Genomic DNA, 144179 nt, shown 5'->3' on the forward strand with positions numbered 1-144179 from the left:
GTGCCATGCACCACTCTCAACACTTAGTTGCATGTAGTCATTGAATCTTCATAACAACTCTTATGAGATTTGAACCCCAGCAGGCTGGTTTCAGTCCATGTTCATCCAAAAATTGTCCTGCCTCTGGAAACTGTGAGACACAATTTTGGCTCCAACAGTGATACTGGAACTATTAGAATGTGGAAACTGAGGCCCAGAGAAGCCAGGATTCAAACCTGTGAAGTCAGTCTGAAGAACCTAAGGTGTCTGCTGTGCTGCCTCCACAAACTGAGTCTCATGGAGAGGGAGCACTCATGGATCAAGAGCCCAAACCCCAACCCTGAGCTGGAATTTGCTACCCTGTCCCCCATGCATGTTACCCTCTACCCCTGCTTGCACCTCTTCCTCTTCCCTAACCAAGACACACACACCTTAAGCAGCCCATTCAATCCTACGTTGCTCTAAGATGGAGGCATAGGTAGATACACTTTGCTTCCTGTACAACCAAAAGGACAACAACCAATTTAAAAGCAAAAAACAACCAGAACTGCCAAAAAATCGAATTTCATGGAAGTCCCAACAACCAAGGAGTTAAAGAAGAGACATTCATCCAGACTGGTAGGAGGGATAAAGACGGGCAGCCAGGGTGGACAGGGCATGCTGCAAGGCAGCAGCTGGCAGACCAGGCAGGTGAGGGGGCAGCTGGCAGGCCAGCAATCCCACATTCACATGCAGATAAATGTAGGAACAGCTGTGGAGGGAGACAGACTGTGCAACCCAGGCTTCCAGCAGGGGAAACTAAAGCCTCAAAACCTCTAGCTCTAAAAACCTATGGGGGTTGTGGTGGCAGGAGAAACTCCGAGCTTCATGGGAGAGTTCATTGGAGAGACCCACAGGGTCCTAGAATATATACAAAACCACCCACCCAGGAATCAGCACCAGAAGGGCCAAATTTGCTGTGGGTAGCAGAAGTGACTGAAAGCAGGGTGAGAGCCAAGTAAGTGGCATTGTTCCCCCTCTGACCCTTCCCCCACATACAGCACCACAACATAGCAACGTGGGTTGCCCTGCGCTGGTGAACATCTAAGGCTCTGCCCCTTACAACATAACAGGCACCCAAAGACAAAGAAATATGGCCCAAATGAAAGACCGGATCAAAACTCCAGAAAAAGAACTGAGCAATGAGGAGATAGACAACCTATCAGATGCAGAGTTCAAAACACTGGTAATCAGGATGCTCACGGAAATGATTGAGTATAGATGTAAAATACAGGTAGAAGTGAAGCCCATGCAAAGTGAAATAAAGGGAAATAACAGTGAAGGGAAGGAAACTAGGACTCAAATCAATGATTTGGAACAGAAGGGAGAAATAAACATTCAACCAGAACAGAATGAAGAAACAAGAATTCAAAAAAGTGAAGAGAAGCTTAGGAACCTCTGGGGCAACTTTAAACATTCTGACATCTGAAGCATAGGGGTGCCATAAGGAGAAGAGGAAGAGCAAGAAATTGAAAAACTTATTTGAACAAATAATAAAGGAGAACTTCCTCAATCTGGCAAAGGAAATAGACTTCCAGGAAGCCCAGAAACCTGAGAGACTCCCAAAGAAGTTGGACCCAAGGAAGTACATACCAAGGCACATCATAATTACAGTAGCTAAGATTGAAGAAAAGGAGAGAACTTAAAAGCAGCAAGAGGAAAGGAGACAGTTACCTACAAAGGAGTTCCCATAAGACTATCAGCAGATTTCTCAAAAGAAACCTTGCAGGCAACAAGGGGCGAAAGAAGTATTCACAGTCACAAAAGGCAAGGACCTACATCCAAGATTACTCTATCCAGCAAAGCTATTATTTAGAATGGAAAGACAGATAAAGGGCTTCCCAGATAAGGTTAATTTAAAGAAGTTCATCGTTACCAAGCCCTTATTCTATGAAATGTTAAAGGGACTTATCTAAGAAAAAGAAGATAAAAAATATGAACAGTAAAATGACAATAAACGTATGACTCTCAAAACTGAACCTTAAACAAAAACAAACTAAGCAAACAACTGAACAGGAACAGGATCACAGAAATGGAGATCACATGGAAGCTTATCAGTGGGGAAGGGGAGGGGAGAATGGGGAAAAAAGGACAGGGAATAAAGTATAAATTGTAGGTACAAAACAGACAGGGAAAGGTTTAGAATAGTATAAAAAATGGAGAAGTCAAAGAACTTATATATACGACCCATGGACATAAACTGAGGTAGGGGGGATGCTGGTGGGAGGGGGGTACAGTGTGGAGAGGGACAAAGGGGAGGAAAAATGGGACCACTGTAATAGCATAATCAAAATATACTTTTTAAAAACTCTTAAAAAATCCTACATTGCTCTAACAGTGAGGGTGCTCTTCCTCACAAGGAGCTATAGTCTACCTCCCTATGACCTCCCTTTATTTCTGGCTCCTCCCAGGCTGGAGTCACCAGCCCATACCCTCCCCTTTTCTGAACATACTCTAGGATGTCCCTGCTTCTCCTCTAGGGTAGGATTGGGTCCATTCCAGGGAGAGTCTCCATAGTACAGAACAAAATTGAGTAATCACCTCCCTTATGCTGGGTAGACATTTTAGTAAATATGACCTGAACTGGACACTTCCTTCTTTGGAAGCACTATCCCACTGTTGATTCCAATTAGTTCTCAAGTGGGTCTTACAATTCTTTTCACTTGACATAACATAAGACCTCCAAGTCTTGAGAATTTTACTTTTGCCTCTTTTTAGTCCCATGATGTTGAAGGGCATCAGGAGGACATCTCTGGGGGGCCTGGCTGTAATGATCTCACCATAGCAATAACCAAAACCAACACCTGCTTTCCCTACGGGCATCTCACGAATGCCCCTCGACCACCACATCAGGAAACTAAGGGTGAAAGACACAGATGAGCCCATGGTCACATGGCCAAAGACAGGCAGTGCTCATTATAAAGCTGTTCACACTTTTTAATTGCTTACTGTGTGCTAGGCACTGGGCTGAGTCACTCTTACAACAGCCCTCTGAGATAGGTGCTGTTTTACTGCCTTTTATACGTGAGGAAAGTGAGGCACAAGGTGGTTTATTAACCTGCCTAAGCTGCATCAGTGTGTGGCTAAGCTTCGATATGAACCCCAACAGATTAGTTTGGATCCATGTTCTTCATCCAAAAGTTTCTTCTTCTGGAGGCCGTGAGGTCAGGTTTTGGCTCCAACAACGACACTGGATCAGGCCAGTTCCCTTGGAGACTTGCTTTTCTCACTGTGGTTTGCTTTAATAGCAGTTTCTCCATGTGGTATGACACAACATCGACCCAGCGCTCAGCTGACCTCACAGCATGGAGGGACCACTCAGGAAATGAGAGTTTACAGTGAAAGAAAAAGAAAAGAAATGTTTAAAAAGCCTTTTTGTGTAGCCAAATGGAATTAAACTGCCTCTCACGTTGCTTCCACTTCATCCATTCATTTCTTCAACCATTTTTTTTTCACATGCCTGCCAAAGTCTCTCCCTGGTCTACAAGCCCCCATGGTCTGGATCCTGTGACCTCCTGGATCCTCTTACCTCGTCTCCTTCACTCGGCCCCTGGTCCCTGGGTTCTGGCCGCAGTCTGCCCAACCTGGCACACTCGTGCTGTGGGCTGTTAGCATGGCTCTTCTTGCCCCAGGAAAGTTCTTCCCCACAGGTCCCTGGCTCACTGGCTCATTTCCAAAGACCTTTTCTTTCTCAGGGAGACTTTCTCTGATTACCACCTCTAAAATTTCAACACCTCTTCCATGCATCGTGTGCCATCTTCCTTCCCAGTTTCATTATCTGTCTTTAACCTTTATTGTGCTCTAACACACCAAATGTGTTATTCGTTTTTGTGGATGTTGTTATTCGACTATCAGCTCCATAAGAAGAGGGATTTTTGTCTAATACATTCACTGCTGTAACCCTGGTACCTAGTGAATGTTTTGCACATAGAAGGTTCTCAATAAACACTTCTGGAATGAACAATGCTATGGTCTTGGAGTTGATATGTGTGGGAAGCTGTCTCTGTCTTCAAGAGCTGACATCCTGTGGGTGACAATGGAGGCCCACACTGGTTACCACCATCTGTGAAGTGGCAAAGTCTCTGGCTGAAGTCAGCCCAGGGTGTCCGAAGAACCAAAGCTGGCCTTGGGACCCCACTGCCAGGGAAAGTGCTTCAGAGTTGGGAGAGGGGTGGAATTTAGAAATGTGACATTAATACCTCAGGACCTAATTTATAAAACATGTAATTATAGGGTGCCAGTGTTTAATTGTAATTTTGGTAATGACCTGCAACTGCATACTAATTATAGGGCAATCACCTCAGACGTGCTCACAGTCACTGTACATGCCCTTCAGCCCAACAGGGAGCTCTCCAGCCAGGGTCTCTCGGGCTCCACAAGGGCAGGGTAATGGGGAACACCCTCCATTTGGCCTGTAATGCCGTGCCTAGGTGACCAGCATGAAGCAGGCCTGCAAACGCCAGTTACCACAAATTCCTACACCTCCACTCCTTGTGAAGGGTAGCCTCCTCACAGGCCCTAGTTTAAACTGCAGCAAGAGGGACTTTGGCCACAGCAGACTGAACCTGGAAGGGGTTTTGGGGTGGGGTGTGGAAGAGGAAGGTAGGCCTCCTGGTCAGCTTGGACTGGGTGGGGGGACCCAGAGTCAGGGCTATGGCTGGGTTGGCTTTCTTTGTACCTGAATTGGGGTGGACCAAATTAGAAGCTGCAAACTGGTGGCCCCTGATATGTTTTATTCAGGCTGCCCAGTGCTCTGAAATAGGGAATCTGAAGAGCCTTGGAAAGAGCACATGCTCCCCTACAACTGCACTTCACACTGCTCCCTACGACTCGCTCCCCTGCAGCCCTCTTCCTTGCATTTGTACTTGAACCTTTACCACCTGGGCCCTGTTGGCACTGACTTGCCTGCACCTTCCCACAGGCAGTGTCCATGGTAAGATGGACATGGTCACTGGGGCTAGACACCCAGTGGTTGAAGTCTACACTCTGTCCCTTGCCAGCTGAGAGGCCTTGGGAAAACAAAGGGATCTCTCTGAGCCTCCCTTCCCATGTGTGAGAGAATGCACATGTATACAATGCCCAGCTTGCAGGGTTTGGCCAACGTGTTCTCCAGCTACAAGAGGCAGCATAATGTAGTGGTTAAGAATGGGGGTTCTAGTGCCAACTTCCCAGGACCCCAACCCAGCCTGCTACCTGTGAACTTGCTAAATTTGCACACTTCTTCACCTCTTGAAGTTCTCGTTTCTTCACCTGTAAAATGGGAATAATTGTAAAGACTGCTACCTACATAAGAGAGTTTACACAATGAGTTCAGAAATATGAGGACTTAGAATAGTGCCTGGTATACAGTAGCAATCAAGAAATGTTAGCCATGAGTACCTACCATGTGCTGGGGAGCTGTGGATAGAGAGGAGGAGAGGTTAGGCCAAACTCCTTCAGATACACACACATGCACACAAGGCACATTGCGCTCTTTCTCCCTCTCCTTGAAATTCTCCCTTGCTGATCTATCCAGGGACTCTTATTCATCCTTTCAGTTTCTCGTCTGTCTGGCCTTTGCTGCTCCCTTACTCTTCTGGAGCAATATCTGTTGGGTGCTGACTGCTCTTGTGTTATCTCACTCAGGAGGCCACTGGCTTTCCTCTGTCTCTGAGTGGGAGTGCTGGTGGCCAGCATCATAACCACAGGGGCATGGACTTCAGAAGAACTTGCTATATTTTGATCAAAATGATCTTATCGAGTTAGTAGGAAGGATCCCAAGAGGAATTCTGTGCTAAGGTAGGTGCTTTTTAATTAAAAAAATTAAAAGAAATGTGTGTTAATGAGGAAAAAAGATATAATCATAATGAAATACATATTATGTAAAAGCAAAATTTTATTCTCAACCTCTTGAGTTTTCCAGAGGTAGCCAGTGGTAGCAGTTTCCGGTGCTCCACTGCAGACATTCTCCATGCACATACCACACACAGTGAGTATTTCTCTGCAGATGAACCCCTCTAAACAAGCGCTCTTGTCTGCATCTCTTTTTATGATTTACTAATTTCTTAAAACATCCTTCTATTTCAAATCTCTCAGACCTACCCCATTTGTTTCAGTGTGGCCTGGTGTTCCAAGGTATGAATGCCTCATGATTTCTTCAGCTGGCCACTATTTATAGACATTGGACAGTGTCTGGTTCTTGCTACCCCAAGCCAGGCTGCTTGAGCATCTTTGTACACACACCTTGGCATGTGTACCTAGTAGCGGTGACTTGGTCAGGTCCCCTGAGTGGCTGGGCCAGGCCCCTACCTGGGTTTTGGGTTGCTTTCAGTCTTTCGGTATTTTACATGTCTTAGCTGCCGAGTGCGGATTCTAAACTGCTTTAGAAATAGCCTTCTCTCTGTGACTTCCCACCACAGGAAGCTCCATGTTTCTAATGGGAAACACCCTCGAGGGTGAGAAGAGGGATGCGTAGGTGCATCTCTGTCCCTACTCCATGCCTCACCACCACCAGTGGAGCAACTCTGCTTCGTCCATATGGATTTTTTACTGTAAATGTGGAGCTTCTGAGGTACAGAACCATGTTTTAAGGCATTCATTTACTCAGGAATCTTCTTTCCCACCATGTTTTAGATCCAGGGGGACCGAGGTTCAGGGAGAGGTGCTTTCACGGGTGTGAGGCTGGGCGGCTGGGCAGCAGCTGACACTGGCCTTTGCAGGGTCAGCCCCCATTAGGTGCCTTCAGCCCTGTCCCTTGGCCTAATCTCATTTTCTGCCTTGCTGAACTTTGGACAAGGCTTATTTCTCATCCAATTTTAATGCAAAGGAGGCTGCCAGGCCTGGCTTGTTCTGAGTGCGGTGACAGTGGCCATGAATGGGAACCCGAGTAACGGGGACAAAAATGTGACAGGGCCCTCCATCATGGCATTGCCCAACAATTGGGGCATTATGGTTGTTACTGGAACCCTTTTGGGGAAGGGGAGGGGGTGTCCGCCTAATATGCTAAGCAGAGAAAGGCCAGGCCTGCTTTGGGCCACCTGGCCTTGGCCTGGTCAGTAATTCCATTGTGTTAGGCACTTGGACCTGAGCAATTCAAAGGGCCTCCCAGCTGCCTCCCTCCCTCCACCTTCATTCACCTCCTGCCATCAAGGCCCGTATGTCTAGTGTATGGGTGCAGGGACCCCCAGGCCCCCGTCTTGGGGAGGCTGCTTGTCCCACTGCCCTGCTACGTGACCCTAGGCCAGGTGCTGGATCTCAGCAGGTAATAAAGTAGTGACAACTGTAATAATCACCATACACAATCACGGATATTTCTAAGTGTTTGCCATAAGCACTTGGCATGCATTCTCTCTATAATTCTCACAGTGACCTTGGGATGCCCTTTTTCTGCCCCCAGCTTACAGAGGAGACCCCACAGTGAAGGGACCAGGCATCAAGGGGTATCTGTGGTTTGGAAGATGAGCCCTATACTGTGGAACGCAAGTCTGGAAGCAGCACAAGCCAGCAGAAATGGAGGGCAAATCACATGTGTAATCTCAAACTTTTTGGTAGCCTCATTAAAAAAAATGTAAAAAAGAAACAGGTAACATGAATTCTAATAGTATAAGTTATGTAGATCTACTCCAAATTTCATTTAAACATGTAATCTACATTTATAATATTATTAGTGAGACATTCTCCATTTCTCATCTCATACTGAAGCCTTTACACTCTAGTGGGTGTTGGACACTTGGCAAGTCCATCCAGACTTGTCTCCCTGTGTGCGCTCAGGGCACCTGTGGCTGCTGTTTGTCATGTATGCACAGCTCTCAAGGGGACCGGCAGATGCGCTCACATTCTGCCTGGGTTGTTCAGCCACTGTGTGACACCTGGTGGACACCCCTGGTGGGCCACTTGCCTCTCTGGGGATCAGTTTCCCCTCTGAGGTTCCCTTCTTAGCTTGGTGATAAAAGGGAACAAAGGGATCCAGGAACCCTGGCTCATGGGTGCTCAGGTGTAGGCACCCTGGGCAGGGCCTCTCTGGGACCCCTGGATCGTCTAGCAGTGCTCCCCTCCCCACCCAGGGCTGTTTCCTCCAGACCAGCTGAGCAGCTTCTCCTCCCTTCAGGCAGCCCCTCACTTTTCATGCCAAGCAGAGTTGGCCCTTGCAGCCTCTGTACGCTGTCTCTCTGGAGTGTGTGGATGGGGCTGTGGGCAATGGCAGGTGGGGGTGAACTATATAAATATCTCCTAGGCTGGGGAGGAATCTCAAAATGGCTTTCTTTTGCTAAACCTCCTCATGGTGAACCCATTTTTCAGATGTGGAAACAAAGGCCTGCTCACTCAAATACCCATGGAGAGGTGGCTGAGCTGCTCTTCCACTGAAATCTTGCAGAAGTTTAGCTAGGAGAGTTGTGCTTGCCCCAATTTCTTTAAGGCCATGAGGCTTCTTCACTGCCCAGGGTGAAAATTCAAGGAGAGGCAGCTGGAAGGAGCTGTGAGCAGCAACCCAGGCTGCCTAAACTTAACCCTAGCCGATTTTCTGTGATGGGTAACTTCAGGCAGTAAAATCACTGAATTTCCTCACAGATAAGTCCTGGGTCTCTTTATCAAGGACAGGGAGGTCAACATTTGCAAACTGTTAAGGGCAGTTCCCAGGTCAGGGGTGGAAGAGCAAAGAGAGCAGGTATGGACACAGCTCCTTTTCTCACCCACATTCCCCTCCCCAGGCCCCATTGATCCAAAGAGGCTCCTGTCCTGAGAACCACAGGCTCCCTGCTCTGCTGACTGCCCCTGCCTCCCTTGGGTTTTTGGGGTTTTTCTTCCATTTGTGACTGTACAACTTCCAGGGCCAGAGGTGGGATAGTGGTAATGGACCACAGAGTGAGTTACGGAGTCTTGAGAGGCGACTTCTGAGGTAATGGGGGCAGTAACGGGTGGTAGTCAAAGTGTGGCATGCCTTCTTTCCTCCTCCATCTGGCTCCTCCTCCATGCCCCACCCTCCTCTGGGCTACTTTCCAGCCCTCCCAGATTGGCTTGGTGACTCCATTTTCCAGGACTGGACACTGAGGTGTGGAGGAGAGAAGGGGCTTGTCCAAGGTCATACAATAAGTGAACTCAAGATTCCAGGGCCTCCTATTTCTGGTCTAGAGGTGCCTGGGGACCCTCCCAGCGGCCTAAGCCATGAACCCTCCTCACACTTGCTCCAGCGCTATCTATAGGTTCCAGCCTTGAGGCTCCCAAGTCTGCTCTCCCCCTGACCTTGGATTGAGTCTGCCTGCTTTAGAATGCTGGTTCCATTGCTGCCCACCTTTACGTGTATGGCTTTGGCCAAGTCACTCTTCACTGAGTCTCCATTTCCTCATCCATAGAATGTGGAAAATGATATTTGCACCTGGTCACAGAGCTGTCAGAAACAATGTGAGTATGACTATTTAGAGCCTTGGCCCTTCAGGACATGCTTGCCTGAGCCTTGGCTCTGGAGCATCCTGGAGCCCAGGTTCAGGCTGAGGGTCCTGACAAGCCCTGGGCTAGCCCAGAGAAGAAGCGTGTCCCCCCTGCCCTCTGAAACTTCTCTGGCCTAGAACCTGAAGTTGCACCTGACCACAGAAACTTTATGGGTTCTCTAGTACCTGAAGGGTGGAGAAGCCACCCCAGCCACAGTCTGGAGGAAAGGGCCCTGGGTGTGGTGGGGGAGAGGGCGGGCATAGTAGAATGATCCAGAGAGGCCCCGCCAGGGTGCCTACACCTGAGCACCCATGAGCCATGGTTCCTGGATCCCTTTGTTCCTCTTCATCACCAGGCTAAGAAGGGAGCCTCAGAGGGGAAACTGATCCCCAGAGAGGCAAGTGGCCCACGAGGGGTGTCCACCAGGTGTCACACAGTGGCTGAACAGCCCAGGCAGAATGTGGGCACATTTACCAGTCCTAAAGCACAGTGAGGATGTGGGAGCCACACAATCATTCTCGGAGCATTTATTCAACATTTGCTGTGTATTGAGCACCAGATATTGGGATAGACCAAGCACAGCAGTCCCAGTTCCTGCCCTCAGGAGCTGCCAGACCAGTGGAGACCTCATCAACTAGGTAGGGACAAAGGAACAAATGCAGTGAAAACCTGTATCAGTGATAGAGGAAATGAAATCTATGCAGCAGCAGAAAATCCCTGAGCCTGGGGGTTGGCAGTAGAGGTTGAGGACAGCCTTGGGTTTGGCACTCAAAAAGGGACCCTTGGAGAAGAGACTTAAGCTGAGATTGGATAGCAGAGTTGGGAGAAGGGCATCCCAGGCAGAAGGAGTAGCAAGTGCTGGGGTCTTGCAGTGGGAGAAAGCTTTGGGGGCCCCAGAAACAGAAGCAACCTGTGAGGCTGGGGTGCAGAGGTGAAGGGCAAGGGCAGAAGTGGATTCTGGGGACTCAGTGAGGCAAAGGGGAGCAGTCACACTTTATTCGCAGTGGGCTAGGGAACACTGGGCTGTTTTTAAGCAGGGTAATGGCATCTCTGCTTGCTCAGTGGGGAATATTTGTAGGAGGTATGAGAAGCTGGGGACTTGCTAGGAGGCTGTTGCAGACACCTCTGCATGCGTCCGAGATAGCGGTGGAGGAGGGGAACAGAAATAGATGAATTCAAGATGTAGTTAGGAAGGAGAAACAGCAGGCTTAAGGTTAAGATATGGGAGGTAAAGAAAAAAGACAAGTGAGGAAAGGTGCAGAAGTTTATGGTCAGAGCAGGAAGGTGTGGAGGGATAACCAGGAGTTCCATGTTGGCCTTTCAAGTTGCCTGTGAGACCCTCAATTGCACAGGACACATAGGCAGGGAATGCTTGATCTCATTGGGGTGGATATCTCACAGAAATAAATAAGGTCACCTACAGACAGACATGGAGAGAGGGAGGGTGGCCTCACACTTAGGCCACTTGTTCTCAAGCCTCATTAATAAAGGTCTGACCTAGAATGAGGGAAATGACACCTGTACTTTATGCTGTTCAGACTCTTCCTGGATCCTGTGCCTGGAGCTGGTGGAGAGGAAGCAACCCATATTGGGAGGAACCTGCAGACAGCGTTCATTAAACAGACTGGGGACAGGCTGCACTCTGGGGTCTCTTCAGGCTGCCCTCTGCAGGGGAAGGAGATGAGACTGTGGGCCCAGAGGGCAAAACTCAGAGAGGCAGGCTCCACATGGATGGGGCTGTCTTACAAGTAAGGAGGGAGCTCCCCACTCAGGGAGCTATGTGAGCCATGAATGGACAGCCTCACATGGAAGGTGCTTTAGCAGTGGGTGGGGGCGAGACTCCAGGATCCACAGGGCCCATCCTGCTCAGAGAGGTAGCCTCCAGCAGGGGCCAGTGTTCCCAGGGAGCAGCAGGAACCACCACTGATTACAAATTGCTCTGTGATTTTTCTCCTGTTACCAGGGTGACAGCAGGCTGAGCATCTTAAGCAGCAGTAGGATGCAGCCAGATCTTTGAAAGCCACTGAAGATTTCACTTCAGGGTTCTTCAGTGCCTTTCTCTACTTCCTCATCTCCTCCCCTTACTCCTTTCCCCTTACCCCTTTTCTTTTCCCCTTGCCCCTGTCTCCTTAACACTGTTCCCCTCTCTCCCCCTCTGTCCTTCTTCCATCTCTTCCTCTCACTAAGCCTGTACTTAGTGTTAGGGATCATACCTATTCCTTACTTACCTTCTAAACACTGTGCCTTCTCCTTATAACTCATGCCAAAGCTTCTTGCTCACAATTCTGTGGGCCTCAGTTTCCCCACCTGTAGAACTGAAAGGACATGATCTTATGTGACCTTTCCCATTCCCACATGTCCAAAGCCAGTTCACCCTCGGATATCCAAAGCTAATACCTTCTACCAGAGGAAGTCTCTTGATTTCTCTGCCTGAAGGAGACTCCTTCACTCATGCACGTTTGCCTGCGTTCGTCCCCCTGTGCCGTTCGATGCAGCAGCCAGCAGTCACGGGTGTCTTCGAACCCTTGAAACGCGGCTGGTGCCAAATGATGAAATAATATTTGGAATATACTGGATTACATAACATATATTATTAAAATTAATTGTACCGGTTTCCTTTTTCTTTTTAGAAAATTTTAAATGGCCTACATGACTCATATTTCTGTTGAAAATAGCATTAAACTAGCATTTGTGAAGGCTGCGGTGAACAAAGCTCAGACGCACCCTATGAAACGCTGTGGTGTGCACTCGTTAGTATTCCTTCATGACAGGGAGGGAAAGGAGACTTGGAGAGGGGAGCGACTTGTGAAGGGCACAGTGCTGGGGTGCTGGGGGCAGGTACCCCCTCAGTTCAGTAAAGCCAGCAGACATTGCGGTTGGAGGCAGAGATGAGTGCTTTCAGAGGTGGAAGGGGTAAGCCAGGCAACTTGTCTTGGCCGGTGTTCAGGTTGGTAGCAATGGCTCGTTGCCTCCCAGGTGTCCAGGGTTTTAGGTCATAGTGAGCCCTTAGGGGTCCTCACCAAGCTTCTCTCACTCCATCACCAGCCACATTGCCCTGAAACTCTAATGTCACCTCCTAAGCCAGGTGGGTCTAATAACATCCAGGTTCATCCTGCTATTCTATCCACAGTTTATGTGGAGGTGACCTGCCCCACACATATGCTGTCTCACTGCAAATTGTATGACACTCTGGTCTGTGAGCAAACTTGGTTCAGAGATTCTGAGGCCACAGGGAGAAAACAGCAGGGCCATAGCCTACCTAAGGGTAGAGCTGCCGCCCAGACCCCATCTAAATGGCTCCAAAGACCTTGCTTGAAAACACTCTGCCTGCTGCCTGCTGGGCTGGCCACTGTTCGCTTACCCGAACCACACCCACATCCCCTCTGCCCCCATGCCCCCTGGCAATACACACATTCCCTGCCCTTCTCTGCCCACTCAGCTCCAGAGGCTGACCTCTGTGCACCTGTCACCCAGGCTCTCCAGCTCCCTGCTTCTGACCCAGCTTGCCCATTTCCCTCCAGCCAGTGTCGCAGTGAGCTGCCTGTGTTCCTCCGCCTCCAGTCACAGCTCCTATGTGAGCCTTCCTTGTGTGGTTCCAGATCTTTTTTGTGAACCAGTCCCTGCCCTGCCCTTTGGGGTCTGTGGCCAACCCCAATGCTGCTCTGTCCCCTGGGGCTCCCCAGGCCCTGCCCACTCCCCTGTAAGTAGTGCCTCTATTTGTTGCTCTTCTATCGTCCCCACTGAGGGGATGTCTGTGTCTTGCCTATACTCACAAAAATCCACCCACAGCCCATCCAGGGCCTTGAGCTCACTGGCCACCTGGCTCTGGCTGCTGGCCTTGGCCTTGGCCCTCCTCATCCCACTGTCCTCAGCCTGGCAGCCCTCCCTATACATCTGGGTCATAGCAGGCCATCTTGTGGTTATTGTTTCCCATAAGTCTTGGCCTCCTCACTGGGTCCTGGTCTGACCCACAGCTCATGGCTGATCATTGCTTGGTGACCTGGCTCAAGGGCTTCTCAGACGCCATGGCTGTGTCTGGTTCTTTTTCCATCTTCTCCATCCCAGGGCCTGGCACTCAGGTGATGCCTGTACATTTTGTTCAATGGCAGAGTAAGTAAAGTGATACAGAATATCCAGAGTCTGGTGTGTGTATGTCTGTCTGTCTGTGTATGTGTGGGTACATGTGTATGTGTATGCACACACATGTACACACAAACACACACATACATATGCCTAGTGTGTGTGGGCACATCCATATACATGTACATATACATATATGTACACACGTTAAAGACATCTTCAATTTGTAAAACTATTTTAAAGTACCACATGCATGTCCAGACTCTCTGTCCACTCTGCACCCTGGTGAGGTCAGTTAGACAACTGGGTGAGTGAATTTGTGATAGATGGAGAAGCACAACCTTCCTGTAGCCTCCACATCTTTTTTGGTTCACTCTGTGCCCAGCAAAGCATCCAGCATGAGGCCTACAGCCTACTTAGCAATGAAGAAGAGTTTAGTAGGCAGAGGCACCATACATCCTTGGAACTTATTGTCCTCTCTGTGGCCAACGCCAGACCTGAGCCCTGGGCCTGGTCCCTGGGCAGTGTGGTGAGATGCTGGACTGATGAGAAGTGTGTGTTCTCTGTGAGAGCCAGGCTCTGGCACTCACCAGCCTTGTGGAGACAGTGGGTTGGCTCTTCTCCATCAGCTCCTCCAGGGTTACTCTTGGACTGTTCTGTGTGTCCTGGGGCCTGATTCTATGGCTGCACCCACGGCCTCCCCGCCCTCTGGTTTCTGTTGACCTGAAAGGGAGTCAGAAGGTAAGCAGAACACAGGTGGCACAAGTGGCTGTGGCTGTCCACCAACGCCTGTGCCTCCTGCCGGGCTGCCTGCTCCTCCCGCTGCACCTGCCTTCAGACCCTCAGCAGGTTCAGGAATGGCTCTCCGTGCCTCTCAGGCCTTGGGAGAGAACAGCCCCGCACTGTGGCCAGCCCACAGGTGCCTCACTGTTCCTTTCTGGTGCCTTTGAAGTCTGCTCACACCTCTGTAACTAGCCTCTTTATTAGTTGCCTGTTTGACTATACTGTCTGTTTCCTGCCATAACCCTGCCTGACTCACCAAGCATGTCACTTTCTGGGGTTGAGTTTTGGTTTCCAAAAATTGGGAGCAATAATGATAACCAGCTTATAGGGTGGTTGAACAGGTTAAGTGAGAGAATTCACTTAGCAGATGGCTGGCTCACCACTAGTGCTTAATAGGTGGCTGTTATTTAATCATGTCATGGGGGAAGGGGACAAGGTAAATTAGTGGTTAATAACATGGACTCCAGAGCCAGACAGAGTGGGTTCAAACCTTAGCTCTGCCATATCACAGCTGTGCAACCTCGAGCACATTCGTTAGCTTCTCTGTGCCTCACCTACAAAATGGAGATGGTAGTTATTATAAGACCTATCAAGGGGGACTAAGCACGTGAACAACATAATAGCAAGGGCAGTGACTGCCACTACCTAGTTGCTGGTTAGAAGTTAAATGTCAGTAGTAATGCTGCAGCAGGCACCAGCTGGCATTGTCACCACAAAAATTTGCAAACACCACAAACTGGAGTCACCTTCATTCCCCGCACACAGTTTAACACGTAATTTCCTCAGGTTTTCCTCAACCTCCTCCTCCTTGTTGAGAGCTGGATAGATGCGGTCCTGGAGAGCGTGTCCATGTTCTCTCCTTTCTCCTACGTGGGCTTTGTGGATGCACCGGCAGCAGGATGCCTGCCCCCAGCACCACCACTCCTGTGGCCTCATGCTTCCCACCTTTTTACTTTAGGCTGAGCACCCCATCCCTTCTGCTGTGGACATGCTGAGGGCCTTCAGCTGAGCGAGCAGCTCTACAAGCCCCTCCCAGGGCTGGCATGCCCCCCCTTGCCTGCCCAGCATGCTGTGTAACTGGAGCCGCAGTCCATGGACCTGGTCCCAGTGGCCGGATCGCACAGGTATCAGCTGACTGCCTGTGTCCCGTTTTCCTTCACATGAGGTGCAGTTAACAATGGTCGACAGTCCTCACAGGGGGCCCAGGCCCCCCCAGGGAGAGGCCCAGGGCATGCTATCAGGCCACACAATCTTACCCCTTAAAAGGCCTGCCCTCCTTACTGACATATAGCACAAATGGGGCCTTCACTTGCTGCCAGCGACCGTCTGCCGCCCTGGGAGTGCGGGCCGGAACCCAGGCTCCCATGCCAGCCAGGCCTGTTGGGCTCGCTCTTTCCCTCCATGTGAACCTGCCTCCTCATACACCTGACCATTCTTCTCCCCTCGGCCTGGGTTACACCCCATGAAAGCCCTTTGTTCCTCAGCCCTGGACGAAACTGGGCCTGGCATGCTGTGAGTCTGCCCTGCTCCTGCCAATGTAGCCATCTGCCGGTGGACAGCCCCTTGGGCCCCTGCTCTGTCCTCGGTGGGTCACCAGCTCCAAGGCCAGCAAGCAGATTGAGAGTCGTAGGTGGGGTGAAGGGTGCTGCTATTGCCTCAGGTAGCCCTGATTCTGTCTCCTTCCTGTCCCAAGAGGCTGGGCTCCTTTGCTGTAGAAGTTTCTCTGCAGCTGCCGTGGGAGACCTGGGTGTGTGTCCTAGTGCTGCCTTTCTTTCTGGATCAACTGGTGAAGTCACTGGACCTCGCCAAGCCTCCTCCCTGTGTAAAAGATAGAGGCTGGTGCTACTTCCTGGTAGCCAGGGTTGAATCATAGCATCCAGCACACAGTAGTCCCTCAGTTAATGCTGCCAAGGGTGGAGGCACACCTGTCATGGCTGGAACAAGAGTGGAACTCTCAGCAGGGAGGTTTTTTACCTGAGGACAGTGAGAAGAACCAAGCTCAGATCCAAAAATTGGGATGGAGATCTTCATAACACAGGCATGCCTTATTTTATTGAGTTTAGCTTTATTGTACTTGCATATATATTTTACAAATTGAAGGTTTGTGGCAACCCTGCATCCAGCAAGTTTATTGGTGTCATTTTTCCAACAGGCTCAGATGATAGTGAGAATATTTTAGCAATAAAATATTTTTTAATTAATGTATGACTTTTAAAAAACAAAGTGCTATTCACATAGATTATAGCATAGTGTAAACATAACTTATATGCACTGGGAAACCAAAAAAATTCATGTGGCTCATTTTCTTGCAACATTCTCTCTACTGTGGGGATCTGAACCTGCAAGCTCTCCAAAGTCTGCCTGCACCTATGGTTGGTGGGGAGCAGACTGCAGAGCTGCAACTTTGGGCCAGGATCCTGGTCCCTGAGAGAGAACTCAGCCCAGGTGAAGGCCTAGACCTGAAGCAGGGTCTGAGTTTGTAGGAGAGCCCAGGTACTGGGCAAACCTTAGAGTTGCCCTTTCCAACACAGTAGCTGCTAGCCACATGTAGATACTTACATTTAAAAAGAAAACTAAAAATGTAATTTCCCTGTGGTTGCACTGGCCACATGAGCACTCATGTACAGCAACATTTTATCATCACAGAAAGTTCTCTTGGATGATACTGCTGCAGAGACCTGAGTTGCTTAATTCGATACACACTAGTGAAGCACTTACAATGTGCCAGACTCCACATCCGTTGCCTGCTCTCTCCATGCACATTTATTAGGTGCATTCTGTGTGTGCTGGTGCTGGAGGGAGGGCATCTGAGCTCAGCCCTCGGCAAGCTTGCAGCCAGCAGTGGACTGAAGGCTGGGCTGCATGTCACAGGAACATAAAACTGGGTGTGCTGAGCCCCTGGAGAAATGTGTAGGACATGTGCTGGGGCCTGCGGGAGGAGAAGTCACCCCCACTGGAGTGAGGGATGCTTCTGTTTCTCTGTTCAGACATATGAAATGGGTTGACAATGAGTTTTGAGGCCTTCAAGTTCTGAGTTAAACACCCATAACTCCCACTACCAGAGTTTTGAGTGGGCCTAAAACGTGTTTCCATGCATCCAGGAAAAAGGATCTCGTCACCCCCACTTCGGCAAGACATAGCCTAACCTCACTGTGCTAGACAGGATAAGGCCCCCCTCTCCCCACATGTCCACATCCTAATCCCTGGAGCCTAATCATATGCTACCTTATGTGGGAAAAAGAAATTTGGATGTGTGAATAAATTAAGGATGTTGAGATGAGAAGAGTATCCTGGATTTATGTAGGTGGGCCTGATGTAATTATAAATGTCTCGGAAGAGAAAGGCAGGAGGGTGATGTGATGATGGAAGCAAAGAATGGAGAGATATGCTCTGAAGATGGAGGAAGGGACCAGCAACCAGGAAATAATGTGCCCCCTAGAAGGTGAAAAAGGCTAGGAAAGGGATTCTCCTCTTAAAGGCTCCAGAAGAAAGCATCCCTGCCAACACCTTTATCTTTGGGAAAGAGATTTCTGACCTCCAGAACTATAAGAGAATACATGTGTGTTATTGTAAGCCACTGAGTTTGTGATAATTTGTTACAGCAGCAAGAGGAAACTAATACACTGGCACAGCAGTTAGCACTGGTTTTGGCACTGGGCCAAAATAGGTTTGAATCACAGCTGCTCCCTTTTCTGACTGGATAATCTTGGGCAAGTGGTTCAATTTCTCTATACATCAGTTTACCATAGCTGAAAAATAGGGTCTATAGTGATACCCACCTAATAGGGTCACTAAAGGACTTGAGAGAGATCATGCAAACAGATTATTCAGAAACAGTTCCCTGTTGTAAACATTGTTATTATCTCTTGAAAGGCAATATTGAAAGGCTTATTGAGAGTGTAGTTCCCAGGGCCATTCTATTTGGTCTGTAACATTACTTCATCCTGCCCAAGTTTCTTTATCTGCAAAATTATGGTAAAATAGCCCACTGTTACTATTATTGTTATGAGGGTTAAATAAAATATTCTGGACTTCCAGCCAAGGTGGGAGCGTAGGTAGACGCACTGTGCCTCCTCACACAGCCAAGAAAGGGACAACAACAATTTAGAAACAGAATAACAACCAGAACTGACAGAAAATTGAACTGTATGAAAGTCGAACAACCAAGGAATTAAAATAGACACATTCATCCAGACCGGTAAGAGGGGCAGAGTCAGGCAGCTGGGCAGAGAGGGGTTGTGGCACAAAGTGTGGTGTGACAGAGCACTTAAGGCATCCCGGGCATAAGACCGCAGCGGGTGGACCCTGGGTGCTCAGATGGTGGCTGGCAGACCCCAGGCATGTGGTGGCAACCGGCAGACCCAGCAAGGCAGCGATTGTGAAGCAAGGCACTGCCCGCAACCCAGGGTCCCAGTGCCAGGGAATAGAGCCTGGGGCACCGATTGAAAACACATGTGGGGCTTGAGGCACAGAGAGAGACTCCCAGCCTCACAGGAGAGTTCATTGGAGAGACCCACAGTGTCCTAAAACATGTACAAGCCCATCCACACAGGAATTAGCACCAGAAAGGTCCAGTTTGCTTGGGGGAATCAGCGGAAGGGACTGAAATCCAACAGAGATCAGACCAAGCACCATTGTACCCTCTCGGATCCCACCCCCACATACAGCACCACAACCCAGCCACTGGGTTGCCCCACCCTGGTGGACACCTAAGACTCTGCCCCTCATACATAACACGTACAACAAGACAAAAAAAAAAGGCTCAAATGGAAGAATAGATCAAAGCTCCACAGCAAATACAACTAAGCAACCAAGAGATAGCCAACCTATCACAAGCACAGTTCAAAGCACTGGTGATCAGGATGCTAACAGAATTGGTTGAATTTGGTCAAAAATTAGATGAAAAAATGAAGGCTGCACTAAGTAAAATGAAGGAAAATGCACAGGGAACCAATAGTGATGGGAAGGAAACTGGGTCTCAAATCAATGGAGTGGACCAGAAGGAAGAAAAAAGCATACAATCAGAAAAGAATGAAGAAACAAGAATTCAAAAAAATGAGGAGAGGCTTAGGAACTTCCAGGACATCTTTAAACATTCCAACATCCGAATTACAGGGGTACCAGAAGGAGAAGAGGAAGAGCAACAAGTGGAAAAGTTATTTGAACAAATAAGAATGGAGAACTTGCCCAATTTGGCAAAGGAAGTAGATTTCTAGGAAGTCCAGGAAGCTCAGAGAGTCCCAAAGAAATTGGACCCAAGGAAGACTACACCAAAGCACATCATAATTACATTAGCCAAGGTAAAAAGGAAGGAGAGAATCCTAGAAGCAGCAAGAGATAAGGAGACAGTTACCTACAAAGAAGTCCCATCAGACCATCAGCTGATTTCTCAAAAGAAACCTTGCAGGCAAGAAGGGGCTGGAGAAAAGTATTCCAAGTCATGAAAGGCAAGGACCTACATCCAAGATTGCTCTATCCAGCAAAGCTTTCATTTAGAATAGAAGGGCAGATAAAGTGCTCCTCAGATAAGGTCAAGTTAAAGGAGTTCATCATCACCAAGCCCTTAGTTTATGAAATGCTAAAGGGACTTATCTAAGAAAAAAAAAGATAAAAAACATATATAGTAAAATGACAGCAAACTCACAATTATTAACAACCACACCTAAAACAGAAACAAAGCAAACAACTAGAACAGGAACAGAACCACAGAAATGGAGATCACATGGAGGGTTAGTAACAGGGGAGTGGGAGGAGGAGAGGGGGGAAAAGGTACAGAGAATAAGTAGCATAGATGGTAGGTAGAAAATAGGGGGAGGGCAAGAATAGTATGAGAAATGTAGAAGCTAAAGAACTTATGACACATGGACATGAACTAAAGTGGGGGAATGTGGGTGGGAGAGGTTGTGCAGGGTGGAGGGGAATGAAGGGGGATAATGAGACAACTGTAATAGCATAATCAATAAAATATATTAAAAATAAATAAAATAAAGTATTCTGCCTATAACACCAAGAATAGTGCCTAGCCCCTGGTAAGCATTTAGTCAATGCTAATGGTTATTATTGATGTTATTGTATTCCCAGCCCTGGCACTCCATCCTGGCTAGAGCCAGGCATAGAGCCAGGAAGGCTGAATGGCGTGTCCTGAAGAAAAAGCAGGCAGGATGGGGCTGAGGCTAGCCTGGCCAGGCCTGGCTCTCTGCACCTCTGCTTTCTCTGCCCCCACACCACTCAAGCTGTCCAAACACAGGCTGGGTGCCTGAGGAGGACTCTCAAGGAACAACCCTGGGAAACGGTGGTGTCCGTAGCTTGCGGTTGAAGGAAGTGGCCCTTGTTTGCTTTTCTGGAGCCCCAGGGAGCTTCCTTCTCTCTGCATGTTTGCTTTGCTTCCCAGCAGCTGCCTGCTGCGCAGGACTAGACACCCGATGGACCTGAGCCCAGCCCAAGCCTGGGGTAGATGCTTCCAGACCCAGAGAGGCAGCTTAGAACAACAGCACCAGCTCTAGCCTCAGCTCCCAAAATTAAATATTGAAACTCCGGCTATTAAAACTAATTGTAGAACAAACATAGCTCACCTTTGCTGTCCACCCACTGGGTGCCTGGTTCCCTTCTTGGTGGTCCATGTGTGCTCGAATCCTCCCAGGAACTCTATGGACCAATAGCATTCTATACCCATTTGCCAGCCAGGAAATTGAGGAATGGAATTGGCAAGCACTGTGCCCGAGTTCTTAATAAGTTTGTATGAATTGAATTTGATCTCTAGTAATCTCACTCTGAAGCTGACTGGCTTGTGTGGGCCCTCTGGAATTTTAACATAGAATCAGAGGCTCAAAATCATGAGATTACAGCATTTTAAAACAGTGTAGAATTCAGGAAACTGATGACAGAAATTTTAACAGTATTATAAAATCTTGTAATAAAATCAGAGATTCTTATTTTCAGGTTCACAACATGTCATTGCCAGGAGACCCTGAAAGTTCCATGCCCCCCCTCCACTGAGTTCCTCCAGTGATGCACTTCCCCAGCCCATCCTGCCCATCCTCCTAGCAGCTTCCGTTCCACCTTTTTGCTTGCATAAATTAGTACCCCTGCCTCCAAACATCTGGTGACACACAGTAGCACTGATTCTACAAGGCTGTGCATTTCTTGTGTGGACTTCACAGAGCCTTCCCAAGGGAGTATGGGGGATTTTTCATCCTTATGCTGGGAGTTCTGCTGGAGGTTTTTCTGCTTCTCCAGCAGGCCACCAGGAGAAGGAACTTCAGATTATGGCTGTGAAGGAAACTTGTGCAGACCTCTGTCAGGATCAGTCCCTAAAAATGTTTGTACAAAAATAAAATCTGCCAGTGGGAACAAATAAAATGTTGTCCAGGGCAACCCAGACCTTGATGGGGAAGCCCCTCTGCAGCACACTGGTGGGTGGTTGTTTCAAGTCCTTTGAATTCCTCTAGGAAAGCAAAGCTCTCTGGAGGGTTTATCCAGAGCCACTCTGTGGCAGAATCGACCCCTCTCTCTGGGAGAATCAATCACAGCATAACAGCCACTACTGATCAACTCATGAACCCCACTTCTAAGACACTGTCTTACAGCAAGACTCACTCCAGTGTGGACAGATAGGTGTTCAAGGATCCTTGTAATGATGTTGTATGTGGTGGTGGAATACAAATGGAATCCTTTTCAACGTTCACCAACAGGAGGCCGATAAAATCAACTTGGGTACCTCCATGCTATGAAATACTCTACTTCAAAGAATAAGGCAGGTCCACTCACGTGTATTGTGAAATTCAGAAAACAACTTGCAAAGCAGGCATATAGTGAGGTATGCATGTGTTTGTATTCACATGGACAAAATCCTGTTTCCCCCGGGATAGGAGGCTTTTGGAGGAGACGTACCTATTTTCATCTTTTACTTTAGACCTCCTGTATACTTTCAAACTAGAGAGCATGTATCAGTTTTGTTATTAAAATATACAAAAATGTACACATTTATGAATATAAAGAAAGAGAACATCTTTCCTTGTCCTGAGATGATCTGCCTGGAGAGAGCCCATAAGAGGGAAGGCCAGCCCGCTTAACCCACTTACAGGCTCCTTTGCTGAGACTGAGTCAGGCGCTTGCCTCTCACTGATGAGGTGAACATAGCCCCAGTCTTACAGTTCTGGTCAGTAATTCCAGTTGCTCTGGTAGCAAAATGTAGGCATTTCCATGGCATAATGCAATGGAGGACAGCCCCTTGCTTTTCAGTAGTCTGGAAGGAGCCTCTGACACACTTTCCCATGTGGGAGGCTGGTCCTGGGCCCCTGCTACTACCTTGTTGCTCCTCTGTACAGGTGGCTGTAGGGGAGCAGCAGAGGGTGGGGCCCACTGACTTCTTCCTCGCATGGGTCTGGGTGGGATGTACATCCAGGCCTGCCTCTGATTCCCAGAGGAGAAGCCGTGCCAGGAAGCATCTCAGACATGCAGGGAAACAGGGACCTGCAGGATGTGGCTTTGCTCTGAGACAGTGAGCACAATACTCTGGGCCTCTCTACCTTTACTACCAGCATCTTTTCTTGGGCTAATTAAGCCACCAAGACTTAGAAACAGGCCGTTGATCTCAGGAAAAGAATTGGGTGGACTCTCCTAACTATCCAAATGGACTTGAGTAAAAACTGCCTTAGAAACTCAGTCAGGGTGGTGCTGGGGAAGGCACCTGGGGTCTGCTCTGGGACCCCGCCCAGGGGCTACTCTGTGATTGTTGTCGACTTGGCATTCCTCAGCTTCCTCACCTCTAAACACCACTAAGCAAAAATATGTATGATTTAGTGACCACTGTTGATACATGCCAGGAAGAAAGGTAAAGCTGGGTTCAGCATTAGGGGCAGCATATGGCAATAAGCTGACATTTTAGGCAGGGTGATCTAGGGGTGCCTCTGTGAGGAGGAGACTTCTGAACAGGCACCTGCCATGTGGAGTCCCCCAGGGTGGGGATGAGCATGACAGGTCAGACTCAGCCTGGAAACCTTGGCCTCAGCAAGTAAGAAAGCCCTTCGGGAGAGAGACACCAGTAGGAGCCAGATCATGTGGCTCCTCTGGCCATGCTGAGGAGTTTGAATATTATCCTAATTGTGATGGGAAACCAGTAGATGAATAAACTAGGCAGAACAATAAACAGGGGTGAGATTGCAGCATTGTCTGGTCCATCTCTGGAAGGAAAGGGGAAGCACAGGGAACTGCAGAAGTCCCAGGCACCCTGTGATACAAGGCCAACACAGGCTTCCTGAGGACATGTGCCTGGGGAACAAGGAGGCTGGCCACAAAGGAAGCTCAGAAAAGGTTTCTCAGGTGGTGGCCCCCATGGGAAACTGGGCCAAAAGATGCAAACAAGCCATTTACAGAAGAGGAGACAGAAAAGGCCAGGAAGCACATGAAGAGACAGGCAAACTCATTAGCAACCAGAGAGACACAGCACATCACTTTATGTCTCAATTAAATTGGCAAAAGTAGGAAAGCTGGGTATTGCCAAGTTCTGGCATGCTCATGAGCATAGAGGACCCCTGGTGCCCTGCGTGGGAACAACAACTGGATAGATAGTTGTCTATCTACAGAACTACCTCCCAGGTGACACCTACCTGTGACTCAGCAATTCTGCTCCTAAATACCTATTGGAAGACATTCTCACAGGTCCCTAGACAATATGCAATACAAGACCACAAGAAGACACAGTAGTGTTATTTGGGTCAATAAGCTTTGCAGGCAGGTACCTTGGTGCCTGAGGGAGTGCTGGGGTAGACCTGTACTGAGCACCTGCAGGCACTGTACAGTGGGCTTGACATCATTATTTCATTGCAGAAAGGACCCCTTATTATCACCGTTGTACCGCTGAAGGGGCGAAGGCTCAGAGGGCGGAAGCCCTGGCCCAAGCCACAGAGTCAGGAACTGAGGTCTGTGTGACTCAGCCTCCCCCTAAGTCACCTGTGCTGAGTGGTTTCAGCTCCCTACTCAGTTCCTCATCCCCAAAAGGGGCAGAGATGGTGGCCACAAGGCTGGAGGTATCGGAGGTATGTGGTCTTTCAGGATAAAGCCCTGGCTATCATCAGGAACCCAGGTAGGAGTCCCCAATTGGTCCCATAGCAGCCCTGTAACTTCAGACAAACACTTCCTTTGCTCGGTATCTTCAAACTTCTCACCCGTGAAATGGGCATGGTAAGACCCACCTCAGAGGCTTTAGTGAGCTACTTTATGTCAAGCTCCTGGCACGACAAATATCTCTTTCCCTTCTCCCCACTCCTCAGGTACATAGAGAAAATTTAAATAGGGAAGGCTTTTTGGACAGGGTGTGTCTAATCATGGAAACTTGTTTTTCAAAAATTAAATCCAGGCAAACTGAGGTCTCATCCCTGCTGTGTGGCCTTCATTAAGTGCCTGCCCTTTCGGGGTCTCTGTGTTGCCCATTGTTAAACCAGATGATCGCTCTCTGACCCAGTGTCACTAGTCAGGGCCAGGAGTTCTTGGTACTCTCTATGAAAGAGAGGGGGAGCCCAAAGGAGTATAGGTTAATTCCCACACTGACAGGTGAGGCATGTTGAGGGGTTCACAGCAGCCAGTCTGTGTCCTGGTGCATTAGACCCCAGCCCTCCTGTGACCAACAGACCTTCTCCCTCATAACTATCTTAGCAAAGCCACCTGGCATCCCCTGCCTTTGGCCTGGGCTCAAGTGTAACAGAGATGGCAGGACTTGAGCTGCACACCTTCCTCAAGCTGGCAACTACAACGTGAAACATGATAGAGATAGGAACAAGAGACACCTATGGTATGCTCACTGTGAAGAGTCTAGGCAGAAGAGCCTGTCTGCTTAGGGCCAAGCCCTGGTCCTGCCACCTCACAGCTTCCTGGGCAGGTATCTCATTTCTTTGTACATGAGAGGGGAAAACTGCTGGGCCCTAGTCTGGGTTGTTATGGCCATTCAATGGCACAAGTTAGGGTCATTAAGCATACAACACTGATAAGCCACTGTCATTGTTATTGTTGCAGGCCCACCTCCCCCACCTTCCATCTCCCAGTGCAAAGGGGAGTGAGCCCTCAGGGTAACCCAGGAGCTGCAGAATCTGATTTGTCAGGACCATCAGTCAGGAGAGGCTAAGTTATGCTGCAGTAACAAAAGCTCCAAATCCTAGTGGCTTAATATAACAAAAGTTCATCTCTCACTCATGCAACATGTCCAAAATGGGTCAGCTGTGGCTTTGCTCTTTGTTACCGAGTCAGGCTGATGAAGCAGCCACCATCAGGAACACTGTCAACCACTGCAGCAGAGGGGAGAAGGGAGTGAGGAGTTGATATTGGCACTTAAAGTATCTGCCTGGAAGTGAGACACATCACTTCCTCTTCCATTCAAATTAGCCAATGCAAATCACATGGCCAACCTCAAAGAGGCAATGAACATGGCCCCACTACTATGTGCTTGGAGGATGGAAAGGCAGAATATTTGCAAGCACTGCCAATGACTGCCATGCCACCCAACCTTCTTTATGACTATTATTATTGTTGCTATTATTTTCAATTTGGAGTTCAGAGAGTTCGAGGAGTCAGCTTCAGACCACAAAGCAGTCATTGGCAGAATAAGAGCCATTTCCTTATTCAATAAGGGTTTATTGAACAGGTACTATGTGCTAGACTGTCTTAGGCATTTGGGAAATGATGCAAAACAGTGAGTCAAAAAACCCTGTGTATAAAAAAGCTTTTATTTTAATGATGATGATGGAAACACAGACAATAAACAGTCAACATAATGATGAAGTGAATGGCAGCATAAGTGAGGGGTGGAAACAACAGTGCAAAGGAAGGGAGATATGAGTCCTGGAAGGAAAATCACATTTTCTGTTTTAAGTGGGATTTTCAGGTCAAGTCAAAAAGGTGACATTTGGGCAAAGATTTGAAGGTGACGAAATGAGCCATGGGGATGAGGGGGCTAAAATAAATAATACTTTTTCTTTCACCTTTTAAGTTTTTCTGGCTGGGCTAATAATCAAATTAACAGAGTCAGAGTAACAAGAGAAAATAAAGTTTTAATGCATGTGCATGGAGAAGTCACACAAGGATGAAAATTCCAAAGACAGTGACATAAAATTGGGTATACATGACCTTTTAAAATTTTTTTATTGATTGATTTTAGAGAAAAAGAGACAAACACCAACTTGTTGTTCTACTTGTTTATGCGTTCATTGGTTGCTTCTTGTGTGTGCCCCAACTGGAAATTGACCCCACAACCTTGATATATCCAAATGATGCTCTAACCACTGAGATACCCAGCGAGGGATTATATGACAATTTGAACAAAGGAGAAAAGTTGGGTGTGGGTGGATCTTAGATTTCAAAACTGAGAATAAGTGATTTGCCGGTAATTGGGGAAGAGCAGAACATACATGGCAGGTAAGTTTTTGCGAGGCAATTCAGAAATGAGACATGGAGGGGGCCTAGTAAACACACTGCTGTTTGACACCCCCTGTCCACCATACTCAATTCAAATTAGGCTCAAGAAAACATTGTAAGATTTCCATCCTGTAGTAGGTCTTTCCCTCTTGGGCAGGAAAGCCGGGAGGTTCAATGTTCTTTCTGAGTCCTTTGTTTCTTGGTAATCAGATTAAAATCAATATCCCAAAAGGCAGCTGTAGGGGGGTAAAACTGTGGTCCCCTTTAGGGGTGTCTGCGGGGGAAAGCATTCCAGATGGAGCGAGCAGCAAGAGTCCATTCCATTATTCAATCAACAAACATTTACTAGGGCCTACTCAGTTTGGGCAGGTACTAAGAGTTTGGCACACAGAGCAGAAGGAAGTGATCTCTAACACTGATGATTTCAGAGCCCATGAAAAAGAAGTAAAAGGCCTGATCCTTAATGAACTAATCAATTATTCATTCATCTATCCACCAAGCGTTTGTTTAGAGCCCACAGAGTGCCCTGCCCTGTGTGGGAAGCTGGGGCCTTAGTGCAGGATCAGATGTGGCCTCTGTCCTTGAATTGCTCCCAGTCTGGTGGGTAAGGCAGTTACTATCCACTGCGAGAGAGAGAACCCCAGTGGTCAGGGATGCCCAGAGGGATGTCTGAAGCTTGGAGAGCTAGGAGACCAGGCCCATCACACCGGGGAAAGGTGAGACTAAGACCTGAGTAGGCAGCAACTATAAGCTGGGGAGGAGAGATTTAAAATGGAAAGTAGAAGCACCTGGTAAATGAATTTGGGTTTGGGAGGAAAAGGTAAAACCAAGGGTGATATTGGGGATCCCACTTCGGGCACCTGGGAAGCTTGAGAAGGGGCTTTTTTTTTGTGATTAAGAATGTGGGATACAGAAGAAAATAATGAGTCTAGACTTGACCACAAGGGGAGTGACATGTCTGGTGGGAGAGTGTGCTGCTTAATAGTGGGGTTTGGGCTTCAAACCTGGGTCTGCACTTGCCTGGTTGCATGGTCTGGGACAAGTCAGAAGTCTGTCCCTCTCTGAGCCTTATTTTGTCTCTTGTAACCTGGGAATAAATATCATGTACCTTGGGAAGCTCTGGGGGAGGGGACAGTTAACTGATATCACCCAAGTGCTGTGGCTGTGGTTCCCAGCCTTGGCTGCTCAGGAAAACAGCAAGGAGCTTTGACAGGTCTCCAGGCCCAGTCTGCCCCCCAGCCCCATTTAAGCACAGTTGTCGGGCAGGGGCAAAGCACTACCTTTCCAAAGCTTGGTGGGTGATGCTGATGTACAGCCAAAGTTGGGGGCCACCGTGCTACCTGCTCTACCTGGCACACTAGGAAGCCTGATAATAAAGTTATTTATATTTTTAGTTTGGATGCCATTATTTTCTATACCACTATTTAGATGGTGACATCAAGAGGCAACTAGAGAGCTTGCACTGAGGGCTTCCAGCTGGTGCTGCAGAGCCCTGCCTGGGGCCACACAGGCCAGCACATTTCCAAGTGGAAGTTATGCTGCCCTGGGGCTTCTTGAGAAGGGTCGCAACTTCAATAAATGGGTGAGAAAGGAAAACAGTTCTTACACTCCAGTGTAACCAGAGACTTTATTCTTAAAGTAATAGAAAATTTTTGCACCAAATAAAAATAAAGTAAGATTACAAAATACAGATAAGCAAAAAACACAAAATGCCTAAGTTCACCACCTGGTATAACCACAATGAATGTCCTTAAAGGCAAAATTCATGTAAATATATACAGTATATACGTATAGATTCTTATACCTACATGTCTGACCACACATTTGTAACTATAATATTTTTATTTCCAACAAAAATAAAACTAAACTCTAAAACTTCAGGCAGAGCTCCCCAGACCTGGAATCATACCTGCTTTCGCCTTTGTTAGGCAGGTGACTTAAACTTACTGTGCCACATTCTCCTCATCGAAAGTATAACCCTCACAACAGAACAAATCTCATATTTTATATCTCTAGAAGGTCTTTTTTATAGCTTCCATATCTCAACTTAACTTTGTCCACCTGTGGCATCCACAGTAATTGTTTTCAGGTCCATCTCTGCTAATTCTAGCATCTGTGTCCACGGTGGGTTGGTTTGGATTGGTTGACTTATTTTCTTCACCAAAGTGTGTTTTCCTGCTTCTTTGCATCCCTGGTGAATTTTTGAGCCAGACATTGTAAATTTTTGGTTGGGTGTTGGATATTTTTGTGTTTGAATGAATCTTCATCAGAAGTCCAATAAAGTCACTGGGAAACTGTCTGGATCTCTTGGGTCCCATGTTTATAGTTTGGTAGAGGGGTCTGGAGCAGGGTTCAGTCCACAGGTAATCATGCCTCAGCACTGAAGCAAGGCCTTCCTGAGTGCTCCACCCACTGCCCTGGGACCTGGGAGTCTTTTCTGTCTGGCTGACCTCTGTAATCTTTCAGATGCTTCTTCCCTGTCCTCAAATAGTGTCCTAACGTACATGCATTGGTTATTGTTGGGTACTCAAGAGAGTCCTTGTGGATCTGCAGGCTTCTCTCTCTGGGTATTCACTCCTTGCAGGTGCTCTTCCCAGCAAACCATAGTTTCCTCCATCTCCATGGACCCCCAGTGAGTTCCCTAATCCCTGTGTAGTCCCCCTCCCCGTGGTCCAGCCTGGAAACTCTCAAGACAGCAAGCTAGACAATCATAGGGCTCATCTGGTTTGTTTTCTACATCACAGGGATTGTTGCCCTTTGTGGCCTGAAATCCAGTGTCTTGAAACCACTGTTTCAAAAGTTTTATCTGTTTTGTTGGTTTGTTTCAGGTAGGAGGCTAAACTGGTCCATGTGGCTCCAACTTAGCCAGAAGCAGACACCCCCAATGATTCTGTGCCCTCCTCACCTGAATTAAACTCTACTATTTTCTCCTTTCCCTCTTCTTTCCTCTGCCAATCCAAGCTGATGTGTACCCTGACTCAGACACTCACCATAACCCAAGGGAGGCCACCTGGAAGTAGGGTGAGGAGGTCCAGAGCACCTCAGACCTGGAGAAGCCCCAGCACCTGAGGGAAAGGGTGAGGGGTTGGCATCACAGCCCTTTCCTGGCACTGGCAGATATGCTCGGAGAACGTCAGGAAGCCTGGCAGACCCTCACTGTAGAGGTCTGGGGAAGGACTGTTATCTACCCCACCTTCCATAGATGAGAAAACTGAGGCCTAAAGAGGTGAAGCCTCTCCCAAGTTCACACAGAAGGAAAGGTCAGGGTAGGATTTAAACCCAGTCTGGCAGATCATTAATTATATTACCTGCCAACATGTATTTAGGACTATTCTAAGCCCTGTTTCCACGGCTCTGCTGTTTCATCCTGGCACGGCCCTGTCAGGTTGTGGCCATTGGCTCAGTCTTAAAGAGGCACGCCACCGAAGGACTGTCAGCAATGGGGGCTCGAGAACCTGGAATCCTGCGTCTAGCTTTTAAAGCATGTGTGATCTCAGATTAGTCACTGAAATTCTTCACCTCCGTCTCCTCACTTATACCCAGGTATTATAGGTTAAATTGTGCTCCCTCCAAATTCACATGCTAAAGTTCTAACCTCTGGTATGAACTCTGGTATTCTAACCTCTGGTATTCTAACCTCAGAATATGACTGTATTTGAAAATAGGATCTTTAAATTGGTGACCAAGTTAAAATGAGGTCATTAGCATGGGCCCTAAAATGTCCTTATAAAAAGGAGAAATTTCGACACAGAGACATGGACTGAGGGCAGACAATATGGAGACTCAGGAAGAACATGGCCATCTATGAACCTGGGAGGGAACTGTGAAGCAGATTCTCCCTCACAGCCCTCAGAAGGAGGGCTGATGCCTTGATTTTGGACTTCTATCCTCCAGAACTGTGAGGAAATAAATTTCTGTTGTTTAATCCACCCAGTTTGTGGTATTATATCACTGCAGCCCTAGGAAAGTCATATACCAATGCTGACAACAGTATTTGTATTATATTGTGAGGATCACATTTAAGAATATGTGAAAGTGCTTAGGAAAGGGCCTGGTACACACTCAGTAATAGATGAAGAAGCTGAGGCCCAGAGAGTTTAAGCAACTTGACCAGGATCACACAGCTCACAGTGTCTGAACCCAAACTCCACACTCTTGACAACTCTGTTGCCCTGTCTGAACTCCAGTCTTAAGTTCTCTGCTGACGGCCACTCGCTGGGGTTCCTGTCAACCCAGCCTTTTTTGCCTATAGTTTGTGCTCAACCACTTTAATCAATCATCCTCTCAAAGGTCAAAGGAAAAACAATGAAAGAGCCAAAAAAGGGGCCAGGTTGGTGGAGAAAAGATCCTACTCAAGGAAGTAATTCTATATTAAGTGAAAAAAGTCCACCTCATGCTCACAGGTTTAACACCACCACGTCCCTGATACATGTGTGGCCCTGGCTGCCTCCCAGTGGCAAGACCTGCGTCAGAGTGTCTGCTATAAGTCACCTGTCTGCCCCAATCTAGGTATGCTGGCCAGCAGGTGGACTGGAGGCTGTTCTGGGCAGAAGAAGACACATGTCCCTGTAGAGAGGAGGCTGGACATTTCAGAGTGCAGTGACCTGGTGCCTAATAAAATGCTAAATGACAGGCCCTGGGAGCCAACCCTTAGTTTCCTTGTCTGTAAAATGGGTGTTACTGTGGTGGGGGACAGTCCCAGGACCTGCAGATGTTCAAGATCCTGCTGGTGAGTGACAACTGTCCAGCCACACATTGCTGTAGGACAGAGACTGTCAGAGCAAGGCTACAGAGAATGCACCCCTCCCCTGTTACCCAGGGTTGGGGAACAGAGGCAGAAGGAAGAAAGGCTGCTTTGGGGGATGGCAAGGGGTGAGGATTGGGTAAGTAGATTGCAGCAGCTCTGGGGCAATCTCTCAAGGTAGGACCGACTAGCTATAGGGCATGGGGAGGTAGCAGTGGGATGCTAGGTGAATTTGAATTTCAGATAAACAAGCTATTCTTAGAACAGAATACCCATGCAGTGTTTGCTACGTACTTGTACCACATTTTTGCTTTTGTTGTTGCTGCTGCTTGTCTGAAATTCAAATTTCAATGTGCATTCTGAATTTTATCTGGCAGAGGTGATGGGGTGGGCCCCTTCTCAGGTCAGACTGCCTGGGTTTCGGTCCTGACTCCTCCACTTTCTGGCCCCACAACCTCATCAGGTTCCTGGAAACTCAGGCTAGGTCTTCTCTGTCTCAACTGTACCTTTTGCATAAGGCTGGTGTAGGGATTCCATGAGATGACCTGTCTAAAGCCCCCAAGAAAGGGCCTAGTGCACAGCAAGGACTCAGTGTATGCCCCCATTTTTATTATTTGCCGACTTTGGATGAGCGCGTCTCGGGCAGCAGGCCTCAAACCCTGGGGTCTTGGGAGCCCCTAACATTTTAACAGATTGTTGCAGACCCAAAGCTGTTGTATATGTGTGCATCTGTCAATATTTACAATAATAGAAATGAAAGCTGAGAAAAATGTTTATGTATTAGTTTATTTAAAATAACGAACCCACCATGTTTACATAAGTAACATATTTAATGAAAAATATCTTCTTGTTTTAAAACTAATAAAATAAAACAGTGAGAAGAGAGGCATTGCTTTACATTTTCTCTAATTTCTTTAATGTCTCACATCTGCCACTGTGTTCAGTCGCTATGGTATCACTTGTCACATAGCCTCTGGAAACTGCACTGCACACCTGTGAGAGAATGAGCGTGAAGAAGGCAACTATCTCTGTATTCCTATAAAAGTGGCTTTGGCCTATTGATCTCCTGAGCCCCTGAGAGAGCTCTGAGGACTGTGATTTCAGAAACCCTGTCCAAGGTGAGTTTTAAGGAAAGATTCCCCATAGCCCCTGGTGCCCACCCAGAGCCCGATGGCAGTGGGGACTGAACCCAAGCTTGCAGTTTTGTGGTGGTACAGGGTGCTGTCTAGCCAATAGTGGGTGTTCACAGCTGCTGTCTGCTTTGACAGCACTAGGGAGCCCCACCCAAACTCACCCATGCACTTTGCAGTGAGGGTGCTGGGGCTCAGAGGGCAGAGGCCATGTTCCATCTCTCCACAGCAGGAGGGGACAGGGCTGTGACTGGAGCCCAGAATTTTAGTCTGAGAGCTGGGACTTTTCTGGGGACACATTGCTTTGTGTGAGGCAGGACTGGAGCCTCAGAAGGTACTCTCTTGGGCCTCAGAGGTTGTGTCTCTTCATACTCAACTACCTCCTGTCTGGCTGTGGCCTCCCTCTTGACAGAGATGGCACCGGGTCCTCCTCCAAACTATGACTCCCCCATGACAAACACCCATGACTCCCCCCACCGCCCCCCCGCACCACACACACAAATGCTGGGGGCCTGCAAGTGCCAGAGTCACAGATGAATAGTGAAGGTCAAGCCATGGCCTCTCATGTAAGACAAGTTGCCCATTCTGTGGCCAGCCTCTGGGTGGGTGGCATCTTGTGAGTGTGACCCTGGGCCCCTTGTAGTGGTCTGTTTGTATCTCTTGGGGTTTCTTGTGAGGGTTTCTCTGCAGCTCTGGCCATGGCAGATGTGTTTGTCTATACCTCCTTTGTAAGGGTCCCACCCTTGGCTGTATGTAATGTTTTGGGTGTGTGCAGGCCCCACAGGGTTTCTTGCTCAGTGTCCATGTGCAACCACAGGCTTGTGTGTGCATGCATGAGCAATGGTGTGACACTTTCTCTGGGTCAGAGGCAGCTTGCCATCCTGGGGGCTAAGCTGGGGGTGGCCATTGTCTCCAGCACATTCTTCTGGGGCCAGGAGTGTTGTTGTGGCAACCAGCAGGCACCTTGTCAATGGAGCAGATGTGCCTGTGACCATGTCAAGGGGATTTGATCTGTCTCCACACCCCCCACCCAACCTTTTGCCTCTTGTCTCCCAGCTTTTGGATTCAGAGGGCCCCTTGAGCCCACTGCCCCCCAGGAGGGGCCTGGTGAGTCTGGAAACAGTCTCCAGCTCTTTATTCATTTTTATTCAACAAACGTTTGCTAACCCTGACTGTGTGCTGCACATGAGGGACCCAGTGGCAACAAAGGCAGCCAAAGTCCTGCACTCATGAAACTTAACAAACACGGTAATATCTGAACCTCACACGTCTGTAGCCCTTACAATGTACCAAGCACTGAATTTTACAGTTTACATGGGTTAGCTCATTTAATTACTGTGATGATTTTTTTTTTGCTGCCCCATTTTACAAATGGCAAAATACAGGTACAGAAATGTTAAGCTACTTGTCCTAAACTACACAGCCAGAAAATAGCAGAACCAGGTTTGAACACAGGGCATCTGGCTCCAGGGTTGATGCTCTTAACCACTGTACTGTACAACCTCTAGTAAATGAGAAATATCATTTTAGATAGTGGCAAATGCCACAAAAGAGAAAACAAAAATAGTGGATGAAAGGCGCTGGAAGTCTGGGTGGTTGGAGGTGCAAACTGAAGTGCTGGAACTTGAGTCAAGTCTTTTTAACCAGGAAAACCCAGCTATGCAAGAAAATCAGAGAGAACAGGACACGCAAAGGTCGATCCAGAGGCAGGATGAACTCTAGCATATTGGAAGAACAGAAAGAAAGCCACTGTGGCTGGAGTCTAGTAAGAGAGGGGCTCTATGCTATAACAGATGAACTTATCTGTTGAAAACAGATGAAATCTCAGTGGCTTTTCACAATAGACAGATTTCTCACTCATGGGTGTTCCTGATTGTTGGGTGGTTCTCCTTCAGGTATTCAGGAATCTTGGGGCCTTTTCTCCGTAGCTCTACTGCCCACACCTCACAACCCCAGTGGAAGGCAAAGAGCACAGGAGGTGTAGATGGGCTTGGACGTGGAGCACATCATCCCCACTCCATGGTCCAGAGCCCACACACATGGCCACTCCCAACCACAATGGAGACAGGTAATGTGGTCTAGCAGTGGGACCTACATAGAGGTCCTGGTTGTGGTGAGAATTTGACCCAGTTCATACAGATATACAGATGGCTGATGGCTATGCAGACAGAGTGGTGAGATTTAGGTATATTTTGAAGTATACTCATTGGGATTTTCTGATGGACTGGGTAGAGGAAGACAAGACCCAAGACTGACTCCAGAACAAGGTGACTGACAGGTGGACAAGCTCGGAGTGGCTATGTCCCTGCCACATGATTAGTGCTGACACTCTGGCTTGCTCAGGGCAGCAGATGTGAATGTCTTCACACTGGTCCTGTGGTTAAGTCCTTTCCCTGTCCCATGCCCATTGCTATCTTAAGAAAGAGTCTCTTTCCTAACACTTTGAATCTGAGCTGGCCCCGTGGCTTGCTTTGGCCAATAGAATGTAGCAGAACTAACCTGGTGCCAATGCTGAGCCTGGGCATCAAGAAGCTTGGCAGCTTCTTCTCTTACATTTGGAATTCTTCCTGTCTGGTGTGAACAAGCTTGGAATAGCCTATTGGAAGATGAGATCATGTGACAGATGACCCATTTGCCCTAGTTAAAGCCATTCTAGACCAGCCCAGTAGCCAGCTGAACCCAAAACACATGGCAGAATTTTGTGAAGATCAGCAGGGTTACCTCCTGACCCACAGCAGACCATGAGAGAACCCAGCTGAGATCAGAACAACTGGCCAAGTCATCCATAGACTTAGGAACAATGATATAGTTGTTTGAAGCAACTGAGTCTGGGGGTGGTTTGTTACTTAGCAATAGCTAACTGATACACTTCCCTAAGAAGGCAAAGAGCTCTGGCCATAGAGTCCAGCCAGTGATTTGTGTGGGTGAATTCCTTCAACTTCCAGCCTTTGGTTGGAAGGTGGCTCTGGGGCACTATGAAGGAGTGTGTGGTTCTGATGTCAGGAGCTCAGGATGAGAATAATAACAGGGCTCCACCTACACATGGTGGCTCCAGATCCCATCTTTCTGGCAACAACACAGAAGGGCTCCTTGGAGAAACAGGAATCTGTCAGGTGGAGGGAAGGAAGGTGACTGCTCCTGGCAGAGAACACAGCAAAGGTACAAGATGTAGAGGGTGGTGTGAAGATAAGAGAGAAGCCATGAAAAATTTTCTAGGACCTTTCCTGGCACAGAGTAATAACTTCACAAATGGAAGCATTGTTACTGCTGTGCAGGGGAGGCAGAGGCAAGGCTGCCAGCATGGCAAAGGCCAGGTTATGAGGGACACATGAACTTGCTCTTCATCTGCACAAAAATGGGGAGCCACATCTGGGTATAGGTAGAGAGTAGATTAGTCTAGCCAGAGCTTGGAAGGCTGGTTTAATGGGGTGTGGGTAGAAGCAGGGAGACCTGGGAGGAGGTGGTGGCATTCTCCTAGGTGAGGGACAATGGTGGCCAGAGTCAGTGAGGAAGGTGGATTGGCTGTGCGATAACCCCAGGGAAGAATTGCCAGATCTTGGCGACCTGTTGGATGCATTCAGTAAGGTGGGAAAAAGTTGACAATGACAATCTACATCAGACTTGGGTGCCCTATGTGGTCCACATCGAGTCCTTTCTCTCTATCTTCCTTAATCTTCTGTTAGCAGGCAGAAGGCTCAGAACCAAGTGCCAGGGGCGATGTAGGATAGCCCAGACTACAGCCCTTGTTTCCTTACTTCCCAGTGGTAGAGTCTTGAAGAAGTCACTTCTCTTCCCTGAGACTGGCTCTCATATGCAAGTGGGAATGGGAGCCCTCCTAGGGTCTCAGGAAACACATCACAAACTTGCCTTGAAGATTACAGGGGACAGCTCTATCTCAGGTAGGGAAAGGTATCAACCCAGGACTCTCCTAACCTGGGTTTTGCTAAGGGATTCCCTTGATTGAAGAGATGTGGGTGAGAGGATGAAAGGTTGGGGTTCCCCTAGCTAGCTTCCAGGGTACCCCCACTTAGTGGTTCAGGCCACAGGCCCATTACCCCACAGAGCTTTGAGCTAGCTGTGAACTTAAGTCCAAAGGGGTGTGAGTGCATGTACACACACAAGTGAAAATACACACAGGGTGAGGAAAAGTAGATTTACAGCTGTTCATAAGGAAAATAATATACTAACTAATAACAATACAGGAATAAACTCTGCTTTGCATAATCACAACTGTAAATAGACTCTTGCCTCACCCCAAATGCTCATTGGAACAAGTAGGAATTTCACCCTTCCCATCTCACCCCTCCACATTATTTTGTCACCTCAGGGGTACACTGTGTTGGTCGTTCTAGGAGGCACAAGTCCTGTCCTTGGCCTTCTCTTTGCGAGGCTTGCTGTGCGGCCTTGCATAAAGCCCCTGTCCCCATCTGGGCCTCAGTTTCTCCATCACTAAAACAAGAGATTTGGTCCAAGTCAGAGGCTGCACCCTGGTGGTACAGATGCCAAGTTCAGCTTGCAGTCATGATTTGCTCCATCCTTAGGGTGTTTGTTGACATATCAAAAGAAAAAAATAGGGGATCTTACTTTAAAAAACCAGATGTTCAACCCTTCTTGAAAAATCAGAGGGTCTGGCTGTGAGGAGGCCCACATTCCCATGCAGCTATAATGGGCCTGTGTGGAGCAGCTCACTTCCCAGGTGGTACGCACCAGCACCCTAAGCTTTTGACACACTAGTCCCGTACTTTCTAATTTTTTTACTCTTAAAATTTTTGCCTTTTTAATGTCAGTGTTATAGAAAAGCCACTTTAGAAGTAAAGCAAAGAGGGCAAAATACCTTTGCCTAACACAGAGTGAAATATTTATTATCATAAGCTGTGTTTGATGAATCTTATCATTGTGGAGAGAATAGTAATAATAGTAATAACTAATAGTAATAATAATAAATAATATTTAGCATTCATCCCTTACTTTGAAACTCAAAGTGCCATATAATCACAATAGCCCTGAAAGGTAGGTATTTTTATCCCACTTTTAAGGGTGAAAAAACTGAGGCTCAGAGCACAGCTGAGCTGGGTACCTTAGAGGGAGGGCAAGCCCCTAGGTTGGAAACTAACACTTCGCTGAGGAGCCAAGTGATAGGCCAGCAGCTGACCCAGCCATTCTCCTCACAAGTCCAGCTGCCCTCCTGCCAGGCCCACTCTTCATTTGAATAGCAAGACAACACATAGGGATGACTTCTGATATCATCCCTATGTATAATCCCTATGTGATCATCCCTATGTATAATCCCTATGTGATTAACATTAAATAATCATCTGGAGAGGCTGATCAGAACCTCCCTCACTCTCAGGTGCCAGGAGGCCAGCCAACAGCAAAGGGACTGAAGGCTTGAGAAACCTCTTTGCTCATGGTAGACACTGTAGGTTTTCCAAGGCAGAGATAAATTGTGACATGGGGCACTTCAAGAAACTTCTGCATTTCTTTCTCCCTTACCCATGGACCCACCCACCCACTCACCCACCCATTCGTCTATCCATCAATCCATCCACCCAGCTATTATCCACCTATCTATCTGTCCACCAATTCACCCATTATCCTTCTATCTATTCATCCATCCATCCATCCAACCATCCATCCACTCATTCCTTCACATGCCTATCCATTCTAACACCAAAGAAGAAAAACATGGTCCAAGGGAAGAAATCAACCAACTGTCCAGCCATTTTATTTGTCCATGCTGTGATCCAGGCCCAGTGCTCTCCCTGGAGTGTCCAATACAGCCTAGACATGGAGGGCTCCCAGGGCAAGGGGCAGTGGGGCTGTGGTCTCAGAGGTACCTGAGTTTAGCCAGTGTCTGTGGGCATAGAGTTCAGAGGTGCCATCTCTTCATGGCTCAACACAATTACCAAAAGTCTCTATAGTTTGACTCAACACCACAAGCCTTCCCCAACAAGCAGAGATGTATAGGCACACACCCACAGGCACACACCACCCAAATTTTTCAGGCACACAGATGGAGAGAGACAGAGATAGTTGGGTACACACAGGAGCACACAAGATATACACACATCAACACCCCAGAGGTACACGGAAGCACAAAGTCACATGACTACCCCAAGACTCCCTAAAGTCACACAACACAAATGGACACAGAACACACACAGCCTCCTTGAGGAAAGCTTTCCAAGTTCAGAGGCACTGGATGAAGGAGGACCCAGAGAGGGGAGGCTTCGTCCACGCCCCTCTCTCTGATGGTCTGTCCTGGGACTGTGACATCCAGAAAGCCCAGATGTGCTTGGGACTCCTCACTCGAGTTTTTCTGCCCCATAACTGAAGACTGCACCTCACCCTTACCCCTTGAGACGCACAGCAATGGCAGGGGCTTTCTGGTGAGGAGTAGGCTCCCTGAGCTGGGTTCTGCCCAGTGGCAATGACTAAGTCCCTGCGATGCTCACGCAATGCTGAGGACACACAGACCTACCTACCACATGGCTCATCATGAGGTCACCACTCAGTGATGTTGCTCTAAAGGCCTGAGTATAACAGGCTGAACTGAGGATCTAATTCCTTTTCCAGGTGACATGGATGACACCATAGAACAGGCACCCACTGGATGCCTTTGCCCATTTGGCTAACAGAACTCAAAAACCCAGCCATGTGAGGGTCCTCGTGGGGCCTGACCCCATACCCAGGCCTTGCCCTCCTTACCCCAAAGCAAGCCCTAGAATTAAGAAGAAGCACAGGCCTTGGAATGATACAGTCAGGCTCAATATAAATAAAATATTCATATAAAAATAGTTTCTTACAAAATATTCTCTCTTATCCAGAGGCTCACTTTCTAAAAGATGGAAACTGCTGGGAGTTATTATCTTTCCTCTTTCTATATATTCCAAACTGGGTTTTTCTAAGGGTGAAGTTTGAGTTGGGGAGAACTAAAGGGTAGGAAATGTTTTCTGAAAAATGTCTCCAAATCTGGACTAGCTTAAATGTCTGGATAAGTAGCAGCAAACAAACAAAAAAAAAAGTGTATGTATATCTATATATGTAAAGGACATGGACATCTCTGTTCTTAAACATCTAGTGCAGGGATATTTGTGGAATCAGCTAGTAGAAATGTCTGCTTAAAGAATAATTTTGTACAGTTGTACCTGGCTTCTTGTCCTAGTGACAAAATTTTCCTGCAAAGAAAGCAAGCAGCCCATTTTGCAGAAAACGGATCCCAATGAGTGGAAGGACTTTTTTAATTAAATAAATTAATATTACTTTTAAAATCAGAATAAATTGTTAAATATTGCTATGATGAGGCCCAAAGATCCAGAGTTCCTGCTGTGGAAGGCTCTACTGCAGCTAAGGAAGGCCCCAGGCAGGCCCGGAGTAGCTGGAGCAGCAGCACTGGGTGTGGACTAGAACCCTTAAGGGCTCTGGGGAGCCCTTCCCCACAGGTCCTGTAGGAAACCCTGCAAGTGCCTCTGCAGCAGAAAAGACAAGCTCAGCATTCTGGCAGTTCCCTGTGGAAGTCTGGGGAAGTGACCTGCCAGGGCGAGTGCAGCTTGGAGACCGGTCTTCCCCACAAGGGACCTGACTTGAGGGCACGCGCAGTGCGGTCTTGGGCTCACTTGCACGTGTACACCTCGGTGCGCTCACTGCAGGTGTTGCACTTGACATAGCAGCACCAGTGGAATTTGCAGTTACACTGCCACACGCGGGCATACTGGTGGGTGTTGTAGCCACGGCCACAGCACATGAGGTCACAGCCGCTGGCCTGGGGGGCTGTCTTGTTGCAGGCACGGCCCTGTGTGCCCATGCTGCCTGTCACGGGGTCCTCCTCGCAGTAGTTGGGTGACTTCTCGATGTACACCAGGTCCGTGTCCATGGGCTTGCGGTATGACAGTGGCTTCTTGATCTTCAGGAAGGTGGGCCGCTTGTTGCGGCTGGCGCGCACAGGCTCCACATGTACAGCCTCGTTGTACTTGTCCTTGAGCACGTAGCCCAGCTCACGGAACTGCGGCAGTGTGGTCCAGCACGTCTTGGTGGTGCAGGAGCCTGACACACCATGGCACTTACACTCCAGCTTCATGTTCTCCTCCAGGATCTGCAGAGGTGGGGAGGGAAGAACACAGTGCACGTCACTGCACGTGCCACCCAGGCCGGCCCACCCCCTCCCTCAACTAGCTGGCTTTGGCTTTTGTTTTTCTTTTTGGTGCAGGAAACTCAGGCCTGGATTCAAATTCTTCTCATCTCCAGCCCTTGTGCTGTGCCTTCCACCTGGAACTAACTCGCCTTCATTGCCTCCCAGGTCCTGTGTGGTCCTTAGATTGTTCAGGCCAGTCCAGATCACACATAAGTTCTCTTTGGTCTGCATAGGTTTAAAATAATTTTGGAACCAGGGGACTTAAAAGTAGACTTCCATGGTTTTTTTTCCAAACAGAAAGTGCATCTGGCAACCCTGGAGTGATAGTTAAATTATTTAATAAATGGTGCAGCTGAGTGCTGACTTCCTGGCATAGAATCTGGCCACAAATGCCAGTCTGGTTGCCCTGCTGTGTGCTGGCTCACCACAATCTTTGCCAGTATTGTCATATGGCAACAATGCTTGGACCTATACCAAAAGGTGTCCTCTTGGTTGGTATCCTTCAATTTGCCATAGTCCTCACTGCTCCTATTACATTCCTGACCCTAAGCCATGGTTTTTCAGAAGTCAACTGCGTTGATCACTTATGATACCTGCCAGGCCCTGTGGACATATAAGTATGGAAACCATGGCTCTAATTTAAGCTTCTCTGGCATATTTCCCTGGCTACCAGGTCGGATGTGTCCCTTCTTCTGAGTTCCTGAGACCCTTGGGCTTCCATCATCATTGCATGAGAGGCAGCATTGTATGTGGGAGGGGTGGTTACAGCACAGATTCTGGGCTCTGGGTTCAAATTCCAGATTTAACACAAATCTGCTGTGTGTCCTTGGGAAATTTACTTCAGCCCTCTGTGCTGCAGTGTCTCCATATATAGAATGGGGATAATAATAAATAGTGACTAATTGCAATCATATGATGAATTACCAGACAGCAGTGGAAAAGAATGAACTACTAATACAAGAAGAACAGACCTCTAAGATGTAATGTTAAGTGAAAAAAGTTGGACACTAAAGAGAACATATTGTGAAGGTCAAAGACAGGCAAAACTAAATGGCTGGTTTTCATTTAATCTTTATTTACATATATAGGGCCAGACATGGTCCATGGACCATGTTTTGCTAACCTCAGCTTTGTCTATCCCAGTGATAAAAGAAGGCAGCATTTGCCACTCCCCCAATAGTACAGGGTATTTACACTGTTTTCAGTGTTTTTTTTTTTACTTTTCTTTCCTTCCCCTCTTTCTTTCTTTCTTTCTTTCTTTCTTTCTTTCTTTCTTTCTTTCTTTCTTTCTTTCTTTCTTTCTTTCTTTCTTTCTTTCTTTCTTTCTTTTTAACTATACATAATGTGGAAGCAAGTATATTTGGAACAAAAGCTTCTCTTCCTTCCTCATCATCTTCAGCCTATTTTATCCTAATAGACATTTATTAAGCTCCTACTGTGTACCAGGCACTGGATGGGGGTGTGTGAGTGAGCATAGTTTCTGCATCACAGTACATGAGCATTTTCATAGTCCTTCCTCCAGACAGTCAAATTACTTTTGCCTGTTGCACAGTGAAAAAATAAGTGAATAAATTAGTAAATAACTGAACAGTTATTAATCACTTCTACACACACTGTGACCGTGCTTTTATATATGCAGCTTATTTAACTCATTCAGGTTAGCATGATCCCACTTACAGAGAAAAGCTGAAGCTCAGCTAGCTCCCAGAGCGGGCACACTGGTGGGCGTGGCATCAGAGGCCCACTGCTGAGGGGTAACCCCAGTGCTTGTGCCTGCTTGCTAGCTATGTGCCTTGGGGTTGACACACCCCATCTCTGGGGCTCAGCTGCCTTCACTGAAACATGGAGTGAAAGCAATTTTGTCATTTCTGACGAAGGCGGAGTGCTAGAACAGAATCAGACATTCAAAAAGTAGTCACTAGTGCTACTGTCTGTGCTGGGCCTGTGTGGGTATTGGGGACACAGAGGTTTGTCACCAAGAATGGGCCTTTAATTATGGTCTGACCAGCCCTAGTTGCTCTGCTTCCAGGAGGATGTGACCAATGCTTGGTCACTATACTCAACAGGAAGGCAGGGTCACCTGTGTTTCAAACACAGTACTTGCAATCAAAGAAGCCAGCAATGCTGCAAACATTGCAAATGTTGAGATTCTGACAGATTAGGCACTGAACTAGCAGGACACCTAGTGTGACAGAGCACATACTAGGTGTCAATACCCTCATGTGACTTCCACACACTTAGAGCTGGTACTGATGAGTAGCCACCCAAATAACACAGGTGTCCCTTTTGGTCATCAGTGAGGACAGAGTTCCCAGATGTCCAGCCCACCTTTCTGCCTTGGCCTAAAAAGCATGTGGAAGGAGTGAGGCTCAGAGGTGTGATGCATGCTGGGGGCAGGTTTAGGTGGTGTTTCTGAGGCATGACAGCTGGCTGACTGAGGTCTCAGTGCCATCAGAGACTTTGACACAGAAATGCTGAGGATGCCAGACGAATTCCTATGCTGCTCAGTGCTGGCGAGGACATGGAGCCCCTGGGACCTGCACACACTGCTGGCTGGAAGGCAGACACAGTGGTGTTCCCAATGATGAAGATACATAGAAAACGTGCAACTTGTGTAGCCTAGAGAAACACACGTGTGTGTGTGTGTGTACAGGAAGCAGGCTTCAGGGTGCTCACAGCCGCAGTGTTCATGACGATGCCAAACTGGGCACCCTCTGGGTGTCTGTTCATCATGGCAGAATGAATGAACTGAGGCGTGTGTACTCATCAGCACACTGTAGGGCAATGTCAGCAAATAGCCACAGAGACACAGCAGGGAGGAAAAGAAGCAATTGAAAGATTTCCATAGAATTGTTTCATCTGTATCAAGTTCAAAAGTGGGCAAAACTGGATTCTTCAGGGCACATACAGAGGGAATGTATGGAAAGTAGAGAGATGAGGAACACAAATACCAAGACATTGTTTGTCCCTAGGGTCCGGAGCAAGGGGCTGTGGTTGCTGAGAGTCACCTAGATGGCTTCCGGGGTCCTGGCACTCTTCCATTCCTCGATATGGGTACTTTATAATTATTCTTTTAAATAAACACAGATGGTCTTTGTGCCTTCTTTTTGCATGTAAGCTATGTCATGCAGTTTATAAAAATGCAATGGGTACAATGCCCAATAAGCATGTGAAAAGATGTTCAACATCTCTAATCATTAGGGAAATGCCAATCAAAATCACAATGTGGTCTATCCACAAATGCAATCTTACTCAGCCATAAAAAGGAGTGAAGTGCTGACACATTGCTACTCATAAATGGATCTTGAAAGCATGATGCTCAGTGACAGAAGCCAGTCAGAAAAGGTTACAAATTATATAATTGCATAGTGGATGTCTGGAGAAGGCAAATCTATAGAGACATAAGATAGATGAGTGGACTGAGAGGAGGTTGCGGAAGCAGGGAGTGACCACTAAAGGGTACAGGTTTCTTTCTGAGGTAACGAAAATATTCTAAATTAATTGTGGTGATGGTTGCACATATCTGAAAATATTTTTTAAACTGTTGAACTGCATGCTTTAAATGAATGCACTGTATGATATATGAATTATATCTCAATACAGTTGTTTTTAAAAAGTCATTGGAGTGTTTTAGTAAGAACCTATTGAGCTGTATCTGCAACTGTGTGACACCAAACATTTTTTGCTGAGGTGCACCCTGGGCTTTGAGTGCCAATGCTGAAGACTAGGTTCCTCGTGGGCCTGGGTGCAGCTGCCACCTCAGCGTGCTGCCTCCTGCACATTGTCTCCCTCTTCCTCTGTGGCTGCCTGAGGCTGTGGGGTATTTGTGTGGGCCCCTAGTCATATGGCACCAGCCTGTTAACCCTGCAAACTCTGCATTTTGAGAGCCCCAGTGATCGCATTATGTCTGAATTAAGCTGGGTGTAATCACAGCCCTCCTGGCCAGGACTAGTGACCCAGATGGAAATTACAGAAAGGCAGCAAGCCCTTCCCCTGAGGCAGGGACAACAGCAGAGGAAGTGTGTCTGGGACAAAGCTACATTCTTTACACACTGTTCCTACCCACTGAGGCCAGGTTGGCTACCAGCTTCTGAGCTGCCCAGGGGGACTTCCAGGATCCCTTTAGACTTGAAGGGTCTGGACTGTGAATCAGTGTCAGACAGTTGAAGGGTTTGCAGGAACTAAATGACATGACCCCATACACCTTCCCAGTCTTTGGCATGCAGCAGGTTCTCTTAGGAAATGCCCAAAGGTAAATTCACCAACAGATGCTCAGACTATTCCACAACTAGTATGCCCAGCCCCGAACAATCACCCCGAGCAGCAACCCTGCATTGCTGGTTGGACAGGAAGTCCAGAGAACCTTGGGGAGTAACTGGGTGGAGGAGGAAGGGGCTTGGAACTGTGGGTATGGATCGTTGTCAATATTCTATGTCCCTAGCCGCACTTCTGGGCCCCAGCTTGACCAGTGACATAAGACTGCTCAGAGTCTACCAGTTTACCGTACTGGGATGCAAAGAAGCCTCAGTGCAAAAGGCAAAGAAATGAGAAAACAGATCCATAAGGTCCAGATGTCTGGTCTCAGCAGGCTCTGAGCACATGTAGTCCTTCTTTGCCTCTCTCCTCAATGGTGGTCTGGGGTCTCAGAACCACCGGGGCCTCAGATGACATGAGGAGGATGCTGTGTTCTCATCTCACCTCCAGCTCCAGACACAGGCCCCACTCATATCCACCTGTCACTGCTGGTCAGTTAGTGCAGGCCTGGGGACTGAACTTCACAGGAACTGGGGGAACAAACTGAGCACATACTATGTGCTGGCATCATGTGAGTATCGGGGACTAAGCAAACAAAAGAGGGATGGACTGAGCCCTTATAAAGAGCACATTCTATGGAGTAGAGGAGAACAAGTAACTCATTCAAATAATAAAATGAGTAAGAAGAAGAAAATGGAACAGAAATAAGGGCCAGAGAGTAAAAAAGGAGGTAGGGGAGGCTATGTGCCCTTGGTGATGAGGACAACTTCTCTGAGATGACACTCAAGCAGAGGGCAGACCCAAGAGGAGGCCAGCACGTGGCAGCACAGACTCATTCTCTCATTTCATTTCCACGTGAGCAACAGCAGGGCCCAGGCCTGCGGCTGCAGCACGATGACGCAGCCACGGGGAAGGTGCTGAGGGGGCACAGGTGGGGTCTCGTCCCACAGGCTCCACAGACTACACTAAGGAGGTGAGATACTTTTCTTATTCAGTTTTTAGAAAATGAACTTTATTTTTTAAAAACAGTTTTATGTTTACAGAAAAACTGTGAAGAGAGTTTCCATACACCTTGCATCCAGTTCCCCTAATACTAATATCTTCCATCAATCAGTACAGTAAATGTTATAATTAATAAGTTAATACCAATATGTTATTGTTAACTGAAGTCCATACTTTATTCAGCTTTCCTTGGTTTGTACCTAATGTCCTTTTTCTGTTCCAGGATCCTACCTAAGCCACTGCATGACATTAGTTGTCCTGCCTCCTTAGGCTAAAAGGTGAGATTTTATTGTGAGTGGACAGGGAAGCCAGTGGAGTGGGATGTATGATTTTAAAAAGATCTCCCATTGGTTGTAACAGATATGCCTCTCATATGAGGGAGATTGGACGTATGTGGGGACAGGGGGACATGGAAACTTCTGCTCTGTTTTGTTGTGAACCTGAAACCGCTCCGAAACAAAGTCTGTTAGAAACAGGACCTCAGCAGAGACGCTGCACGTAGGGAGTTGAGACCGTGCTGCCACCCATGCCGCCGGCTGGGTGCTTTCCCTGGGCCTTGTTTCCCCATCTGAACTTAAGGGTTTGAACTAGATGGTTTCCAAGGCCGCTTCTGTCTCTCTCTAAGAATCTCAGCCTCGGATCCATGATGCTCTTTAACTGACACAAAATGTTTTCAGAGCTCTAACAGAGTGAGATTTTCCTGTATCTCCTGAGGGATGGGCATTTTCATCCCATTTCACAGGTGAGCAAACGGAGACTCAGAGAAAGGAAGAAGCCTCAGTTCGGAGTATGCAGGATCTCCTCCACACGTCTCTCCAGGCTACTCCCCACACCTCCTCCTCCCACTCCATGCCCCAGGAGGCTAGATTGTAGGGCTGCACCAGTGAGCTTGCTTGCTCTAGGACCCCGACCATTCCAGGTGATTGACTGGGCCCGGAGCATTTGGGTTGTGGGATGGTTTGAATATAGCTGTGTCACTTCCAGATGGGTCTAGCCAGTGGAGGGTACTGGAGGGAACTAAGAGGGCAGGAGGAAAGTCGTGGAGTTACTCCTGCTCATCTCTGCTGGCCCCACAGGATGGCTGCACTCCCTCTCAGAGGTCACAGCTGCTGCTTGGAAGGCCTCTGAGTACAGCCCCCCAGGAGTCTAAGCAGCCCAGCTTCTTGGCACTTTAGGCCTAAGAAGTCATGGCTTCTTACTGTGGACAGCCCTAGGGTGCTACACCATCCTTTTTGGTTCCTTTAACTTTGTCCTTTGTTTTATCAGCAATCTCTCTTTAAAAAAATGGCTTTCTTGCAATATAATTAACATACCATACAATTCACTCAGTTCAAGTATACACTTCAATGGTTTTTAGTATATTCAGAGTTGTATAACCATCACCACTAATTTTAGAAATTGTCCAATCCTCTAAAAAAAACTCCATACCCAGTAATAGTCACTCCCCCATTTCTCCCTTCCTCCCAGTCCCAGGTGACCACTAATCTACCTTTTGTCTTTATTTATTTGCCTACTCCAGACATTTCCTACAAATAGAATCATATAATATGTGGCCTTTTGTGTGCCTAGTTTCCTTAACTCAGCGTAATGTTTTCAAGGTTCAATCATGGTGTAGCATGTGTCTGTACTTAATTCTTTTTCATGGCTGAATAATATTCCATCGTGTGGCCATCTCACACAGTTTATCCATCCATTCATAAGTGGTTGGACAGCCCTCTCTTTGAAAACTCCCTTTATCTTCCCAGTCTGAATGTGACCATTATACTGACCACAACCCCAGGAGCTACACACTGCCCCTCATGGCAGGGTCCGGAATGAGCCCTGTCCTCTTGATTCCCAGTCCCGTGCTCTTTCCTCCATGTCCACCTCTCAGCTCTGCACCTGCTATTCCTTACCTAGCAGGCCACTATTTACTGCCATTACAGATTCTAGACCCTACAGTTCCACTACTGAATATGTACGCTCTGGGGAGGTTTGTGCATGTGCAAAATGACAAAGAGCCTCAGAGAGGCAGTATCTGAAATATCAAAAAGCCAAAAGAGTCTAAAGATCCACCACTGCAGACTAGTTATGTAAATAGTGGTGTATCTATAAACTGGAACATCCTGCAGCTGTTAGAACAAGGCAGCTCTGTACTCACTAATGAAGTCTTATCTGCAAAATACATGGTTAAGAGAAAAAAGCAAGGTGCAGAAATGTATGCAGAGCATGAGCTCATTTGTGCGAGAAAGAAAAGACTTGTGCATGTGTGTTCATAAGAGGACAGAATACTATCTCTGGAAGAATATGGGAGAACTTGGTAAGAGTGGCTGCCTCTGGGGCAGGCCCCTGGAGTGGGTAAGATGGTCAGATGGATGGGAGTCTTTTCATGGGATTGCCTTTTGTACCTTTTGAATATTCTGCCATGTCAGAAAAAAAGTCACCTCTTCCACAAAGCCTTCCCTGATTGCCAGAACAATCAGTGACTCCCTCAGGGTTTCCATAGCTTCCCTGGGCTGTTGAGTAGTTGTCACCCTGGCTGTGATGACTGTCTACCTGTCAGCCTCTCCACATCAGGCCAATTTGTGGTGGACATGGAGATATGCCACCCAGATTCCCCTTCAAGGGAGATCTTGTTTCAGAGCTATAGGTAGTGGTGTGCTTGTAATCTGACTCTTAAAAAAAAAGCCCTGATTTTAAACAACCAAGGATTTAGCAATATGCTCACAAATCCCTGAACATGTAACAATGGCCTTGCAAACCCACGGAAGCCAGCTCCAGCAGACCATGGGACCAGGAGTGGATCCCGCACACATTGTCCAATTGTCCAATCTTTCACGGTCTGTCCCAGCTGCAGAGAACTGCAGCCTTTCCTTGTGGCTGGCAGCCGGGGACAGAGAGAGGCACAGGTCTCAAGGTCTGGCCACTCTGATGGGCAGTACTTCCTCCCGAGTTCTCACTGAAGCACTGCCTGGCCAGCATCACAGCTCCACTTCTGCCCAGTCCTGCTCTTCCCCTTTCTCTGCACTGATCCCTGATAAACAGCTTGAACCTGGAACTCTATCTTAGCCTCTGCTTCTGGAGAACCCCACCTGTGACACTCCTGAGAGACCAGGGCCAGTACATGCACCTCCATCACCTCAGCCTCTGGTAGAGACTCACCTGGCATAGAAAAGGTGCTGACTAGGTGCAAAGTGAAAGAAACACCTAGTGTGAGTTTTTCCCATTGTGAAACATTTATTCACTTGCTCTCTCATTTTACACTGAGCACCTGCTGTGTGATATCTGGCATCAACCCTGCTCTGATGAAAGCAAATGCTGTCTCTGCCTTCTTGAAGCCTGCAGACCCAAGCCAGAGCAGCCCTGGAACTGATCATCCCAAAACCTGATTATAGGTTGGTGAGTGCTGTGAAGGAGCAGAACAGAGGGGCTGCTCTTGTGTGCAGCTCCAGAAAGCCTTCCCCAGGAAGGCAAGCTGGCAGCCAGATAATAGAAGGATAAGTTAGAGTCGGCCAGACTTAGCAGGACGAGGTAGGCGTGGCTGGCGAAGTGAGAGGGAGATGGAGCTGGGAGGCACTCAGAGGGCAGGAAGCATTGGGATCATCCTTAATTCCGAGGGTGCCAAGGAGGGGTTTTTGCACAGGGGAGTGATGAGGTCCAACCGACAACTTCAAAGATCATTCCAAATGGAGAGGCCATTAGGTTAGAAAAGGTCAGAGTGGTACGATGGAAATCTGGCAGAAAGGTATCCCCATCACCCAGGCCAGAGACACAATGGTGGTTCTAACAAAGGTTGTGGCAGTGGAAGGGAGAGAAGGAGCAAAATCAGTAAGACTTGGTGGTGTATGATTGGTGGAGGATTGGTGGAGGATTGCGAGGTCCCAGGGTTGACTCACAGGCTTTGATGCATGTAGACTCTATGCACTAAGACAAGGAACGGGAAGGGGAACTAGACACAGGAAAGAGTATGTGCTGAGGGCATAATGAGGAAATTTCAGAGTGAGTAGTCAGGAAGAAGGACATCTGGGGAGCAGAAGGGTATTTTGGTGCCACTGAAATCTGGCTCCAGTCAGCTCAGGTGCTCAGTCAGAATTCAGTCACTTTGACAGATTAAAACATGTGGTTGAAATGAGCCAGAAGTAGGGCAAACACTTATGGTTTTTTGTATTAAAAAATTTATTGCAAAAAACACAAGATAGGAGACACTGAGAACAATTTATAGCTTTAGATGACTACAAGTTCAATATGAACTAGGAGGCTGCTAAAAAGCCAACCATCAGAGGCCATATTAACTAAGGTCTGTTGCCCACAATAAGGGAGGAGATGGTCTTGCTGTGATTTTCAGAAATGGACTACACCCCAGCAGATGGACAGAAACAGATAGAACATATGTAGAGAAGGGAGCTGAAGACCCATACTGAAGAAGCCGGAGCTGCTTAGTCCAGAGAAGGCAGTTTCTACCCTGATTATTGTCCCTCAGACTCTTCAGACCTATCTCAGGGCAGGGTGAGTGGGAAGGACTATGCATACAGAGGGAAAAACTGGGAGCCTAGTTGGTGAGCAGGGTGCGAGAGGGGTCACAGGGCAGCAGATACCAGTTCAGGGGAGGCCAGCCATCCCCACCAAGCTGACCAGAGGCGGAGGGAGCTGCAGAGGTAATGAGCTCCTTGCCCTGGGAGTATGTGAGAGCAGCAGCTGGGGTCCACAATGGAGATTCCTGTAATGGGTGAGGGTGGCTGTTCTCAATCTGCTTCTCTGTCGCCCAGTCCAGCCCCAAATCTGTCTGGAGCAACAGGAAGGATTTTTCCACTCCACTGGAGAGAGAAAATCAATCTCTTTCTGACAGGTCCCCCACGAAGTGCCAACAATGTACCAGGTGGTGCCCAGAGCCTGGAATTACCAGGGTGGGGTTCTTAGGCCTGGGAAGGGCCTTGGGAGAAACTTGGCTCCAGAAAATTCCTTGATTCATAACACCAAATAGATACTATCAACAGTGGCCTCCCGGCTTTCCGACACCCTTAGGGTTGCCCAGAGGATCTAGGGAGTGAACATTCTAGAGGAGAAAGGGGTTCTGAGGGGAGAGAGGTGAGACGGTGCCCTCCCACGTGGTCCATGTCCAGGGTGCTCTTGTGACCAGACTACCCACCCCCTGGTAGTCTGAAGGGCATCAAATTTTTAAGAACCAGAAGCTGTTTCCCAGCATTGAATTCCACTGCTCCTGTTTACCTCCCCTGGGAAGAACCTGAAGTCCCAACACAGTGCAGGAGAATTTCCCCACCTTGGGGGGTCCTGTCACTCCTGCCATGCCCCCTGCTCGAATGTGGTTCTGCTCATCACCATGTAGCCTGGCTCAGTTCAACACTTCAAGGGCCTCCACAAATGCCACCTCTCCTCAAAGCTGGCCAGTCCCTGCCCTGCCCTGCCCAACACCAGCAGGACTTCTCCAGCATAATCTCTCCTGCTCTTTGTGTCTTGTTTTATAACAACCTAGCCGTGGCCTTCAGCCTCTGCAAACACCGACTCCTCAGTGAGGCTTTCCCCAGCCTCTCAAGCAAAGGAGCCCCACCTGCCATTGCTCCCAGTTCCCACTTGTTACCACTCCAAGATCCCACCACTCATTGTGTCCAGCCCCCCCAGTCATCACTCCGGTTCCCACCAGTCACTGCTCCAAGAACCCACTGCTCATTGCTTAGGACAGGCTGGTGAGTCAGGCCAGTAGAGGCCAAGTAGAGTGAACCCTGGGGATTCATGTGAAACAGCAGACAAGAACTGTTGGTTATTTCCCTCCAGATATGAGCAAGAGAGGATGTGGGGGCCAGAGCTGTGGACAGGCATCTTGTAACTACGTGGGTCTGAGAATGGAGTTAACTAAGAAAGCAGAGCTCAAAAAGAGAGAGAGTACAGTTGTTTCCTGGGACAGTCATTTGCACCATGGATCAAACTGGACCTCAATTCATTACCCCAGATCATCCAATTCCTTAAGCTAATGAATTCCCTTTGTTTTTTAAGCCAGTTTAAGTTGCATTTCTGTTCTTTACAACTTAAAATACCCTAACTAGTACAGACCTTTCATCTGCATAGAGGAGGTGCCTTTTGTAAAGCCAATATCCAGCCCTTAGATTGTGGGTTTTGTCAAAGCATGGGGCAGATCTGGTGTGCTGAGGACTGCTTTGCTTGAAAGGGCCTTGTGTGGGGTGGGGGTCCTCAAGGGCTGGAGACTGAGGTTCCTTTGCAGGAAGGGGTCAGTTTTGGACCATTTTCACCCCAGGTGATGAGCAGTGACTCAGGCAATCAGAATCATTCTTTACATGGCAGCACATTGTGCAAAAAACAGCCGGAAGCAGAGGATAAAATGCCAGTGTCAGGGCCAAGTAACCCAAGAACATGGTTCAAATCCTACCTCTGGCTGCCACATGCAGCTGATGGCAGAAATGGCCAAAGGGAGCAAGGCTCACTCTTGCATGGATCTCCATTTTCTCATCACAGCCTATTTACCTCTGACCATGGAGACTGGAAACATTATGTACCACATGATAAAAAGAGAGACCTGAGAGAGAGACTTCTCATTTCTCATCTTTGGGTACTATGGTGTCGGGCCATGATTCTTGGAGCTTAGGCAGCCATCTTGTGATCAAAAGGCAAGAGACTCAGAAGCAGAAAAGGTGACAATGGCAGACTGGGAGAATGGAAACAGCCTGGGCCCTCAAAGTGATTGTTAAGCCTCTGAAAGAAAGTATACCCAGACTTTCATTTTGCAAGAAAAAGCAGACTCCCATCATCGAAACCACACTTGTAAGGTGCTGTGCTACTTGGAAGCAAATGTATCTGCGGTGATCCTTTCATTGCTTAAAGTAGGAGCAAGTCTTTCCTCCGAGGGAACAGTGGGATTAAATGAGAAGAGCTATCAAGGCTTGGTGCACTGTGTCACGGGCCCCCAACCTGTGTGAATTTCCCTCATTTCCTTCAGTGAAAGTGTGTATGAGCTGGTACAGTCTGGAAAGGCAGGGAAAGGGGAGCAGGGCTATGAGGTGGAAGGACAATCAGCTGGTGCTCCTGGCTCTGCCTCCAAATGGCTATGTGGCTGCAGGCAAATCCCTTTCTTTCTCTAGGCCTCAGTTTCCCTCACCTGCACAGCGAAGGGGCTAGAGGGGGTCTTCAAGAGAAAATAGGGACACAGAGGGATGAGGAGGGCAAGGGTCAGGAAAGGAGCAGGTTGAAGTCCACTACACTCTCCCATAGGTCCCCCAGGGAGGAATCAGTTTCAGGGTGGCACAGTAGCTGCAGACGTGTCCTTTTCCCCCAGAGGTCATTGTGAGTACCAAATGAGCCCTGCTAAAGGATCTCTGACCTTTCATCCTCCCTCCCACCTTCTCCCACATCCAGGCCGACTCATCCCAGAAACCCATCCTGTTATAAACCCCCCACCCAGGTCCTGAAGCTTGTCTATGCTGCTGCCTCCTGGCATGGAAGCCCAGGGCATCTTTCAGAAGCCCCCAGAGATGGCTACCACCTTCTCCTCACACACCATCTAGATATTCCAGGTCTCTGCAGCATCTTCTCCTATGCATGTTACCACTGGTGCTTTCCCCCACTATCAGATGTTAGCCACCCTTTTCCCGGCAGGACGCCTGGTTCGTGAACCCTCTCTGAACAAACCCTGAGTCAGATGAGTCACCTGGGAAAGTTGGGCACCAGCCAAGGAGAGGCACAGAAAGCAGTAACAGGTCTGCTGTGCATGCAGTCTTCCTCTTCCTAGGCTGATGTTTCCACAGAAGGCCCTGCCTGGGTCAGATTCAAGGGTACTTGAGGCAGAAGGACTGTCACCAAGTCTGGCTGGTTTCTTCTCCCAGGTTTCCATGCCTCAGTTATCCATGTTCCTCATCTCCAAGCAGCACCTGACCCAAACCACCTGCACCAATAGAGTTGAATCCTCGTCCCCCTTAGCACACCTATGCCACACGTGGTCCATGCCCTGTTCCAGGCACTTCATGGGCATCACCCTAAGGAGCCCTGCTGGAGTCCAGGCAGGGCCCCATGAGAGCCTGGGTGTGCTGAGAAGTCCCGCGGGACCCCTCTCTGTCCCCAAAGACCATCTATGCACACCACATGCATGGGGTCCCTGCCCTCCGGCCTCCAGTGAGGTCCAGACTGCTGAAATACCACAAAAGATGGGGCAGGAAGAGAGAGAGACTAGGACATTTATTCCCGAGTCCCTCTGTGTGGGGCCATGCAGCGGCTATTACTGGTTTCCCCAAACTGTAACCAAGGAGCCAAGTGGCTCCTCTCTTCAGCTACACTGCTCCCTTCACTGCCCCTCAGTCCTCCAGGCAGTAAGAGCTCCACACTGTTGCCAGCCCTGGCGTTGTGAAATCCCTCAGAGGATTCCCTTAACACAGCCCACACTCCTGTAAGTAACCCCTTCATTAAACTGTTCTGTTACTCCCAACTGTGCCATCTACCAGACCGCGGCTGGGGCCCTGGGTTGATTAGGCCATCAATGAGACCACCTCGTGAGCCTCGATGGCATCCCCTCACACAATGAAACACACCCAGGGGTGGCGGTGTCAGGACCGAAAGACCAAAGGCATAGTGCTGGACCAAAGAAGACTCTTAGGAAACGCAGCTGGGTTATTATGGTTATTAAATTATTTACGGCATGATGTGAAATTTTTGTGTTGGTCTTACAACACAAAAAGGGCTGTGGTAAAGTAGCGGTAGAGGCCTTAGCTGGCTCCCAGCAGAAGCTCTGGGGCTAGAGTTGCCTTCCAACACTAAGAGTAGGGACAATTTCTCAGAATAGAGCTGCATGCTGACTTCATGCCCAAGCTGCTCTATGTTGTAACTTCCTATTTGCACACCTATCCCTTCCACCAGATTGTGAGCCCCATGAGGGCAGGAACCAGGCCCAACTCCAATAAAAGCCCCTGACTTGGCCACAGCTGCTGTTTTAAGTGCTTAACATAAAGCAACTCATTGAATTTGCACAGAAACCTATTATTATTCCTATTTTACAGATGAGGACACAGAGGCACCAAGGAGTCACAGTTAGGACATGTTGGAACTGGTATCAGACTAGGGAGTCTAGCTCTAGAGCTGTGTGATGCAGCTGAATACACGGAACGTGCAGGGCTGGGAGAACTTTGCTCCCTCAGGCCGTGGTTCATAGAGCAGGTTTGTGCAGTGGACACTGTGGTGCCCACTCAGGTCCTCCAGGACCAAGCACTCACCATCCAGTGCTTGGAGTGTTGGTTGCTGATGCTTGCAGTCAAGTTTCTCCTAAAAGATGCTCTCATCATAGGATCCACAATGACTGGTTGCTGCTGGCTACAAAGGCCTGGTCTCCAAGCCTTTGTAACTGGGACAATTCTAAAAGGCAATTCTAGCCCAAGAGCTTCCGCTGGAAGCCAGCTACAGCCTCTACCGCTACTTCACCACAGCCCAACTTCTCTCCCTCACTTCCCTACAGGTGCATCTCCCCAGAGCCCTTCCTGGGTCCCACCCCCAGGAAACTATAGATGTGAGTACCCCAGGAGGGAAGCTATAGACTACAAGCCCAGACACTGCACTGCCTCTCCCACTCCTCCTCCTCCTGGTCCTCCCTCTGCTCTTCCTCCTCCCTCTGCTTCTCCTCCTGTTCCTCCTTCTTCTCCTGCTACTCCTGTTCCTCCTCCTCCTGCTGCTCCTCCTGTGTGTCAATCCATCATGAGAAGAAAGCTGCATTTCATTCAGCTGCAGCTGTATTCCTTTGGGCAACTCAGATGAAAGAGGAGAAAAGAGAGCTTTTTCTTGGTAAACATTTGGAATATTTTCTTCTTGGTCACATTCTTTAAGTAATATTGGATGCACTGACTTCAAGAACATATTCCTGTCTGCCTTAGGTGCAGTGAGGGGGGTGGGGAAGGCTGCATTCCATAGAACACGGCCACTGGAGTGCAGCTGGGTTGGCCTTGACTGCAAGGGAGGTGCAGGGTCTTGCCCAGGTCTCAGGAAGAGCAGTATCAATCAAACCACTCAGAAAATCTTCTTGATCTTGATAGAGACCTTCTGAAATTCAGTGTTGGCCAAGGTGTGACTGTCCACACACCATCTGTGGCACCCTACTGTCCTGGGGTGAAAGCCCAGAGTTTGCTGCCTGGCTCTCAAGGCCTCCATGAAGTGGGGTCTTACAGACAAACAACACCTTGCTTCCACACTTGTCTTTCTAGGTTCCCACTTCCCCGCCATACACCTGTCCACCCCTGCACATAGTCACACACATACCCAAAAACATCCCCTTGTGCTGTACACACACACATGTCCTCCCCACATGTATGATCCCCAGCAACCTCATACTTGTTCATATACCCTCCCACTCATCACCACATACTGTCACATGTGTGCCCACATTCACCTGCTCCCTCCCTCAGAGTCACACACACAACCCACATGCTCATACACAAACCCCCATACATGGCCCCCTAAGTCCCACATGTTCACACACATGTAGATCCTCACATACACCCTGATACACACCACTGCACACCATTCACTCCGGCACATGGGCTCACACAATCCTTCCCCCCTCCTGTGCTCACATATGCACACACATACACATCCCCACATACAAGTTCACATAAAGTCATACACACATCCTCATACTTGAGGGGAACCCAGACAGTACAGGCCAGCAGATGGGCTCCATCCACTGTGCTTGCTCACCAGGGCTCTGGGCCAGGCCTCAGCTTTGCTCACTTACTGTGAAGGGACTACCACAGCCCCTTCAGAGAGCTGTTGTGGGCATAAAGTAGAAATCCCATTTTAGACGTGGAACAGATGAGCTCCAAGTCAGGCAACGGCTGCTCATGGTGCAGCCTCCCGACTCTGACCAGTTTCTCCCAGACACATGCCAGCTGTCTCTTTCTCATGAGCTGACTTGCCTAGAGGGAGCTGGGCTGACTAAAGGGCAGGGGCTGCCTCTAATGGGTCCAGCCTGGAGACAGGGTTTGGGTGGGGAATGTGCACTGTGGCCTAGAGTGAGGCAGTCAGCTGACTCCAACCACAGCATGAGAGGCAGGGAAGCCAGCAGAGGGAAGGTGGAGTGATTGGATACACATGCTCCTCCCAACTTCTGGAGCATCAGTGCATTGGCCGTGTCATTCATTCATGCATGCATTCATTCACTCACTCATTGGCTCATTCATTCATCTTTCATTATTCACTCACTAATTCATCTTTCACCATATTAATTTAATCCCTGTCCTGGGCTAGGCCCTGAGGTTGGTGGCCAAGCAGGCAGAAAAAGGCAAGCTTCCTGCTCTCTGGATGCTTATCCTCTGGAAGGGAAGTCAGGTGTGCATCCTATGCATCCAGTTGCCACATGGGCATGAGGCAGATGCCAACCTCTACCAACAGTGCACACCTGCCTCTCCAGTGGTCATGGTGGTTCCCCTTCCACAACTTGGCTGGAAAGTGTTTTCCACGGAGGAATCTGAGCTGAGGTATTATATGGCATTGAAGAATTGTTTGTGCTGTTCTCAGTAATAACAGTATTATTGTTATGTCTTTTAAATCCTTATTGATTAGATATCCATGGGTGAAATAACATAATGGCTGGGATTTGCCCTAAAATGTTCTAGAGTAGCAACTAAGATGACGTTTATGTATGTAGGTCAAATGCTGGGGTTGTTGGAGCTGGGATTACGGGTATGCAGGGTTCACAACACTGTCCTCTCTCCTCTACTCTTATATATGCCCTGCCACCGCTTTGACCTCACCTCCTATGCCTGTTCCCTCTACTCCAGTCACAATGCATCCCTTGCTGTTTCTCCAACACTCCAGCATGCCCCTGTCTCAGGGCTTTAGCACTGGCAGTCCATCCGCATGGAACACTCTTCCCTGCTCTTGACATGGCTCCTTCCCTCCTTTCCTTGGGCTTTTGCTCAAATCTCACCTTTCCAAGGGCACTTTTTCTGACCCTGCCCTAGTTTCTTTTGCTCCCTCACAGGTATAAGTATCTGACATAGTACACATTTTCCTTGTTTGGTTTCTCTTGTCTCCCACTAGAATGTAAACTGCCCAAGAGCAGGGACTTAGTCTGTTTGCTTCCTGCCATGTCCCAGCACCCCACTGGTGTCTGGAACATAGCTGCTACTCAGTAAACACTTGCTGAATGAATGACTGAGAGCAGTAACAATGGAACCATTGAAATGAGGTAAGAAAATGATTCCCTGAGTTGAGGACATTGGCTAAACAAAAAGAAGGAAAGAGCAGGCTGGACAGAGGGAATGGCATGAACAAAGGCCAGAGCAAAAGGGAGCAGAGAGCAGGGAGCAATCAAGAAACTTAAGGAGGACAGTGGGTCAGACTGGAGAGCTGGCCAAGCCCCTTGATGGGACAAAAGACTATTTGGCATTTGAGAGATCCCCTCAGACAGCCACATGGAGGACAGACCAGAGGCTTGAGCTGGTGCAAGAGGCATTAAAAGGGAGGCTCAGCCAGAAGAACTGAAGATGAAGAACAAGGAAGCACAGAGAAGCCAGACAATTGCTTGGCCTTTTTCCAGGGGAAGGCCCCTGTGAACCCACTTTGGTGGTGAATCAGCCTCAAGCTGATGAGGACAAGCCAAGTGTCCACAGCACCTGCTGACCTGCAGATCCCAGGCAGCCCCATGGGAATGCAGAGCCAGAGAACCCAAGGCAGGACTGGTCCATGCTGCCAGCAGGCCAGTGCCTACACCTGTCCTGATCCTCCTTGGCTCTTGACTCAGAGGCCTGGGCTCTAACAGGGACAACCCTGAAAATGGTGGACTTTAAGGACAGGTGGTACCTACACACAGGGATGGTGGAACAGTCGGACCAGACACGTGCACTTGTACATCCACACAAAACTTGTACATGGATGTCCACAGCAGCACTATTCACAATAGCTAAAAGGTGAAACAACCCAAATGTCCATCAACTTATGAATGGATAAACAAGCTGTGGAATATTTGTACGATGGAATATTACTCAGCCATAAAAAGGATGAAGTACGGACACATGCTACTACATGGATGAATCTTGAAAACATTATGCGAAGTGACAGAAGCCGGTCACAAAGGATCCCATGTTATCACAAAGGATCCATTTATATAAATGTCCAGAATTGGCAAATCCACAGAAACAGAAAGCAGGTTAGTGGTTCCCTGGGGCTGGAGAGTGGGGAGTAACTGCTAATAGGTATGTAATTTCCTTTGAGGGTGATGAAAAAGTTCTAAAATTGGTTGTGGTGATGGTTGCACAACTCTGAATCCCCTCTGTGAACACCTAATGTCAGGTTTTTGTGAACCACATCAAGCCCACGTCTGCCTCGGGGCCTCTACAGCTGTCTGCTTTTTCCTCCAGCTCCTCAGCTCCAGCTCTGCTCCTTACAGCAAACCTCACCAGCCAACCTCCCCATGGTGCCTCACCCACTGTCCCTCAAGTCACCCTTCTCATATAACCCAGGTTCACATTCTCAAGCACTGAGAGCACTCGAAGATCACTTGCTTGCCTCTCCCCTCCTTGCCTACATGTCAACTCCAGAAATGCATTGCTCTCAACTGTTTTGTTCAAGAGGCATCTTGCCTCATAGAAGATGTTCAATAAGTATTCACTGAATGAATGAATGAATGGATGGATGAATAAATTAATTCACCTCAGCTCAGGAGCCTAGATGTCCATTTCCTTCACAGTGAGGTATTGCAGAAGAGGCCCTGACTTAGTCCACACATGATCAAGACTGAAGCCCCCAAGGAAGGGCTTTAGGGAAGGGACAGGGACAGAAGGGGCAAATGTTCTAGAGCATGGAGGAAGGACCTAAGAGCCAGGTCCTGTTGCCTGAACACCCTCTATGCTGCTGGCCACCCCCAGATGAACTCCCCAGACCTCAGCAGGGCCCTGCCTTGGCAATCAGGGACCACTGAAGCCCTTGGAAGCCCCCATCCTAAAGCAGGAACTCCCTTTGTGTGGGTGTTTGGTGCAGGAGCTGCTGTCTGAGAGGGTGGGCTGGCCTGGCCTGAAGTTCCATGCCATCCCACAGCCAGCCCAGAGGACGTGGAGGCAGGGACCCCTCCCCTGAGATAGCCTTTCTGACCATGGTGGAGTCAGGATTTTTCCATCCAGGTGACTGGGAAAAACACCCTCAGTTATCTCTACCCAGGGCAGTTTCCAGTCGGGATGGGGTGGGGCCTCTCCTGGGACTGGAGGGGTTGGGCATGGCTGAGCAATAACCAACCCATTCCTTACTGCTCTGAAACTATAAGGAACTGCTGTAGGAGCTCAGACCCAGGGCTCAGAGGGACTTGGGTTCTTGTCCCAGCCTGACCACCAAGAGCTGTGTGGCTTCTGATGCTCACCCTCCTGGCCATCTCTGAAGCTGTATCTGTACCATGTGGGCCGGTCCTGTGTGTCTGGATAAGCATGAATGAGTCTGGGGAGGTCCTCTGAAACCAAGTCATGCTGATGGAACTGGAACCTCTCACAACAAAGGAAGAAGTTTAACACCCTGACTTGGAGTCCCAGCTCTGGGGGACCACAGGAACACCACTCAACCTCTCTGAACCTGGTTCTCCAATAAGAAAACTGGGGCTTGAGAACAGCAACAACATGGGTTGTCTTATGTTTGCTAATTGAGGCAGAGTATGTGAGGTGCCCACCACCCAGGAAGGGGCTAGAGGAGAGGACTTCAAGGGGTTGAAGCCTCCAAACCTCTGCAAGACTATTCTCTACAGAGGATGCCCACCAGCTTGGAGATGCAGGGAGTGAAACTGGCCCTGACAACTCCCAACTGAGAGCCCACAGGGACAGAAAGGACTTCCCAGAAGGTAGTGAGGTCCCCATCACCAGAGGTACTCAAGCCAGAATGAGATATGTGCCGTCTAAAACAGGAGCCACCATCTACAGGGCAGCTTGAACTGTGGCTCATCTGAACTGAGATGTGCTGTAAGTATAAAGTGAATTTCCAGATTTCAAAGGTTTATTATGGAAAAAAAGAACATAAAATATATTAGCATTTTCATATTGATTACAGATTGAAATGATAATATTTTAAGCATATCAGATTAATTAAAATATATTGCTAAATTTAATGTCACCCTTGTTCCCTTTTTGATGTGGCTACTAGAAAAATTTAAATTTACAAGTGTGGCTCATGTTAATTCTATCAGACAGTGCTGGTCAGAATTCTTGTTGCTCAAAGCAGGGTCCCAGGGCATCATCACCTGGGAGCTCCTTGGAAATGTAGCTTCTCAGGTCCTGCCCTAGACCTACAGAATCAGAAGTGAATTTCCCCACCTCCCAGGTGTTTGTGTGCACATTAAAATTGGAGGCACCCTGCAGATGACTTGGCTGGAGGTCTGAGGGACCCCTGCTTCAGGAGGGAAAACCTGAAGTCCAGAACTCCAGACTTCAGGTATGTAAAAATCAGGTAATCATGCCTTTGTCCCATAGTCACACACTCAGTGCACAATGTTTTTAAACCCTGCTTTCTCTTGCCAGGAAGCAAACACATACTTTCAAGAGAAAAGGGCAGCATAGCAAAGGACTAGGCTCTCTTGGAAATGAACAATATGAAACACAACATTGGTTGGCATCCTGTAACTTTTTAAAGGCTGGGAAATCATCTCAGGAAACAAGTGAAACATAGATCTATGTGTTAAAAAAAAAAATCACAACTTAACCAACTCCCTCTAAATTCCTCCTTCTTTTTTCTCTCTGAAAACTTGGCCCACAGGCATTCGATGGCACTAAATATGGAAATGGTGAGAAGTAAATCACTCAGAGGTGCCACATGTTGCCCAGGGCCTGTTTTATGGTTGAGTTGTAAACCACTGATCACTGGGAGCTGTAATTAAAATGCTGACAGCCTCCCAACTGTGAACATGCCAGGAGGGAGCAGGGCTGGGAAACCATAACTGGGGAACAAGAAGAGTGGCGCCTTTCCCAACCTAAATCAACCCACATTCAAGGTTCACCTTTGGCTTCCTAGGACACAAGCAGACCCACAGTCCTCACAGGGTGCCGGAGGCGAACTGCTCATCTCCGCTGCTGCCGAGTCCCCAATCCCAAACACATCCATCTGTTGTTACCTCATCTTCCTTCTCCCTCTGTTCATTGAGTCACTTTGCCCCCGCCCCACACTTGTATTTGTTATTCCCGCTATCTCAAATGCTATCCCTCAGGTGGCTCACTTCCTCACTTCCTGTTCTGAGCTCACCTTCTCTGAGAGGCCTCTCCAACCGACCTGATATAAATTTCCCTGCTTTTGTCATCTCTGCTCTCTCACCCTGCTTCCTTTTTTCATCACAGCATTTATTACTCTCTGACAGTAGATATAATTGATTATTTGTTTGTCCTCCACTTTCCCTCTGGAATGTCAGCTCCCTAAAGGCATGTAGTATCTAATCCCAGAGACTCAAACAATCCCAGACACATAAATAGGTGCTTAATAAATATTGCTGAATGAGTGAATGCATGGATTTCCATCCCTTTCTTTCTCAGCTGATCTGGTGAGCTCACTGGGAAAGCATCCAGTAATGAGCTCAGCTTTTCACCCATTCATTCAACCAGTCATCCTTCTAAATAGCTAAATATTCATCCATTCTTCTGTCCCTTTCTCCACCCATCCATTCATCCACTTCTCCATCCATATAGCCATTCTCCAACCATCCTTCCAAATACTATCTGTCTATCTATCTACCCATACATCCATCTTTCCTTCCAAATATCCATCCATCCATCCCTCTGTCTGTCCATCCATTGGCCATCCACCCACCTAAACCAACCCCCAAGTGTTTATACCTCCTATCCTGTGGCTCCACAGTCCCCCACACTTCCCTTCACCAGATCCAGTTCATGCCATCATGAATACATGCAGTAATTTACCTTTTTCCCTCTTATTACAATGTAAACACCTCAAAAGCAAAAATTATCTTATTTACGTCAGATTCCCAGTGCCCAAAAAACAGGACTGACACTTAGTAGGTGTCAGTGAATGTTTTCTAAATGAATCTATTTTTTCTTTCCCCTTGTTTACTTTTTCTGCATTTCTTGCTAGACTGTGAGCTTCCTAATGGCAGGGACCATGTTTTAGTAATTTTTTGGTCTCTAGAATCTTGTACCTGACACAAAGGAGACATGCTATAAATATTTAATGAATGAGTGAGTGAATAAATGCCCAAATAGAAGAACAGTATGGAGCAAGAGTATAGACTCTAGAGCCAGACTGCCTGGCTTCAGATCCTTGCTCTCTACTTATTAGCTGTGTAACTTGGGTGAGTCAGTGAACCTTCCTGTGCTTCGGTGTCCTCATTTGTAAAAGGAAAATAATAATAGTACTTAACTAACTGGGTTTTTAATGAGTTAATATGCATGGAGTACTTAGAGCAATGTATGGAGTAAGACAAGGGCTACATAGGTGTTTAAAAACAAAACCCAGTTGTTGTTGGACTTCTGGCCAAGACAGAGGCATAGTTGGGTACACTATGCCCCCTCGCACACCCAAAATTAAGGACAACAAAAATTTAGAAACAAAAAAAACAACCAGAACAGAAAGAAAATTGAACTGTATGGAAGTTCCGACAACCATTCATCCAGACTGGTAAGAGGGGCGGAGTTGGCAGCCGGTGGAGAGGGGTTGTAGCAGGAAAAAGCGGTGGCTGGCAGACCCGGACACGCAGGGCACAGGTGAGGCTATCAGACCCCAGTGGCATACCCCAGGTGTGGGCTAGGGGAGGCAATGAGCAGACCCAGTGAGGCGCACAAGGCAGCTGGCTGTCTGCAGCCACACATTCACGTGCAGATAAACCAGGTGAAAATGGGCAATGAGACAGACTGTGCAAACCAGGGCCCCAGCGCTGGGAAATAAAGCCTAAAAGCACTGATTGAAAACACTTGTGGAGGTTGAGGTGCCAGGAGTGACTCCCACCCTCACAGGAGAGATCGTTGGAGAGACCCACAGGGTCCTAGAATGTACACAAGCCCACCCACCAGGGAACCAGCACCAAAAGGGCCCAATTTGCTTTTGGGAAGCGGCAGAGGGGACTGAAATTTGACAAAGAGTGGAGTAAGCACCATTGTTCCCTCTCTGACCCGCCCCCCCCCCACATACAGTGTCACAACCCAGCCACTGGGTTGCCCTGCCCTGGTGAACACCTAAGGCTCTGCCCCTCATACATAACAGGCACGACCAGACAAAAACAAACAAACAAACAAACAAAAAGGCTCAAACAGAACAACAGATCAAGACTCCAGAGCCAATACTTTTAAGCGACCAAGAAATAGCCAACCTATCAGATGCACAGTTCAAAGCACTGGTGATCAGGATGCTCACAGAATTGGTTGATTTTGGTCGCAAATTAGATGAACAAATGAAGGCTATGCTAAGTGAAATGAAGGAAAATGCACACGGAACCAATAGTGATGGAAAGAAAACTGGGTCTCAAATCAATGGAGTGGACCAGAAGGAAGAAAAAAACATCCAATCAGAAAAGAATGAAGAAACAAGAATTCAAAAAAATGAGGAGAGGCTTAGGAACCTCCAGGACATCTTTAAATGTTCCAACATCTGAATTATAGGGGTGCCAGAAGGAGAAGAGGAAGAGCAACAAGTGGAAAAGTTATTTGAGCAAATAAGAAAGGAGAACTTCTCCAATCTGACAAAGGAAATAGATTTCCAGGAAGTCCAGGAAGCTCAGAGAGTCCCAAAGAAGTTGGACCCAAGGAGGAATACACCAAGGCACATCATAATTACATTAGCCAAGGTAAAAAGGAAGGAGAGAATCCTAGAAGCAGCAAGAGATAAGGAGACAGTTACCTACAAAGGAGTTCCCATCAGACTGTCAGCTGATTTCTCAAACGAAACCTTGCAGGCAAGAAGGAACTGGAAAGAAGTATTCCAAGTCATGAAAGGCAGGGACCTACATCGAAGATTGCTCTATCCAGCAAAGCTTTCATTTAGAATGGAAGGGCAGATAAAGTGCTTCTCAAATAAGGTCAAAGGACCTTATTTGGTCCTTAGTTAAAGGAGTTCATCATCACCAAGCCCTTATTATATGAAATGTTAAAGGGACTTATCTAAAAAAAAGAAGATAAAAAATATGAACAGTAAAAAGACAGCAAACTCACAGTTATTAACAACCACACCTAAAACAAAAGCAAACTAAGCAAACAACTAGAACAGGAACAGAACCACAGAAATCGAGATCACAAGGAGGGTTAGCAACAGGGGAGTGAGAGGAGGAGAGAGGGGGAAAAGGTATGGAGAATAAGTAGCATAGATGGTAGGTAGAAAATAGACAGGGGGAGGGCAAGAGTAGTATGGGAAATGTAGAAGCTAAAGAACTTATGACACAAGGACATGAACTAAAGTGACGGAATGTGGATGGGAGGGGGTGTGCAGGGGGGCGGGGAGTGAAGGGGGGAAATGGGACAATTGTAACAGCATAATCAATGAAATATATTAAAAATAAATAAATAAAAATATCCAGAGTCTTAAAAAAACATAAATAAATAAATAAATACCCCCATTAAAGGCTGGCCCATAGGAACAAATATAGACAGCACAGACTCTTGAGATTTGAAGGCGAGAAGAAAACTTCTGACCAAGCCTGCAATGTTCCCTTAGGAAGCCTTCTACAGCCAACACTTTAACTCTCCCAGCCACATTGGATCATTTGGCCAACTAGCAATATTATGTCAGGTGGTCATTAGTGCTGTGTAGAAAAAGAAAACATGGAAAGGGACAGGACATGATGGAGCAGACAGGAGGCCAATTTCAAATAGGGTGGGTAAGAAAGTTCTCCTTAAGAAAGTAATAGTTGAACAAAGACTTGAGGAGGTGGGAAGGTGAATGTCTAGAGGGTGAGTGCTCCATGCAAAGGGAACTGCAAGTAAAAAGGCCCTGAGGTAGGGATGAGCCCAGTGTGTTTGAGGAGTAGTGCCAGTGGGACAGAATAAGCAAAGAGGAAGTAGAAGAATATAAGGTCAGAAGGTCACAAGTCATGAAAAGCTTTGTACACAGTGAAGACTTCAGTTCTACTCCTACTAAGCTGGGAGCCGTTGTGAGATTATGGATAGAGGAGAGATGATTTAACTTATGTTTGCTAATGTGAAAGCAGGGAGACAAGTTCAAAGGCTGTACTACTCCAGGTAGGAGGTGATCATGGCTTGGACCATGTGGTCAGGAATGCAGGTTGTTAGAAGGAGAAGATGCTGGGTAGTTGCTATAGGGAGAACCAACATGTTGGACGTGGGGTGTGGGAGAAGGGGTCAAGAAGAAAGCCAAGTATTTGACCTAGACAGTGCCTCTATTTCCTGAACTGGGCAGGGAGATGGAGGCAGGAGCACATTCATGAGAAATAGGTCAGGACTAGGTTTGAGACCACAGGAGGGGGAGGTAGCAGCTGGATATACCACATTTAAGTTTGGATGGAAGTTCTAGGCTAAAGACCGGACTTCACAGAAAACTTTGCAGTCCCAGAATGGGGCATATACTTGGGTACTGGTGACAAGGGGCTGAGAAGGACAGAGGCAGGGCCCTTTCCATGGGGGCTGTTCAGACACGGCTGAGAAACCTAGATGGACCTCACCTGTCTCATAGAGGGGAAGGCCAATGCGGGATCACAATGGCTTAGTCTCCTTGTGACCCTCTCTGTTCGGGAAGGTGAACATTCAATCACCTCTTGGATATCTCTTTTTCCCCAAGTCCTCCCAGCAGGTGATGTGGCTGGTACATGACAAAAATGGGATCTAAGACCTAGAAAGAACCGTAGGAATAGAATATAGGGCTGAGAACCTAATGTGGCTTTAAAATTACTATTACTTCCAATAACAATATTCATAATAGTAGCTGTTATTTTGTGAGCACACATCATGCAAGATAGCATGGGACTCAGCACTTTATGGGTATTATGTCATTCAATCTGTGTGATGGCTCCGAGAAGCACAAATTATCACTGCCTTTTTCCCAAGGAGGGAACTGAGGATTGAAGTTAGAAGACTGACCAACATCATGCAACAAACAACTTGCAAAGTCGGGTTTTTCACTGCAACTCTTTCCACAGCCATGGCATTCCCATCTCCCAGCATGGAACCAAAGCTGAACATCTTTTCATGAGTCAAGAGTACAATGTGGCTAGGAGCTCTCCAACCTGCCTCCCTACCCAAGGCTCTCAAGCCCAGGGGAGAACAACTCCCTGTAGAGCCATGCTCCCAGCAGACTGAGAGGCACCCACCCTGTGCATCAGGTGCCTCTCCTGCAAAATGGCCCAATTACGCCATTCACTTGGAGGAGAATGTGAAGCTTGGCCATGAAAGTATAAAAGAGAGGTTTTGCAAATTACAAAGTGTTCTACAAATGTTGTTGTCAGAATTATTATTGTTTCAAAATACTAACAATCCACCCTGGCTGGTGTAGCTCAGTGGACTGAGTGCCGGCCTGTGAACCAAAGGGTCACTGGTTCAGTTTCCAGTCAAGGGCACGTGCTTGGGTTGCAGGCCAGGTCCCCAGTTGTGGGCACAAGAGGCAACCACAGAGTGATGTTTCTCTCCCTTTCTTTCTCCCTCCCTTCCCCTCTGTCTAAAATTAAATAAATAAACTCTTTAAAATTAAAAAAAAATACTACCAGTCCTTCCAGGCTCACCCACCCCATAAATGTGCATACACACAGACAGACACACACGCTATTGAGGGTTAAGAAGAGGCCCATAGAGTGCGGGCTGCAGAGGCAGGATGGCTGGGAGGGCATCCTGGATCAGGTGCTTTCTCCCTTGGCAACCTCAGTACACTACTTAACTGCTCTGTGCCTCTGTTTTCCTCACTTGTAGAATGGGAGAGATGACAACAGGGCCTTCCCTGTCAGATCATTTACGGAGAGCACACGTTGTGTTGGGCCTGGAGAGGGGCACATGGAGCAGCTGAGTGCAGCTCTCACATTGCCCACACCCCACTGGCCAGGGTTTGCCCCCATCCCCCAGTGTCCTGGGAGGCCCTGAAATCAGGTGTGCCCTTATTCTGATGCAGCTATGACTGCTCAGGAGTCTGGGATACTGCTTCAGTCACTGTCTGGACCTCAGCTGCTCTTCAGCAAAACAGAGTTAAAAAGGATCCCCAAGCTGATGGAATGGATTAACTCAGATAGAAAGAGTGTGGGCACAGAGCAGGTGCTCACCAGTTCTGAGCAATGACTATTATTTGCCATCTCAAATGCACACTGCAAGGTGACAATTTAAAGAGGCCCTTTGTCAGGTAAGGACTCCTTTTCCAGGACATAATAGCACCTGGATTTCTCCTCACAGGACGAGCAAGTGTTCGGATTAGGGGAGATGACAGCAGCTGACTCCTTCCCACTTCCTGGCCACATCATCAGGCCATGCCCCTCCCTCCAGGACCATTCCTGCTGGTCCCCTCCCCTGCCTTCCTCATCACCACTTGGCTCCCCCACCACCCCACCCCATCCCAGCAGATTTGATAACACCCAGGAGCCCCAGTCCCCCTCCTGAGGACAAAGGCAGCAATTGTCCCTGTGGCTGCCTTTTGACTTGGCCTCTCAGGGCTCCCCAGACTGCCCCTCCCCACCTCAGGTTGGTTTCAAATGAGCCTCTGGCTATAGCATCAGCAGCCACACAGGGAACTCCTTCCAACAGAAATCAGATGGTCACTATTTGAGACCACCACCTACTGCAAGCCAGGGAGTCAAGGAGGTGAAAGGATTTGCTGCAACCACTACAGAGTCCTCCCCAGGCCCCATTAATACAATAATAACACCAAGATCTGCACCCACTGTGCTCAGAGCTGATAGGTGCTGTCCAACAGACCCACCCCCCCGAGACAATGGAATGAACACACTAGCCACGAGCCACCCAAATCATGGACTGATGACCTGAATGTTTAATTTTATTTATGTGATTTTAATTTAAATTTGAATAGCCACATGTGGCCTGTTGCCACTATATTGGACAGCTATAAGCACCACACTTCACTGAGAGCACCTACTGTATGCCAGGCTCCAGGCTCCCAGGCTGAGCTCTGGGAGACACTGAGGTAACTCACAGCTGCCCAGAAGGACGAGGAGGATTTTGCAGAGGGAGAGGATGTGGCTCCCTGGGCTCCCCACTCCAGGCTGAGCAAGCCCAGAAACTCCATTAAAATAGGAGGTGCCCTAGGTCTCTACACAGGTGTGGACACTCCTAGGCATGCCCCAGTCAGGGCAATTCCTCATCCAGTCTCACACTAGACACACACCCCCATAACAGCTCAGGTCCCTCCCTGCTGGGACAGCCCTCCTCTTCACACAGACTAGTTCCCTCCTGGCCCAGAAGTGTCCTTTCCCAGGCAGAGGACAGTGCCTGGGGACTCTCCCAGGGCCACAGTGACCAGAGCAGGAGAGAACTCATAGTGCCTAAGTAATCCACAATCCCCAAATTGCCAGATAGCATGGCCTTTTGGAGGCTGGGGAGTGCAATGTCCAAGTTTTCCGAAACAGGGAACCTCAAAATCTTAGGATAACACCTTAGAATCATAGTATGGCAGAACTATGGGTAAAGATAAACACATCTGAGTCTAAGAATTGCTGGAGCTGGTAAACCATTTCAGTGGTAAAGAACTGAGTCTGGAGCTGACTGCTTAAGTTCAGATCCCAGGCCAGCACCTGTCAGCTGTGTGGCCCTTGGGCAAGTTGCTTAACCTCTCTGTCTCTCCATTTTTGCATTTATAAAGTGGAGATAACAACAGAGTATACCAGCCATGTAGGACTGTTGTGGGGATTAAATTAGTACATGCATTTCCAGTGCTAGTATTAGAGTCATGTCTTCATTCTCCAAGCAAATGCATGCCTGCCCTCTAGCTGATCTCACTGTTTGGCAGCAAGTTCTTCCTCATTGGACCTACAACTTGCATTTCCCAACATACCTCTATTCCTTGAGTCCTTGTCCTGCCTGCTTCCCCACTCTTGCCCTTCAGTGACTGAAGCTACCACACTCCAGGCTGAGCCTCCTCTGCACCTGCCCTGGGCTGCCATGTCCATCCTGTGTGGCAGTGGGGCAGTGGTCTTGGCAGCCCATCCAAAGCAAAGTGGGATACTGAGGACTAGGCTGCATGATGCTGGGGACCCACAGATGTTTCTCTTCTCCTCTTCTCCATGGGAGGTGCTGCTCCTGCCCTATCTCTGTTCCCCACCGCCATGGCCTCCCTAGTTGGTACCTTCCTTCCCAGGCACCATCCACTGCTATTACTGTGGCGTCAATGATCAACTGGGCTGAATTCTGCCCTTGCTGTGCCATCAGAGAAAACTGGAAAAACCTTAGGTCTCGTGGGTGTCTTTTTTTTTAAGGCTTATTTGATTCTCATTTGAGAGAGAGGGGAGAGAGAAAGAGAAAAAAAACACATCAATGTGAGAGAGAAACACTGATCGGCTGCCTCCTGCACATGCCCCAATGGGGAATCAAGCCTGCAACCCAGGCATATGCCCCAACCTGGAATCAAACCAGGGACCTTTAGGTTACAGAATGACATTCCAACCAACTGAGTCACACTGGCAAGGACCATGGGTGTCTTCCATCTGGGCCTAGGCTGGTTCCCCTGATCCCTCCTCAGCAGCTTCTGCTCCAGACTCGTCCTGGCTTTTCCCTCCGATCACACCCACCCGGGCCTACTTATTCCAGGGGTCCAGTTCTACTCAGGCCCCACATCAGCACTGCAGCCAGACACAGGGAGCAGGAAAGAGGCTGAGCCAGGAGCTGGGCTCTGGGTGTGAATCCTGATGCTCTACCATCTAGGTGCACGTGGCCTTGCCAAGGGCCCTCTGAGTCTGGTGTCAGTCTCTCATCCATTCAGTGGGTCCAAGGAAGGAAGAGTCTCTGGTTCTAAAACGACTCTACAGCTCTCCTTGGCACTGTCCCAGAAGCCGCTCTCTTCTGCAGGGCTGTAGGGGCTGCAGAAAGTTGCCAGACTAAGCACATAAATAGACTAAAGAAACAAAACAAAACAAAACAAAACAAAACAAAAAACCCTCAAATGCATACCTTTTGCAAAAGTTATCTGAAAAAGGAGCCTCGAGGACATCATGTTAAGTGAAATAAGGCAGTCACAAAAGGACAAAGACTGTAGGATTCCACTCATAGGAGGTCCTTACAGTAGTCTAACTCACAGAGACAAAAACTAGAATGGTGGTGGCCAGGGGCAGGAGTGAAGAACGGGGAGTTAACGTTTGATGGGGACAGAGTTCCATTTGGGGAAGATGGAAAGAGCTCTGGAGATGGATGGTGGTGATGGCTGCGTGATGTGAGTGTATTTAATGCCACTGAAATATTAGAATGCTGAGGTTTCTTTTCAATCCTCACCAGAGGATATATTTATTGATTTTAGAAGAGAAGAAGGGAGAGAGAGAGAAACATCAATGTGAGAAAGAAACATCAATCGGTTGTCTCCCGTATGTGCTGCGAACTGGGGATGAAACACACCACCCAGGTATGTGCCCTGACCAAGAAGTGAACGCTCAGCCTTCTGGTGGACAGGATGATGCTCCAGCCAACTCAACCACCTGGCCAGGGATAGGACATTAAGATTTATGTTGTGTATATTTTAATAAATCAAAATTTAAAAGATATAAACCTTTGTTGATTTTATAGTTAATTAATTTTAAAAACAGATAACAGGCTTAAATATAAAATGTAAAACTACAAAGCTTTTAGAAAAAAGTATAGGAGAAAATCTTTGGGACCTAGGGCTGAGCAAAGAGTTCTCAGACAACACCAAAAACACTGTCCATAAAAGGAAAAGTTGAAAAACTGGACCTTATCAAAGTTAAGGACTTGCTCTGCAAAAGACACCCTTGGAGAGGACAAAAAGACAAGCCCTAGACTGGGGCGGGGGTGGGGGGGAGGGTTTGCAAACCATACGTCTGACAAAGGACTGCCAACTAGAACACAGAAAGAAATCTCAAAACTCAACAGTAACAACATAAACAGTCTAATTAGAAAATGGGCATAAGATGCTAACAGACATACATAGATGGCAGATAAGCACGTGGAAGATGTTTGACATCATTAGCCCTCAGGGGGATGCTACTTAAAACCACAGTGAGATACCACACACACCTACCAAAGTGGCTAAAAGGAGAACAGTGACAATACCGAACACTGGTGAGGATGTGGGGACACTGGATGATTCATGCATTGCTGATGGGAAAGTAAAATGGCACAGCCACTCTGGAAAATAGTTTAGCACTTTAATTTAACTGGGACTGCTGTTTTTGTTTGTTGTTTAATCTGGCAACTGTATTCCTGGGAAATTCCCCAAGGTTAGAGCAGATATTTGTCATTTCACTCATGCACTCAACAAATATTTCTTGAAGACTTACTATGTGCAAGGCACTGTTCTAAGTACAGGGGTAGATGCATGCCATCCCTTATGGTGCTGACATTGTAGTGGGAAAACAGGCAATAAAATCATAAAAAGCTATGTTAAAGAAGATAATTTCATAATGTGGTGAGGATCAGATAGAAAACAAAGCAAGGTGGTATACTGAGAGAGATGATGTGGACATAGGGGAAGAGAGTCAGGAAGGGCATTTGTTATGCAAAGATGTGTGGGAAGAACATGCCTTACAGAGAAAATGGGATGTGCAAAGGCCCTGAGGCAGGAAAAAGTTTGGTGGACTCTAAGAGTTTGCGGCTGCAGACAAGGTTGGTATGTATTTGTCTTAAGTACCCTGTGTCTTCCCCCAACACATGTGTCAGACCTGGAAGACCCTTCTGAGACCATAAGGTCCTACTATGTTCAAGGCCGTGGAAGGGTGAGGTTTGTCCAAAGCTGTCCCTGGTGCAAGTCCCTTATGTTCTGGCTAGAGGCCTTTCCAATTGGGAAGGTGAAAACACACATCTGCTCCTGGATCTGGGGCAGAAATGGAGATCATGGTGGCCTGAGGAGGCCTCCTCACAGCCTGGCCTGGTCAGCCAGCTTCAGGTCAGGCAGAGCCTGGCTCCCCAGGCCCTCAATGTACCACCTCTGACCACTCTATCTGGTCAAATATGCAAGTGGCCCTCAGGACAGAGGAGAGAAGCATAGCTGAGCAAGCCTTATCAGGGCCCCACCCCGGTAGCCTGGCCAGGTCCCTGGTGTCCCCTGACTCACAGGCCTGCCTGCAGCCAAGGCAAGGTGGGAATCCAGCTCCCAGCAGCACCCAGACCAGACAGGGCAGGGCAGGAAGGGACAAGACCGGCACCCTCTATGAGCAAGAGGCTGGGCAGGGACTGGGAGGTGACTTCTCACTCAGGTGGAATTCCATCCCCCTGAGCTCACCTCCCTGGGAGCAGGCAGCACATTCCAGCAGGGGCCAGCCCTATCCCAGCTGGGCCCCCATCCCCAGGGCTGCCTCTCTTGAGCTCAGGCACCACACTCCCAGGAAGGGATTGCTAAGGGCCCTTCCCTCCCCTGAGGCCCTCAGAACTCCCTGCACAGTTTACTCTCTGTGCACAGCAAGGCTTCCACAGCACGCCAGTCCCCACAGCGCAGCCAGGGCACCCTGGGCAGTGGCCACACTGCTCAGCCAGATCACAGCAGGAAGGTGGTCTCTCAGCCTAGCTCTGGCAGGTCAGATTCTCACTTGCTGCTACAGAGCAACCTGAGGGCCCAGACACATACCCAGGTGGTCAGAAGCAAGGATAGCCACCTAGTCTGGGATAACTAAGGCTTAGTGTGTATCAGTTCTGAGTTCCATCTGTTTCCCCATCTGTCCAATGGGAACACGACACATGGAGCACCCCCAACCTACTGCCCATCCATGTGTTTTTAGGACTTACTGTCACCTCTGCTTGAACTGCCCTTTTCTTTTCCACCTCTCTTGCCCACTGGAGGACTCCTACTCATCCTTCAAAGCCCTTCTAGTGGTCCCTTCTTCTTCCCCTAGATGTCTCCAGACTTCTCCTCAAGGAAAGCACTCCCTCCTCTGGGATCTTCTGAGCCTCCTGTGTGGCATTTCCCCTGTGGTGTGAGCCTGAATCATAACTTTTGCTCCTCTTATCTGACTCTTTCACTAGATGAGTACCCTGAGGGCAGAATCATGGTTTGCTCATCTCCCCACTGCCAAAAAGCCTGGAAAGAAGTCATTCAAAGCCACAATGATTCTACCATCCAAAGATCTCCACTCACACTTCTGATGTCTCTTTCCCTCCGTACCAAAGACCCTATGATTCCAAATCCCACATGTGTGAATGTGAACCTAATATTCCACATTCCCAACCTGAACAGTTTGTGATCTCAATCCAAAAACATTATGGCCCTAAAATTTCAATAGGGAAAGACTATAATTTCTATCTTCTCACCTAGTCATTCTGATTCAACCCTGCAGACCACACAATTGCATGGGACAATGAGGGGAAGAAAAGCTGGTGGGCCCACAGAGGTGTCCCACCTCCCCAGCCCCGTGGCCTACTTCCACAAGACGGCACCTGGTTCTGCCCGAGGAAACTGGAGACCTGTGACGGCAGGATGCCCCCACAGCATTCATTCTCCCCCATCTGGGAGATGAGTAGGTGGGCTGCTCCAGGTTTCCCCTCACTGGGCCTGCCACCACCTCTGTCCCTCCACACACACGCTGCACCCCCCCTCCGACTTCTCCTGCCTCCTCCTTTTCTCACACCAGCTGCCAACAAGCCCCAGAGCCTGTGGTCAGGTTGAGTCTTGTCTCCGCACAGCCGGAGTGAGGGAGCCAGTGATAAACACATCTGTGATCCTTTCCAAGACACTCAGCTAGGAGTGGCTGCGGGCTGGCCTCTTTTCTCCTGTCGGTTCCCCACCTCTGCTGTGTGAGTGTGTGGGGCCCATGGAAGCCTACTGTGGGGGACCTTCTGGGGTAGGGGCCCATGCCTTCAAATAAATGGCACACAGCATGATCCCAGGGGGCCTTCTGTGTGTGCCCTCACCTGGCCCTGACCAGTACCTGGGATCCAGAGCAAACTGAGGGTTATAGTCCTCATTTGACAGATGGGGAGACTGAGGCCCCAAGTAGGGATGGGACTCTGAACTGATATACACTAAGCCTTATATACCCCAGGCGATGTGGCTGTCCTTGCTCCTGGCCACTTGGATATGTGTCTGGGTCTTCACGGTGCTCTGTAGCAGAGAGGGCCAGGCTGGGAGACCACCTTCCTGCTGTGACCTGGTTGAGTAGTGTGGCCACTACTCTAGGTGTCTGAGGGCCAGTGGGGACCCCATACCACAAAAAGGCCAGAGCTTCAGTTGGTCAGGCCTTTTCTTCTGTATGTTGGGGAGTCCCGAATTCCAGGTCTTGGCTCTGGTTGAACTGCTGTCTAGGAAGCCACCCACAAGCATTGTCACAAACCAGAATGGAGTTGGGCAGGTCAGGGAGATCCACACAGCTGGTTTCCCTGTGCTGGGAGAGCCCGGCCTGCGCTTAGTCTTCATCCCCAATCCAGAGCCTCACTATGCCTTCTGGGAGTCGGTGTCTATGACCTCTGCCCTTCCCTGTTCCTGAACCGTTAGTGGTTCCCCAGTGACCATAAGGTACGAAACCATTCACTCTTTACATACACAGAGCAACTCTGTATGCCAGCCCTTGGGGTGCAGCTGTGAATGAGACACATGTGATCTCTTGTGCCCTTTAAGCTTACGATCTGGTATGGAGTGGGGCAGGAGGGTGGCAAGCCCAGGAACAAGATGACAGCCAAGAAAATGCAAGGAAAGAATCGAAAAGGAAGCTTGTCTGAGGAGGGGGCATCTGAGCGGAAACCTGAAGAGCAGCCACAGGAAGATCTTGGGGGTGGGGTGGGGCATGTGTGGATCAAGGCTCTCACTCACTGGCCTGGCAGGTGACCTTACAGGCTCTACGGCTGCTGTTACCCTATCAGGGACCCACAGACCAGCCAGTTTGGGCCCCTGACTTGCCCCAAGCCCCCATCTCTGGGATTTTGGGCCCTACTTCCCCACACCAGCCCTCGGTTGCCTTCACCTCTCTTCCCTGCCTAACTAAACCTCACTTGTCTTTGGGGGTACACTTCTGACAGGAAGCCCCTAAAGTTTATCTCAAGACATCTGACAGCTTCCAACATCTGCACTGCCCTAGAGCTGCCTTGAACAGCAACCACAGTCATCACACCCCTGGAGCTGTGTGGCTTATGAAACCCTATCCTACTTGATGTACACTGAATCTTTCTTGCCCCAAGCTAGGAATTCTCTTCTTTAATTCTCAAGTGGCCCTACCAGGTTGCCACAGATTAGAAAACTGAGGCTGGAAGAGGGAAGCCACTTGTCTTGCTGTTTTCTGTCCCCAGGGACAGAGAGCTTCAAGGGCAGGAGGGAGCCTGTGACCTGTGACCAAGCCCTAAGGAGGGATCTGTCTACAGAAACCAGGAGGAATGAATAGCTGAACAGCCTGGAGGAACTGCTGACCGTGGGCAGGAGCTCCCAACCACAGGACTCAATAGGTACGGCTAGGGAGGGCCTAGCAATTTACCCCAAGACATCATCCTGGGGCAAGCCAGATGAGCGGCTCTGCAGGTGTTGACTCACCGTGGATTTCTGGGAGGCTCTTACACCCAGGATGTGGCCAGAGGCTAGACAAGAGGAGGGAGGCAGACTATCTAAGGACTGGAGGAAAGGCCAGCTTATTCCTTCCCATTCGGCTGCAGTTTGGGGACCTTGCTCCCCTCCAAGGTATACAGGCTACTCCCCAATACCACTTAGCAGACAGGCTCCTTCCTGCATGACACATTCTCAATACTTGGAATTATAGCCACCCTGTGATGCAGACTAATTGTGTGCCAGCCCTGAGGTAAGTGCTCTCCTGCCTTGTCCCCTTTAGTCCTCACCTCAGCCCTGAGGACACTCTTGCCAGCTCTTCTTCCTTCCTGGGTAGGAATCAGTGACAAAGCTGAGATCTGAACCCAGGCAGCCAGTGCCAGCCCGCAGGCAGCCCTCTGACCACCACGCCACAACAGCATGCAGTGAGCAAAGAATGCCAGCTTGAGAGCCAGACATGCTTGGCATGTCTTATTCTGGCATTGCTTATTAACTGTGGGACCCTCGGCACATTACTTAACCACTCTGTGCCTCAGTTTCTTTGCCTATAAAATGGGGATAATGATACTATTGTTCTTTGAAATGCCTTGAGAATTAAGTGATCTGATATATCCAGAGCTAGAAGGCTGCTTGGCCGACAGACATGCTCTAACAGAACAAGATCTGTACCACTTAATACATCTGTCACCCAAGTGGCGCAGCACACAGCCCACACTTAGCCAATAGATTTATATGTTTGAGCCTCTGGAATCTTTTTTTTTTTTACCTTTTCTACTGGTGACTATCAGTTTGAAATACCAACACTTTTTAAAACATGAAGTGATTATACATAAAAACCTGAGTCTAAAATCAGAATGTTTGGCCACAGTAGGCTGGCATCCTGCACAGCAACAATGGCTGGAGTCAAGTAGGTGGTCTGCATGCCTTAGTTCAACATAGCCTTGTGCATGGTTTCCCAGGTCATTGTCACTCTTGCTCCTGCTCAGCCCCCCTGGGCACCTGTATCTGTGGTCCCCAGTGGTGTCAGCACAAGTCCTGTCACTACAGTTGTCTGCCCCGCACCCAGGCAGCAATAAGCCCTCCCTCTCTGTCTGACCTGGCTCACAGACACTTCTCTACAGAGCTCTAACCTGACATCTAAGCTTTTCCTCACCAAACACACCTCCTGGGCCTGGGGATTCCAGAATGGGTTCTGAGCACCTCAGCCTTCAAAGGCAGTTAAGAGCCCACACTCAACCTCAGGCCACAGCTCAGAGCACTACTGGAGTCAGGAAGCATGGACTTAGGTGCTCTGAGATGCCTGGCCCAAATACTTCCTGGGATAAAGAGCTCACTTCTTTCTCGGTAACTCAAACTGTATCTCATGGCTGTGGCTTGTCCTCACACTGGCTGGACCTGCCTCTCTGGGATACCCCTTACCCCGTGGGCCCTCACTCTGAAGTGGGGACCTGCAGACTCCTCTGCTCCCTTGCCCTAGGACAGTCAGATTCCCATTAATCACTCAGCCCCTTTCTATCCCAGCCATATCCACTATAAATATCCTAGAACATCCCTAGCTCTCTTCCTTCCAATCTGGGCTCCAAATCCAAGAGCTCAGATCTCCAAGGATCTGAGGAGACAATAAAAAGGGTATGGTCACCTCCTTTATTTTGAGCTCCAGGTTTTGGCTCAGGTGATCAATGACAGGTTAGCAGCTCTGCTCCATAGGGATGACTCCTACTGAACTGATCTCAACCCCTCCCCACAATCAGGGTTTTCTACAGCTGATTTGTGGACCCAAAGATAAGAGTTCACAAGCATCCCCATTTCCATCTTGCTGAATAACATACAATCTGTTTTAACAGATTCAGTTATTCAACCTCTCTTCTAACTGACAAGCTTCATGCCATACACTGATCCTGACCAGCAGCAAATTGATGATAGCACCGAGCTAAGGGCAAAGCTCTGTGGCTCATTACCAGAGACCAAACACTAACACCAACCCTTAGGAATAAGCTGTTTTGAAGCATCTCTGCCAGAGTTGCCAGCGCCCCTCCCTGGCTGCCTACCTTGCGGCCTGCCTCGTTATTGTGTAAGTTCATGAGAGTCCTGGCATTCTGCTTGATCTCCCGGGCATCCACAAAGACCTTGGCGAAGCCGATGCCGTAGCGGATGTCGGCAGAGCAGCCACCCCACTTCCAGCCCTCGTCCCGATGGTACTGGCCTTGCTTCTCCTTGTCACAGCCACAGTCACTCAGGTTGCCCTGCGTGCAGGCAGCTGTGATGGCGTGGGCCACACCGGCAGCTATGATGGCGTAAGTGAAGGCAGCCTCCCGGCTCCCTGCAGGAGAAGAGTGGAGAGACTGGGGTCAGGTCCAGGGCATCCTGGGAGAAGAGAGGCCTCCATAAGAGGTTGGCTGAGCTCGCTGCAAAGGCTCCACAAAGATAGACCAAGTACCCATTCCTCACCTCCAAGAAAGCTCCATCTTGGACGATGCCTGAGTGCCCATGTCCTGCGCACACTCACTGCATGCCCTTAGGGAGCTGACAGGGCAGGAAAGGAGAAAGGCAGTGGGCTCATTGCTAGGCTCTGGCAAGCCACATGAAGGCCTCTCTGTGGATCATCACCCATTCCACACCACACTCAGATTAGCAGTACAAACTACATGCCACAACGTTCATAGCACCTGGCAACAAACTGCAAGGCAATATTACTTCCCCACCTGCAGACTGCACACAGTCTTTGAGCCAGAGACTGGGGTTTAAATCTCAGAAGACTCAGTCTCTGGTCTTTTAGCTAGTGATGAGCCCTCACTGTGTCTCAGTGTTTAGATGTATAATGGAAACTCTGCAACAGTACTTTTCTCATGAAGATGAAAGAGAACAGTAAGAGTTTGTTCTTTAAGAATGGCTTTAAGAGTGTTCTTGTCCTCAGGAAGGTTGTAGGTATATTTCAAAGTAGAACTGGTGATTTTTATAAAGTCTGAGTACTGAATGAAGGAGCAATTGTATAACTTATACACTGGAGGGAAGAGAAGGTCTCAGTGAAACTTGTATGACTTTCATATTTCTGTGCCATCAAATATAGGCTAAAATATCAATTTTGTAATTCTCTGCTTAAATGGAAACTATTGAAACCAGGTAAAGACACAACAAAGAAAGAAAATTACAGGCCAATATCTCTGATGAACATAGATGCTAAAATCCTCAACAAAATATTAGCAAACTGGACCCAGAAATACCGTAAAAAGATGATACACCATAATCAAGTGGGATTTATATTCCAGGGATGCAAGGATGGTACAATATTTGCAAATCAATAGATGTGATACATCACATAAAATGACAAAAATCACATGATCATATCAATAGATGTAGAAAAAGCATTTGATAAAATGCAGCAACTGTTTATGATTTAAAAAAAAACACTCATCAAAGTGGGAACAGAGGGAACATAACTCAACATAATAAAGGCCATATATGAAAAACATACAGCCAACATCACACTCAATGGGCAAAAACTAAGTGTTTCCCTTAAGATCAGGAACAAGAGAGTGGTGTCCATTTTCACCACTCTTATTCAACATAGCACTGAAAGTCCTAGCCATAGTGATCAGACAAGAAGAAGAAATAAAAGGCATTCAAATTGGAAGGGAGGAAATAAAATTGTCATTATTCCCAGACAACATGATATTGTATATAGAAAACCCTATAGTCTCCACAAAAAAACTACTTGACCTAATAAATGAGTTCAGCAAAGCAGTGAGATACAAAGTCAATATTCAGAAATTTATGGCATTTTTATACATCAATAATGAACTATCAGAAAGAGAAACTAAAAAAACAGTCTCATTTACTATCACAACAAAAAAATAATAATGAAGTAGATAGGAATAAATTCAACCAAGGAGGTAGAAGACCTATACTCAGAAAATTATAGAACACTGAAGAAAGAAATTGAGAAAGATATGAATAAGTGGAAGCATATCCCATGTTTATGGATTGGAAGAATTAACATCATTAGAATGTCCATACTACTCAAAGCAACTTATAGAGTCAGTACAATTCCTATTAAAATACCAGTGGAATATTCCACAGATCTAGAACAAATATCAAAAAAATTTATATGAAACCAAAAAAAGATGCCAAATAGCCTCAGCAATCTTGAGAAAGAAGAACAAATTTGGAAGGATCACAGTACTTAATGTCAAACTACACTACAAGGCCACTGTAATCAAAACAGTTTGGTCCTGGCATAAGAACAGACACATAGATCAATGGAACAGGATAGAAAGCCCAGAAATAAACCCATGTCTTTATGGCCAATTAATATTTGATGAAGGAGACAAGAGCATACAATGGAGTAAAAATAGTCTCTTCATAGTGTTACAAGAACTGGACTGGTACATGCTAAAAAATGAAACTAGACCAACTTACACCATACACTTGAATCAACTCAAAATGGATAAAAAGCTTAAATATAAGTCGTAATACCATAAAAATCCTATAGGAAAATATAGGCAGTAAAATTTCAGGTATCTTGTGTAGCAATATTTTTGCTAATACATCTCCTAGAGCAAGGGAAATAAAGGGAAAAATAAACAAATGAGACTACATCAAATTAAAAGTTTCTGCATAGCTAAGGGGACCATCATTAAAATGAAAAGGGAACCAACAGTATGGGAGAACATATTTGCCAACAATACATCAGACAAGTGTTAATTCTCCAAAATATATTCCAAAATACATAAAGAACACATACAACTCAACAGCAGAAAGACAAACCATCCAATTAAAAAATGGGCAAAGGACCTGAATAGACACTTCTCCAAGGAGGACATACAGAGGGCCCAGAGACATATGAAAAAAATGCTCAAAATCAGTAGCCATAGGAGAGATGCAAATTGAAACCACAATGAGATGTCACCTCACACCTGACAAAATGGCTATCATTAATAAATCAATAAGCAACAAGTGTTGGAGAGGTTCTGGAGAAAAGGGAACCCTAGTGCACTGTTGTTGGAAATGCAGACTGGTGCAGCCACTGTGGAAAACAGTATGGAATTTCCTCAAAAAACTAAAAATGGAACTGCCTTTTGACCCAGTGATTCCACTGCTGGGAATATACCCTAAGAATCCCCAAACACCCGTTCAAAAGAATTTATGTTCCCCAATGTTCATAGCAGTGCTATTTACAATATCCAAAGTTTGGAAATAGCTTAAGTGCCCATCAGTAGATGAGTGGATAAAAACAACTGTGGTATATTTACACAATGGAATACAGCAGTAAAAAATAAGGAATTCCTACCTTTTGCAACAGCATGGAACGACTTGGAGACTATTATACTAAGTAAAATAAGCCAGTTGGTGAAAGGTAAATACCATGTGATCTCACTTATAAGTGGAATCTAATGAGCAAAATAGATCTAGAGGCACAGAATCATGGGACAGTCTGACAGCACTAAGAGGAGAGGAAGGAGGTGGGGACTGATTGAAAGAAGATGAAGGGCCCTGGCTGGTGTGGCTCACAGGTTGAGTGCTAGCCTGAGAATCAAAGGGTCACCAGTTCGATTCCCAGTCAAGGGCACATGCCTGGGTTGCAGGCCAAGTCCTCAAGAGGGGGCATGAGAGAGGCAACCACACACTGATGTTTCTCTACCTCTCTTTCTCCCTCCCTTCCCTTCTCTAAAAAATGAATAAATAAAATCTTTTTTAAAAAAAGAAGATGAAGGGATTAGTCAAAGAACATATATGAAGGACCCATGGATATGAACAACAGGGTAGAAACTGACTATGGGTGGAGGAGGACAAAGAAGGAAAAGTGGGACAACTGTAGGATAACTGTAATAGCATAAACAATAACATTTTAAAAAATTAAAAATAAATGGAAACTATTGGTCTTCTTGACCCTACATGAAAGGACTAATATTTTCAGTTGATTATTTTATTATAAATTATTCCACCCTAACTTTTAAAATTTGGTTGAATGCTTTTCTTGTTAAGTAATCAAAAAGTAAAAATTATAAGTTAAAATTATTTTACCACTCTCAGTTCTGTGCCTGACTCCTGGCACACGCCTGACACAGCAGCGCTTACTCTATTACTACTGCAGTGTGCCACCTGCCATTTATAGGTTCATCCATTCTTCCTCATTATACTGTGAGCATCTCTGGAGAAGGCTGGGATGTGGCTCCTTCACATCTGCATCCTCAGGCCTTGGTCAAACACAGAAGTCAGGGCTGGGGGAGGGGAAGGAGGACTGCTCACAATCAGGGTAGAAAAGAGCAGATACATCAACAGAAAGGTTTAGTAAGGAGTCTGAGGAGATGCTGAGAAGTCGCTTTCTCACAGGTCTTCCCAGCTATTTGAACACGGCCCTGCTGGAGGGTACTGGGGCTCTTAGTGGGGGTAGAAGGGTCCTGAGTTAGCCAGGATGCAGGACTGCTGCCACCCACACTCTTTGCCTGTTTGGGCCTCTGTCTCTACACCTGCAAAATGGGTTCACAGTAGCATCTACTGTAAAGAATGGAGATGAACCAAAGCAGTCTGCAGGAAGCCCTATGTGCAATGCAAACCCCAGTGAGCAGTTAGCGAGTTGGCTCTCAGAGCCAGGGTGGATAAGGCTGAGGGCAGGCAGCCTGTTGGAAAAGGCCCTATAGCAAGCCAATGAAGCATCACTGACCAGGTATGATGGGTGTGGAGAAGTGTTTAAAGATGTTGGGGTGAAGAGGTCTTAAGCAGCGGGGAAGGAAGTGGATAAGGCAACCTCCAAGTTGCTTTGAGCCCCAGGTTACTCTGGCCCACAGTCAGACACACCCATTTCCCACCCACCCATCGTCTACTTCATGGCCCCCCTCATCTGGGCTGCTAAGACGCAAACAACCTGTATGCCCCTCCCCACACCCCAAACCCCACTCCCTACCCTGCAGATATATAAGCCTTTTCACCTGTGGACTGGATGGCTTCGCTGTGCCAGGATTACTTTGCTCTACCTTCTATGCCAGCCTAGCCACAGCGCCCCTGTTAAAACAGAGGCTCAAATTCCAGCTCCATCACACACTTACCAGGGTCCTGACTCTGCACACATCCTCATATTGGTATTACAAACCATATGTGCGTGACACAAGCCTGACAGAGGGCTGGGACAGAGCCACGTTGAAGGGGGTAGCCACTGGATGGACATACACACAGGTCTGACAATTCGGCAGGCTGGACACCTGACAATATGCTTGTTATGCAAATTTAAGAAATGGGGCACAAGACCTACCAATGCCTGTTTGGGCTCACGGGAAGGCAAGGGAACCTGCTGGGACCATGAGATGAAGACAGAGCTAACCAGATAGAAACAGAGTGACCAACTCCTGTTGCTGGGCTTTGCAAAGGAGAGAGCTTTGAAATTTAAAGTCATGAGGGCAGGAGACCAGGCCTCAAGATCCACTGAGCAGGACATTAGAAAAGAGCACTTAATGGACAAACTTCCAGGGAGTGGGAGAGGGTAGACTGCAAAAATACTCTCCCCACCCCAACAAAGCTGGGCAACAAGCAGGTGAGTCTGACTTGGCCAGAGCAGAAGGTGAGAGAGTGAGTGTGGGCAACCAGAATCTCCTGGAACCTGTAACTTCATTCCTGCCTCTGTGCAGATTTAAGGCTTAAATTTATTCCCCTGCATGTCCCAAGGGCTCCCAAGCCAAGAGGGAAGACTGGTCCCAGGCCAGTGATTCCCTGAAGGAGAACAAAGATAAGGGTCCTGGGCTGCTACAGAGTGTCAAGTAGACAGGTAAAAGTGTAGCAGAAGGAACAGCCAGCAGTGAGATTAGACCCACAAGGACATCAGAAAAAAGAACAGTCAGATGGAAAATATAAAGAGAACAGGATGAGTGCTGGGGTCTCCCGGTTCCATCACTTCCTACCTGTGTGACTTTGGCCAAGTTACTAACCTCTTTGTGTTCCAGTTTCTCCACTATAAAATAGGAAGGCTAACCACCCACTTATTTAAGGCTAAAAAAGAATTAACCAAGGTAAAGCATTTAGCACAGAGCCTGGCATGAGAAAGTGGCCACATTTATTGCAATGTCTATTCATGACAGCAGTAACAGTTCCTTCTAAGAGAGCTATGAGTTAAGGACTAGAAATCTTCATTTACCTTCAATTACAGTTGAGGAAACTGAGGCCAAGAGAAAGGTCGGGCTTGCTTCGGTTCCCCAACTGGTGGACTACAGAGCTGAGCTGCAGACTTTGCCTCTAACACCCACACAGACAAAAAAAAAAAAAAAAACTGTCCCCAGGGATTAAATGAGTCCAAGAAAGGAGATGGATCCCTTAGTCAGACCAAGGTGGAGTATGCACAATACTCCAAAGATCACACACTATGATCAAGTGAGATTTATCCCAGGGATACAAGGATGGTACAGCATTTGCAAATCAATAAATGTGATACATCACATGAAGAAAAGGAAAGACAAAAATCAATGATTATATCAATAGATCTGGAAAAAGCATTTGATAAGGTACAGCACCCACTTATGATGAAAACACTCAGCAAAGTGGGAATACAGGGAGCATTCCTCAACATAATAAAAGCCATATATGAGACACTGACAACCAACATCACACTCAGTGGGCAAAAACTAGAAGTTTTCTCACTAAGATCAGGAACAAGACAAGTATGTCCTCTTTCACCACTTCTATTCAATACGGTATTGGAAGTCTTAACCACAGCGATCAGACAAGAAAGAGATACAAAAGGCATCCAAATTTGAAAGGAGGAAGTAAAACTGTCACTGTTTGCAGATGATATCATAGTGTACAGAGAAAATCCTATAGACCCTACCAAAAAATTACTCAACCTAATAACTAAATTTGGCAAAACAGCAGGGTTCAAAGTCAATATTCAGAAATCAAAGACATTTTTATACACCAAGAAAGAAGGACCAGTATCAGAGTCAAGAAAAAAATCCCATTTGCTCTGGCAACAAGAAAAATAAAATACCTAGGAATAAACCTTGCCAAGGCGTTAAAAGACCTATACTCAGAAAAACTACACAACGATGAAGAAAGAAATTGAGGAAGACACAAATAAATGGAAGTGTGTACCATGTTCATGGATTGGAAGAATCAACATCACCGAAATGTTCATATTACCTACAGCAATTTATAGATTCCACACAATCCCTATTTAAGTACTAATGGCATATTTCACAGATATAGAACAAATATTTGATGAAATTACAGGCACTGTTAGAAGGTACAGAGAGAGGCTTCCCCTGCTTTAGTTTTCTCCATAACTTTCCTTCTATCCTAGACTTATTTGTTTGTTGTCCGTTTCTCCCACCATACCTACCACCTCCATTGCCCCTCTAGAATATAATTTCCTTGAAGGCAAGCACTGTGTCATGCTCCCTCTTGTGTATACGGTACATATTTGTCAAATGAATAAATGAATGAATGGAGGAATGAAAGCTTCAAACAGTGACCAAAACCATATGACCTTTATTTAGTGCTTCCATGTAGGTGCTTTGGAAAGTATGCTCACGTGTTCCTAAAGAGAGCAACCCAACTGAAGTTCAGAGAGGCTCTGCAAGGATAGAGGGTAGTGATGAACTCCAGCCCATCCAGCATAACTGCCCCCAGGTGTCAGCACAGAGTTCGCCAGAGGCCTGGGCTTTTGGTTTTGCTTTGGGATGGAGGAGAAGGGTGGAAAGAAAGTAACATTTGTTGAACATCTCTGTGTGCCAGAACCACATTTGGCTCTCAGTGTGGTACTGTGCAACAGTCCCTTTGGAGAGACACCATTTCTCCACAGTTTTATAGGTGAGGAAACTGAGGCTCTGAGAAGAAATGTGATTCACTGAGGCCACCCACCTAGAAGCTGGCCAGAACTGGGATTCTAGGCCCAAGTTGGCAGTGTCTTTCCTCAATCCTAGCTTACCTCCCTTCCTGGCTCCTTGCTGCATCTGACAGCTTACCATTCCTTTGGCTTAAGGTATTGATTCTTAACAAAATGCCTTTATTTTTGTCAAGAGTTGCCACTCAGTTGTTAGTAGTTAAGACTTACCAATTAGTAATTTTTAAGACCCCATCAACTGAGATGAGCTAAGCTTGCTAAGCCAAGAACAGGGTTTGATGGTAGTGAAAAGGTAGAAATAGATCCCAGAGTCTTAAAATCTCAGACTCTCAGGGTGTGAAGCCACGTTGATCTCCAGCCATCTACAACCTCTTCACTGCATCCCCCCCAAGATGACTAACAACTCCTTATTTCATTAGTGGAGAAACTGAGGTTCAGAGAGGTGACTTGCCCAAGAAGAGTCAAGATTCGGGCCCAGAGGTCACACACAGTCTCTAACAAATCCAGAAGACTCCCCCAGACCCTGACCACACTCAGTGTTTGGAGAAGGACCAATCCCTCAGCCTGTGAATGCCCCCTCGCAAATTGGGTGATTTCCTGAGTGCTGTCTCATTTGTTTTTTTACAATAAATCTGCAAGTGTGGCTCAAAGACATATGTTTTATTGTTGCAGAAATGCAGTGAGACAATACATCCAATGACACATAGTTCATAATAAGCATAGCAAAGTCATAAAATTGTTTACTACTTACCAGGCTCTGTTCTAAGCATTCACTATAGATCAACGCACTTCATCCTGCAACGGTGTTATGAGGTGTGGGCCATTATTATCTATATTTTACAGATGTAGAAGTTGAGGCCCAGAGAGGTGATGTAACCTGCCAAGGATTCTAACTTGGTCAGCCCAACTCCAGCATCTGAGCCACTCTCTCCCTCAAGGGCATAATATCCACTCCAGTCTTACTGACCCCAGCTCCGGCTATCTCCTGGATCTATCCCAGGGGGCCAGTGAGCCACAGACACAGCTCTAGGCCATCACTGACCATGTGCCCTCCAGGAGCAGACCCACCCCTCCTCTGCCCTGACCATCCACCTCTTACCTCATGCCCATGAGCAGAGGAAGAACCTGCAGCAAAGTCAGCCCCAACCCTTGGAGGGATTTAGACATCCCTTGACTTCATGGGGGCCAGACAGAGAGATCGAATCACTCAGCAGCAGCTGAGGGCTCTGAAGAATGCAGAATAGGACAGTGTCTGAGTAGCAGGCATCTGGTATGGTAACTTCTGACCATGGAGGAACCGACTATGAGGCTCTCTGTGCAGGGAGAGAGGGCTCCAGGCCCAGGGTGAACTCTTTGATGATGGCCCCTGATGTAGTATAGCCTGTGATGGAAGCAAGTGAGCTAGGGGCTGTCCCCACAGCTATAGAGAGGGCAGTGGCAGGTCCTGCTGGCCCCTACCATCCTGTCCTGGACAGAAGTCCCAATGTCCCTGGATTCAGAGAGTAGGCCCCCAGAGCCACAGACATGAATGAAGCCCATGGTTCCTCCTAGGACAACAGGTTCAAGGAGGTCAGGAGACTTGCCCAAAGTCTCCAATGACTCAGTGAGACCAGGGGGATTGGAACCAAGGCCTCCTGGTTCCCAGTACGGAATCCCCATCCTCATCTCCACCACATCCTTCTAAACTCTCAATCCACCCCTATCTCCAAGTAAAATTCCCATCCAGAAACTCAGGTGGCTTCAGCTCATAACTCCAATAAAATGAAACTTGTCAGTCCCTCCTCTCTACTCCCTATTAAGCTGGATGACCCTGAGCAAGGATTCTGCCTCCCTTGAGTCTTAGCTTCCCTGTCTTTGAAATGGGAACCACCAAAAGGACACTTCCAGGTTGCCCTGAAGATTTAATGAAACTCCTGTGTAAAAAGCCCAGGCCTCTAGATCCATATTATCACTGAGTTGAAAATGAGGAACCCAACTGACGCCCTCCACACATTCCAGCCCCATAACAATCCTGGCGGGTACAGAGGAAATAAACTGATGTCCAGGCCTGCCCGAAAGATTCCATTGCACCACCCTGTGCAGCCACTGTAAATGGTTTGCACCGGAATATTATCTGGGTGTATTTACGGTATCTTACTGGAAACCACAAAGTGCATTGTATTTTTTTTCTTTTTCTATTTAAAGCCAATGGGTCAGAGAGTGAGCAATCTGCAGTGACACAAGCTAAAATATATGATCATTTGGAAAATATACAGATGGAAAAAGGTTGCTTTTGCCAACCCTGTGGCAGGACAATTCACAGCCCTACTGGACTCAGAATGCCATATCTGGCTGTCTCCATCTAAAGGAACTAAAGAGCCTCTCAATGAACAACCAGGAAAACTGGGGAAGCAGGGAATATGTGTTTGGACTGAGCCTGGTTAAGGCAATAGGCCACCAGAGATGGGACCTAGGGGAGGGGCACATGCAGGCCCCCACCCCACCCTTTAACCTTCCCTCCTACCTGGGTTCCATCCAAGGGTCTCTCTTTCTACTAAGCAAGGCAGAGAGCTCTGCTGACCTCCCATCAAGGATCAACACCTGCTTCTTCCTGCCTCCGTGCCTTTGCACATTATGTTCCTTCAGCCTAGAAATGCCCTTCCTCTCCCATCTGCTTGGAAACAGAAAATATAGCCCAGTAGTTTCAAAGCAGGGCTGACAAACCTGGGTTCACATCCTGGCTCCACTTCCCAGTGTCTGGATCTTGAGTAAATTAACTGACCTCCCAAGGCCCCAGTTTCCTCATTTGTAAAATGAGAATAATAAATACTTGCCTCCTGAAGAGAGTAAATAAACCAAAGCACATGACATGCCTGCACAATACCTGATAAGGAATTAATTAGCAGTAGCTCTTTTTTTAAAAAGATTTTATTTATTTATTTATTTTTAGAGAGAAGAGAAGGGAGGGAGAAAGAGAGGGAGAGAAACATCAATGGGTGGTTGCCTCCTATGCATCCCCTACTGGGGACCTGGCCCACAACCCAGGCATGTGCTCTGACTGGAAATCGAACCGGTGACCCTTTGGTTCACAGGCCCGTGCTCAATCCACTGAGCTACACCAACCAAGGCAGCATTAGCTCTTATTAGGTGCATTATTGATTAACCATACCCATCAAGATGCAGCTCCAGTGTCCCTTTTCTGAGAGACCTTCTTGAGTTCCCTCCCTCTGCTCGTGGCCCAGCACCTTAGCCATTCTTATTTTGTGTTGAATTAAATGATCAGTCTCTTCCCACCAGGCTGCGGTAACCTGGATTATTTATCTGCAAAGCCTCAAGAGTTGAATGAATGAATGACTGTGGATGTAAAAGTGTCTATGTGTGTGTGTGCTTGTCTGTCCACCATATGAAAACTGGACTTATCTCAAAAATAGCATCAGGGCAAATAAAACCCAGGATGGTATCAGGCTTGCAAAAATGCAAATGAGAGAAAATGTTCTTTGTTGTCTGTGTTTGAGACAAGAACAGGGAAAGAAAAGGCCTTTGCTCAGGCAGGATGGCTCATTGTTAATGGCAGAAAGAATGTGGAGCTGGCCCCGTCCCTCACTTCTGTCTCTCTCACTGGAAAGGTCTTCCAATCCATCCCTCTGAGCAGTCCTCAGCTCACCAGACATGTACTCCATCCACGTTCAGAGCCCCAGAGGGGTAAAAAGATGGATTTGTGCATGGCATGCAGATTCCCAATTAGGGATCCTAGGCCAGCCACTCACCCAAGACAGAGAAAGGGGAGCTGCTGAAATGACTGCTCTAGAGGGGAAATGGTGACAAATGTGACAGCAGAAGAAGCCCAGAAATGTACCAAAGTTACCCAGTCTGTAGAGGAGGGTGGCCCCCAGAGCTGAATCCTAGGTCATCTGTGCCCATCCCTGGAAAAATTCTGACACGGAAGCACCAAACAGGAGGTCATGAGTATTTGGGAAAGAACGCAGCTGTCCCCAGGAGCACACATCAGGAAATCACCATTTCTTTGTTGACAATAATGCTAGAGACAGAGCAAATCTCTATATGGGCTAAGAATTTGATTATCTTCCCACTTCCTGTCCTCGCCTGAGATAGGGTAGAAAAACTCTTCCAACATTTCCCTCTCAGGCAACCCCCAAGTCTTGAACATAAAACCCTGCAGCTTGACTGTCCCCACCTCTATCTCCAGCGCCCTTCTGCCTTCCCTACACCACATCCTGCAGTGCAGGTGCCCAATGACTCTGGACCCCGGCTCCTGGCTGGGTCACACCTAGGAGCTTTCCTTGGAAGCTCCTCCCCAGTCATCCCTTTCCTGTCCTGGGTGTGGGCCAGCCCATGCCAGTTGAGCCCTGCAGGCAGCCTTCCACGCTCCAGTCCACCTGCTCATCCACCCAGAGCTCTCTTCTCTTCTACCAGATCCCAGAGCGTACTGCAGCCCTGACCGTGTGGTCTGTCCCCACTAGTCCATGGGCCCTGAGGGATTCATCAGCTGTTTACCACTCAGAAGATTCTAGTTAATATTTGTGGGACAGATAAATAAATAAGTGGGTGGACACGTAGGGTGGGGGGGCACAGTGTGTGATCCCAAAAACATTAATTTATATGAATTCAAGAAAATGCACAAAGGGAAAGATAAATTAAAATACTGTATATGTGGGAATATAAATTGGTATACCCACTACAGAAAAGAGTATGGAGGTTTTCAAAAAATTAAAACTAGAATTACCCTGTCCAAAAAAATCCCACTCTGGGCATATATCTGAAGACAACGAAATCACTGTCTTGAAGAGATGTCTGCACTCCCATGTTGACTGCAGTATTATTCACAACAGCCAAGACATGGAAACAACCTAAGTGTCTACCAAAGAATGAACAGATAAAGAAGAGGTGGTACATATAAACAATGGGATATTATTCAGCCATAAAAAACAATGAAATCTTGCCATTTGAAGTAACATAGGTGGACTTTGAGGACATCATGTTAAGCGAGGTAAGTCAGAGAAAGACAAACACCATGAGATCTCACTATATGTAGAATCTAAAAAACTCAAAAAATACTATATGTATATTTTGGATGTGTGCTCTTCATTCTCTATACCACTGTACGAACCTTATACCACCACATGAATGTTTTACTGTATTTGTGTATAAAACCAGGTATTCTGAATGTTGTGGCTTATTTAAAGGACTTTCAAGGGTAATATTGACTAGAATTACATTTCACCATCCACAGCAATGTTAGAAGCTAGCATGTGCTTCTGCCGTAGCTTTGAGGAAAGATGTTGGACTTGAGGGTGAGTGAATATACGCTGGTGGATTCTGATTAGTGCAAAACCTGCATGATAAGCATGGTCACCCTGTGAAGGTCTCCAGCGCAGTGTTTCCTGATGTGGGTGCCTCTGAAGAGCAGCTCCACCAGAGTGTCACTGAGTCCAAGGTCAGAGAGGAGTGGACCCTCCAAGGGAAGCTGCTGTCTTCTCTGCAGGACTTTTCAGAACCTTTAATTTGCTGATGGAAACTCTGGCTCTCTTGGGCAGGAAGTACAGTGCTCTGAGTTCACAAATTTATCATTCCAAGTACCCCCCGCCCCACCCTTATTTTCCCAGAGTAGCTGGTGGGGGTTGAGGGAGTGGAGACTAGTGTTCTGCTGAACATATCCTGGGAACAGATCCTCTTGAGTCATGCTGCTGGGGAGGGGTCTTTCCTAGGCCTTGACTTAGTCAACATTTTTCTCCCACTAGAAGGGAGAGCTAACACAATGTGGGGCTAAAATGATGAACATGAAAATGTGCAGGAATGAATGTTCAATCTCGTATTTAGGTCAGGAATGAAAAGTCTTCAATCACACAATAGAAAGAACAGAGTGAACGGAGTGTTTCCTGAGTGTGAAGTGCCACCCAGACCTGAGAGTCCTCAAGGGCTCAGAACAACTGTTAGCATGTTGGGCAGAGAGGAGCTGAACTGCCTGGGAGTCATGGATTTCCTCATGTGTTTCCTGAGCACCTACTGTGTGCCAGGAGAACATGACTGACAGTCCCTGGCTCCATGAACTTCTCCATGTCTGGTATGAAGACTGATGCTGGACCCATTATTACAAAGTAAGAAAAGTCACTTCTGAAAGAGGTAAGTATTATAAAAGCAGCCACACTGGGTGAACTGCTGGTGTAGGGGTAGGAGCCTTCTCAGGCCAGATAGTCAAGGAAGGCCTTCTGGAGAAAGCAGCATTTGAGTGGAGACCTGTATAATACTGGGTGGGCAGGTTACCTACCAGCATTCAGCAGCTTCTCCCTTCCACTCTTCTGCTCCTCCTCATACTCCAGAAGGAATTAGGGTAAGGGTCTGTCCCTACACCCACTGAGCCTGTGGTGAATATGCGCTCAGGTGCCAGGCACTGTATCAGAGGGTTTTGCTCCCTCAAAGACACACCTTCTACCCAAGAGACAGATGATAACAACTCAACTATGGTTTATGGTGCATGTGCAGTGTGCCAGGCACAGTTCTGAGTGCCTCACAGGGAATAAGTAATCTCCTCCTCTCCCACCTAGGAGATAGGCACTGTTATCATGGCCTTTTGGTCAAGGTCCTTGGCTGGGAAAAGAACCAAGCAGGTGGCTTCAGGGCTGAACCATTACAAAGCACTGCAGAATGAATGAATAGATCAAGATTATACCCTAAAGTAGTGAAGTGATAGAAAGAAATGGGGAGGTAAAGGATGGATAGGGATGAACATCTCCACTCCACAGGAGAGCCATGAAGCTTCTCTTGGGGTGGGTGACATGTGATCCCAGAATGGAAGAACAGAAGGGTACCCAGGCAGAGGAAACAGCCAGGGCAAAGGCCCTGAGGTTGAAAGCACTTTCACATGCTTAAGGTTCAGAAGAAGGCCAGCAGAACTGGGGTGGAGATAGGGATGGCATGAAAGTCACAGAAGTCTGTAAGGGTAAGGGACCAGGGGAGCTTGTCAGTATTTTATTCCCAGAGCAATAGGAAACCACGGTAGGGTTTTACACAGGGATGTCATGATCAGAGCAACATGGGAAAGATGCCATTCTGAATGGCCAAGTGGATGGGGAAGGCAAGTGTACATTAGAAGCCTGATGGAGTTGTCTGGGCAACAACTTTCTAAAGATGGAGGTCTGAACCAGGATGTGGTTTTAGAGGTGGTGAGAAGTGGACAGGCTGGTAGAGTCAAGATAGTGAGCTTAGACTAGCAATTGAACCAATAGCTTCTCCCCATTTCATTCTACATCTTCCCATTCTGTTGCAACAAAAATCCAATCTAGAAAGGCATCCCCAGTTCCTCATGCTCATCTTCATCTGAGATGGGCATGCAGGCCTAATGGGAGGGACCAAGGGATGTCCTGTGATGGCCCTAACCCAGCATATGCCAGAGCCTTACATCCTGTATAATGCTGCTGCCACTTGGCAAGGTGGCCCATGTGACTCCCCTGTTCTGCAGATGGCCAGACTGAGATGAGAAAGGTGAGGTACTTGCTCAGAGGCATCAGCAAGGGAGTGGTGGGGCTGGGATGGAAACCTGGCTGTGTGACTTGGATACCTGTACTTGTTTTGCTGTTCCACAACTCAGCAACAAGACAAGGTTCTCAAGGTCATGGCATGCTCAACAATCTCAAATTTGGCAGGTGCACACAAACAGAAGAATCTCTCAGGAACAGTGAACTGCTATCAATCAGTCCTGCCACAAAACAGTCATGTGCCTTCAGTCAGTTTCCACCTTGCCGCAAGCCTGAGATGAAGGCATCCTTTCTGGAATGGGTGAGACCAGATGAGGTGGCATATGAAAATCACATGCAGGGGAAGGGCTGTGTCAGCTCCAGGCCCCTACTTGTCCTCAATGAAAATGTAAAAGACAAGAGATTGAAGCCCCTTTTAACCCAGCCTCCCTGAGGTGCTGCTGAGCCAGTCCATACTCTGCTCCCTGCACCATGATATAACTATGATGTCCCAAACTGAGGGGAGAACACACAACTCCAAGGAAAAATTGGTAAAAAGCATGAATAGGCAACTCCCGGAAGAGTAAATATGCACAGCCAGTAAATGTAGGAAGAGGTTTCAACAGCATCACTTCTCAGTGAAGTGCAAACCAAGATGATAGTGAGAAAGCATCTCACACCCATTCCTTAGGCAAAAATGAAGACATCTGGATGATCCCAAATGTTGGAGAGGCTATAGATCAACACTATTTGCTGATGGGAGTGGCATTTGGCACAATCAGTGTGTAAATCAAGTTGATGTTCTTACCCTGTGACCAGCAATTCTATTCCTTTGTATGTACCCAGGAGAAATGCATGCACATGGATGCCAGGAGACCTGTGGTGGCACTGTCAGTGACAGCAAAGGTTTAAGGCAGCCCACATGCCCCACAACCCAAAGCATGGGTGCACATCGGGGTCTGTTTACCACAGCTAAAATGAATCAACAGCCCAGAGTGGTGAGGCTCAGTTGGTTAGAGCATTGTCCTGTAAACCAGGTTCAATTCCCAGTCAGGGCACATTCTTAGGTTTGGCTGTAGTTGGGGTACATACAAGAGGCAACTGATCGATCTTCTGTCACACTGATGTTTCTTTCCCTTTCTCTCTGAAGTACCTCTCTCCTTTTCCCTCTTTCTGAAATCAATAAGCATGTCTTTGGGTGAGAGGGGAAAGAAAAAACAGAATCAACAGCAGCTACCAGGAAGATAAATGAGTGAAAAATCCAAAAGATTGCATACGGTATGATACTTTTCTTTATAAAATTAAATATTGGGTTGGCAAAAAAATCCGTATATTTTTTTCTGTAAAATAAGAGACCCATTTTTCATTTTTCACCAATAACTTTATTAATTTGAATATTTTGAGTATATCAGCTATTTCTCATATGGTATAATGTTGATTGTTCTCAATTAATGTCTCGATTTGATCACTGTCAACTTCAGCTGCTCTACCCAACAGACCGTGGAGCATTGTCCAGTGAGAAATCTCCAGTATGAAAATTTGCAAACCACTTTTGACACATTCAATCAGCCACAGCACCTTCTCCATACACTGCACAAATCTTTTTTGCATTTCAGTTACATTTTTACCTTTCTTGAAATAATAAAGAATATGCTGAAAATTGTGCATATTTTCTTCTGTCTTCATAATGAAAATGACTACACAAAAATTCACCAATCTTGATGTTTTTTTTAAATGCATTCTGATGTGATAGCTGTCACAATACAATCTAACAATTTTTTTGAATGAAGTTAAAGACAAGTAAGCACTACCAGAGCCATCTTATGGAAAAATAAACCAAACAAACTTTTTTTGCCAACCTCATACAAATAAAACCAAATAACTGACTTTTGGGGAATATATCAACATGCTAAATTAGACACAAGCAAGCAAGGAATGGAAAACCCAAGATTCAGGACAGAGAAAGTATGGCTTGGGAGGGAAAGGCAGGGAGTGCATGAAGGATGTTCACAGAAATGGATCTAAATTGCCTGTCCTTATTCTAGCTGCTGTGTTGGGTGGTATAGATTGAAGGTGGGGGCAGGGGGGGTTGTTGTATGATTTAAGAAAACCAAAAGCCTGGACATAGGTGAATGTCTTCTTAAGCCCCCCAAGGGCCACACTGGATAGCAGTTGATAAAGCTGAGGTGGGCCACACAAATGCCCAAATAATCCCTGTCATCTTAAGACCCTTGAATACACAGCCTGTCACCTTCCCTGAGGCTAGCGACACCTTGCCTCCTGAGGCTGCAGACCCTTGTTCACCATCCCTTTAGCGATCAAATGTCCATATATTGAGACCACTGTTCCCTCAGCCTGGGATCCCATTCACTGACAAATGAAACTCTTCACACTCTCAGAGACCCAGGTCAAGGCTCATCTCCACTGTCCAGTCCACTCCTCCCACCTTGGGGTCTAACCTCTGAGCACCACCACACCCCATATGCCCTTCCCTTAAAGCACGGACCAATGCTGTGCTGTGGTTGCTCATTGTTATGGACTAAATTGTATCCCCCTCCCCCAAATTCATAACCCCCAATCACTCAGAATGTGACTGTGTCCAGAAGCATGACCTTTAAAGAGGTGGTTAAAATGAGACCATTAGGGTTACCCAAATCCAGTCTGACTTGTGTCCTTATAAGAAGAAATTAGGACACAGAGACATCAAGGGCATGCACATAGAGAACATATTTTGTGAAGACACAGTAAGAAGGATACCATCTGTAAGCCAAGGAGAGAGGCCTCAGAAGAAACCAAACATGCCAACACCTTGATCTTGGACTTCCAGCCTCCAGAACTGGGACAAAATAAATCTGTGTTTAAACTGTGGTACTTTCTTATGGCAGCCTGAGCTGACTAATAGACTCGCGAGCAGTCCCACTCCCATAAGAAATGTTCTGGGTGGGGCTCCCACGCCTGGCCAACAAAAGCATTGTTGCGCTTGGCCATTGTGATTATTGCTGATGGACACACAAACAAAAGTCAAGCCCTGTTATCTGATCCAATCAGAGTAAACCATAGGAATTCTGCAGGTGCTGCCAGAGAAAGGTTAAGGCCTTTCTGTAGGACTTGAACTTGAAAATTGTGGTGCCAGCAATGAAACAGCCATCTCACCGTTCAAAGAGGTGGCTCTGGGGTTGGTAGAAGCCAACACTACCTTTGGTCCAAGACATTCTGAAAGTCAGCACCATCCCTGACTTTCCAGTTACTCATGCAAACATGAATTCCCCTTTTCTTCTGTGGTGGCCTACATTGGGTTTCAGTTTCTAGCATCCAAGAGGGCCTTGTGCATGGTCATCCTCAAATCTATGTGGTAAAAATCTGGAACACTCACAAGGCAAAACAGAGCCTTGAAACACAAGCAGAGTTCGAGACTGGAGTGGAAGTTGAGGGGGTGGTGGAAGGAGAGCCTTTAGGTCTTAGCATGGGATGGAAAACCTGTTGGGGACTGGCTTCCCACCCCAGTGTCAATGTTCCCCTTTCTCCTCAGTCACAGATTCTCAGTTGGTCTCAGCTGCTCTGAATAAAAGACTATATTTCCCACCTTCCCTTGCAGTGAGGTATGGTCATGTGACTAAGTTCTAGCCAATGATACATAAGCAAAACATGGGTTGGAGATTCTGGGAAGTCTCTTCAATGGCAGATGTGTCCTGCTGCTTGGAATGTGAATTTGATGGCCAGAGCTCCCAAAGTCAAACACTGCACTCCTGATCTCTCACCTCACAAGACAGCCCTTGTTGACTGATCATTCCCAGAAAGAGGCAACCCCATGGAGGCAAGAACACTGATGAAGAGCCCAGAAAGCCTAAGTTTGAGACTTGCCCATGGTGTCCTCAAGCAGGATAGCTGTTTATACATGAGGAAACCAAGCAGGAAAGGAAAGTGACAGCTCAGACTTGCAGGAAGGTGTCCAATCCTGATCTTATCTCCTCTGGTCCCACTACCACCACCTTAGAAGGGCAACTCCTTCCTAAGTTTTAGGTTGTCGGTATCCCTCCATCCTGGCAGCTCCCTTCCAAAGCAGATCTCCACTGCTATCACTCACTGACTCCACAGCCACCAGTCACCTCCTGCCTGGAAAACGGGACCAGACTCCCACCTCCCACCTTTGTCCCTCCACAGTTCATTCCATTTCCAGTGCCCAGAGCAATGCTGCTAAATCTGAAGTCAGCCCCTGTCACTCTCTTGCTCTCCATTTAATGGAGGGAAGGAAATCCAGAATCCTGCCTATGCCTGACAGACGTAGCATTGTCCAGCTCCCAGCTCCTCTGACCTCTGAGCCTTTCTTTCTCCCCTCTTTTCCTGTACTCCAGCTATACCAGCCTCCTTGCAGTTCCTCAAGCCTGTTTCTGCTTCAGGGCCTTTGCACATGCCATTCTTTTTGCCTGGCAGGCTCATCCCCTCAACATGCCTGAGATTCACCCACATCATGAATTCAGAGGCCTTCCCTGACCACACAGGTAGAACAACAGCCTCCAGCCACAGTGGGTGAATACATGAGTGAATCAGTGAATCACAATGAATGAATGAATTCTGCACCCACCCTTTAATTCAGAATTCCCATTGGATTGAATCATATGATACTGCCATTTTATGGACCCCAAGTCATTGTATAGTGGCTATTTTATACAATGTGACTTACATTGGCAGTCATACCCATGCTCAAAATTTTCCAATTGCTCCCACCACCGAGAAATTCAAACTGCTCAAATTGACCACATGCCTCCTGGCTCTGGCTCCCATTCTCTTCCAGGCCCGGGGTCGGGGCATCCCATGGATTCTCCTGGGCTTCTTTCTTTGCTTGAATTCCCTAAGACCACCACTGCCTGTCCAAGCCCTCCTCTTGAAAAAGGCTCCCTGACTCAGGCCTCCGCTCCACTCCGAGTACACTGGAATATATACTGGATGGAGTCATCCTCCACGTCAGCTTGAAAGGGATCCCTCAGTTCTACACCTCTCTCCAGCCAGGGCGGGGGCATGCTGTTGGATGGCAGGGCCCTCAGCACCATGGCCTTCCACTGCATCTCAGCAGGCACTATTACAGTGACACCAATGGGCTGGTTATTCCAAGACTGCAAACTGCACTGAAATCATCCCAGTCCTGGGAAACCCTACAACTCACTTTTGTTGACCTTGGACAGGTCTCTTCTGAGCCTCAGTTTCCCCATAATTGAAATAATGCCAGAGCACAGAGCTGTGTCCCAGAAATGGAGGACAGGGGTATGAGCAAGTGAAAGTGGAAAAACACAGGTGACGACAAGGGAAGGAATACAGGATGGGGATGTCATCCACCTAAACTGGGGTCTCAGTACTGATGCCATTTCTGGGCACAATCTGGGGCAGCCCCTCTTTCCTCTGAGCCTTGGTTCTCCCCCTGAAAGGTGAGCCCCGGCACTAGGGAGAAGGGGAACAAGGGCGAGTGGTGCAAGGCAGCGTCCTATCTTACAAAGATGTTGAAAGGGTGTGGGTGTGAAGAGGCCACCACATCCCTGCGAGCCTCCTCCTGAACCTGGGATCCTGTTCTGCAGCCCCATCAGGTGTGAGTAAGAAGGCAGCTACAGAAGGTGATCACAAACTGAGACCTTTGGTGGGACTGAGATTATGTTGCTCTCCCTTCCAAGAAGAAATGGGAAGAAAACACTCACTGGTGACAGGGGGTCCCGATACCCACTGAGCCAACATTCCCAACAGATGAGGAAGAGATGAAGGCAGTGCCAAGTGCTTGGATGATAGGATAGGGCTTCATGGCTATAGGGCTTCATGCAGGGGTCTAGGGAAAGTTCTGTGAGATCAGGATGCTGAGATGGAGGCATGTGCACAGAGGATAAAGCTCAGGAGTATGGGGTTGTGGGAAAATATCTGAGGCAGAGGGAACTCCTGCAACTGTATTCCCAAAGCAGGACCCCGTATGATATGTTTGGGAAACAGGATGAGGCTGGTGGTCAAAGGGGAGGGAGAAGATGGGGGCAGATGGGGGCAGAGGTCAGCAGTTGGGATTTCATTCTGATTCCAGGGTTATAAGCAGGGAAGTGACATGATCTACTTTCCATTTACAAAGAATGACCCTGCCTGCAGAAGAATCTGCAGGAGGATCAGGGAGCAGCAGGATGATGGGAGTGGGAGATGGGGGCCTGGCAGCCCAGATACATACACCAGCTGTGTGATCCAAGAGGGAGGAAGTGAGGACTCAGAGCAGTGGCTGGGTTTTGTGTGAACTTTTTCAGTAACCAATGGACTTGTTGATGTTGGGGCTGATGGAGAGACAGGACTCAAGAATGCCCAGTGAGCAGTTGAGCAGGCCAGGTGAACCACTCCATCCCAAAGAAATCCGAGGCTAAGCGGACTTTCAGGAGAGTCCACAGTTCAAAGCAAGCCTTCAGAGGTCCTGGCCTGCCAGTCCAGACACACATTAGCAAGACACACAACACAGCCTTCCCCTCACTGATCAGAGCCTCCTGGTGGCCAAACCCTTCCCACTAGGTTTTTCTCACAATTGTTTTAGAAATCTAAATGTGTGTCCCAACAATTTGTGCATGCTTATGTGTGCATGTCCAAGCAACACACAATTCCCATAAAATAAGGGTTGCAAATAGAAATGCCCACAGTGGCCAGGCAAGTCTTATAAGGCTGGCTATAAAATGAATAATAGGGAGTGGTGGGGACTGTGGCAGTGAATGGGTATAAAGCAAGTTGTGTTCTCAACTCTAGCCCATTGTAACTATGGTGATACATGTGTAAACTTATTTTTCAAAATAAGCCAGAAATTTGTATTTTTAGGTAAAACAGCTAAATTTTAAATTTTGGGCTTCATTAAAAAACAACATAAGTGCTATTCTCAGCCAGTTAGCATTTGGGCCATACACAGCTGGCATGGTTTAGATTCAAACCAGGGACTGGCCTTCACTAGGTCTGAATTCCAGTCGTGGCACCTTCAGGATCCCATATTGGGGTCATCCCAGCACGGAGCACGTAAGGGGGTCCCAGAGAGCTCCTGAGAGACTATTCTGGTCTCCGCTTAGCCTGTAAGACCCTGTTTGCAGTGCCTGGAGAGCACTTACCCACTTTGAGCTCCTTCCCGAAGACGGTGCGCTCCCCCAGCGCTGAGCAGTTCCAGCGGCCATTGCGGAACTGAAACTGACACTCGTCGAGGCCCATTTGTGAGCCTTCTCCTATGACGATGATGGCGTCGGGCCTACTCTGGCAGATTGCCCGCTGTCTGGGAGCCAGGCCTGGGATCTTGTTACAGATGATGCTGGCGCCCAGAGCTACCACCGAGGAGAAGCCACTGGAACAGAGAAAGGGAGCATTAGGCCCGCAGGGTGGGGGCATGGCCTACAGGTCCTCCCTGGGTATTGGCCCTGGTCACCTCACCCTGCAGCTCCCAGCAGGAGTCTCCCAAATTTCTTGGTACCCATGTTTATTCATTTGTGATTTCACACTGGTATCTGTGCAGTGTATACATACAATATTAGTGAGGCGTGATTTCCTTTTCAAAACCAAAAAATAAGGTAATGTATGTCAAACATAAATGTTGAGTGAACTAAGCAAGTTTCCTTTGTAGTTATGGTAGGATTCAATTGAGATGAAGTTTAAACTCATGCAAAATGAATCTTGATACTGTTTAGGAATCATCTCTACGTGGAAAAACTACAAAGGGAAACTATTGGGTTGGCCAAAATGTCCATATGGCTCTTTTCATGAAATAAAAGAGACACTTTTCATTTTCACAAATAACTTTACTGATTTGGATATTCTGAGTATGTCGGCTATCTCCCATGTGGTTTAACATCGATTGTCCTCAACTAATGTCTTGATTTGATCGCTATCACCTTCAACTGGTCTACCCAACTATAGAGCATCATCTGAGAAGTCTCCAGCACAAAACATTGCAAACCACTTTTGACACATTCAATCAGACACGGCACCTTCTCCACATGCAAATCTTTTTTTGCATTTTAGTTGCACTTTTACCTTTCTTGAAATAATAAAGCATAAATGCTGAAAATATAGTGTATTTTCTTCTATCTTCAGTATTAAAATGTCTGCAAAAAATTCACTAATTTTTACAATTTTTTGAAATGTATGCTGATATGACAGTTGTCATAGTACAATCTAACAAAATAATTTTGAATGATGTTAAAGACAACCAAACTAGAGGCATCATAGAGCAAAACTGAATGAACTTTTTGGCCAACTCAATATAGAGTTTCATGTAGCAGTTGCCTCTGAAAGGGTGGTGGGTGCACAGATGTTCATTAAAAAAACAACTGTTCATACATGGCTTATATACTTTCTGGTATGTATGTATATTTTTGTTACCAAAATATATTTAAAGAGAAATTGTCAATAGAAGCTCTAAGTATTTTCTCCCCACAAGCCAATGGAGTACATGTATCTATATCCCCTTCTGGACACGACTGACCTAAAACAAGCTTATGACTATTTTGGTGAAAGTCATTCACTGAATAAATACATATTAAACAACTATCAGGTGTCAGGCCCTATGCTGGGAGACAGGCAAAGTCCCCATCCTCAAGAAGCTGTAGAACTGTAGATCTTACCCCAGATGCCTCCCTCTGGTTATTCACATCATAAATGAACCCAACAGGCCATTTCAGACAATGATACACACTATGAAAACAGTAAGTAAATATGCGGTGATGGCAGTTAGGAGTGGATTTGGGAGGAAAGGAACAGGGGCCACTTGAGCTGGGGTGGTCAAGGAGAGAGACCTCCCTGAGGAAGTAACAGTGAAGCAGAGATCTGATTGGCCAGCAGTGGGAAGGTCTGGGAAAGAGCATTCTGGGCAAAGGCAACAGAAAATGCCAAGTCGTGGGAGGGGAACTGTTGACAAGTAATAACCCCTAGAAGCTGGTGCAAACCAGAGCTTGGGAAGGAAGACATGCTAGGGACAAGAGATGTCCCAGGCTGAAATTTTCTCAGATACTTCAGGAAACACTGAAGGTCTGCAGGCATGATACTGACAAGATCTCATCTCTCCAGCCCCATAGGACTATAGGATGCCAGACAAGAGGTGGTGGTAGTGGCATGGCATTGGTGGCAGTGATGGGGGTGGCTGCAGATAGAGTTGGCCAAACTTGCTATGGACTGATGGACTGATGGACTGATGGATAGGGTAGAGCTAAGGGGAGAAATGGCAAAGGTACAAGGGGAAGATAGACATCAGTGTGACTCATGGTTATGAGCCTAAGGGTAGGGCCATTTCCTAATATCAAGATAACCCCAAACAGGCTCCAATAGTAACCCCGATGATTTAGATAGCCCATCCTTTATATAAAGATGGGTTACTTATCTGTAGTTTCCTTTTGTACAATCCTCAGGACTACTCTGAAAGAGAAGATTTTAACCCAGATGCCTCACTCTGGTTATAATAATAAGAGCTTCCACTTAATGAGGGTTATGACCAGCCACTGGGCTAAGTGCCTCATGCTCTCCATCCTGGAGCTCAGGAGTGGAAAGCTGCGCTGGAACCGAGATTTTTTAAAGCATAGTTACCCTGTACCAACAGCACCTGAGGTCCCACACCTTTCCAGGTGCATAACTGACCACTCCTGTCCTCTTTCCCTCCACTCCTGCCTCGTGCCAGCCTTCTATCTGTCTTAGGCCCTATGTCCTTGCTGGTACCTCTCCCTAGAAGCTCTCACCCCTTGAGCTGCACATGCTTAGCTTCTTGTCATTCATTTATGGGATCTCAAGAGTTACCACCTTGACCAATCCAGCTAAGGGAGCCTGCCTCCCCACCCCACCCTTCCTAATTTTCCATCACAACCTCTATTTTGTTTACTTAATATTCTTGCTACTCATGGTCTGGTCTTCTGAAATGTCTTAATATATTTGTTTTTAATTTTCCTGCTCATTTGTTTATTATCTTTCTCATTAGACTATGAGCTCTCTGAGGTCAGGAAGGCTGTCTTCCAGTTCACTAAATGGCTACTGAATGGATTGTGGAGCTTCAAAAAATGTCACTTAGGATGAGCACCTGCTCTCCAAATATGCAGTAGACACATCAATGCATGAACTTTTGCAGCCTCCCTCATATGTGTCAAGGCAATATGGTGGGTGCTGGCACAAACATTAGCCCATGTGGCCTTTCTAAATAGCCCTGTTGGGCAGGACTCACCCTACCCACTTCACATATCTGAAAACAGAGGCTTACAGAGAATGAGACAGGGAGGCTAGCAGGTGATGGATTTGAAACAGGAACCCAGTGAGAACTACTGGCCATTCATCTCATCCATTAAAACAGAGTCTAACACGGAGCCAGAATGGTTGAAATGTTTGAGGAAGAGGTGGCATAGAAAGATTAAGTCCATCTCCTGTCCACAAGTCAGAAAGAATCACAAGGAAATCCCTACATCAGCAGAGAAGTGTAATGATATATTAGGGTCAAAAATTCATAGGAACAATAATGTAGCAGCTAAGAGGTCAAAGCTAGGGTGCCACCTACCTTTCCTTCACCTATAATAGCTGTGTGATGTTGGGCAAGTTACATCCCCTCTCTGTACTTCCATGGCTACAATGAGAATATTGATAATTATTGGGCCTGATAATTATTTTACCTCATAGGATTGTTGTAAAAATTAAACATGTTAAAACATGGAAAGCACTTAGAAGATCTTGTTGTTAAAGTTGTTGTTGTTGTTGTTATGGGATTTGATTGTCACAAGGGGCTAATGCTTCAGTCACATAAACTACGAATATAAAATAAGAAAATCACAGATGCCCTGCCATCAGTCCTGAGCAGGAAGGAACCAGTCACATCTGGGGAACTAGAAGGCCTGTTAGGGACTTTACCCCTCATGCCCATTTTACAGATGGATAACCTGAGGCCCACGGAGCAGCAGAGCCTGGTTCCAAATCATCCTGCAATTCCTTCTCCCTGCCTAGACCTCTCTCCACCCCAAAGGGCGGCTGCGGGGCCGCAGGTCGGCTCCTTCCGTGGGTCCCTCCCTCCGGACGGCTGGGCCCCTGAGAAGTCAACGAGGTCTTGGCGCCGGCGGGAGGTCGGGCGGGTGGTGCAGCCAAGGGAGGTTATTTTCTGTTGTTTTTCCCTTTCTCTCTTCCCTCCCTTGTCCCTCCACCCCGTTCCTAATTAAAAAGGAGATAAAGCCGCGAGCGGCCAGCGCCAATCAGCCGGACCGGCTTCCTGGATGCTGGATGCGCGCGTGGCGGCGGGTGCCGCAGCCAAGATGAAGATTAAAGTAGAGGGGAAAAGAAAAGCCACTCAGCCGCGGGCGAATCAATAACACTTAAAACACACCGGCAGGCAGGCAGCGCGCGGCCCGCAGCCGCCTCTCCGCCCGCGGCTGCGGCTGGCGGGCCGCCGCGATCGCTCTGTGCGCACCTGCTTGTTTCCACTGCGGCTCAACTTGAGAAATCCCCGCTCCAGAGCCGCGGGGTGGGCAAGGGGGAGGAGTGATAGCGACAAAACACAAAGGATCTGCCATACACCACCCCTAGCCTGCCCCCTCTCCTGGCGGAACGGTAGGGAGGTTCCCTTCTTGGGGGCGGGGGAGCAGGTTGGGCGCAACCTGCCAAGGTGGCCCATTTAGCGCCAGAACCTCTATCGATCCCTGAAGCCCCCCTCACCCCATGCGGCTTTCACACGCTCATCTCCTACGTACAAAGGGTGACCAGCCATGCAAATGCTGCTCCAAGATCTGTCCCGAGACGCCCACCACCACCCCCAGCCCCAACCTCCCAACCAGGGCACCGCCCTAAGGCCCCACGTCCGTAGAAATGCGGTGGTGAAGCGGTGAGGGCTACTCTAGCCTCGCGCAGACAGACACCGGCACCCAGTTTTAGGGGGCGGTGTGTTCGGCCTCTTCGGGGGCGCTGGCTCTGCGAGCTTGTCTCCCTCGGTCTGTCAGGCTAGCTTTCGTCCTACCTTTGTGTGTGTTTGTTTCAGCTGGTAGGCGTTGTCCCCTTGGCCTAGAAGGGGCTCTGGGAGTCTGAGGGTCTTTGGAAATCCTGTAGTGCCGGGGTTCTGAGCAGGATTTGTATTTTTTGCCAGCGAACGTCCCTCCCTCTGGGTACCTGTTCCCTGTGGCACAGACCGGCCCCGCCTGCCACCAGGGACTGCCCCGTCTCTGGGAGAGGCTGTGCCGCGCCTTTTGGGCTCTGGGGGCTGAGCTCCCTGGGGGTGGTTGTGGTCCTGGACCCGGGCTCAGTGTTCCTGCTGGACCTGCTGGCCCGTGGGGACCGGCCAGCCCTTTGCAGCGGTTAGCTCTCTCCTGCGTCTCCCAAGCTGGAGCGTCCCTACTGGCTGTCTCTGCTTCTGGGGGCTTCCAGACTCAGATGTCCTCGGGACGGCCAGTCTCGCTGCTCGTGCCTCTCGGGCTCTGCGTACCCCTGGGGCGCCCGCCCGCGAGGGACCTTTGCGCGCCCATCGCTCCCGCACCGCGCCCACCCTGCCTCTCTGAGGAGCCGCGGAAATTGGTGGCCAACGGTGGCTCTCTGGCGGCGCAATCTCTCCCCGGGCCACGCCAACTTTGTCGGGACGTGCACGTCCCTTACCCGAGCGGCCCTTACCCGATCCGGAGGTAGACCATACCCAGGCTGAGAAAGAGGTGGCCCAGGCAGCGCCGTGCTTTCCGGTTCATAGTCCCCGCTGGCCGCCGGGGCCGCGGGCCGAGCTGCGCTGATCCCGCCAGCCAACCCCCGCAGGACAATCAACATAGCCCGCCCGGGAGGCGCGGGCCGAGGTGTCCCCGGGACCGTCAGTCCGTGCGCCCGTCCGCAGACTCTGCCCCTGAGCCTCGCGGGGAGCGCGGGAGCCGCGGAGCCGGAGGAGAGTGGGAGGAGCGAACGCCTCGCGGAGCTACGCCGGGCTGGCTGGGCGCGAGCTGCCGGTGCGAAAGTGCGAGGCGCGGCGAGTGTGAGGATTCGGCACCCACACGCCCCTGCCTCTCCCTCCCTCTTCTCTCCTGTCCCTCCCCGGCCCGCCTTCCCGGAGCGCCCGCCCCGCGCCCCCGTGCCCGCGGGACCCTGCAGCTTGCTCCCGGCGCGCGCTTGCGGCTTGCCCCTCGCGCTCCCGCGGCGCCCTCTCCCGGCTCCGGGACGCTGAGCCGAGTTGGGGGGAGATGGGAATCCACTCGATCCCCAGAGGTCTCTAACTCCCAAGTTGCGGGGCGAGTGTGGGCGCCCAGGTACTGCGCTCAGGGCTGGATGTGTGCGGGGGAGGGGAATCCGACCTCGGCTGGGAACCCTTGGCCCTGTCTTATCTGCCTGTCCTCCTCGCCTAGCGAAGAGCGTGGAGCTGGCTGTGCGGTGTTAGGTCGCAATCAGTTCCACCTTTCTCCGGGCTTTCGAGGCCCGCTTCGGGGGAGAGCACCCCCTTCCTTAGGGCTTTTGGCGGAGCAAGGATAACTAGCTCAGCATATTCCACCCCTACCCCTGTCTGTTCTATTGGGACAGCAGGTGGGTGCTTAGGTCGGGAAGCCTCCTCCAGAATCCCTCTTCTAGCCGACAGTGGGAGTAGGGTTGAGGCCTGGATGCCCCGCACTGAATCGAGAAGTGGGGTGATGGAGCCACCTGGGAGCGCAGGGTTCAGACGGCTGCTCAGCACACTCTCAGGGCGACACCTGGCGGGCATAACAGGTAGTGCAGCTTGGCCTCTCGCGGGAATCGCCTCCTGGCTGACCAAGGGTGCTCAACTCGTCCTGTGATACACTCCCCAGTTCAATGAGCTAGGGGCTGTGGGACTCAAGTTTCAGCTGAAGGAGTTGAGGCTTAGGGGCGCGAAGGTGTTTTCCCAAAGTCTCCAGCTAATGAGTGGCAATGCCCCACTCTAGTACCCCACCTCTACCCGCCTAGGCCAGGCCTACCTGTCCTCTAGAATTGCTTTTTCAAACCACACACCCATTCCTTGAAAACTACTGGTCATGCCTTCATTCACAATCCACAAATGCCTATGCCAGGCGCCATGGTGGGGAACCGTAAGTATAACAAGGAACAAGAAAGACAAGGGTCTTTCTCTCTTAGAGCTTGTGAGGGAGACAGACCAAAAGTAAACAAATAAATAATTTCAGGTATCCCAGGGACAAATGGAGATAATAAAACAGAGTTATGGGAGAGACAACATGGGGTGCTGCTGGACAAAGTGGAGCCAGGCAGACCAGTGAGCGACGACCCACCACTCCAGGTATGAGACATTGGTGGTTTGGGTTTGAGTGGTGGTTTTGAAACATAGGCACGGAAGTATTTGACACGCCTCCCAATGAGAGGTGGGTTGTCTGTGCTCTCCCTGCTTGAATCTGGACAGGTTTCTGAGGGCTTCAACGAATAAAGTGTGGCCAAAGTGATGTGGCAAGACTTGCGTGGTCGTGTCATAAGAAGCAATGCAACCTCTGACTCAGCTGGAGCACCCCTCTTTGAGCCCCCAGCCACCACAGAAGGATCTGGAAAATGCCAGATGCATGCTGTGAGAAAGCCCGGATGTATTTAGAAGCCACACGTATATGTCCAGTCCACAGTCCCAGCTGAGTGCAGCATTGGAGCTAGCCCAGCCCTGGTGCCAGACAGTGGGTGAAGAGGCTCCATCAAGTCATCCCTGCCTTCGAGTCTCCCCAGCTGAAGCACTATAGACAGTGGCTTCTGCAGTCATCCCCTGTGTGCCCTCTCCAAATTCCTGAGCCCCATAATTTGTGAGCATAATGGAATAGTTGTTATGCCACTATGCTCTGGGGTCACTTGTTACACAGCAATCATAATTGGAATAACTACGGTAGAAGTGGGCGCAGAAAGGAGGGAGGGTGTTGGGCCTAGGGTACCAACAGTACAGATAGAATTGGGAAGGACTCAGTAGAGAAGGGGAGGGTAAGAGAGAGTGAAGAGAGGAATGAACAATGACTCTTATGCCAGTTGGAGTCCTTGCATGGATGGAGGTGTCAGTGAACAATGAGGGTGAGGGTGGAGGGTGAACTGAAACAGTGGAAGGTTTGGGAGGAAAAGTCACAAGGTTTGCCTTGGCCATGTTCTTCCACCTCTTCCTCCTCCCATATCACCCACAGACTCAGTCAGCATGGAGCCCCCAGCAACCTGCCTCCAAGGCACGGCTCGAATGTGCACTTTCTTTTCTATATGCATCAACATTCTCTTAGACCAAAGGTTCATTTGGGCCACACTCATGACCAGGACATTGGGGCAGAGGCTGGGGACACAGCAGTGGATCAGATCAATCCAGGGTCTGCTGTCCTGGAGTAACTAGTCTGAGGACTGACTGAATCACCAAACACAAAGACAGCACTTACACTGTCATTGAGAACTGAAGCACATAACTCATTGAATCCTCTATCAGCTGTTCTTCTCATTAACATCAGTATCATCACAACTACCATTATTTTACAGTATGGGGAAAGCAAATCATGGGGGGACTAGGTCAAGTTCCAAAACTCCCTCAGCCGGGACATGGCAGAGCTGGGATTTTAGCCTGTAGAGTTTTGGCTTTGACCTCTGTCCTTAGCCCCTCAATTATACTGCCATCTAATGGAGAAGACAGACTTGGGCCACTGAAGTAAAAAAAGAAAGTGTTAGGTATGAAACTGGTGTATTCACCGTGGACTTGCGCACACAGAGGCAGGGGCTCCAAATTCAGTCTGGGTAAGTCAGGAAAGGCTTCCTGGAGGAGATGTTCCTACACTGGGATCCAGAAAGAATGAGTTGGTGTTAACTAGATAGAGGTTTTGAAGCCAAAGGAAGCAGAGCCCATGGAGTTCTGATAGGTCTGGAGAACAGAGTGTTAGAGGCAATGGGGGTGTGGGAGGATTGCAGAGAAGAGACCCAACATTTAGGGAATATTAACAAGTTTGGGCTTTATATAAAGAGAAGCAATGTGTCACATGATCCGATCTCTTTTTCAGAAGGCTCATGGTGGCAGCTCTTATGGAGAACTGGTAGAAAGGGGCAGGCGGTTGAACAGTCATCTAGAGAGAAAAGGCCCAGCCTGGACAAGGGCAGTGGCATGGAGAGAAGTGGATGGAATTGAGAGCAGAATAGACAGGATAAGGAGGTCGCAAGGACATGATTCTGTCCTGTGAGAGAGTGTGCAAGACTGGTGAGGACAACACAAAGATGGGACAGAGGAGGAACCTGTCGGAAGGAGATGAACTTAGTTTCAGAGTTTGAGATATCTGCAGGTCACTGGAAGGGCAGCTGATTGTATGTGCCTGGCTCAAAAAGAAGGGTGTGGGCTTTCAAGGTGATGGATCTCCACAGCTGGAAGTGGGGTGTCCTTCAACCCAAGGCATGGATGGGTGCTGTGGGAGGCCAAGAAGGCCCCGTGAGGAAAGCCCAGCACAAAGCCCCAGGAACTCAGCATGATTTAGAGAGCCAGCTGGGGAAAGGAAAAGCTAAAGGCAACTGAAGAAGACTAGCCAGAGAGGCAGGAAGCTATTCAAACTGCCAGAGAAGGAGCTAGGAGTTTGCAGGATCCGACCATGCAGGGGAAGCAAGGACTGAAAAGGGTCCAAATCATCACCCTAGCTTCCTAAGGTCTTTACAGCCTGGCTCCAAATTTCCCTTCCAGCCTCCATCTTTCCCAAATCCCCTAAGCCCACATCACAACAAATTAGTGGGCTGCCACTAACATTTACAAAATGGAAATAAATAAAAAATTGAGAGGGTATTGCACATAACAAACTTCCAATTGTGTGTGTGTATATTGTGTGCACAATGTGTGTGCATGTATATATTGTGTATGTGCATGTTGTGGATTGTCATTTTAAAAAGGTTGAGAGACTTTTTATTCTGTCCTGTTATTCCTTTGCAAATGCCTAGAGTGCCTTTCTCCTTTTTTCCACCTAGCAAACTCCTAACCCATCCCTCAAGGCCCACCCAAATAAGAACTCATCTGACAAATCTTTCTTGATTAACCTTCCTTCTGGCCTAGGCACTTTGGTCTCTTCCCCCTTCACACACACATCAAACTCTCACTGAAAATGAAGATGTGCCAGGCCCTGTGCTGGGTTCAGGGTACAGTGAGAAACACAACAGACAGTACCCCCTCCTTTAAGGAGAACATGTTTCAGTACATTTCTTTCTTTGTGCTCCATGGCTGCTGAGCTGATCATGGCAGAGCCCTTCCCATCCATGAGATGTTTGGGTTCACAGCCTGCCCCTCTCCTTTACCACATGAGCTCCCTGCCAATAAGACCTTGCACCTCTGTATCCCAGCACTCAGCATCAACTGGGGACCATGACTTGATAAAAATATCATAGAATTTGGGGTCAAATTAGCCTGGGTCTGAGTCCCAGTTCTGCCACTTTAGCAGCTGCATGATCCAGGGAAGTTTTATTTTTTTAAGTTTTTGGGCTTTCTCTGGGGTTAATAATTTTCAGTTCATTTCATCTTGCACTCAGTTGGGAGCTCCCCCATGGGGGAACTGTATCTGACTCATTCCAAGACCCCCAACCAGGTGTAAGTAACTGGGCGTGTCTCTCTAGTAGGTTCTGTTCCACTTTCAGGCACACAAGCATGCCCGGGGCACAGGCACAGCAGGCCGGGGGCTGTGGCTCCTTCCGCTGAACACAGAGGGAGAGGCAGCCAGGGTCCCGAGGAGGACCGCACTGATGATCACTTACAACAGGCGTTGAGCTCTGCTCGGTGCCAGGCCCTGCTGTAACGGGGGGGTCCAAAGGGGGTTCAAACTCTGGCTCCACCCTTTGCTATTTCCATGACCTTGAAAAAGTTACTGAAATCTCTCCTTGCCTCAGTTTCCTCATGTGTAAACTGCGGATGATACCAATTTCTGCCTCTTAGGGTTGTGAGGTTTGAGAGGCTCCATTTCAAGGGCTCAGAACGCTGCCTGGAAGTGGGGAGTGCTGTGTACCTGTTTGTAAAGTTAAATTCATGGGAACACTGAAGCCACCACTTGGTGTCACCGTCCGTCAGGAAAGGATGTCCCATTTAGGACAGTTTCCACTGAAGGATTCTGAGGCTGGGGTTGTAGAGTATTTGTAATTGTTTGTTTAGTTTTCTTCATCTGTGCTTCTAAGAAAACCTTGGCAACACAACCCAGAGGAAAAGCTTTTATTATTTCTAAAGTATCTGGAGCTGCTGGGAGCAGCCGGGAGGAGTGGAGATTCCCAGGAACCAGGCTCCCATGGACCTGCATCTAAGGAAGGCTGTTGAAGAAGTATGGGCCTTTATAACATTGGAGAGACCTGGGCACTCGGAACATGGGGCAGAAGCTCTTGTGTGGAAGCCAAGAGAATGAGAGTTTCCTCTTGGCTTTGTCACTGCTGTGTGGCTTTGAGAACGTCCCTAAAATGTGACTTCTCAGATGTACTTTTGCAGGGCACTCAGTCTGAAGTAGCCTCGTCTCCAGCTACCCTCTGTCCCATCATCCACTTCACTCCCTCAGCTCTGGCCCCTGCAGGGAAGCCTGCCTTCATCTCCATGCTCACTGTTGCTGTCTCGTCCACATGCAGCGCTGGAAGGGAGCGCTATGAGGCCAGGGCTAGCACAGTGTCCTGGTCACCATCACAGCTCAGTTCATAGCAGGGGGTGTGAAAGAAAGTGGCTTGCTGGGGAACCTCCACTCGTGGGGCCAGAGAAGGCCACTCTGAAGGGGAGGCATGTGCTGAGAACTGAATAACAAAAGCACCCTTTGAAATTCCTTCTTCTCTAGATGCCATCTCCAGCAGACCCCTCAACCTGGGTTGTTTGTCTCCACGGCCCCAGTGCAGGCCCCTGTCACAGCAGCATCATCCTGAGTATTGGTCTCCCCGCTTCCCCCTGACATGATTACTTCCAGAGGAGTGCCCACACCTAAGACACTGAGGTGACGCTGACAGTACCCTGGGATAAGCAGCCCACAGATGCAAAGAGTTAAGGAGGGGGAATGAGAAGAAGTTTGCAGAAGCCTTTCAGGAGTTGATAGCCAAGCCTAAAAACATCATTCCATAGATGTGGGAAGCTGCTTACCTTACCTGTGTCTGGGAAAGGCTATGACATAGGGAAGCCTGCATTATTTTGTGACTACCCAGCATTCAGCCCTCTTTCTGTCTCCCCAGTATCTCTCCACCCCTGCTTAGAATGGCCCTACACTCTGATTTCATCCACATGGTCTTCATCCACCCCCCAACCCTGCCACAGCTGTGCACAAGGTCTGCTCACTGCAGGCCCCTGAGTCCATGCTTAGCACAGGAGGGCCAGGACAGGCAGGGCCACAGCATCCTGGCTGGGAGCAGTTGGAGCAGGGGCATCTGGGCTGGCAAAGTGACTTCTTACTCCTTCTGCTGCCAAAGTCCTGTTGACTGCCAGGCTGAGCCGCAAACCCAAAAGGCCTATTTGCCAATTTGGGTAGAGACAGTGGAGTACAAAGGGCATAAAGAGACTCTGTTCTATAGATGGGGAGGCTGAATCCCAAAGCAAGGACAGGAGGCTCCCAAGACACATGGCCAGCTAGGGGCAGAGTCAGATAAGAAATGTTGCTGAGGTCATTAGGGCCTTGAGGACACTTAGCCTTGAGACCTGGCCAGCTACTTGCTGTATGATGTTAGGAAAATGATTAATCTCTCTCAGCCTCAATTTCTTTATCTGTAAAATGGAAATGGTAACCATAATGCTACTACATGGGTTACATGCAATCATACATGTAAAGCATTTAGCAGACTGTCTGGGGTTATATCATGCCTTCAACATATGATAACTATTCGGTGATGATGCTGGTAATGAAAATGATCATGATCACAATGGTGATGGTATACATTGGAACCTACCCCACTTAGGACCAGAAGGAATCTGAAAGGACTTTCTGGCAAAGGTGGGCATAGCTTCTCTACTTATAAGCACCTTCCCAGGTGCCAAATCTGGCTTCGCTGGAGCAGAGGCCTTTGGGGATTCCTGCTGTGGTTCAGTACTGACCCAGGGTCCATACCCTCTCTGTGCTGTCCCCACTGAGTGGTGGCCAACTGTGCACAAACCTCTCTCAGGAAGGGCAGCTCACTTCATTGTGTGAATGAAGCTCCCTTTGCATTTGGAGGCAACTGTGACTTTGACACAGCTCTTCAAATCCATGTGAAGTCAGCTGACAGACATTGGAGGGCCTGGAGAAGGGAAGAGCAGGTCCCCACTTTTCCCTGGGCCCTGAATTCTCCTGCTCAGACATGGGGCCAGGCATGGCAGCTCTCAGTCAGTATCTCTCTGAAAGGGACTTCTACAGGCTTTTCAGTTTCCAGGCTCCAAAAGTGAAAAGTTAAAAATTGTTTTATTTCACTTCAAGGTAAATCTAATATCCACAAATTTTGTGCTGTCAAGATGCTAACTTTATGACTGAGAGCTACTCTCCAGTTGAATTCCCTACTTGTTTGCTTCTATGTTTACAGTCAGGAGGTTGTCACCTAAAACCATGGTCATGATTCAGAGCAAATGAGAAGAAAGCAGAAATTGATGACTTGTATAAAATGCATTGAAGCCTCTGTTCTGTACAAAGGAAGGGTTAGGAGGAACTGGGATAGAGGAAAGGGATAGGAGAGTTGATTCAAGCATGGTCCAGGCCAGGTGACATGTGGTGTTGAATTGAAAGGCTGCCCAGTGGTGGTGGGCCGTGCCTCAGCCATGCTGTTAGCTGCCATTTGGCCTCAGCAAATCAGCATTCTATGCCAGACTGTTGGTATCATTAATTTAAAAGTTAGGTTTTGTAATGTTGATTGTAGTTGTCTATATTAATCTGAAACTTACTGATCATAGAGTTGTATAAGGGCCTAAACTTTGTTCTATGATAGTACGTATTTAAACAATGGTACAGTAAGAATTAGTCAGACCACACCTGTTTGTACACAGACAACAGCATGCAAATAGCTTTCTATTTTAAAGGGAGCTACACATTTCTCAAGTTTGTGAAACACATTTCCAAGGACCCATGTACTTTCAAGGTTTGTGAGTCAATGGATGGGCCATCAGGTGAATGGAATTTTTTTTGCGGAACTTGGGGTTAAGGGGTGTGTGTGTGTGTGTGTGTGTGTGTGTGTGCTCGAGTTTTTGTGGCATCAGAACCCCCTGAAGGGCTTGTTAACATACAGAGGGCTGCTCAGTCCTAGGTTCTGATACAGTCCATCTGGGATGGGACCCAAAAATATGCATTTCAAACAAGTGCCCAGACCATGTTTATGGTCCAGGACCACACTTAGAGATCCAGAAAATGTTTCATAGTAATACTTTTAACCCCAAATCATAGTGTAGTGCACACACCCATGAGATGAGAAGCAGGAGTCAGATGGAGTCAGCCGCTGCCAGACTCACTATGGGATCCTGGGTAAGCCCTTTGCCCTCTAAGGCCTCTATCCTTTGTACAGCATGAGGTGTTAGGACTTTGCACCTAGTGGCTTGCATCTAAAAGCAAGCATGAGACCTGAAGCCTGATTTGCATTGAGTTTAGAGCCCGGTGGATTTATTTGTGGGGCTTCATGTCTATGCAGGGAGCACATGGAGGGGCAGGCAGGGGCAGTCTTAGCTCCCTGTTTTGAAGAGGCAAGCTGGTAGCCACAGAAAGGCAAACTCCCATTTCAAACCCCATCTCTGACCATGTGACTTTGGCGAAATAACTTATGTGAAAGGCTCAAACTGGAGGTGCTCATCCTCATGTAAGCACTGAGAAGTCACTTCTGGAAAGCACCTGGAGCCAGTGGGAGCCCTTAGATAGATCTGAGTGCTCCTGCCACATTTGGCCTCACTGACCACTGACCAGATGACCCTGGGCTCCTGGCCACCTTAGAAGAAGGGTGCTTATCACAGTTCCACCCCCAAGGTCTTCCTCAGGATAATCTGTCCCGGGTGATTCATTTCATGGGCTGGGTCCTTCCTCTGAGGCCTGAAATATCTCCCTCCCTTCACCATTTCTGGGTCAGGTCTGTAACCCCCACCATGTGACTTCCTTCAGGACTCGCCTTGGCACCCTGCCTGCCTCAGCCCTCCAGTCCCTGGCCTGGGTCACTACCCATTCTGGGCCTGACATACCAGGCAGAACTCAGCTGGGGAGGAGGAAGCCCACAGCTTGTGCTGGAGAGGAAGTACGTCCCTACATGTAACTCCCACCTTGGCCCAGCCACACCTCTCTGTTCACCAGGTTGGGCTTCCACTGTACCTCCTAACCTAGCCTTGCCTGAATATCACAGGCACACACTTACCCAAGGAGGCTTCTGTGCCACAGGCTAGGGCAGAAGACGTGGCCTACATACTCACAGAACTTACAGAGCCACCTTTTTCTGGAGGCAAGGACAGCTCTCTGGAGCAAAGAGAGATGTGGGCACACATCCCAATTCCATTATGGACTTGCTGTGTGATTTTGGGCAACTGAGGCTTCCTCTCTGGATCTTAGTTTCTCTGATTTTAAATAGAAAAACGCCTCCATCTCCAGTTGTGAGGAATACTGATGCTTGGACTTTACCTCCAACCAACTAAATCAGAATCTCTGAAGGGCGGTCCCAGGTACTGGGTGAAGCCAGGGATGGAAACCACAGTTGTGGGAGCATTGTTAAGAGCTGAGACTTTGGAGTAGAGCAACATGGGTTTGAATTCTGGCTCTGTTATATAATTACAGAGACTTGAATGGATTATTTGCCTCTCAGAGCCTCCATGTCATTGTTCATAAGATGGAGTAATCAAGTATACTTACTTCTCAGTGCTGTTATGAAAATTAAAAGGAGTAGTAGATATTAGGTGCTTTGCACATAGTGAGCACCCTAAACAATCCATGTGAGGACAGACTGCTGTCTGTTCATTTCACCACTGTATACATAACAGCTAGGTCTGTGCTCAACCCATTCATAGTTGGCACTTTGAAAAAATATCTGTAAATGAACAAATGTAGCTGGTATCATTCTTATGGATTAAAAATAATTTTAAGAATCACTTACCATGAAGATAGAGCTCCTCTGTCTTTGGTAGACTTCAAAAACTGCATTTCCCAGCATCATTTGCAGCTATGAGTGGCCATGACTCTCTTCCATGAGAAGTAGGTGGAAGTCAGTGGGTCTTTAGTCCCTTGGGCTTCCCCTTCTTTTCTGTGCTCTGGCTGCCATTTTAAGAAGGGATGGCAGAATGGAAAACGAGGAGGGTCTTGGGAGATCCGGCATGGGTAAGCTGCCAGTGCAGCCCAGACTGTCCCACTCTGGGCTTTTTTTTTCCTTGAGTGAAATAAATTTCTCATGGTTTAGGCCTCTAGATGGGAATCTCGGTTTCTAGCAAAAGGAAAACAGATTGCTTTGGGCTTCCTCATTGTCTTACTTTCTGTCCACAGTCCTCAGGCTCCAGATAAATCTAGGACAAGAGGACCAAGCCACTTGCTGCTAATTCCCCTCTGTGGATGTAAAAAGGGGTGAGGGGCTCTATGGAAAGGAATCTCACATGGTGATCTGATCGTAAATGCCTAACTGGGCAAGTTATGGTGAGTAGTCATGCCCCAGGCATATAACGTTTTAGTAAAAGTTTTTATCTTTGCCTTAAGCAAGACTTGTCCATTGTTTCTGTGGATCTAAATTAACACATCTTTAAAATAATCCATAACCACCCTCAAGAGAGTGCGAAATCTTATTAACTATCCTATAATCCAGTACCTGTTTTGCTTTCCTCCACCAACATGTAATCTTCCTCATTTCAAATGCATAAGAGAAACTGCAAAACTTATTCTGTGAAGCATTTGAGATCCTGCTCCCCAGCATATGTCCTCAGTTTGGCTCAAATAAACTCATAAACGTTCTCTACAGATGTGGGCATTTCTTAAGTTGACAAGAATCTTTTTCCAAAAAATTAATAACACCTATTTTTGTAGGGTTTTGTGAGCATTGAATAAGATGACCAGGTAAGTACTTGTCATAGTGTGGCAATCAGAATTTTGAGGTGGCCCCAAGATCCCATGACCTACATGCTGCTCCACCTCGAAGGTCCTTCCCTCTTTCTTTGGCAAATTTCTATTCATTCTTCAAACTCTACTCCAACGTTAAGTTCTCCTGACACTTATGCCCCATTAGTCACATCCTGTCTCTGGACACATACAGTCTGAGCGGCAACAACAGAAGAGGATTCCGTGCCTTCAGATAGCAGCAGTGTCCGAGGGCAACTGTTTAGAGGTTTTTGGTACCAAGACCACCTGAGGCAGCCCAGCTCCTGATTTCCTTACCCTTGTCTTCAGATTTTCTAACTGCACTATCTCTCTCTTCAACAATTGTTTTTACTTTAATTAGTAAATTTAGTTTCTGCCCCTTGTCCAGCCTTCAGTCTATTCAAGGTTTGTGGAATGAATCTCAGTTACACTGAGGGTCATTAGAAGAGGCCATTTTCCCCTTCAGCCAATCCTCTGAGGAGTGGGTTATGGGACTAACACCTGGGCAGCCTCATTCTGGGATGTCTTGGACAGGAGGGCAGGACCCACACAGATAGTCCTTGCTGGCCACAGTGTTATGTGCATTTTAGGGATAGAAAACCGGGCTCACTGCGTCTAAGCAACCTGCTCAAAGACACCCAGCTAAGGGAAGGCAGAGGGCCAGGTATTCTCCCAACCTGCCCTGGGATTAGTCTTCTGTGTACTCCTGGAGGGTGCAGGACCAGGGCTCTCTCCACCTTGTCACCCAACTCTCCTCTGTGTCCACACTGTGCCTAGAAGACAGACGGCGTTCAACACATGCTTGCTGCCTCCTTCACCCTTCCACAAGCTCAGGGAGAACGGAGTTTATCAGCAACTTCATTTTGCAGATGGGGAGACTTGAGGCTCAGAGGCAAGTCCTTCCCCAGAGGCATCCAGTAGCTATGTGGGGGAGGGGGGGGACAGGGGGGCTGGACTCAATGCCAAGTTCTTGAAGATCTACAGCCCAGGTTCCTCCCTTCACTTCCGTGGCCTCATGTGATGATGGAAATCCTGGGAGACTTCTGCAGGGCTGTGAGGGACAGACTCCCTCAGCATGGCCCGGTTGGTGGGGGATTGGCAGCGGCACAGGTGCTTCTTAGGTGACTGAGAGCGTAGGGAGGAGGGCGGGTGGAGCCACGCCATGCAGGGCACCACTCACGGTGGCAGGACGGTGGCCTGGCGGGACCAGCAAATGGCTCCACTAGCCGAAGCAGAGGAACATGCCAATCCACGTTGTTCCACTTGTTGAAAGAGGTGAAGAAGGTGGGCGGAGCGGGGCCAAGTGGGCGCTGGACAGAGTGGAGCCAAGCTGGTGGACTGAGCCGACAGAGTGGAGCGCAGTGGGGCTCCAGGGTTGAGCGGGTCCAGCCAGAGGAGCTGGTGACAGGAAGGAGGCCAAGTGGCCTCGGGCCTAACGGAGGCGATGGGAGTGTGTAGAGGTGAGGCTGTTTTGGAAATCCATCACCTGTGGAACCTATCTTTCCAGGACCAATGGGAAAACCAGACACAATGGTTTCCCAAGCTTGCAAAACAACCTCAGAGAGAATCTCTTACTCTGAGGGCTTCCGTTTCCCCATTTGAAAATTCGGCGTAATAGACGGAGGCAGAAGACGCTGTGTGCAGCCTTTCTGAAGCTCTCCCCATGGCGGGGTAATACAGACTTTTCATATTTTCTAGTGGGATTGGCTGTTAATTCTCTCTTGTGGGTTTACCGGTTCCCATTAACTTGGGAGGGGTCCTGGGAAATGTTACTTTGTCACCATAGACAGTTGGAGCATTGGGGAGCCTCCCCCATTGGCCAAGATCTCAGCGGGGGCGTGGTTATAGCACTGAGCGGGCTAAAAGCTAGAAAGAGCAATGGATAGGGCCTCTAGTGTGCGGAAAGCTAGAAATATGAATTGAATAGGGGGAAAAAAGCCATCCCCCGCCCCCATCCTTATAAGAACCTCCCTCTTGAGCAGAGAAGACTGAGATGATCTCTGAGACAGCAGATCACCATTGTCACAGGTTGTGCGGCGCCTGAATAAAACCTTTCCTTTTGCACCAGCACCTGGCTCATGAGTTTGGCTTTTGTTGTTGTATGCAACTGAACCTCTGTTTTGTTCAGTTACAACTTGAAAGGCTGTTTTTCTGGAAAAATAACTGTCCCTTACATGGTTCAGAGAACATTTTCCTGGCTCCTTCTGTGACAGCTGCTTTGCCTTGGAGGTCCAGAGAGGGTATGTGACATGCTGACTCCCAGTTAAGCCTGGTCTGGCCCCATGAGACCGGCAGGGGCTTTCTGGGGCCTAAGCAGAGAAAGAGCCATAAATGGGGAAGGAGGCAACCTCACTGAGTCTCATTGTTTTCATCTGTAAGATGAGGATGCTGATGCCTGCCTCTCAGAAGCCCAAAGCTATTTCCTCATTCTCAAAAAGGCACTTTGGGAATGGGTGGATAGAGGATTTGTACTTGACAGTGTTATCATGTAGTCTTTTATGTAATAAAATATGCCCCTTTTGATTTCAAATAAAAACTGTTCTGTACCAGGCACTGTTCTAGGCGGTGGGGCTATAGACTAAACAAGTAAGCCAAGAATCCTTATGTTCTAGTAGGAGGTGGCTGTTGCAGTGGGGTGGCCCAGGAATTCAGGCCATAAGCAGCTGTAGGCACACTGACCTCATAGGCATCTGACCCCTTCTCCCAGTCTCCCCCAGCCCATGCCTACAGCTGAATTGTTCCAAAACACACACTTGATCATGTCACCTCAAGTGCTGACGTGAGATAAAGGCCTCTGTCGGGAGCTGGTCCCAACCCACTTCTCCAGTTGCATCTCTCCCCACATTTTCAGGAACTCGTGACTACTCACCCCTTCCAGAGCCTGTCATCTCCTTCATCCCTGTGCTCTACACATTTTGTTTCAAAGTGCCAGTCTCAATGTTAAACACAAGATGGCATCAGAACTATACTCAAGGCTTTATCCAGTGCCCACTGGGTATTGGCTACCTACAAACTGGCTCGCTTGCTTGTTGGACCTTTTAGAAAGCCCTTTCAACTTGTTTTATAAGCAGCCTACATATTTTTAGCACAATTCTCAATTAATTTTATGCATCTTAATTTTCCAGATATAAATAAGCATGAGAGTAGGAGTATAAAATGTGTCTACCCAGTGTTTGAGTAACATCATCTAGTCCTCAGAGCAGGCCACATAATTCTACTCAGAAACCACTTCAGGGTCCAAATTCACTTGCAGCCTGTTTCTACAACCTTTGTTGCCTGGGTGCTTTGAGGATGTTGGCTAAGGTAAGGGATATGCCCTTCTCTTTTTTGGGTTCTGTTTTTCATAAGGTCAGAAACAATTCATTCAGAAGGATCAAAGTCCTATTTATTTTTCACTCAAGTAATATTAGGTAAAAATCAGATATTTGTACTGGTTTCTCATCGTAGGAGGGGCCACAAAATGGATTTTCACCTCATGTCAAAAAGTGGTCATGGCCTGGTCTCTGCTGCCAGGTCATTGGAGGACATACAACCTTTTATAGAGGAGTGTTCACTGAAGAAAGTCTAATAGAATGGGGAAAATATGACCACGATTAAAAAGTTATTTTACTTTGCCTTTAAATATTTCTATTTCTGGTCATATTGTGTAATGTACATAATAAATCTCCATTGCATTCATCAAGCCTGTTTTGCAAGTGGCTGGAAGTCTTGTCGGGTCATTCCATGATCTCCTGGCCTGAGTGAAATTCATGGAATTTCAGTAGTGTCTCTTGGAGAGTTTTGTCTTTCTCTACTTCTCAGCCTCATTTCTTCATTTATGAAGCTGTGCTTATAATCCCCATTTCATGGAGGTGTGAGAATTCAGTAAGATCCTGCATGAGAAAAGCCTTTGAAAGTTGTGGTGTTGGCGATAGGATAAAAAAGGCAGCTGTTAGAATACACAGCACAATTGGGCAGATTAGAAAAAGCTGTCTCTTTTTCATGGTAGACCCAAACCTGTGCCAGGGTGCATGGCTTGGTGAGAGAGCTTGACTGGATTCTGCCCCACTTGCCCTCTTGGCAGGGTACCCAAGGACACAATCTACACAATGGTGTGGTAGAGCCCTGTGGATCAAGTCTAAATTCACACAGAAGGGCCTGGCCTGAGTGCCTCTCCCATGACACACCCTGTGTTTCTACCAAACTGAAGACACCAGTGATTTAAAAGTGAAGGATCACTTCACCCCTCAATTCCCTTGCACATGTGGGTCCCGCTGCCTTGCACATCACCTCTCTTACTCTTGGTGTCTCATTGAACAACTACTCATTCATGAAGATGTACCTTAAGCAAGTCTTTAAGTCTTCCTGATTTGATCACTCGTACTTTTGTAGCCCCTCCCTTCCATCTGAGCCCATTCCTATGCTAGCCCTGATGCAATGATCTGTTCTGTTCTGCTTCTTCTGGTAGCTTGGGAAAAAAATGAAGAGACTGAGACCCAGAGAGTGGACTCCCTCATATCCCAGGCAAATCTTTGTTCAGCATGTGAGCTTATTAAAACTGCACAGTTCCATGTACAGAATGGTCACTCTGAGGATGAATTGCCAGACTGTGGAAATGGCTCAAGGCCAGGGAACATGACTCATTTTCCTCCTAATGCTTGGTTAGCACCAGGCCAGGGCCAAAGTGATTGGTTCTAGTAAGTATCTGTTGGCTGATTCATAGACTATGTTCCTCCCTTAGCTGACTCCAGGCCATGGAGTTCAGGGAACCATGGAGGTGAGTGAAGGAAGGGCAGTTGGTGGGTAGACAGGGTTTTCCAGGAACAAGAGGAAGGGAATGCAGGATTGTCCTTTAAATTCACTTGTTATCAGCATATGAAATCCACATATTCCTTATCCTTGAGAAAACAAAAACATTATAAATTAGGCTTAAGTTCACTTGAGGGGTGTATCCAGTTCAGGCACTGTCACAGAGGTGTCTACTGTTCTAAATGGGTCAGTCTCTACATATATTTTGTATATGTCTATTCGAGTACATCCTAGCTGCAGTTCCCAAAAAGCTTCCAAATACCAGTTGCTTAAAATAAAAATGTTTATTTCTCACTCACTGCATGGTGTGATGTGGTTAGGAGATGACTCTTGGCAGTAACTCTAGAAGGTGTATTGCGGTATGGGCTGCAATGACTTGTAACTCTAACAACTCGTTGATCCCTGCTTTTAGCCTGTGAGAGGAAGACTTGGTGGGACATTTTAGGGATTAGGCTTTAGGCAGCATGTGCTACTTCCTTCCTTCTGTGAACCAAAATATCTAAAAGAGAATCACTAATATCAGGAGCCCTAATATAGTCAGGAGGTCATTAGGAAAGTCAGATTTATGCATTGTAGCACCCAGATGAGGTCTGGACTTCTGGAGTTCAGTGTTTGCTGTAAACGTACATCCCAGAACTTGCCCACTCTTATTTTTGTGACAACATTCACGTTAGAGTTTCATCATCTGGACTTGACCAATCATTTTTTAATCAGCCATCACACATGTTAAATAGCTAATACAAAAAGTTTCCTTTGTTCCAGCTGGTGATTTTTTCCTTTATAAACTCTGGCTTTCTTTGTTCTCCTGGAGCACAGTTTAGCTTGCTACCCGAATCTGTATTTCCTGGCTGCGGCTTCTTTTGCTCAAATAAGTGCTTTTTATTCTTTGTAACAATCTAAAATTAATTTTGGTTTACAGTAATGGTGGCAGCAGTGAGATCCAGACTTACCATTCTCCATTTCCCACATGGCCAGGGATTCCTGCAAAATACTTGTCAGAGACCATTGTTCTCTATCATCCCCTCAGGTAGTCCCAGCTTTTGCTGCTAAATCCTTATGGATCCAAACCTCCCTCCTTTGTCATTGTTCCAGCATTTATTTGAGCCTTCTCTTTCCTTCCTTCCTTCCTTCCTTCCTTCCTTCCTTCCTTCCTTCCTTCCTTCCTTCCCTCCCTCCTTCCTTCCTTTTATCTCCCAGCCTCCATCTCCTTTTGGTTTCAAGTTGGAGATTTGCTTTTCGGTTTTTCTGTCTTCATTTATCTACACAGAGTACTTCAGGGAAATGACCCTTTATCCAGGTTCAGGTTCAATCATATAGCTCTTCATACTTCATCCATAGGCTCAGACTTGACCCATGCAGCTTTCCAGACCCTGTCCATATAGGTTTGTGAGGACACATATTAAGGGCACTCATAGGGAGGCCTTCATCAGGTGAGTGCAGATGGGTAACCCATGTTCTAAGCTTTTTCCTGCTGATCAGCTACCCTTTTAGGATAAGCCATGATGATTCACAGCTAAATTGGACATCACAGGGAATTTCTGATCTACCAAAACATGCTTTTCTCAAAACTAAATTAGAAAACCATGGCTCCAAAATAAAATTAACTAAATGATATACCTATTTTAGGTGGTACCTTGAAGCTTCCAAATGTATTCAGGACTCTAAATTAACCAAGATGAACAAACAATTAAAGAAGTAAAATGGTTTGTGAGGCCTCTGCATCCTCTCTTCCCTCTTGAGCTCAGGCCCACCTCCAGCACCCTCTTCTTCTTTCCCCTTTAGGAAAATCTGCCGCTGTGAAAATTCAGCCCTTCCTAGGCTGTTTCCTGTGTGTTCTGATCTTCAACTTATGTGCACATAAGTTCCAACTTAGGGGACACCCTTAAAAGAGAGGATCCTAAACCTCTCAGAGACAACAAAATGTATTCTTTAATTGATTCAGAAAGTTCTAGAAGACAGGATACCTTTTAAAAGGGTTCTAATTAAATTCTTACAGCATGGAAAAATTAAGCCATCTGAAAAAAATAACCTTAACTTCGTCCATTGGCCAGAAACATCATTTGGATCCAATAATTCTTTTGAATTTTGTATTATAGCCTAGGACATAAAAGCTAATGATTATTAAATATAAGCTATAAGATCTCTTCCTTTTTCTGTTTATGTATGTTTGTATATGTATGCTATAGATATGTTGTTTATCTGCCTCTGGATGTTATGGTCAGGATTAATTTGTAAACACAAAATTACATTGTAAAGGGGCCCCCTCTAAGTGGCTTAAAAAAACATGGTTTAATGTGAATTAAAGAAATAATGAGGGGGTCCTAAAATGGCAGCTTTGTTGGAGGGAGCCTGATCACCTTCCTCTGTGCAGGGGAGAGAAACTCGAGGATCGGTGGAGAAGCAGAGCAAGGGGCCTAGGTTATCGCAACATTTATGAAAACAGGACATCAAAAATTATAGTGGACATTGAAAAACCAGACGGTAGGGACACTGCTTCAGGACAACAGGGACCCAGGGATCAGCCTGGGGACCAGGGGGGTTGCAGCCCACAGGCCCGGTGCCCCCGGGTCTGCCTCAGGGCATCCAGGAGAGAGGAGTCGCTGCTCCTTCCCGGGACAACGGGACAACGGGACAACGGGGGTTGAGCAACACCAGGGGAGGCCTTGTTGCTTGAAGTCACAGAGAGGGAGTTGGACTGGGAGACAGTCACGCAGGGGCTGCAGGCACCCACGCATAGCCCTGGGAGGGGTGAGTGCCTCCAGCCTGCATGACCAGGGGCAGCCTGGACGTGCACCCAAGCCCCTAGCTCAGTGGGAGTGTGGATCTGTGGAAGACCCAGACCTCAGACGAGGAAAGGGCGCGGGTTTCTGGAGCCTGTGGTGGTGCACTGGGGGGAGCATGCACCCCCCCGGGATTTCTGACTCTCGCACTGTGAACCCGGAAGGGATGCGGCCCTTCGGGGGTCCCTGGAGCCCACAGCGGGGAAATTGGTAGAAGTGTGTGCCCCTTTGCCATCCCCAGAGCTTGCACCATGAATCCAGAAAAGATGCAGGTGCTTCCTGAGAACATAGAGCCTGCCTCAGTGAAATTTGGGGGAAGGACGCATCTCCTTGTGATCCCCAGAGCTTGCACCATAAACCCGGAAAAGACACAGGAGCTCTGCGGGGCCCCGAGCCCAAGAGACCGCAGCAGTGAGCTCCAGAGAGCGTGCTTGGGAGCGCCCATACCCACATCCAGGGTCCCGCAGGGGCACGTCAGATTGGCTCTGGGGAGAGCGCCCTGCTGACCCTAGGGACAGTACCTGAGAGACTGACTGAGTTTTGACTGGGAAGAGTGAAAAGCATTCCAAACGCCCCTCAGCCTGCTGAAGCCAGCAAGACCAGAAAAACTGGTTTGGCCAGTTAAAAACCCGACAAGAGGTTTTAAGTTTTGGTTTTGGTTTTTGGGTTTTTTTGGCTGTTGTTGTTGAATTGTTTGATTTTATCTTGTTTTTTAAGTGACTTTTAATTTTTTAATTCTTATTTTTATATCTCTCAATTCCTTGTTTCTCTTTCTTTCATCCTAGTATTATTCCTTCCACTCCAAATTTATCTCTCCTGCATTCCATCTTCTGCTCCCCCCCCCTTTTTTTTGAGCCTGCAAGTTACTGCAAATTTGTATTATCTTTTTCTCACTTTTCTGGCATTTTTTATTTTAATAGTATTTTGGTATTCTTTTTCTTTCTGTATAATCTTCTTTGCTTGGCTGATTATACTGTCATTTGATAGGTTCCCCCTGTTATCTCAGTCACAGTGTGTTGATTATTTACTGTCTTTCATTTTTGTTCCATTAGTACACCTCTCAAGGTTCTATACTCCTTATTCTTGTTACCTAGATCTCATAGATTCTGCCACATGATTGTTGCTTTAATATTACTGTAAATAAGACCTAGTTCATACAATTGTAAATACTACTCAACACCCCTCCCTGATCTCAGCCTACTTCACAATTTCCTGAACTGTATTATTGTGGGGGTTGTCTCTATTCTTTTACACACTACTCCTATTTACTAATCTTTATTCCCACCATACCTCAGAATCTGACCTCCTACAGCCTCACAGCTTTCTAGATCCAATTAACAATCCTTTCCTTCCCAATAAGAGTCTTATCTTCTTTCCATCCTTTCTAAAACATGGCTAGTGGGGTGGAAGATCACAGTTAACACTACATGTAGCCAAGGGATATCCCATCTCTTCTCTACTGGCTGCTAATGTAAATATCATAGAATACTGTCTTGCTGTCTTAAACTATTTTGCCTTACTCCGCCAACTGATCACAAAAAAGAGTAGGGGGAAGCTGTGAACACCAGGATATACAAAGGAGACTGCACCACTGAATCACACAGGTATTCTACCACAGAAGTTCACACCATAATCACAGGGAACCAAAACAGATCAATTTAAGAAACAGAGGCTAACAAGAAGAGTCTCATGAACAATGAGAAGACAAAGAAACAATCCCCAAATGAAGGGAAAGGAGGAAGCCTCAGAAAAAATGCTAAGTGAAATAGAGGCAACTCAACTATCAGATATTGAGTTCAAAACAGTGATTATCAGGAAGCTCAATGAACTCACAATGAGCTACCAGAAACTACAGGGAAGCTACAACAATCTCACTGCAAACTATATCAACATCAACAAGGGCCAAGAGGAAATGAAGAATACAATTTCTGAACTGAAGAACACAGTAGAAGGAATGAAAGGCAGGATTGATGAAGCTGAAGACCAGATTAGCAAATTGGAAGACAAAGTAGAAAAGAACATCCAGAAAGAGCAAGAAAAGGAAATGAAGCTCAGAAAGAATGAAAAGGGATTAAGAGAAATGCAAGACAATATGAAACATAGTAATATCTGTATAATAGGGATATCAGAAGGAGAAGAAGAAGAGCAAGGGATAGAAAACCTATTTGAAAAAGTAATGATGGAAAACTTCCCTAATTTGATGAGAGAAAAAGTCACACAAGTCCAGGAAATATAGAGAGTCCCAATCAAGAAGAACCCAAAGAGGCCCACCTCAAGACACATCATAATTAAATGGGAAAATTTCAAGACAGAGAATATTAAAGGCAGCAAGGGAAAAACAGGAAGTAACATACAAGGGAGCCCCAATAAGGCTAACAGCTGACTTCTCCATGGAAACACTCCAAGCCAGAAGAGAATGCCAAGAAATATTCCAAGTAATGAGAACCAGAGGTCTGCAACCAAGGCTACTTTACCCAGCAAGACTCTCAATCAAGATAGAAGGCCAAATAAGGAGTTTCCCAGACAAAAGAAATCTAAAAGAATACACCTCCACCAAACCAGCTCAGCAAGAGATGCTAAAGGGACTGCTTTAAGGAAAGGAAGGAAAAGAGAGAGACAGGAACACACATACATAAAAGGCAATGAATAAGTACCTATCAATAATAACCTTAAACGTAAATAAATTAAATGTTCCAATCAAAAGACATAGAATAGCTGAATGGATAAGAAAACATGACCCACACGTATGCTGTCTACAAGAGACCCACCTCAGGATAAAAGACCTGCACAGGCGGAAAGTAAAGGGCTGGAAACAAATTTTCCAAGCAAATGGACAGGGAAAAAAAGTCAGGGTAGCAATACTCATATCAGACAAAATAGACTTCAAAAAAAGGGCCATAAAGAGAGACCCAGAAGATCACTTCATAATACTCAAGGGAAGAATCCACCAAGAAGACATAAATATTGTTGGGTACCACCCTGCCTGGTCTCAGGAAGCTGTAACCCCCCGTGACTTAGGCCGAGTGAAAGACCTCTGGACCAGAAGCCACTGAGGAGACAACACTTATTTCCCTGGCATGAATGCTGCCTATTCTAATGCCTGGTTCCCTTGCATGATCGGCAGTCAAAGATGGGTAACAATTCTCTAAGAAAGAGAGTGAATCTAAGACAGACAATCACGTGGGGATGCCCTAAGGGAAGGGACTCGGGGCTGTGGATATGAAGGGGTGATGGACATCAACCACTGCCCCCTTGGCTTTGTCAAAGCCTGAGTCCTTGTGAGAAATCCAAGTCTCCTGGCTGCCTTTGTCTTCTCTGTTAACTCAGGCCTGCAGGGGCAGGGCAGCCCCGACCAGAAACAGCAGACCCCTGGGGTAATCGGGCCTGGGACATAGAATATGCAAGACCCTGTGAGATCTGTTTGCTGGAGGATGTTATTAGATTAGAATTTGAAGGCACAGACAGGAAACCAAAACTGCCCTTTGAGCCCTGTTAGATAAAACCCCAATCTCTGCCCCGAATCACAGCGGGGGGTTCTGTCTGCACCTTTGTAAGTCACCTACTTCTTTTGATCTTTTCTGCCAGACTGTGGATCCACAAACTAAGTCTGTATTCTCAATAAAAATCTGCTTGGGAATAGATACGGCACACTCTCCACTAGACAGAGTGGCCCTCTGTTCCTATTTCCCCACAGGACCTAGTTCTCTCTGTGTATGTTTTTTCTCACGTTTCGATGAGCATCCGCAGACGAGATGGATACTGCTGGCCGGCATCCGCCACAAAATATTGTACATATATGTTCACCCAACATAAGAGCACCCAAATACATAAAGAAAATCTTAGAGGACTTCAAGAAAGATATTGACAGCAACACAATTATAGTGGGGGGTTTTAACACCCCACTGTCAAAAATGGACAGATCTTCCAAACAAAATATCAACGAAGATATCATGGCATTGAACAATACCCTAGACGAAATGGACTTAACTGATATATACAGAGCCCTCCATCCCAAAGAAGCTAAATACACATTCTTTTCTAATGTACACGGGAACATTTCTAAAGATAGACCACATGATAGGACACAAAACAAGCTCAACAAATTCAAGAAAATTGAAATCATACCAAGCATTTTCTCATATCACAAGGGACTGAATCTAGAAACCAACCCCAAGGAAAAAAACCCAAAACACTCAAAATCATGGAGATTAAATAGCATGCTATTAAACAATGAATGGGTCAAGAATGAAATTAGGGAAGAAATCAAAAGGTCTCTGGAAACAAATGAAAATGAACTCACAACAACCCAAAACTTATGGGACACAGCCAAGGCAGTCCTGAGAGGGAAGTTCATAGCGATACAGGCATACCTAAAAAGGATAGAAAGTTTTCAAACAAACAACCTAACCCTACATCTACAAGAACTCGAGGAACAACCACAAAGACAGCCCAGAGCAAGCAGAAGGAAGGAAATAACCAAGATCAGAACAGAATTAAATGACATAGAGACTAAACGCACAATTCTAAGGATCAATGAATCCAAGAGCTGGTTCTTTGAAAAGATAAACAAAATCGACAAGCTTTTAACCAGACTCATCAATAAAAAAAAAGAGAGCAGGCCCAAATAAACACAATCAGAAATAAAAGAGGAGAGATTACAACAGATACCACAGAAATACAAAGGACTGTAAGAAATTACTACAAAGAACTGTATGCCAAGAAATTTGAAAACCTAGGTGGAATGGACAAATTTCTAGAAAAATATAATCTTCCAAAACTCAATGAAAAAGAAGCAGAAAGCCTGAACAAACCAATAACAACAAAAGAAATTGAATCAGTAATCAAAAAACTCCCAACACACAAAAGCCCTGGACCAGGTGGTTTCACAGGAGAATTCTACAAAGCATTTTAGGAAGAGCTAACCCCTATCCTTCACAGACTATTCCAAAAATTCCAAAAAGATGGAAGACTCCCAAAATCTTTTTATGAAGCCAACATCATCCTAATTCCAAAACCAGATAAAGACACAACAAAGAAAGAAAACTTCAGGCCAATATTGCTGATTAACATTGACGCTAAAATCCTCAACAAAATACTGGCAAACCACAACCAACAATACATTAAAAAGATCATACACCATGACCAAGTGGGATTCATTCCAGGGATTCAAGGGTGGTACAATATTTACAAATCAGTAAATGTAATACATCACATAAACAAAAGCAAAGGCAAAAACCACATGATCATATCAATAGATGCAGAAAAAGCATTTGATAAGGTACAGCACCCATTTATGATAAAAACACTCAGCAAAGTGGGAATACAGGGAGCATTCCTCAACATAATAAAGGCCATATATGAGAGATCTACAGCCAACATCATACTCAATGGGCAAAAATTATAATCTTTTCCACTAAGATCAGGAACAAGACAAGGCTGTCCACTTTTACCACTTCTATTCAATATAGTACTGGAAGTTTTAGCCACAGCAATCAGACAAGAAAAAGAAATAAAAGGCCTCCAAATTGGAAAGGAGGAAACAAAACTGTCACTGTTTGCAGATGACATGATAGTGTGCCTAGAAAATCCTATAGACTTCACCAAAAAACTGCTTGACTTAACAAATGAATTTGGCAAAACAGAGGGATACAAAGTCAATATCCAGAAAATCAAAGGCATTTCTGTACAACAACAATGAAACAGCAGAAGCAGAAATCAAGAAAAAAAATCCCATTTAAAATAGCAAAAAGAAAAGTACAATACCTAGAAATAAACCTAACCAAAGAGGTAAAAGACCTGTATTCAGAAAACTACATAACACTCAGGAAAGAAATCAGGAAGACACAAACAAATGGAAACATATACCGTGTTCATGGATTGGAAGAATTAATATCATCAAAATGTCTATACTACCGAAAGCAATTTACACATTCAATGCAATACCTATTAAAGTACCAATGGCTTATTTCACAGACATAGAACAAATACTTCAAAAATTTATATGGAACCATAAACGATCCTGAATAGCTGCTGCAATGTTGAGAACGAAGAGTAAAGTAGGAGGGATCACAATACCTGACACTAAACTATACTACAAGGCCACTGTAATCAAAACAGCCTGGTACTGGCATAAAAACAGGCACATAGACCAATGGAACAGAACAAAGAGCCCAGAAATAAATCCAAGTCTCTACGGTCAATTAATATTTGATAAAGGAGGCAGCAACATAAAATGGAGTAAAAATAGCCTCTTCAACAAATGGTGTAAGGGAGAACTGCACAGCTATGTGCAAAAAAAATGAAATTAGAGAACCAACTTACACCTTATACAAAAATAAATTCAAGGTGGATAAAAGACTTAAATATAAGTTGTGACACCATTAAAGTCCTAGAGGAGAATGTAGGTAGGAAAATCTCAGATATTTCACGCAGAAACTTTTTTACTGACATGTCGCCTAGAGCAAGAGACATAAAGGAAAGAATAAACAAATGGGACCTCATCAAAATTAAAAGATTCTGCACAGCTAAAGAAAACAGTATCCAAATAAAAAGAGAGCCAACTCTATGGGAAAACATATTTGCCAATGATACCTCAGACAAGGGTTTAATCTCCCAGATATATAAAGGACTTACATGACTCCACTCTAAGAAGACAAGTAACCCAATTAAAAAATGGGCAAAGGACTTGAACAGACACTTCTCCAAGGAGGACATACAGAGGATCCCAAGACACATGAAACGATGTTCAATATCGCTAGCTATCAAAGAGATGCAAATTAAAACCACAATGAGATACCACTTCACACCAATCAGAATGGCCATCATAAACAAAGCAACAAACAACAAGTGTTGGAGAGGTTGTGGAGAAAAGGGGCCCCTAGTGCACTGTTGGTAGGACTGCAGACTGGTACAACCACTATGGAAAGCAGTATGGAACTTCCTCAGAAAACTAAAAATGGATTTGCCTTTTGACCCAGCAATTCCACTGCTGGGACTATATCCTAAGACCACTAAAACGCCAATACAAAAGAACCTTTGCACCCCAATGTTCATAGCAGCACAATTTACAATAGCCAAGTGCTGGAAGCAACCTAGATGCCCATCAGTAAATAAATGGATCAAAAAGCAATGGTGCATTTACACAATGGAATTCTATGCAGCAGAAAGAAAGCAGGAGCTCCTACCCTTTGCACCAGCTTGGATGGAGCTGGAAAGCATTATGCTAAGCAAAATAAGCAGGCAGTGAGAGACAAATACCATATGATCTCACCTTTAACAGGAACCTAATCAACAAAACAAAGAAACAAGCAAAATATAAACAAAGACACTGAAATAGAGGACAGGCTGACAGTGACCAGAAGGGAGAGAAGAGGGAATTTCAAGGGAGAGTGGGAAGGGTTTACAGGAACAAATTTAAAGGACACATGAACAAAAACTAGGGGGAGGGTGGTAATGGGAGGGAAGTGGGGAGGGCTAGGTGGGTGGGCTGTAATGGGAATAAAAGGGAGAAAACTGTACTTGAGCAATGATTAAAATAAAAAAAAAATTTTAAGTTAAAAAAAAAAGAAATAATGACCCAAAGGCTCTTCAAGTGTACATGACCTAGGATTAATCTTTACTAAATAAAAGCTGGTTTGAGGCTGTTGAGTTAATTAAAACAGACTCTTTAGAGTATCATAACTATAAAATAATAACAACATAACATTCAAATTCTACCTGGGTTTATTGGTCAAAAAGTTCATGTTATCTCTGTTACAAAAACAAGGTAATTGTTAACCACTGTCAAGTCTCATGAAATCTTCAGAGGGTAATCTAAACGTGATTGTTAAAAACAAGTGGTTTAACCAGAGGTAAATGGGATAAGAGATTCTGAGTGAACTTTTAAGAAAAGAGTTTTCCAAAATCCTTTGGTTACTTGGATCCTTAACATCTGCTCAGTTAAAAGATTAATTAAACTTTAAAGAGGAGTTTAGTCCATTTGCTCTGGAGCATTATTCAATGCTACAATATCCTTGTTGATAATTTTGTTTAGAAGATCTATCCATTTTTGACAGTGGGGTGTTAAAATCCCTTACAATAATTGTGTTGCTATCTATATCTTTCTTGAAGTCCTCCAAGATTTTCCTTATGTCTTTGGGTACTCCTATGTTGGGTGCATATATGTTCATGATGCTTACGTCTTCTTGATTGATTCTTCCCTTGAGTATTTAAGTGTCTTTCTGTGTCTCTTTTTTAAGTATGTTTTATTGATTACGCTAGTATAGTTTTCCCAATTTTTCTCCCTTTATCCCCCCTCCACCTTGCACCCCCAACCCTCCAGCATTCCCCTCCCCTTAGTTCATGTCCATGGGTTATACATATAAGTTCTTTGAGTTCTCTGTGTCCTGTACCATTTTTTTTACCTCTCTCCATCTATTTAATGCCTACCAGTTCTGCTTCTTCTTCCCTGTACCTTTTCCCCTCATTCCTCCCTTCCCCCTACCCACTGAAAACCCTTCTTGTGATCTCCATTTCTCTGATTCTGTTCCTGTTCTAGTTGTTTACTTAGTTTTTGTTTTCATTGTTTTTCTTTCTTTTATTTTTTTAGGTTCATATATTGATAGTTGTGAGTTTGTTGTCATTTTACTGTTCATATTTTTTATCTTCTTTTTTTAGATGAATCCCTTTAACATTTCATATAATAATGGCTTGGTGATGAACTCCTTTAATTTGACCTTATCTGGGAAGCACTTTATCTGCCCCTCATTTTAAATGAAAGCTTTGCTGGATAGAGCAATCTTGGATGTAGGTACTTGCCTTTCATGACTTCAAATACTTCTTTCCAGTCCCTTTTGCCTGCAAGGTTTCTTTTGAGAAATCAGCTGATAGCCTAATGGGCACCCCTTTGTAGGTAACTCTCTCCTTTCCCCTTGTTTCTTTTAGGATTTTCTCTTTATCTTTAATCTTGGGTAACTCAATGATGATGTGCCTTGGTGTGTTGCTCTTTGGGTCCAACTTCTTTGGGACTCTCTGGGCTTACACACTTCCTGAAAGTTTATTTCCTTTGCCAGATTGGGGAAGTTCTCCTTCATTATTTGTTCAAATAAGTTTTCAGTTTCTTGCTGTTGTTCTTCTTTTGCACCCTTACAGTTCAGATATTGGGATGTTTCAGGTTGTCCCAGAGGTTTGTAAAACTCTTCACTTTTTCAAATTCTTGTTTCTTCCTTTTCTCCTGGATGGATGTTCCTTTCTTTTGTTCCAAATCATTGCTTTGAGTCCTGGTTTCCTTCCTGTCATTGTTGGTTCCCTGAATATTTTGCTTTATTTCACTTTGGGTATTTTTTCATTTTTCAACCAAGCTCAGTCAGATCTGTGAGCATTTTGATTACTAGGGTTATGAACTCTCCATCAGATAGTTTGGCTATCTCCTTATTGCTTAGCTCTCTTTCTGAGGTTCTGCTCTGTTCTTTCATTTTGACCCTATTTCTTTGTTTGGGGCCCCTGTTAAGTTGTAAGGGGGCAGAGCCTTAGGTCCCCGCCCCACCCCGCACCCTGCATGGCAACCCTTCTTGCTGCACTGCAGGCTGATTGTGGGGGAGGGGCCAGAGAGGGAACTGTGCAGCTCCCCTGCTCATCTCTAGCCCACTTTTCAACAAGTTTTCATGTGAAACTGGGAGTTCCTCCCACAGAGGGAACCACTGTAGTCCACAGCAGGCTCTGAGTCTCAGTTTTCCCTTAAGTCAGCCTTTCCCCTCACCCGAACCACCCACCACCTCACTTTGGTTTCTCAGCCAGCCCCAGCCCCACAGCCCACAACCTGGCCGCAGGTTATCTCCATCTGCTGCCTTACCTGTCTGTTCTCTTTGGCTGTTTCTTTAATTCCGTGGTTGTTGGAGTTCTGTGCAGTTTGATTTTCTGGCACTTCTGGTTGTTTATTGATTTTAGATTGGTTGTTATTCTCCTTTTGGTCATGCAAGGATGCAAAGGGTTTCTACCTATGCCTCCATCTTGGACAGAACTCCCCTGTGTCTCTTCTTATGGACTTTGTTTTAAAGTCTGACTTGTCTGATATAAGTATCGCTACCCCAGCTTTCATTTCCTGAGAATATTTTTTCCAACACTTTGCTTTCAGTCTGTGTAGATCTTTTGTTCTGAGGTGGGTCTCTTGTAGACAGCATATGTGTGGGTCATGTTTTCTTATCCATTCAGCTACCCTGTGTGTTTTGATTGGAGCATTTAGTCCATTTACATTTAAGGTTATTATTGATAGGCACTTATTCATCCCCCCCCCCTTTCTACCTGGGTTCCTCTCTCTCTCTTTTTCTTCCTCTTCTTAAAGCAGTCCCTTTAGCATGTCATGCAGTGCTGGTTTGGTGGAGGTGTACTCTTTCAGCCTTCTTCTGTCTAGGAAACTCCTTATTTGGCCTTCCATTTTAATTGATAGCCTTCCTGAATAAAGTAGTCTTAGTTGCAGGCCTTCAGTTTTCATTACTTGGAATATTTGTTGCCATTCCCTTCTGGTTTCTAGTGTTTCCACTGAGAAGTCAGCTGCTAGTCTTATCGGGACTCCCTTATATGTTACTTCCTGTTTCTCCCTTGCTGCCCTTAACATTCTCTTTGTCTTGGAATTTTGCCACTTTAATTATGATGTGTCTTGCAGTGGGCCTCTTTGGGTTCCTCTTGATTGGGACTCTCTGTGTTTCCTGGGTTTGTGTGACTTTTTCTCTCATCAAATTAGGGAAGTTTTCTGTTATTACTTTTTCAAACAGGTTTTCTATCCCTTGCTCCTTCTCTTCTCCTTCTGGTATCCCTATTGTATAAACATTATTATGTTTCATGTTGTCCTGCAGTTCCTTTAATCCCTCTTCATTCTTTCTGAGGCCCTTTTCTTTTCTTGCTCTTTTGGGGACTTTTTTCTACACTGTCTTCCAGGTCATTGATTCCATCCTCAGCTTCATCTAGCCTGCTTTTGATTCCTTCTACTGTGTTCGTCAGTTCAGAAATTGTATTCTTCACTTCTTCTTGGCTCTTGTTGATGGTTTCTATGTTCTTTTTCATGCTGATGTAGTTTTCAGTGAGTTCATTGTAGTTTCCCTGTAGTTTTGTCAATTCTCTGTGAACTCATTGAGGTTCCTTATAACTGTTGTTTTGAACTCAGCATCTGATAGTTGACTTGCTTCTATGTCATTTAGCACTCTTTCTGAGGATTCTTTCTTTCCTTTCATTTGGGGTTTGTCTCTTTGTCTTCCCATTGTTTGTGAGACTCTTCTTGTTAGCCTCAGCTTCTTAAATTGATCTGTTTTGACTCCCTAAGTTTGTGGTGTGAACTTTTATGGTAGGAGACCTATGAGATTCAGTCATGTAGACCCTTTGATCTCTTAAACTTGCTGCTCTTGGGATGCCCTTTATGCTGTTTATGTTGGCTGTCTGTATGTCTTTGGGTTTTGATTGTTGTTGGATCATTCTTTGGTGGGTCCTTCCCTCCAGCTGCTTGAATGAAGGTCACTCCACCCACCACATCTTGTATGCTATTGTGCAGGTGCACAACCAGAACAAAACCACAAAGCCCAGCAAACACACCCACATCTGCAAAAATAACTCCTCCCTGCAATCCCACTATGAATAACAAAAGAACCAGTATTAATAAAGGTGTAAAGAAAGAGTTTAAGACTGTTATAAGAAAGGAGAGAAATAAATTATAGTATAAAATCTAGTAACTTAATATGCACAAATTTGATGGACACAAAATTAATGCTAAAAGCTATACAGGAAAGAAAATATTGCAAATCATGGAGAAGACCACAGTGGATTTCATCTCAGTAGCCTCTAGTATTTACCACTGTTTTTTCTTTCTGGATCCACTTCTGATGATGTCAGATGTTGACCCCATCTGACTTTAGGCAGCCTGCTCCAAGACTGCCAGGGAGCTACTGTCTATGGCTGTCTCCTTCCATTGTTAATCTAGTCACTTTGCACTCAGCAGTCAGGCTTAAGCACCATAGGTCAGGACAGAATCCCATCTGCGGTTGGGGCTATTGCTTCCTCTCAGGCTGCTGCCACTTTGAGGGGGGTGGTCTGCCTGAGCCTGATGGCTGCTTCTGTATGGGGGATGCCAGGATCTCGGCAGCTATTCTCTCAGTTCTCTCCCCAAAGCCTCCATCTCTAACCTCTCCTCAAGCGTCTCTAGTCCTCTCTGCCCCACTTTGCCAGGGATCTACTGTCTGTGGTTGACTCCTTTAGTTGTTAATCTAGTTGCTCTGCACTTAGCAGTCAGTCTTAAGCACCACAGAGTCGGGGTCAAGTCCCTTCTGGAGCCAGGGCTATTGTTTCCTCTCAGGCTGCTGCTGCCTGTAGGGGAGTGGTCTGCCTGAGCATGATGACTGCTGCCTTATGGGGGATGACTCAGCACCAGGATCCTGGCATCTACTCTTTCAGCTCTCTCCCCAAAGCTTCTGTCCTCAGTATCTCTTCAGGCATCTCTCACCCACTCTGCCCCCACCTTTCCCAGAGCCCAGAGTAAGTGGCTGCAAATGAAGATTTGTGCATTGGACCCTGGCTGGTGTAGCTCAGTGGACTGAGCACAAGCCCATAGACAAAAGGATCACTGGTTCAATTCCCAATCAGAGCACATGCCTGGGTTGTGGGCCAGGTCCCCAGTAGGGAGCACATGAGAGGCACACATTGATGCATCTCTCCCTCCTTCTTCCCTCCATTCATCTGTGTTTAAAAATAAATAAAACCTTTTAATAATGAAAGAACATTTGTGTGTTAGTCCTTTGAAATGGCTCTTTGTGTGTCCAGCCATCTGTCTCTGGCAGAGAGCAGCCCTGATGCTTTTCACCACTGGTTGTTATCTGTGTACTTCTTGGGCTCTGGTGCTCTAGTCTGGGGATCCCAACTTAGGGTTTAGACCCCACACTTCTCAGGGGGATCCAACCAGTTACTTAATTATCTTTTTGGTGCTGCTGCCTGTGGGCACCTAGCCAACCTTCTCGAGTCTCCACCACACTCCTTATGGGTCAGGTTGTGCTGAAGCTGATTCTTCTGTCTGTCCAAGGTTATAAGTCTTCTCTCTCACTATTGTTCAGTTGTTTGTTTGGGTGATTTTCTCTGCAATTTAGTTGTAATTCCAGATTGGTCCTGGGAGTAGCATAGTGTGGCTTCCAACACTTCTCCACCATCTTGTGCCTTCAGCACTAGCCTTCCATTTTAAATGAGATCTTGCTGGATAGAGTAAAGTCCTTGCTTTTAATTACTTGGTATATTTTGTGCCAGTTCCTTCTGGCTTTAGTGTTTCTATTGAAAAATCCATTGTTAGCCTTATCAGAGCTCCCTTGTACCTTACCAGCTGTTTCTCCCTTGTTTCCTTTAAGATTTTCTCTCTCTCTTTAAACCTTGCTATTTTAATTATGATGTGTGTTTGTGTAGGTCTCTTTGGATTCATTTGATTGAGACTCTCTCTGCTTCCTGATCTTGCATGACTTTTTTCTTCACCAAGTTAGGGAAGGTTTCTGTCATTATTTTTTCAAACAAATTTTCTATTTCTTATTCCTTTCTCTTTCTGGTATCCCTATGATGCGAATGTTCTTATGTTTCATGTTGTCCCAAAGCTCCCTTAAACTCCCCTCATTACTTTTTAGTATTTTTTTCATTTTGTTGCTCTGTGTTTTTTCTACTTTGTCTTCCAACTCATTGATTCAATCATCTGCTTTGTCTAGCCTGCTTTTAATTCTTTCTAGTGTATTCTTCATTTCAGATATTGTATTCTTCATTTTTACCTGGTTCTATTCATGGGTTCTATGTTCTTTTTCATGGTGGTGTAGTTCCCACTAAATTCCTTGTTGCTCCCATAAAGTTCCTTGTAGTTTTCACTAAGTTCCTTGAGCACCTTTATAACCATTACTTTGAATGTGTGTCTGATAAATTGCTTGGCTCGATTTCATTTAGCTCTTTTTCTGGCAATTCCTCCTTTTCTTTCAACTGGGCATTGCTTCTTTGCCTCCCCATTTTATGTGACTTTTTTTTTTCTTATTTCTATGCATTAGATTGATCTGCTTTGACACCTTATCTTCATGGGCTGGGCTTCTGGAGTAGGAGTCCTATGCAACTCAGTGGAGCATTCTCCTTTGTGTCCTGCACTGGTTGCTCTAGGGATGCCCTTTATGCAGTTTATGTGGTGTCTCCCATTTTATTTGGGTTTTGATTCTTTTGGGCTTATTCATTGGTAGGCTCTTCCCTTCAGCTGGCTGACTGAAAGTCTCTACTCCCTTCACATCTTGTATGCTGGGTACAAGTTATGACAGAACAGAACAAAACAACACAGAAAACAACACCCACACCAGTACAAATACCCCCCAACAACAGCAATATTAATGAAAAAGATTATTAAAAGTGGAAAAATGAGAATAATGTAAGAAAGAAAAAATATGAGATGACTAAAGAAAAGAAAATTATTTTGAGAGGATAGAAGGAGAAGAAATAATAAGAGTAAGGAGTACAAACAAAGATAAGAAAGGGAAAAGATAAAATTTAAAACGAAAATGTGAAAGAGAAGGGAGAAGGCAAAATGGAGTAAATAAAAGGGCGAGTAAAATATGAGATTTGAAATAAAAACATAATGAAAATAGGATCAAAATAGGAGAAGAAGAGATAATGTTAAAAGGCTATATGAGAGCAAAAATAATGCAAATAATGTAAAAGAACAAGGTGGGATTTTTCTCAGCAGAGTTTAGGGTTTGCATGCTGGCTTCTCTTTCTGAATACAACTCTGGTGTTCTGAAGCTGGTGTGAGGCAATGTCAGATGCCCATTCAAAGGTCCAGCAATTCGTAGTCGTGGCTCTCTCCTTCAGGCTGGGCTGTGTGCTAGGGTAATTCTCAGTGCACTGCCCTGCTGGCTTTTTATCAGCACAAGGCCCAGGAGTGAGTCAACTAATGACAGAAATCACCACAGGTACTACTTCTACCTTCTCTGCCTGCAGTCCTGCTGTTAGTCTGAGTCTAGCTGCTCACCAGTCTGTTTCTGAGACAGCTTCTGGTGGAAATGGGAAGATGGGAATTCTGGATCTCCTGTGGGAGGTGCTGTTCAGACTTCAGAGAAAATGGTGTGTGTGCTCACATGTCTGAGTTTGTCCCCAATTATTTCCCTGAACTTGGCATGCAGTGCTCCTAGTAGGGTAGCAAGTGAGGTCTCTAGAGCCCAGAGTTTGGTCTCATGGCATTCCTAGGCTCTCCAGTGAGAGAAAAGCACCAGTCTGGTTCCAGGGAGACTGTATGGAATGGCTGTGCCCTAAAGCCAGTCTGTAACACTCCTGAGTCCACCTGTGTTGTTGTCTCCTTGGTAGGGGATAAGATGTGGGTTGAGGGAAAGTAAGAAAGATTCTGGGTGGGGCAAGTAGAATTTCAAAGGGTGTGTCAAGTGGGATTTCAGATGATGGGGCTAGGAGTCTTTCAGAGGTTGGGGCAAGTGGTTTTCTCTTGGGGTGAGGTCATTACTTTTCCCTTAGGAAAGGCTTGTTTTTTCTCAAGAAAAATGGCTGCTATAGTATGGTATTTTATCCCAGCACCTAGAACACACAGCCACTCCCCAGTGCTTCTCCCCCAAGGCTCCTAATCCAGGGTCTCCTCACATGACTGCAAACCATGCTTTACTCCCTTCACTTGACCCAGAGGTGAGTGGCCAGGAACATGAAACCTGGGTGTTGACCCCTTAAAACAAAACAAAAAAAAAGGAAAGAGAAAAAAAAGGTGGCTTTGTCTCCATCAGGCTCTGTCTTTTTCTAGTGAGCAAAAAACAAAAACAAAAACAAAAAGAAAAGAAAAAACAAAACAAAACAAAAAACATGGTTTTTCTCTGCTGTGTAGATAGGTGCACACAGTCACTCTGTGCATGGGAATCCAGTCTGAAGTGCAGGCCTCACTCCTGTCCAAGAGAAGCTCCCTCAGCTATGTGGTCATCTCAGCCACCACCTGTGATATTGTTGCTGGCCCCCACTTGTTTTAGCAGTATTGGCCACTTCTGTGTTCCTGTCCTATCTACAGTCATGAGGTGGTTTCCACCCAACTTTGGTTAAGAATCACCTCTTCAGGTAGTCCTTAGTTATTAATTTTGGGTGAATCTATTTCCTCTGTATTTTTATTTTCAGCTTGGTTCTAGGAGGCAGTGGGAAATAAACTCTTCTACTCTGCTGCCATCCTGCCCCTCTTGTCTTTTCATTTTGTTGATGGTTTTCTTTGCTGTGCAAAAAAATTTAGTTTGATATAGTCTTATTTGTTTAATTTTTCTTGTATTTTCCTTGACCAAAGAGATATGTCAGGAAAAAAAATGTCACTAGGAGAAATATCTTAGATTTTACTGTCTATGTTTTCTCTTGGAATTTTATGGTTTTGATTCTAACATTTAAGTCTTTTAAACCATTTTCTGTTTATTGGGTATGGTATAAGTACATGGTCTAGTTTCTTTCTTTTTCTTTTTGCATGTTATTTGTCCAGTTATATCCAACACCATCTATGAATAGATTATCTTTACCTTATTGAATGTTCTTGCCTCATTTGTCAAATATTAATTGACCATAATAGTATGGGTTTATTTCTGGCCTCTCTATTCTCTTCCATTGATATCTGTGTCTGTTTTTATGCCAGTACCATGCTGTTTTGATTACTATGACCTTGAAGTATAGTTTGATATCAGGTAACATGATAGCTCCACTTTGTTCTTCTTTCTCAAGGCTGCTGTGGCTAGCTGGGGCCTTTGTTGTTCCATATAAATTTTTGGAATATTTGGCATAGGTCTGTGAAATATGCCATTAGTATCTTGATAGGAATTATGTTGTATCTATAGATTGTTTTGAGTAGTATAGATATTTTAATGATGTTAAGTCTTTCTATCCATGAACACAGTATATGCTTTTACTTGTTTGCATCTTCTTCCATTTCTTTCTTCATTGTCTAACAATTTTCCAAGTACAGGTCTTGGCTAAATTTTTTCCTATTTAATTTTTGATTCAGTTGTAAATGAAATTGGTTTTTTAGCTTCCCTTTCTGATAGTTCATTGTTAGTGTATAGAAATTCAAGTGATTTCTGGATATTTGTTCTATATTCTGCTACTTTACTGAATTCATTTAATAGTTCTAGTAGTTTTTTGGTGGAGTCCTTAGGGTTCTCTATATACAACATTGTGTCATCTGCAAATAATAAAAGTTTTACTTCTTTCTTTCCAATTTGGATGTCTTTACTTCTACTTTTCTGATGGCAATGGCTAGGACTTCCAGTAGTATGTTAAATAAGAGTGGTAAAAGTAGACATCCCTGTCTTAAGGGAAATGCTTTCAGTTTTTTCCTCTACCTTCTGGGCTGCCTGTTAGGCCTAGTCACAGAAACAACCTGTGGTGGTACATGAGTTGGATGAGGAAGGTTCTCAGTGAGTAACCATAGGGATGAGTCATGTTCACCAAACTGATACAGATTTAAACTTGATGCCAGTACTGGGTCTAAGACCACTCAGCAAATATTCCAGGGTATACCAAGTCTAGTTGCCACCTGCTGGATGCTCACACAACTTTATCATGGCGCAGGGGTCTTAGGGTCTCATCAAGATGAGGCCAGTAGAGTCTATTTGGCCCCCAAAAGACCAAGATTTAGCTGAGTGAATGAAAGGCTCTACAATGGTTGGCATGTGAGGGAAAAGTTCTACCATCCTAGAGTCACCCAACTGTATTTCCCAAAGTCTACTAGGAGCCAATCTCAGGAGTGTAGGGATACTAGGAATCAGGAGAGTAGAAAGTGCTGGTCAAGCAAGGGGGAGGTGAGGGATGTGGTCTTCACCCCAAAGCCACATAATTCAGGCACTGATAACCCCTGAGTCTGCTCAGACCTGTACATTCCAGTCCAGGCAGCTAGCTTTTCAGCAGGGAGTGAGTTCCACAGGGTGGGGTGACCACGAGTCCAGAGGGTCAGACTACTGCATTTTCTCAGTCTGATTCTACATGGAGGGGCAAGCTCTATCCAAGAAAGATGGCATCTGCGATGCAGCAGAATAACTCAACACAGGGGTCCTCGTGGCTATCCCTCTGCTCTCTCCCCAGAGCCACTCACACAATACTAGTTTAATCTGTCCTCCATCCTCTGGAGCCCAGAATGAGTGGCTATGAATGATATTTTGTGTGTTGATTCTTTAAGAGGGTGCCTGTGCCCCTAGCTCACTGCCATCACTTCCTGGCAGCCAGAATCCCTACTGATTTTCACAGCCAGATGTCATATGGTTGCCTCTTCCCAGCTCTCATGCTCTGGGCTGGGGAGTCTGGTATAGAGTTGAAATCCCACACTTCTCAAGGGGAACCCTTGAAGCTGAGATATCCTGGAATCTCACCTACCACCCATGGTAGTAGGTGTCTCTACTTCTTTCCTGTCTGTATGTGGCTTCTGTAAATCCTTGTTATAAGACTCCTCTTCAGCTAGTCTTCAGTTGGCTATTCAGGTTGATTGCTCTATATTTTAGTTGTAATCCCAGTTTAATCCTGAGAGAAGGTGAGTATAGCTTCTACCTACTGTAGCACCAACTTGAATCCTTCCAAAACTTACAGTTTTAACATAACAGTCAATTGCCTTCAAAACAAAAAAAAAATCAATATTCTTACAATATTATAATAGGACTGAGGACATAGCATGAAAGTCAAAAAATCTAAAATACAATGTAAAATTATTCATCATGTAAAGGAACAAGAAAATGTGACCAATTCTAAAGGGTGAATATAATCTATAGATTCCAAGCAGAAAATCAATATCATGCATATTTTGTAATTATAAAAGACTTTAAAGAAGCTCTCATAACTAATCTCCATGAGGTAATATGAAATATACTAAAATAAATTAAAAAATAGAATTTCTCAGTAGAGAAATAGAAATTTTAAAAATAACTACATGGAAAATTTTAAGCTGAAAAATACAATATCTGAAAAAAATACAATATCTGGAAAAATTATGTCACTGGATAAAAGAGAAGTCAGTGAAGTTGAACA

The 144179-nt window shown here is 46.8% G+C and overlaps 1 protein-coding gene across 2 annotated transcripts; it reads right to left on the minus strand.

The window, feature by feature from the left end:
- Positions 1 to 38310: 38310 nt before the first annotated feature.
- WNT7A (Wnt family member 7A) lies at positions 38311 to 106603 on the minus strand. 2 transcript variants are annotated; one of them, XM_045851503.1, is made up of 4 exons: positions 106328 to 106603; positions 100834 to 101060; positions 78589 to 78782; positions 38311 to 40657 (listed from the first exon to the last, which is right to left on the minus strand). In XM_045851503.1, exons 1-4 carry the CDS (start codon positions 106396 to 106398, stop codon positions 40178 to 40180), a joined length of 972 nt encoding a protein of 323 aa, XP_045707459.1. In that variant the 5' UTR covers positions 106399 to 106603; the 3' UTR covers positions 38311 to 40177. The 2 variants fall into 2 exon arrangements, with proteins under 2 accessions (XP_045707459.1, XP_045707457.1); XM_045851501.1 differs by having other exon boundaries at positions 78511 to 78782.
- Between the last annotated feature and the right edge of the window lie 37576 nt (positions 106604 to 144179).

This window comes from Phyllostomus hastatus, unplaced genomic scaffold (genome assembly GCF_019186645.2).
Source record: "Phyllostomus hastatus isolate PE091 unplaced genomic scaffold, TTU_PhHast_1.1 phas_contig_86, whole genome shotgun sequence".
In the NCBI taxonomy this organism is placed as follows: Eukaryota; Metazoa; Chordata; class Mammalia; order Chiroptera; family Phyllostomidae; genus Phyllostomus; species Phyllostomus hastatus.

Coding starts and splice junctions, on each gene's coding strand:
- WNT7A (XM_045851501.1), bottom strand. CDS start 106,398: ATGAACCGGAAAGCACGGCGCTGCCTGGGCCACCTCTTTCTCAGCCTG. Junction 78,783..100,833: donor CGGGAAGGAGCTCAAAGTGG/GTAAGTGCTCTC, acceptor CTTCTCCTGCAG/GGAGCCGGGAGGCTGCCTTC. Junction 40,658..78,510: donor ATAACGAGGCAGGCCGCAAG/GTAGGCAGCCAG, acceptor CCACCTCTGCAG/ATCCTGGAGGAGAACATGAA.